The sequence below is a fragment of the Salvelinus fontinalis genome, chromosome 2 (assembly GCF_029448725.1).
Source record: "Salvelinus fontinalis isolate EN_2023a chromosome 2, ASM2944872v1, whole genome shotgun sequence".
Classification (NCBI taxonomy): Eukaryota; Metazoa; Chordata; class Actinopteri; order Salmoniformes; family Salmonidae; genus Salvelinus; species Salvelinus fontinalis.
The window spans coordinates 32630158-32758682 of NC_074666.1; the positions used below are offsets into that span (position 1 = coordinate 32630158).

General features: G+C 42.4%; 5 protein-coding genes and 1 pseudogene across 13 annotated transcripts; 2 read left to right on the plus strand and 4 right to left on the minus strand.

The window, feature by feature from the left end:
* Positions 1 to 1857: 1857 nt before the first annotated feature.
* On the minus strand, positions 1858 to 33920 carry LOC129817003 (protein POF1B-like). Of its 3 annotated transcripts, none has more exons than XM_055871995.1 (13): positions 33257 to 33920; positions 30886 to 31014; positions 12146 to 12354; positions 11276 to 11309; positions 9747 to 9827; positions 9505 to 9597; positions 8405 to 8518; positions 8096 to 8248; positions 7798 to 7917; positions 7181 to 7309; positions 5461 to 5531; positions 5159 to 5276; positions 1858 to 2756 (listed from the first exon to the last, which is right to left on the minus strand). In XM_055871995.1, exons 1-13 carry the CDS (start codon positions 33632 to 33634, stop codon positions 2733 to 2735), a joined length of 1653 nt encoding a protein of 550 aa, XP_055727970.1. In that variant the 5' UTR covers positions 33635 to 33920; the 3' UTR covers positions 1858 to 2732. The 3 variants fall into 3 exon arrangements, with proteins under 3 accessions (XP_055727970.1, XP_055727972.1, XP_055727976.1); XM_055871997.1 differs by having other exon boundaries at positions 5145 to 5276; positions 33257 to 33918; XM_055872001.1 differs by having other exon boundaries at positions 2743 to 2805; positions 5145 to 5276; positions 33257 to 33919.
* Positions 33921 to 34606: 686 nt separating this feature from the next.
* On the minus strand, positions 34607 to 53220 carry LOC129817022 (brain mitochondrial carrier protein 1-like). Of its 3 annotated transcripts, none has more exons than XM_055872019.1 (9): positions 53073 to 53220; positions 52395 to 52490; positions 47648 to 47786; positions 45443 to 45537; positions 43721 to 43806; positions 43439 to 43534; positions 43066 to 43190; positions 42699 to 42912; positions 34607 to 41144 (listed from the first exon to the last, which is right to left on the minus strand). In XM_055872019.1, exons 2-9 carry the CDS (start codon positions 52456 to 52458, stop codon positions 41103 to 41105), a joined length of 861 nt encoding a protein of 286 aa, XP_055727994.1. In that variant the 5' UTR covers positions 52459 to 52490; positions 53073 to 53220; the 3' UTR covers positions 34607 to 41102. The 3 variants fall into 3 exon arrangements, with proteins under 3 accessions (XP_055727994.1, XP_055727990.1, XP_055727985.1); XM_055872015.1 differs by having other exon boundaries at positions 52395 to 52493; XM_055872010.1 differs by lacking the exon at positions 53073 to 53220 and having other exon boundaries at positions 52395 to 52664.
* Positions 53221 to 58636: 5416 nt separating this feature from the next.
* On the plus strand, positions 58637 to 59690 carry LOC129866982 (glucose-dependent insulinotropic receptor-like; annotated as a pseudogene).
* Positions 59691 to 64318: 4628 nt separating this feature from the next.
* LOC129817042 (RNA-binding motif protein, X-linked 2-like) lies at positions 64319 to 67162 on the plus strand. Of its 2 annotated transcripts, XM_055872029.1 has the most exons (6): positions 64319 to 64587; positions 64984 to 65099; positions 65336 to 65387; positions 65598 to 65727; positions 65910 to 66096; positions 66320 to 67162. In XM_055872029.1, the coding sequence occupies exons 1-6, from the start codon at positions 64583 to 64585 to the stop codon at positions 66973 to 66975; spliced, it is 1146 nt and encodes a 381-aa protein (XP_055728004.1). In that variant the 5' UTR covers positions 64319 to 64582; the 3' UTR covers positions 66976 to 67162. The 2 variants fall into 2 exon arrangements, with proteins under 2 accessions (XP_055728004.1, XP_055728012.1); XM_055872037.1 differs by lacking the exon at positions 65336 to 65387 and having other exon boundaries at positions 64320 to 64587.
* Positions 67163 to 67198: 36 nt separating this feature from the next.
* LOC129817060 (E3 ubiquitin-protein ligase Siah2) lies at positions 67199 to 103858 on the minus strand. Of its 3 annotated transcripts, XM_055872045.1 has the most exons (3): positions 103304 to 103858; positions 75314 to 75894; positions 67199 to 75012 (listed from the first exon to the last, which is right to left on the minus strand). In XM_055872045.1, exons 1-2 carry the CDS (start codon positions 103709 to 103711, stop codon positions 75343 to 75345), a joined length of 960 nt encoding a protein of 319 aa, XP_055728020.1. In that variant the 5' UTR covers positions 103712 to 103858; the 3' UTR covers positions 67199 to 75012; positions 75314 to 75342. The 3 variants fall into 3 exon arrangements, with proteins under 3 accessions (XP_055728020.1, XP_055728019.1, XP_055728021.1); XM_055872044.1 differs by having other exon boundaries at positions 67199 to 75894; XM_055872046.1 differs by lacking the exon at positions 103304 to 103858 and adding an exon at positions 92853 to 94294 and having other exon boundaries at positions 67199 to 75894.
* A 1044-nt stretch (positions 103859 to 104902) lies between these two features.
* Positions 104903 to 115749, minus strand: LOC129817094 (transcription initiation factor TFIID subunit 9-like). Of its 2 annotated transcripts, none has more exons than XM_055872050.1 (7): positions 115384 to 115749; positions 114510 to 114591; positions 113535 to 113671; positions 113300 to 113434; positions 113116 to 113197; positions 112802 to 112912; positions 104903 to 105258 (listed from the first exon to the last, which is right to left on the minus strand). In XM_055872050.1, the coding sequence occupies exons 1-7, from the start codon at positions 115417 to 115419 to the stop codon at positions 105104 to 105106; spliced, it is 738 nt and encodes a 245-aa protein (XP_055728025.1). In that variant the 5' UTR covers positions 115420 to 115749; the 3' UTR covers positions 104903 to 105103. The 2 variants fall into 2 exon arrangements, with proteins under 2 accessions (XP_055728025.1, XP_055728027.1); XM_055872052.1 differs by lacking the exon at positions 115384 to 115749 and adding an exon at positions 115206 to 115356.
* Positions 115750 to 128525: the final 12776 nt, after the last annotated feature.

Below are 128525 nucleotides of genomic sequence, written 5' to 3' on the forward strand. Positions count from 1 at the left end.
TGTGTGTGTGTGTGTGTGTGTGTGTGTGTGTGTGTAGAGTCAGTATAAATGTATGTGCAGTGTGTGTGTGTGTGTGTGAGTGTGTAGGGCCCTGTGAGTGTGCATAGTCAGATTGGAAAGAGAGAGTATGGTTTGTGTTAGGATAGAAGGAGAGGGAGAGTGCGGTGAAAGAGACAATGAAAAACAATGAAAACTAAAACTTATATAAACACAACAGAATTGAGGAAGTTAAGGAACACCGGCAGACAAAGACAGACATGGTAAAAATCCCTGTGAGTTTGGACACACACAAACAGTTCTGTGGTAGTACTGTACAAACACACACTTACACAATCACTCACTTACACACACTCTACATGTCCGTGCATGCTCTCTCTTTCGCTCTATCAAACACAGAGAGAGCGAGAGAGAAAGAGAGTGTGTAAACCCAATATCCTCTGTGGCCCCCAGGGGCTTTGAGTACACAGGCAGTGCAGGAAGAGAGAGACTGCATTATCCACATCAAAGCCCTGAATTATCAGCCATAATCAATGCTTCCCCATTATCCCCAGCCCCCACATCTCCCGCTCTCTCCTCACCCATCCGACACTCAACCTCACACACACACTAGCCCATGCATCTCTAACTCTAGAGCTACATCAGGCCATGCAGAGGGAAGGGAGGGAGAGAGGATAGAGATGTGGAGAACGAGAGAGAGGGATTGGAAGAGGGGAAACTAAGAATTATACCACTTCAAATCAAAATAAAATCACTATCGTGATCATATAGACACAATAGTGTGCGTACGTGTAACTGTGCGTGGTTGCTTGCTTGTGTGTGTCATAACTTATTAGGATGTGACATACGTACAGGTACCAAGAGGCTAGTCTGACAACGCTGTTCTGCCGTTCGCTACATACTTTAGTCTGAGACTGCCATTATTGAAGTCGTTTGTGGCGATGAGGGGTACGAGGAGTGTCCTACAAAGTCGTAAAGCGATTGGATTGTCTCTAAACAATCAGAGTATCAAAAACAATTATGATTTTTTTTACCCACGTGTGTTCTGGCTCTGGTCCAACCCATCGGTTTCTGGACCAATCAGATGGCCCGAATGTGTTCGCATTCGGTGAAGGGTCTGCAATGTACTCAGATCCAACTTGGGCATGGTGTACCGTTTGGCTGGAGCAAGGAGTCTGGTTAGCCAGGCAATCAGGAGGCCAGGTAGGTAGGCCAATCAGATAGCAGAGGCCCAGATAATCCCTAACATTATGAATGAGACAGTATTTTCCTTTAGGGGCCGTAGCTTCCCTCCCGACCTCATTCTCCTGAAGAGAGCAGTTGAGGACCTACCAGAGACCAGCACCACGCCTCATCACTAATTCATGAAGCATGCATAAAACAGGCTACGGAAATGGTTCCGTCAAGAAATGTGTCACAAAGGTTTCTCACATACTAACAACACAACTAATAATTGTACTTATTTGACTGTTAATACTACTAATAGCACTGCAATATCTAGGTACTAGTGTCCTACTACCATTACCAAGCATATATAGATCACAGGGCATGTGTGCATCGTCAGACAGAAAGTCCAGTGAATGGGACAGTGAAATGGTTGACAGTCTGCCTGAGCCAAGCCCTACAGAGATATCATGACCTCATTCACTGAGAGCAGAGCAGAGGGGGATGCTCCATACCACTCCGTCACTCTGAGGCACAACTGTAGGCCACTGGCCCCCTCTGCTGCCACAAGAAGGTAACTGCACACTGACAGTGGCACCCTACTGGATAATATAGTAGTTGCCCCGAGGCCTAATTATTGGTGTTTCATAGGTAAAAAGAAAATAAAACACATAAAAAAATGTAAGACAAGTGACGTTAAATTCTACATTTTAATCACAGTTCCAAAAAGCAGAGGTTAAGGCCTAATTAGAAAAGAACAGGCTGACTTTAAATGTGAGAGCACATTAAAGAGAACTTCAGCATATAACAATTGAAGGAAAAACAAAGTACTCCATACAGTGTTTATTGTGCTTCTAAAATGACCAGGTCATCCACTATGGTATACTACCCATAGAACCATGCACCAGTCCATGTCCAACCCAGTCATTCATATTCTCATACACCCACTCCAACCCCCAACCCCAAGCACAGCATTCCATTCAAATAACCCCTCATTCAAAACAAACCCATGCACCTCGTAAGGTTTAAACATGAAACAAAATGCATCTAAAACATATCGCACTTATGTACCATTACCTTGCCACAAAAGAATAGCAAATGACCAGAACAGAGGTGGCCATTTTTATTAAATGTCTGCCAAAGCGAATTTCACCATAGTCTTTTTAATTAGCGCATAATTAAAGCATATTTAGATAACTTATTTACATGCAAAGTAACCATAACGCCTTTAGAGGAGTTGTCCCCAAGATTAGCAGGGTAGTGCTGGCTCCATGGAGGACAGAGGACTAGATAGCTGCACACTAATAAGCCCCCTCTTCCCTGTCCCCTCCCCAGCCCTCGTGGCTGTAGCATAAGCTTCTACTATAACATATTGGTGGTTGAGTATTTGGTGTCCCTATCCTAACCAAAGTGAAGCCTCTCATCTAACCCCATTTGTTCCAAACCACTCATCCCAAATATAGGGGTGTTGACCCTACCACCACCACCCTGGGAGCCCTGAGGAAGAGGGAGACGGCAGCTGCGGGGGGAGAAGGGGAGGGACGGACGGAGTGTGGGAGGGAGGGGGAACATCAGGGTCTTCTTGTCGTTCCTTCCTGTGCGGAGCAGAGAGAAGCAGTCTCTTTAAGGGGTTGTAATGATTTTCTGTTTCAAAATAAACAACATGGATACAGTCGTTATGGCGTGAAGGAGTAATCCATCAGATGTACTTAATTACATGTCTGTTTCTTGCTTTTTCTCACTCAGTATAAATCTGCCACACAACTCTTTCATTATGCCTTGGAAAGACAAAAAGCTTGATCTTATCTAACCCTCTGATTGATGTTGTTGTTTTGACTAGTGCTAATGACAGCTTTGATTCAGACGTCATGACAGCTCTAAGACTAACAGTGGATCTCCAATCCCTGGAAGAGTCGGTAATGTCACCCAACAGTGCATTCGGAAAGTATTCAGACCCCTTTACTTTTTCCACATTTTATTATGTTAGGGCCTTATCCTAAAAAGGATTACATTATTTTTTTTTAAAGTCCTCATAAATCTACACACAATACCCCATTGTCTGAATACTTATTTACATAAGTATTCAGACGCTTTGCTATGAGACTCAAAATTGAGCTCAGGTGCATCCTGTTTCCATTGATCATTTTTGAGATTTTCTACAACTTGATCGGTGTCCACCTGTGGTAAATTCAATTGCTTGGACAGGATTTGGAAAGGCACACACCTGTCTATATAAGGTCCCACAGTTAACAGTGCATGTCAGAGCAAAAACCAAGTCATGAGGTGGAAGGAATTGTCCGTAGAGCTCCGAGACAGGATTGTGTCGAGGCACAGATCTGGGGAAGGGTACTAAAAACTGTCTGCAGCTTTGAAAGTCCCCACGAAAACAGTGGCCTCTATCATTCTTAAATGGAAGACGTTTGGAACCACCAAGATTCTTCCTAGAGCTGGCCGCCCGGCCAAACTGAGCAATCGGGGGAGAAGGGCCTTGGTGACCAAGAACCCGATGGTCACTCTGACAGAGCTCCAGAGGTCCTCTGTGGAGACAGGAGAACCTTCCAGAAAGACAACCATCTCTGCAGTACTCCACCAATCAGGCCTTTATGATACAGAAGCCACTCCTCAGTAAAAGGCACGACAGCCCACTTGGAGTGTCCCAAAAGGCACCTAAAGTACTCGCAGACCATGAGAAACAAGATTCTCTGGTCTGATGAAACCAAGATGGAACTCTTTGGCCTGAATGTCAAGCGTCACGTCTGGAGGAAATCTGCCACCATCCCTATGATGGTGGCAGCATCATGCTGTGGAGATGTTTTTCAGCGGCACGGACTGGGAGACTAGTCAGGATCGAGGGAAAGATGAACGTAGCAAAGTACAGAGAGATCCTTGATGAAAATCTGCTCCAGAGCGCTCAAGACCTCAGACTGAGGCGAAGGTTCCCCTTCCAACAGGACAACGACCCTAAGCACACAGCGAAGACAACACAGGAGTGGCTACTGGACAAGTCTCTGAATGTCCCTGAGTGGCCCAGCCAGAGCCTGGACTTGAACCCGACCTGAAAATAGCTGTGCAGTGACACTCCCCATCCAACCTGACAGAGCTTGAGATGATCTGTAGAGAATGGGGAAAAACTCCCCAAATACAGGTGTGCCAAACTTGTAGCGTCATACCCAAGAAGACTCGAGGCTATAATCGCTTCCAAAGGTGCTTAAGCAAAGTACTGAGTAAAGGGTCTGAATACTTATGTAAAATGTCATATTTCCTTCTTTTTTTTAATACATTTGCACACCAAGAATCTCAACCTGTTTTTGCTTTGTCATTATGGGTTATTATTTGTAGATTGATGAGGGAAAAAACAATTTTTGCAATTTTAGAATAAGGCTGTAACATTTGGAAAGGGGGGTCTGAATACTTTCTGAATGCACTGCATATCCACTCCAACTCAATCACTACCTCTTGCATGCTTCTCACAAACAAGGACACCTGTCCAATTAAACATACCACCCTGATGCGGAATTTAGTAGAGTTGGGAGAACATCCATTTATTTTACTACTAACAGACAGAGGCAGAATTGAACATGGTCTCTCCATGCCATCAGTGCCTAGCTCTCCAGGACCACAGAGGGAACTGCCTCCATCCATCCATCAGCCTCTCATCATCCCTCCTCACACAGCGACCCCTGGCCCAGCTTCTGACAGGGCCAGATAGTAAAAGCCCAGTAAGGAACCCAAGCTCTCTCCCTCCTGGTTCCCCATGACAGTACACACAGGGTTAACACTATTTGGCCATGTCAGAATAGACATCACTAATCATATTTCACTTTTAACCACTTACCCTAACCTTAATTATTTCCCTAATCTTACCCCTCACTTCAAACTCTAAACTGAGAACAATACCTGATGTTGTTACTCGTCAGTTCTTACAGTATAGCTATACTATAGTTTGTCCATTCTAGCGTGGCCATCTAGCTTATACTTCTTACCTGCTCTACTCTACCTGTTTGATAATCTCCCCTGTCCGGCTCTCGATGACGATGGTCTTGGCGTCCTTGACGGGCAATGTAGATTGGAAGTCATCACTCAGCAGGCCCAGGAGGGGGTACTGGTTACTGTACCTACACATCAGTTATACACAGTAAGGACCACATACTGGTTGGTTATGTTCTTACTGTATACCAGTACAAAATCCTGTTTTGGGAAATACCACACTAGGCATCCTAAATTACATTAACCCATTTTAAGGGAGCTTCTTCCAAATATTCCCCATAAAATATGCTCATGGTGTTGTGGGGGACTGACCTTTTGGTGATAGTGGTTGTGGTGACATTCTTGGCGCTGTCGCTCTTCTGCTGCTGCAGTCGCCAGATCTCCTGATGGTTAAAGGTCAGAAATGGGAGGTCAGAGATGAATAAGAAGGGAGGAGGAAGTAGGCCTGTGCTGTAAAACAGGTGTTAATGATGTAGCTAAAGGTGTACACGCATGTCAGATAAACACATTCCTAAGGTGAAATTAAAAAGAACCTTCAGAGCCACGTTAACACAAGGACTGTGAGAGTTAACACATTAACACAAGGACTGTGAGAGTTAACACGTTAACACAAGGACTGTGAGAGTTAACACAAGGACTGTGAGAGTTAACACGTTAACACAAGGACTGTGAGAGTTAACACGTTAACATAAGGACTGTGAGAGTTAACACGTTAACACAAGGACTGTGAGAGTTAACACGTTAACACAAGGACTGTGAGAGTTAACACGTTAACACAAGGACTGTGAGAGTTAACACAAGGACTGTGAGAGTTAACACAAGGACTGTGAGAGTTAACACAAGGACTGTGAGAGTTAACACGTTAACACAAGGACTGTGAGAGTTAACACAAGGACTGTGAGAGTTAACACGTTAACACAAGGACTGTGAGAGTTAACACGTTAACATAAGGACTGTGAGAGTTAACACGTTAACACAAGGACTGTGAGAGTTAACACGTTAACACAAGGACTGTGAGAGTTAACACGTTAACACAAGGACTGTGAGAGTTAACACGTTAACACAAGGACTGTGAGAGTTAACACGTTAACACAAGGACTGTGAGAGTTAACACGTTAACACAAGGACTGTGAGAGTTAATACGTTAACACAAGGACTGTGAGAGTTAACACGTTAACACAAGGACTGTGAGAGTTAACACGTTAACACAAGGACTGTGAGAGTTAACACAAGGACTGTGAGAGTTAACACGTTAACACAAGGACTGTGAGAGTTAACACGTTAACACAAGGACTGTGAGAGTTAACACGTTAACACAAGGACTGTGAGAGTTAACACAAGGACTGTGAGAGTTAACACGTTAACACAAGGACTGTGAGAGTTAACACGTTAAAACAAGGACTGTGAGAGTTAACACGTTAACACAAGGACTGTGAGAGTTAACACGTTAACACAAGGACTGTGAGAGTTAACACAAGGACTGTGAGAGTTAACACGTTAACACAAGGACTGTGAGAGTTAACACAAGGACTGTGAGAGTTAACACAAGGACTGTGAGAGTTAAGACGTTAACACAAGGACTGTGAGAGTTAACACAAGGACTGTGAGAGTTAACACGTTAACACAAGGACTGTGAGAGTTAACACAAGGACTGTGAGAGTTAACACGTTAACACAAGGACTGTGAGAGTTAACACAAGGACTGTGAGAGTTAACGCGTTAACACAAGGACTGTGAGAGTTAACACATTAACACAAGGACTGTGAGAGTTAACACGTTAACACAAGGACTGTGAGAGAATGTAGTCAGACTGGCTGGACCAAAGAACACAGAACTTGATTATGGGAACAAATGAGATGAAAGACCCTAAAAGCAGGTTTTTCCCCCTAATCCAAACCTGTTGGGTTAGTTTGGTTCTCTTAAGGGAGTTTAAGTCAGGCAATACATACAAATCTTGTTGGAGTTTTTTCTTAGATCTGATCCTAGATCTGTGCCTAAAGGCTGAACAGTGACCAGTAACTATGACCCCTGACCTCTTCCTGACGTTTGATGACAACCTCCCGCTGCTCCAGTGTTGTCAGCAGCTGTGTGATGCGGAGCTGCAGGCTCTTGTCACCTGATCTCTCCGTGGTGTACTCCGTGGTGATCCGTGTCAGTTGGGTCTGGACAGACACACACATAGTCAATATAACACAATATACCCATAGTCAGTATAACACTATATACCCATAGTCAGTATAACACTATATACCCATAGTCAGTATAACACTATATACCCATAGTCAGTATAACACTATATACCCATAGTCAGTATAACACTATATACCCATAGTCAGTATAACACTATATACCCATAGTCAGTATAACACTATATACCCATAGTCAGTATAACACTATATACCCATAGTCAGTATAACACTATATACCCATAGTCAGTATAACACTATATACCCATAGTCAGTATAACACTATATACCCATAGTCAGTATAACACTATATACCCATAGTCAGTATAACACTATATACCCATAGTCAGTATAACACTACATACCCATATTTCTGCCCACAAGTACAGTCAGTACTGCTACACTACTTCCAACTGTGCAGGAAAGCCCATGCCTGTATCCATACATTTCTGTAGGCTTCTCACCCTGAGGCTCTGCAGTTCCTTGTCCTTCTCCTGGCGCAGGGCAGCTAGCTGCTCCGAGTACTGACGTGACAACTCCTCTGTCTTAAACTGAATGGTGCTACTGCTGCACTGACCGGCCAGCTGGATGAAAACCGATACAGAGAGAGACAAGTTAGTTAAGGAAGTTGGTTCTATGAGAAAAATTCTACAGTCAGATACTATAGTTAAGTAATCTTGTGCAGGAAGAATTGGTAAGAGTTGATTCTAGCTCTGAAGTGAGATAGGTTAGAGTCAGAGATGGAGAGTAAAGTTAGAATACCTTCTGTTTGAGCATCTCGTTCTCCTTCTCCAGGGCTCGGTAGCTGCCCTCCAGTTCTCTAATGCGGAACTCTCTGCCTGAGTCTGTACTGTGGCTGCTCAGGATCTGAGTCTCCAGGGTCCGCTGGCTGGAGCTGCTCTCCTTCAGAGATATCTATATGGATGGATGGACAGAGTTGCTCACACATATACTGTATGCACCCATTGCACTAACATACATGGCAGAGGAGGTGTACATACAGGCAAACCCACACAAGCAACACACAGTGGAAGACACACACAAACAAACTCCCCCAACACACACACCTACCTGTAGCTGTCTGTTGTTCTCTCGTACGGCCTCTAGGAGGCGGTCATACTGCTCAGCCTGGTCAGCCTTGAAGCTTAAGTCTCTCTCCAGGGTCTCCTTCTCACTCTCCAGACGCTGGGAGAACAGAGACCAAAGTATTTTTTGTTGTCGTGAAGACAGTAACATTAGTACTTTCAAAAAAGTTATACTTTAAGGAAAATGGTTTTATACATTTGTACATTTTAATGTTTAGCTCACAGAATTGAATTTAAAAGTATGCATTAACAGCGTCCCCTGTCAGTCATCTAGTGCAGTGGTTCCAAACCAGGGGTACCTCTGGGGGTACTTGGCCTATCCTTAGGGGGTACTTGAGAAGACCCATGACACCATAGGCTTACTGGTAAAATGCATGTGAGGGGGTACTTCAGGGGTACTCAGGGCAGAGCAAAAAACAGTTGGTGGTACAGTAACCAAAAAAGGATGGGAACCACCAATCTAGTGCATTTATAAATCATTAACAGAGACAGATGCAGTAATACTCTGTTAGACTGCCTACATGTATATTTCAATAGGACAGTTTAGAAAAGAGCCATTGTCACGTTCCTGACCTATTTCTGTTAGTTTGTTGTATGTGTTAGTTGGTCAGGACGTGAGTTTGGGTGGGCATTCTATGTCTTCTGTTTCTATGTTGGTTTAAGGGTTGCCTGGTATGGCTCTTAATTAGAGGCAGGTGTTTGGCGTTCCTCTAATTGAGAGTCATATTTAGGTAGGTTGTTTCACAGTGTTCGTTGTGGGTGGTTGTCTCCTGTGTCAGTGTTTGTCGCACCATACGGGACTGTTCGGTTTGTTTTTGTACATCGTCATTTTGTGTAGTCTATTTTCCCTGTTCGTGCGTTCTTCTTGTTTAATGTAAGTTCGTCGTCCAGGTCTGTCTACTCCGTTTGTTGTTTTGTTAGTTATAGTGAAGTTGGTGTTTTTTCGTCTTGTCTTTAAATAAATGATGTGTTCACAACCCGCTGCGCCTTGGTTCCATCACTACTCCTCCTTTTCGGTTGAAGAGGAGGAGGACTACCGTTACAGCCATTAGGGGCTATTTTAGGGGCCCGCTCCCCAGGTCTTACCCTCAGTTCCTCTGACATGTGGATCAGCTCCTCCCTCAGGCTGCTGAAGGTGGTCAGCAGGAGACGCATTGTCTTGTCAGCTGTCATACGGGTCTGAGAGAGCGGGAGAGAGGGGGGGAGGAGGTCAGAGAAGATATTTGAGAAAAACAAGACTGATAGGAGAGAGTGATTAATAGAGGGAAAGACAGAGAGGGAATGTTCTGGGAGAACACTGTTAAACAGCCAATAAAAACAGGTGTTACCTGCAGCAGGTAACGGATCTGCTGTTTGGTCAGTTCAGATGCTCCTTTGGGGATCAGGGCCTCAATGTCCTCTCTCTCCATCTGGACAAATACAGACACGTTTAGTCTTTCATGTTTCCAATGGTTACCTTCTTCTAAAGAGCACTTTGAGTACCTAGTGAGAAAATGAAGTTACTAACAAAAACATTGTGTTTTTCCCTAATGCATTCAAAAAGTATTCAGACTCCTTCCCTTTTTACACATTTTGTTACATTATAGGCTTATTTGAAATGGATCAAATAAATATTTATCCTCCTCAATCTACACATAATACCGCATAATAGCACATTTAAAATCATAAAAAAACTGAAATATCTTATTTACATAAGTATTCAGACTCTTTGCTATGAGACACATAGTTGACCTCCATCATTCTTAAAAGGGAGAAGTTTAGAACCACCAAGACTCTTCTTAGCGCTGGCCGCCCGGCCAAACTGAGCAATCGGGGGAGAAGGGCCTTGGTCAGGGAGGTGACCAAGAACCCGATGGTCACTCTGAAAAAGCTCCAGAGTTCCTCTGTGGAAATGGGAGAACCTTCCAGAAGGACAACCATCTCTGCAGCACTCCACCAATCAGGCCTTTATGGTAGAGTGGCCAGACGGAAGCCACTCCTCAGTAAAAAACACGACAGCCCAGTTCTAGTTTCCCGAAAAGGCACCTAAAATACTCTCAGACCATGAGAAACAAGATTCTCTGGTCTGATGAAACCAAGATGGAACTCTTTGGCCTGAATGCCAAGTGTCATGTCTGGAGGAAATCTGCCACCATCCCTATGGTGGTGGCAGCATCATGCTGTGGGGATGTTTTTCAGCGGCACGGACTGGGAGACTAGTCAGGATCGAGGGAAAGATGAATGCAGCAAAGTACAGAGAGATCCTTGATGAAATGCTGCTCCAGAGCGCTCAAGACCTCAGACTGAGGCGAAGGTTCACCTTCCAACAGGACAACAACCCTAAGCACACAGCGAAGACAACACAGGAGTGGCTTCTGGACAAGTCTCTGAATGTCCTTGAGTGGCCCAGCCAGAGCCTGGACTTGAACCTGATCTAACATCTCTGGAAACCTGAAAATAGCTGTGCAGTGACGCTCCCCATCCAACCTGACAGAGCTTGAGATGATCTGCAGAGAATGGGAAAAACTCTCCAAATACAGGTGTGCCACGCTTGCAGTGTCATACCCAAGAAGACTCAAAGGTTATAATCACTTCCAAAGGTGCTTCAACAAAGTACTGTGTAAAGGGTCTGAATACTTATGTAAATGTCATATTTATTTTTTAAATATTTTTTTTATACATTTGCACACCAAAAATCTAAACCTGTTTTTACTTTGTAATTATGGGGTATTGTTTGTAGATTGATGAGAGAATAAGACTGTAACGTGGTCTGAACACTTTCAGAATGCACTGTAACTGTTTAAACCGTACAGTACACGACTTATATGATGTACTGTGTAAAACCATCATGGCAGCCGCCCCTCCGTCCCCGCTGTACCTTGTAGTCGTTGCTGGGGTCCAGGAGGTGTTTCCTGGGAGAGAGATGGAAAGGTAAACACTGAAGAACATGACAGGTCATGAGGCACGCACACACGCACACACACTTAGTCTAATCCTAATCAGACTGGTCTATAAATCATTGCTGTGTCTCTACACAGGTTCACATGGATGCAGAAGGACAGGGAAACAGAGGGGTGTGTTTGCTCAGTGAATCACAGGCACTGAGTAAACAGAGAGTCTAGAGAAACAGAGAGGTCTGACTGACAGTTGTAACTACAGGACTCCTTGGGAAACATTGTTGCTGAGCAGATTATCCCAAAAAACATTAGGGAGTTGTACATTCCACAGCGTTACTGTACATATTATATGGCCTAGCTAGTGAGTCTAGAAAGTTTATGTAAAATCTGTTGACTATGACTACTAGAGACTGTTCTTTAATGGCTCCAGGAGCGTTATATTCCCCCAAAACTGTAGTCTCTATGGGTTACAGAGTAGCAGTGCCTGTGCCTCAAACCTCATCCAGTATTTTATGACCTAATCTGACAAACCTCATACAGTATTTTATGATCTAGCATGACAAATTGAATTAGAGCAAGTGTGACATTCTGAACCAAGTGTGAAACTGAGGAGAGGAGAGCCAGAGCTAACACTGATTATTGAAATACTCAACCAGCACAAGAAAATACCCCTACAGTTTAGAAGGAGATAGAGTTACTGTACTTTCTCCCTTTGGTTTCTGTCTTGCTTCCTTATTGTTTTTTTTTAGTATGTTATGTTTTATGGTTGGTGCTGGAGGAAAAACAAAGCTATAACAAAGCTATAAGCCCTACACATTAATAAGGCTTTATGTTGAAAAACCTAAACCCACCGTCCGCGTATCTTGGCCACGTGTTCTGAGATGCACGTGTGGATGTCACAGTTCTTCCTATAAACCTCCGCCAGCAGCTCTCCAAAGAAACGTGTGTCCATCTTCACCACTGGTTGTACCTCCCTCACCTTGCACTTTATCTTCACCTGAGACACGTTCTCTATCACCCTCTCCACCACCCTCTCCTCCACACTGTCCTCTTCTACCTCCTGAGGAAAAAGGGAGGGAAAAAGTTCAATCTTACACATCAATCTATCACAAGCAAAAGAGAGAGACATCTACAATCATTGAATCAATTACCCTACAGTCGGTTTCCTACAACACAACACATGCAACTGTTCCTTGTCCCAAAAATACTGATTTAATCATATCATTTTCGGTATGGTAAAACGTTTTCAATGTAAACTTAAATGACTAAAACTAGATAGAAAGTATGTAGAAAAGATAATGGAACAATATATTATTTAATAAGTACATTTTGGGGAACAAAGACTCACCAAAATAAAAACTAAACAGTCAGAGAGAATCTAAAATGCAAAAAATGGCATGGCATGGGGCCCCCATTGATTTTGCTATAATGTCTGAGCAGTCACTCAGATCTCAATAGAACACGGCATGAGCCACTGCAAAATGTGTAGAATGGCACATTTTCTCTCAGCTCAATGGAAGAATGTGTAGAATTGCAGGAAATTAGCTTTGAAAATGCAATTATTCTCTCAGCCCCATGACAAAATGAATAGAATTGCAGGAAACTATCTTTAAAATGCTCTTTACGCCCCCAAACTATGTAGAATTGAAGGCTTTAAAACCGCAAAATGTTGTCTCTACGGCCAACAGGAGGGCCTCTAACAGAGCTCTACTACCCGACCCGAGCTCGACGGGCCCCGACGTTATACATCGCGTTAGGACCGGGTATAGCCTGTTTTTCATCAATAACTAGGGTACGGGTAGTGCTTGGGTATCATTAAATTGATCACTAACATTTTGAAGCTGAGCCATTTGCTTAGAGTAACCAAAAGTAGCTTACGTCTCTTTGGTCGTAGAGCAGAGCCAGAGATACTTTTGAGGAGATGGGAAACTAAATTTGGCAGAAGCAATTTGGCCTGGGTAGGGAACGTCACGGGCATGGGTAGGGTAGGGCCTGAACGTCACGGGCATGGGTAGGGTAGGGCCTTAAAATTCATGCCTGTGCAGGGCTCTAGCCTCTAATAAACATTTACGCTAATTTGACAACAGCTGTATTCCTTCTAGCCATGACCCTTTTTTGTGCTATAACCCATTTTTTATGGTTCTTCGTAGAACCATTATTGAGAATGGTTCTATAAAGAACCGTTCTTAAAGAACCGTTCTTAATCTCAAAGGTTCTACAAAAAACATTTTGAAGAAACATACAAGGTTTTACTTCTGGTAGCGATATTAAAATTCCATCGGTCTTAATTCACAAGTTGAATGAGGTGTGCTAGCCCTGGAACAGCTGGGGGTCCCTGAGGAGAGAATTGAGAACCTCTGATTTTGTCAACAGTCCTCAACCGACACAAGGCCTTAAAGGAGTCTTTCAAAAGACACCATAACTAACCCTAGTCATATTTAACATGTAAAGAGAAAACACAACAGCTGTGAGCAAACCACGCCGTAAAATATTTAGAATGAGCCGCCGCCCCTACATTTTACAGGTCAGTACAGGCAGAACCATCATGCTCTCACAACACTGGCTCAGTTTCCACTTCATCCCCTCAGCGACTGGTTCAGCGACTGGATCCTGGTGCCTCATAATGGCTGGCTGTCCTATATCAGGACAATCAATAGATAGGGCCCGTCTATTGTAGGCAATAGCTTAATAGCTGCCGCGGTCACTCTAGACCAAAGGGCGAGACACTCTAGACTAGAGGTCGACCGATTAAACGGAATGGCCGATTAATCGGGGCCGATTTCAAGTTTTCATAACAATGGGCGCCGATTTGCCAATTTTATTTTATTTAAAAAAAAAAAAATTACACCTTTATTTAATCTTTATTTAACTAGGCAAGTCAGTTAAGAACACATTCTTATTTTCAATGAGGGCCTAGGACGGGCAGAATGACAGATTTTTTACCTTGTCAGCTCGGGGGATCCAATCTTGCAATCTTACAGTTAACTAGTCCAATGCTCTAACACCTGATTACATTACACTCCACGAGGAGCCTGCCTGTTAGCGAATGCAGTAAGCTAAGGTAAGTTGCTAGCTAGCATTAAACTTATCTTATAAAAAACAATCAATCAATGACTGTCATTGCTCCAATGTGTACTTAACCATAAACATCAATGCCTTTCTTAAAATCAATACACAAGTATATATTTTTAAACCTGTATATTTAGCTAAACGAAATCCAGGTTAGCAGGCAATATTAACCAGGTGAAATTGTGTCATTTCTCTTGCGTTCATTGCACGCAGAGTCAGAGTATATGCAACAGTTTGGGCCGCCTGGCTCTTTGCGAACTAATTTGCCAGAATTTTACGTAATTATGACAACATTGAAGGTTGTGCAATGTAACAGGAATATTTAGACTCATGGATGCCACCCGTTATATAAAATACGGAACGGAATAAACGTTTTGTTTTCGAGGTGATAGTTTCCGGATTAGTCAAAGCTATATGGTTTAGAGAGAAATAGTCGACGCGTTATAATTCCTGTAATAACTTGCGGCTGAATTTGAAAGGGGTTTCTTCATTATTTTACCGTTCATGTCTTCCATAGAGAATGTCTTGATCTACTTCAAATAAGGTCTGTGTTTCGTGCAGGCTTAAACCACCTCGACGTTTTGATACCCGTGCAAATCTCACTAGGATAAGGTAACGTTTGCCAACATATTTTCATAAAGCCACTCTACAATTTTTTTTATCTTCGCTTATATTTAGCCAATATTGATCAGAGTTACCTTGTCCTATGGATATCTACACAGTTATAAAATTGGCACAGTGATGTAAGCCTACACGAAACACAGACCTTAGTTTAAGTGAATCTAAAAAATATCTTATGGAATAAATGAAGGAACCGCTTTTCAGATTTTGCTAAAAGGTGTCATGGGAATTATGACTCGCACTTTGTTTTTTTAAATAAATAATAATTTTAAAAAAAATAAAAAATTGTCCGATTAATTGGTATCGGCTTTTTTTGTCCTCCAATAATCGGTATCGGTATTGAAAAATTATAATCGGTCGACCTCTACTCTAGACCCAAACTGCTCAGACCTATATCTATCCTATCCTGCCTTTCTAAGGTCTTCGAAAGCCAAGTTAACAAACAGATCACCGACCATTAAGAATCCCACCGTACCTTCTCCGCTATGCAATATGGTTTCCGAGTTGGTCATGAGTGCACCTCAGCCACGCTCAAGGTCCTAAATGATATCATAACCGCCATCGATAAGAGACAATACTGTGCACCTGTATTCATCGACCTGGCCAAAGCTTTCGACTCTGTCAATCACCACATTCTTATCAGCAGACTCAACAGCCTTGGATTCTCAAATGACTGCCGCGCCTGGTTCACCAACTACTTCTCAGACAGAGCTCAGTGTGTCAAATCAGAGGGCCTGTTGTCCGGACCTCTGGCAGTCTCTATGGGGGTGCCACAGGGTTCAATCCTCGGGCCGACTCTTTTCTCTGTATACATCAATAATGTCGCTCTTGCTGCTGGTGTGTCTCTGATCCACCTCTACGCAGACGACACCATTCTGTATACTTATGGCCCTTCTTTTGACACTGTGTTAACTAACCTCCAGACGAACTTCAATGCCATACAACTCTCCTTCCGTGGCCTCCAACTGCTCTTAAATGCAAGCAAAACTAAATGCATGCTCTTCAACCAATCGCTGCCCACACCTACCTACCCGTCCGGCATCACTACTCTGGACGGTTCTGACTTAGAATATGTGGACAACTACAAATACCTAGGTGTCTGGTTAGACTGTAAACTCTCCTTCCAGACTCACATCAAACATCTCCAATCCAAAGCATCCTTCACTCATGCTGCCAAACATACCCTAGCAAAACTGACTATCCTACCGATCCTTGACTTCGGCGATGTCATTTACAAAATAGCCTCCAACACTCTACTCAGCAAATTGGATGCAGTCTATCACAGTGCCATCCGTTTTGTCACCAAAGCCCCATATACTACCCACCACTATGACCTGTATGCGCTCATTGGCTGGCCCTCGCTTCATATCCGTCGCCAAACCCACTGGCTCCAGGTCATCTATAAGTCGTTGCTAGATAAAGCCCCGCCTTATCTCAGCTCACTGGTCACCATAGTAGCACCCACCCGCAGCACGCGCTCCAGCAGGTATATTTCACTGGTCACCCCCAAAGCCAATTCCTCCTTCGGCCACCTTTCCTTCCAGTTCTCTGCTGCCAATGACTGGAATGAACTGCAAAAATCACTGAAGCTGGAGACTCATATCTCCCTCACTAGCTTTAAGCACCAGCTGTCAGAGCAGCTCACAGATCACTGCACCTGTACATAGCCAATCTGTAAATAGCCCATCCAACTACCTCATCACCATATTGTTATTTATTTTGCTCCTTTGCACTCTAGTATCGCTACTTGCACATCTCCTGCACATCTATCACCCAAGTGTTTAATTTGCCATACTGTAATCATTTCGCCACTATGGCCTTTTTATTGCCTCACCCCCTTATTCTACCTCATTTCCACACACTGTATATAGACTTTCTCTATTGTATTATTGACTGTATGTTTGGTTATACCATGTTTTAACTCTGTGTTGTTGTTTGTGTCGCACTGCTTTGCTTTATCTTGGCCAGGTCGCAGTTGTAAATGAGAACTTGTTCTCAACTAGCCTACCTGGTTAAATAAAAGTGAAATAAAAAATATAAAAAATACAATTTTACGTTGACAACGTCAGAGAAAAATAAATGGGCTGTAGAAAGAGTCTCAGATATCCCTTGATGTAATATCTTGGCTAATTCACAAATCTAGAAATCGGATGTTTATGTTTTTGGCCTGAACTGATCAGAGTTTCAGTCTGGCCTCGCCTGGTTTCACTGCCAGTAGACTGAGAGAAGATAATGTTCTCTGTCTGATCTCTTCCTCCATATCAAATTTCAAACCATGGTAGGTGTGGTTGAGCCGCACAGCAGCCAGTCAGGCCAGATTCCAAAGGGGAGACTGAGCCAATAGGAAACTATGGTTTTCAGCTGGTTAGGTTTATGTTCACACTTAAAGCACGCACACACACTGATATGTTTGGGTGCAAATGAGAATGGGGTAATTATCACTGCCCCTTAGATTTATTTCACCTTTTACTGAAATGTTTTTTAGGTAGTCTCCATTATCAATGTTTCTAACCCTGACATTTATTCTGAATGCAGGTTGCCAGTGTATAAAAATCCCAACGGTTGGATGTCCTAATTCTGGCTGGATTCCAATAGGAATTATATATCACTTTGCAAGCCAGCATAATGTGACTTGAAGGCCTGATGTGGCCTGTAAATCTGTAGGTCCCTAACACCACTGTGTTGTGGTAAAACATGGCAATCAAAGTAAGGCATTATGAAATATGTAACGTATTGTCGTAAACAGTTTATATAATATATATATATATAAACTCAGAAAAAAAAGAAATGTCCTTTCACTGTCAACTGCATTAATTTTCAGCAAAATGAACAGGTGTAAATATTGGTATTGTCACGACTTCAACCGAGGCAGGCTCTCCTCGTTCGGGTGGCGCTCGGCAGTCGTCGTCACCGGCCTACTAGCTGCCACTGACTCTTTTTCCTCCCCCTCCTTATGTGTTTATTTGTATCACCTGTGTTTAGTTAATTGTTAATTAGTGTGGCTTTATTAGTCAGCCAGCCCGTACGCTTCTTTGTGCGGGATTGTTTCATTGTGGCTTTTGGATTTCGGGAGTGGATATTATTATTGTGGACTGGGTTCGTTTATTCGTGTCGTTGGACCGTTGTGTGTGACACCCAGTATGTCCGTGTTGGACATTGTGTTTGCAAGTTGAGTATTAAAAGACTCTACATATTGAAGCTCTGCTGTTCCTGCGTCTGACTTCGCACCTCCCGACACTCAGATCGTTACAGGTATGAACATAACAAGAATTGAACAAGTTGCACAGACATGTGACTAACAGAAATGGAATAATGTGTCCCTGAACAAAGGGGGGGTCAAAATCAAAAGTAACAGTCAGTATCTGGTGTGGCCACCAGATGCATTAAGTATTGCAGTGCATCTCCTCCTCCCACAGTTCTTGCTGTGAGATGTTACCCCACTCTTCCACCAAGGCACCTGCAAGTTCCCGGACATTTCTGGGGGGAATGGCTCTAGCCCTCACCCTCCGATCCAACAGGTCCAAGACGTGCTCAATGGGATTAAGATCCGGGCTCTTTGCTGGCGATGGCAGAACACTGACATTCCTGTCTTACAGTTAATCATGCACAGAACGAGCAGTATGGCTGGTGGCATTGTCATGCTGGAGGGTCATGTCAGGATGAGCCTGCAGGAAGGGTACCACATGAGGGAGGAGGATGTCTTCCTTGTAACGCACAGCGTTGAGATTGCCTGCAATGACAACAAGCTCAGTCCGATGATGCACCGCACCAGACCATGACGGACCCTCCACCTCCAAATCGATCCCACTCCAGAGTACAGGCCTCGGTGTAACGCTCATTCCTTCGACGATAAACGCGAATCTGACCATCATCCCTGGTGAGACAAAACCACGACTCATCAGCGAAGAGCACTTTTTGCCAGTCCTGTCTGGTCCAGCGACGGTGGGTTTGTACCCATAGGCGACGTTGTTGCCGGTGATGTTTGGTGAGGACCTGCCTTACAACAGGCCTACAAGCCCTCAGTCCAGCCTCTCTCAGCCTATTGCGGACAGTCTGAGCACTAATGGAGGGATTGTGCGTTCCTGGCGTAACTTGGGCAGTTGTTGTTGCCATCCTGTACCTGTCCCGCAGGTTTGATGTTCGGATGTACCGATCCTGTGCAGGTGTTGTTACACATGGTCTGCCACTGCGAGGACGATCAGCTGTCCGTCCTGTCTCCCTGTAGCACTGTGTTAGGCGTCTCACAGAACGGACATAGCAAGTTATTGCCCTGGCCACATCTGCAGTCCTCATGCTTCCTTGCAGCATGCCTAAGGCACGTTCACGCAGATGAGCAGGGACCCTGGGCATCTTTCTTCTGGTGTTTTCAGAGTCAGTAGAAAGGCATCTTTACTCTCCTAAGTTTTCATAACTGTGACCTTAATTGCCTAAGCTGTTAGTGTCTTAACGACCATTCCACAGGTGCATGTTCCTGGATTGTTTATGGTTCATTGAACAAGCATGGGAAACAGTGTTTAAACCCTTTACAATGAAGATCTGCGAAGTTCTTTGGATTTTTACGAATTATCTTTGAAAGACAGGGTCCTGAAAAAGGTTATTTTTTTGCTGAGTTTATATATACATACACACAGTTGCTACCCGAAATGTTTGACCCAAGTTAAACAATTTAAAGGTGTCACGACTTCCGCCGAGGTCGGTCCCTCTCCTTGTTCGGGCGGCGTTCGGCGGTTGACGTCACCGGTTTTCTAGCAATCGCCGATCCACCTTTCATTTTCCATTTGTTTTGTCTTGTTATCCCGCACACCTGGTTTGCATTCCGTCATTACTCGTCGTGCATATAATCCTCTGTTTCCCCCCATGTCTGTGTGTGGAATTATTATATGAAATATATGTGTACTCCAGGCTGGTTTGCGCCGGGTTATTGTAACCTGTGTGTGTTTAGTTTTCTATGTACCGTGTTCTGTTCGCCTCAATAAAGGGCTCCGTTTGCTACCCATTTCTGCTCTCCTGCGCCTGATTTTCCCTGCAGATTTCCCTGCAGATTTCCCTGCATGTAAACTTCCGACTTCAACTGTATATACACACATACACACAGTACCAGTCAAAAGTTTGGACACACCTACTCATTGCAAGGTTTTTCTTTATTTTAAAACCTTTTTTTTCTATATTGTAGAATAATAGTGAAGACATCAAAACTATGAAATAACACATATGGAATCATGTAGTAACCAAAAAAGTGTTAAAATATTATTCAAAGTAGCCACCCGTTACCTTGATGACAGCTTTCCACACTCTTGACATTCTCTCAACCAGCTTCACGAGGTAGTCACCTGGAATGCATTTCAATTAACAGGTGTGCCTTAAAAATTAATGTGAAGCAATCAGCTGTGTTGTGACAAGGTAGGGGTAGTATACAGAAGCTATCCCTATTTGGTAAAAGACCAAGTCCATATTATGGCAAGAACAGCTCAAATAAGCAAAGAGAAACGACAGTCCATCATTACTTTAAGACATGAAGGTCAGTCAATGCAGAAAATGTCAAGAACTTTGAACGTTTCTTCAAATGCAGTCACAAAAACCATCAAGCGCTATGACGAAACTGGATCTCATGAGGACAGCCACAGGAAAGGAAGACCCAGAGTTACCTCTGCTGCAGAGGATAAGTTCATTAGAGTTACCAGCCTCAGAAATTGGCAATCAAACTGCACCTCAGATTGCACCTCACAGAATTAGTTACAGACACAAGTTAAAGCCACATATCAACATCAACTGTTCAGAGGAGTACGTGAATCAAGCCTTCAAGGTTGAATTTCTGCAAAGAAACCACTACTAAAGGACACCAATAAGAAGAGACTTGCTTGGGCCAAGAAACACGAACAATGGACATTAGACCGGTGGAAATCTGTCCTTTGGTCTGATTTGTCCAAATTTGAGATTTTTGGTTCCCACGGCCGTGTCTTTGTGAGACGCAGAGTAGGTAAACGGATGATCTCCACATTATGGGTTCCCACCATGAAGCATGGAGGAGGAGGTGTGATGGTGCTTTGCTGGTGACACTGTCGGTGACATATTTAGAAATCAAGGCACACTTAACCAGCATGGCTAACACAGCATTCTGCAGCGATACGCCATCCCATCCGGTTCGTGCTTAGTGTGACTATCATTTGTTTTTCAACAAGACAATGACTCAAAACACAGGCTGTGTAAGGATTATTTGACCAAGACGGGGAGTGATGGAGTGCTGCATCAGATGACCTGGCCTCCACAATCACACAACCTCAACCCAATTGAGATGGTTTGGGGTGAGTTGGACCGCAGAGTGAAGGAAAAGCAGCCAACAAGTGCTCAGCATATGTGGGAACTCCTTCACGACTGTTGGAAAACTGGTTGAGAGAATGCAAAGCTGTCATTAAGGCAAAGGGTGGCTACTTTGAAAAGTCTCAAATCTAAAATACATTTTTATTTCATTAAGACTTTTTTGGTTACTACATGATTCCATATGTGTTATTTCATAGTTTTGATGTCTTCACTATTATTCTACAATGTAGAAAATATAACATTTTCCTACAGTAGAAACTCACTTTGTGAAGTCCACAGGAATGAAAATGAATGAATTCAACAAGCATGTCTCTGTCACTAATAAACACAGTCATGGGTTGTAACTGTACAATTCACTCGAATTGACAAGGCACACTGGGAAATTATATTGGAGGAGTGGCTTAGTGGGGGTGTGACTTTCAAGAAGTGTTGTACCAGTTTGTGGTCTATGGTTATATTCATTAAAGTTAGCATGTCTGCTGCCAGTTCTAAAGTATTTACAGTATAAGCGCTTACATAAGAGCATGTGGCAATAAAGACCTGTAAATATTTTTGTAAGTGTCCATTGCCCAACCTATGAGATATGAACCTCTTGGTGTAAGCAAGTGGGGTTCAACGCAATATTAAAAATACTATATGAGGTGTTATTGCATAACACTGAAAGTGTTCATTTCCCAACATCGACAAAGTGTAACAGTGTCAGCACAAAGCACACTGTTAATTTAACACTCAAAAGTGTGGACCAGTATAGACACCGCCCAAGGTTAAATTTAACCTGGTCCGTGTTGATTTAACACTGGAGAATTTGCCGTGCAATTTTCTGGATTCAGGTTCACTGAAACATCGTTTTAAGCTTTGTTTAACCATTAACAGTTACAGCTGATTTCAGGATTTGTATATCGAGTCGCTCTACTTAAATATTTGTCATCTGATGTATTTGTTTCAGTCTCTGAATGGTTTAATCAAACGCTCCTGATATTAGGGCATAAAAAGCTGTATCCTGTCCCGACCTTGTTTCCCCTGTTTGTTCCTGGCTGAAAAATGAGAGTTTTCGTCCCACATTGCCAAACGTCATAAAAACTGCACCCTCAACTTCATAACTCCTTTGCTAGTTATTCAATCATAGAACTAAGACATTCACTGGAAAGAAACTTGAAAATGATTTGTTTTGTTGAATAGTCATGACTGGTTCAAGCTATTTCTTGTGTCAAAAGACAAAGGTGGCGAGGAATATCATTGCTACTTAACGCGGATCCAAATTCAGTTTTGGGATCCACCGGCATCATTGGAGTAGGGTCAGCTGGATGTTTCTGACAGGTCTTGGAACTGTAAAAACCTCTCCCCGCTTGGTCCGATGGGATATGTAGTGATTTAGCCAACACAGCCAGATATGTACACAGTCTTGTGTACCCTTAGCCATTTTTAAACTGACTATCATATTTGTTGATTAAATCTGACTTCATTAGTATAATGAGTAATCAAAGAATGTCACAAGTTAATTGACACAAGAAAACTTGAGAGAAAAGCAACTCTATAGAGCGCCAATGGCTACAATGAATGGCGAAATTACTTCCGGACAGAAAAGGTCCACAGAGCTCCTCCTCACTGCTCTATAATACTGTAATAATCTAAAAAACGGTCACCCTCTATTTCACCTTCTCTCTCCCCTACCCTTTCTGTCATAACATCTCAGATATTAGCGCCATGTTGGGCGCTAACCTTTGGGCTTCTGAGTGGCGCAGCGGTCTAAGGAACTGCATCTCAGTGCTAGAGGCATCACTACAGACCCTGGTTCAATTCCAGGCTGTATCACAACCGGCTGTGATTGGGAGTCCCATAGGGCGGCGAACAATTGTCCCAGCGTCGTCTGGGTTAGGGTTTGGCCGGGGTACACCGTCATTGTGAATAAGAATTTGTTCTTAACTGACTTGCCTTGTTAAATAAAGGTTAAATAAAAAAAATAAAAAATATTATTATGACATGTACTGTACTATGTGATGAGTGACAAGGGGTTATTAATAAGGGGCTTTTTAATGTGGAGAGATACGTGATAGTTTGGCTTACTCGCTCCTGCCTGCACTGCTGTGTTTTGGGTATAATCACCCGTGTGGAGGAAGAGTGTCCTTGAACCTTGCCTGGCTCCTGGTTGGGTGTGTCTGATATGGAAACATTCCAGGGATTGTTCCAGTGAAAGAGAGGTAGTTGGTAGAGGTTATGGGGACAGGCTTGGCCCTGAAGCTGGCTGCCACTCAACCGGTTTGGAGAACAGAGCAACACCTGAGGCAAGAAGCAACAGGCTCTGTAAACACTTTATGCTGCTGCCCCTCCATAGCACGGAGTTAAACTTATATGGATACAACTGAACTGGGCATGCATAACTAAGTTCAAGCACAATGGTGAGGTTAGCTATACCCTGAGTGAAACTTTTCTATATCTATACAAATACACATAGGTTACCAGACAGTAAGGTCAAGATACTCTATGAGTCAAACCTAAAGATTTTAATTTGATAACCCTGTTGCAGGAGAATGTTCATGCAATGCTTGTTTATACGTGTAGTGTATTTGAAGTTTAAAAAGGCTTCTGAAGTTTGTAATTTCCACTTTGAAACGTCAGACTTGATTTTCCCTTAATGAAAATGTCCATATAATCCACATAATAATTCACATTTCCTGTTACTGCAGGATCCTTTTTCAGCTGTAGCAAACTGGCTTAAATTAAGATACTACATTTGTATCTGTTTCCATATAGTTAAACCTATAGTACCAGTCAAAGGTTTGGACACACTTACTCATTCAAGGGTTTTTCTTTATATTTACTATTTTATACATTGTAGAATAATAGTGACGACATCAAAACTATGAAATAACACATATGGAATCATGTCGTAACCAAAAAAAGTGTTAACTTAAAGTTGCCACCCTTTGCCTTGATAACAGCTTTGCACACTCTTGGCATTCTCTCAACCAGCTTCATGAGGTAGTCACCTGGAATGCATTGCAATTAACAGGTGTGCCTTGTTAAGCGTTAAAAATTCATGTGAGGCAACCAGCTGTGTTGTGACAAGGTAGGGGTAGTATACAGAAGATAGCCCTATTTGGTAAAAGACCAAGTCCATATTATGGCAAGAACAGCTCAAATAAGCAAAGAGAAACGACAGTCCATCATTACTTTAAGAAGGTAAGTCAATGCAGAACATTTCAAGAACATTTCAAGAACTTCAACAAGCTTCCCACAGTAAGTTGGGTGAATTTTGGCCCATCCCTCCTGACAGAGCTGGTGTAACTGAGTCAGGTTGTAGGCCTCCTTGCTCGCACACGCTTTTTCAGTTCAGCCCACACATTTTCTATAGGATTGAGGTCAGGGCTTTGTGATGGCCACTCCAATACCTTGACTTGTTGTCCTTAAGCCATTTTGCCACAACTTTGAAAGTATGCTTGGGGTCATTGTCCATTTGGAAGACCCATTTGCGACCAAGCTTTAACTTCCTGACTGATGTCTTGAGATGTTGCTTCAATATATCCACATAATTTTCCTTCCTCATGATGCAATTTATTTTGTGAAGTGCACCAGTCCCTCCTGCAGCAAAGCACCCCCACAACATGATTCTGCCACCCCCGTGCTTCACGGTTGGGATGGTGTTCTTCGGCTTGCAAACCTCCCCCTTTTCCCCCCAAACATAACGATGGTCATTATGGCCAAACAGTTTCATCAGACCAGAGGACATTTCTCCAAAAAGTACAATCTTTGTCCCAATGTGCAGTTGCAAACCATAGTCTGGATTTTTTATGGCGGTTTTGGAGCAGTGGCTTCTTCCTTGGTGAGTGGCCTTTCAGGTTATGTTGATATAGGTCTCGTTTTACCGTGGATATAGATACTTTTGTACCTGTTTCCTCCAGCATCTTCCCAAGGTCCTTTGCTGTTGTTCTGGGATTGATTTGCACTTTTCGCACCAAAGTACATTTATCTCAGAATGCGTCTCCTTCCCGAGTGGTATGACGGCTGCGTGGTCCCATGGTGTTTATACTTGCATACTATTGTTTGTACAGATGAACGTGGTACCTTCAGGCGTTTGGAAATTGCTCCCAAGGACGAACCAGACTTGTGGAGGTCTACAATTTTTTTTCTGAGATCTTGGCTGATTTCTTTTCCCCCCTCATGTTGTCAAGCAAAGAGGCACTGAGTTTGAAGGTAGGCCTTGAAATACATCCACAGGTACACCTCCAATTGACTCAAATGATGTAAATTAGCCTATCAGAAGATTCTAAAGCCATGACATAATTTTCTGGAATTTCCCAAGCTGTTTAAAAGAACAGTCAACTTAGTGTATGTAAACTTCTGACCCACTGGAATTGTGATACAGTGAATTATAAGTGAAATAATCTGTCTGTAAACAATTGTTGGAAAAATGACTTGTGTCATGTACAAAGTAGATGTCCTAAACGACTTGCCAAAACTATAGCTTGTTAACAAGACATTTGTGGAGCGGTTGAAAAACTAATTTTAATGACTCCAACCCAAGTGTATGTAAACTTCCGACTTCAACTATACATGCTTCCATATATATTATTTCATATTTTTGATGTCTTCACTATTATTTTACAATGTAGAAAATAGTAAAATAAAGAAAAACCCTTGAATGAGTAGGTGTGTCCAAACTTTCACTGGTACTGTATATCTGTGTCCAAGTGAACCAGGGCACCAGTGTAGGGGTTATGCTGACCTCAGGCTGTAGAATGTGTATTGGAGAAGGAGAGTTCAACTATGAGTTAATGGTATAGGAGAGAAAACTATAGGGTAATGGTATAGGAGGGTGAGAGTGATAGTAAAGCAGGAGAAAGTGGGAAAGCAGGGAGAAGCAGATAAAAGAGAATGAGAAAAATAAAGGTGTTAGCTGAGCTATAGATATTGTGCTAGAAGAATGCAGAAACAAACAAGCCCTTCTCTTTTACATTCTTATCTTACTATGTTGTATTGCATGCACATGGGCTATATCATTAGGATGTTGGCTGTGAGTCAAGACAACATGTCATTATGAGCTGAATATGCTTATCCTTTTCATAGTTAATTAACAACCAGCTCTGAAGGATTGCTGTTAGGAGATTGCCCAACCAAGTCAAAGTATTTTAAGGGCAATTCCACAGCAGCTTAGTCCAAAGATATTTTTAGGTATCACAGAATGTTCTGGCAATTCTCACTTCATTGGGAGGAAGGATGTTTAACATGATTTTTACATTTGTATCACAACCCATTTTTTGAGAAAATCATGATGATAGTGACCATTTTAGGCCCCTTTTAGACCTATACATGCCTCCTGTAAGGCCCTATGATCTATGAACCGTACATGATACAGACAAAACCTTGGTGTCATACTCCTAACAGTGTGCTATAAAATATGTATGGCTATATTCTGAAATAAACATTTTCACATTAAATTTGATTATTAACATCTCAAAAAAAACCTTTTTGATTTAGCTAATTTTTTAGAACAATACAGTCTTAAAACACATCACATTTCCAGAGTGGCTCTCTGCTCCTTCTGAAGAAATTATACATTTTATACATAGAAATTGACATTAACCTGTAGGATTGCGCATTTAGCAAATCACCATCTGAGGGAGTTCTCATTCATGTGTAAAATTGTATTTTAGAATGTAGCGATGCTCCATATTTTAGAGCACACTGTTAGGAGGTGTTGTCTGTATAATGTATAGTTCATGGATCATTGGGTCTTACATGAGGCCTGTATGGCTCTAAATAAGGCCTAAAATTGTCACTTTAATCATGATTTTCTCAAAAATGGTTTGTGTTACAAATGTAAAAGCATATTAAACATCCTTCCTCCCAATTAAGTTTCTATGTGAGAACTGACAGATTAATCTGAGATATCAAACATATTTCCAGGCTATGCTAGCTTGGAATTGCCCTTAAAATACCTACTACACTGTACACATCCATCCAGCTGAACCAGCTTCCCCTCTCTGGGGGGAGTAGGATATTACTAAACACAGACATTCTATAGTCACTGATCAGACCCTATTTCAAATTCCTCCATTTTCTTAAGAAAGCCCTTATAAACCCAGACAGACTCATTTATCTAGAGTGAAAAGCACACTTGTATCTGGTTTGTATCACATACAATTTGATCTAAGTAAAAATGTGATCCTTTCAAACAAATGTATTTTTGGATAGAATCTGAGACAGCAATCTCCTTGAACTATCTATACATCTGTAATCTAAAACTTGAAGGCAATACATAATGATGGCTCCACCTGGAAGTATGTCCAGTCCTTCTAGACGGTATTGCCTTATCCACAAAGGCCCTCTGTGTCCATGTGAATACTGATGTAGGTCAGGACAGGAGTATGAACCAGGGCCCAGGGCATCAGTGTTACACTGTAACAGCAGAGTTTGGGGTATTGTGACACTGCCTGTGTAGAGGGGGAGGGAGTGTTAGCTTTCTAACAGTCTGACCATTTGACACTGGAGGGACCTCACAGGAATGTGAAGGCATAAGATAAACAATAACGAGGACATTTGCAAATAAAACTGAGGTCTGTTTGGTCATACACAAACACACAAACTCGCACACGCACACACAGGCACACACGCACAGCACTCAACACATAAAACACAGAACCAAAATGATCAGCAAACCATTTTACTGTGTACAGGCCTGTAACCACTAGTTATTGAGTAATTAACTACATGTATGTACCTTGTGCTCCCAATCTTCATCATCAAGGGCAGCAGTGTGCCAATAAAATGCCAAGCCCAGTCATTATCATCGCTGGGCTGTTAGTGTATCGTGGGAACACAGACCAGAGACTGAAAGAACCTGTCTAGATCCAAATGGCAATTAAACTGGCTGCTGCCTATATACAAAAAACAAGTTTGACATAGAAACATTTAGAGTCCGACCGATATATCGGTTCATGATCGCCGATATTGGCCTTTTACCGCTATATCAGTATCGGCCGTTAATTCAACAGATATTCAATAAATAGGTTGAAAAAAGAGAATGTCATGCTTATCTGAACACTTGCGGCCATTCTCATGATGTGTCATTATTGTCACAATGTATGAAATCAACATTTGAAGCATAGTTATTGGACAATTGCTCTTTTGGATGGAAATGTATAAGAATTCAGTGTGGAAAAATTACAACATTTCATTTCCCCGCAGTCAAACAGTATAATTGACAGATATATCGGTATCTGTAAGTTTTGTCCCCCCCAAAAATCGGAATTGGTATCTGTAGGCTACACCCAATTAAGCACGGACCAACACTGATATCTTTTGGACATCTTTTTTTGGTCCTGTCTCGTCCGGCTCTCTTTTTTTGGTGCGGTCCGGACTGGCCTTGAACCAATCATTGACGTCCATGTTTGGTTTGGATTTGGTCCGGTCTGGACCAGCCTTGATTTGGGCCAAATATAGACATCAATGTTTGGTTCAGATTTGGTATGGTCTGGACCAGCGTTGATTTGTAACTATTTGTATCTATAACTGACATCTTATCAACTTTCATTCAGAACCGATAATGAACCTAATTTCAACGTCCGGGAAATAAGTATTTTAACCTTTCATTCAGAAGCTAAAATGAACCTAACTTCAACGTTGCAAAAAAACGTATTATAGACGTCTTTTCAACATAATTTTGCTTACTGGGACTAGTGTAGATTTGCAGGGTTTAGAAGGGCTGCAATTATTTTTGCCTCGCCTAGGGCGGCAGAGTGGCCAGGATCGGGCCTGCACAAAGTAATCTAACTTGGGAGTGAGAGAAAGTTCCTGTGTGTACAGCCGTCTACTAACTTGCCTACATTTTCCATAGTCATGCAAGCAGAAGATTAGAAGATAAGTGATTATCTTAGTCCCTCAGGGCAACAAAGCTGACTGAAATTTGTTTTGACACATCACTTTAAATCCCAAAATCTTTATAGGGGGAAACTAACATTCACGTTAGAGTGCTGTGGTCTTTCCTTAGTGTGAAGAAAGTAAGAAACCTAGAATTGTGTCTTTCAACCTCACCTCTTCCAGATACAATAGCACACATAGGTGTGGTGTGGTTAGGAACAAGCTGGATCAGTCCTCCCTTCACAATGTACCTGACAATCACTAGTGATTAATGGATATGTTCTATGTGATTCAGTGAGAAAGGAAACTGAATCCCTGAATAACGCTAAGTCTATGGCTGTACGCCCTGAAGCGTCTTGGTCTTGGAATGAATTAATGCTTCATTTCATTCTTAAAATATGTTGAATGCAAGCCTGAACAACATAGGCATGTCACAACACAAAGTGAGATGACAATAACCTAGAACAACTTAAACAAAGACAATATGCTAATAACTCCTCAGACGCTCAGTATGCCTCTTCAAGTGGCTAAAAAGATATTCTCGGTCAGACAAAATCTACACATTAACACACACACATGTACTCACACACTCAGTCACACACACTTTGACATGACCCAAGTATGCCGTGATGATTATTTGACAAAACAATACTGAACAGCAATAAGCCAGTTAATGTGCAGCCAGCAAATTGAGATGAAAGCCAGGTGATAACAACACCACACATGAATAAAGTCTCTGTTCTGACAACAGCTATCATCATGGCATCTCTGGTCTGATCAAAAAGAGCTGCCGCCTCTGACCACAGCAAAGGCTTCTTGGTAACAGGGTGGCATGCCGCACCCTAACCTGGCCCCACGCATAGCGTTGCATAAGACTAGGGACAACGCTGATGAACAAAGTTCAGCTGTAATACTGTTAGTGTTCTCTATTCATAAAACCAACTGTATCGAAAAGGCCAAACTTTAGTCAAAGGTGTGTGTGTGATTGGCTCATTGTTCTGGTAAAGGCATGTTAAAAGCTCCAAAGCCACCACTAGGTCAAACTAGGCCAAGCTTAAGTGCTCAATACAATGACCGCACCATTAGGTAATTACCATAGTTCCATAAAAGTTCTTTGAGAAACAGCTGTGAACAGGGTCAAGGGTCATACACGGTCAATAGACCTGACTCCAGAAATAAAGGTCCAGGCAGACAAATATATTCCAGGACTGCTGTGTGTGTGTGTTAGCTCTCAGCATTATTTACAGTGTGCTTGCATGACTACTTGCATGAATAATTGACTTACGTGCAGTGCTGTACACCCACACTGTGAAAACAAAAGATGTTGATTCAACATACAATTGTAAGGCAACCAGCTGCCATTGAGAGTTTGCTCAAAAAAATGTTCAAACAAACTTTTTGTTGTGAGTTTCCTCAACATATTTTTTGTTGAGCAAACTCACAATCCTATCGCAGCTGGTTTCCTTACAATTGTATTTTGAATAAAAATAAAATGTGTGCATGTCAGGTCTTGCGTGTGTAAGTGCATATTTGTGTGTGTGCCCTGTGCAGGTGTGTGTGTGTGTGTGTGTGTGTGTGTGTGTGTGTGTGTGCATGTGTAATTAGATGCTTTCATGTGCACTAAACAGGTTTGCATGTAGGAAGGTGTATGTGTGTGTGTCTCTTGTGTGAAGAGCAGTACGCAAGTAAATTCGATGTGTGTGCAGGTGTGTATAGTCCCTCTCACCACCACCTCCTCCTCCTCCTCTTCTTCCTCCTCCTCTTCCTCCTCCTCCTCCTCTCCGACACCAGGCTCAGGGCTCTTGATGGAGCTAGACGTCTGGCTGAAGACAGAAGGAGTTTTCCCATCGATACTCTGAAGGAAGCAAAAAAAACAGGCACAGGGTCATTAAGAGTATAGGTTGTAGAATATTACTGGTAGCACTTAATATGTTATTTGTGTTACACATCAAATTTCTAAGAAGGAAAAATACTTGTATTTCTGTGGCACTGGTTTGATGATGAACCTGAAAGTTCAACGAGAAACACTGCTGCAGATTAGAGTGATGACTGGGGCTGCTGAATCAGAGGGGTGTAAGAAGTTGATTTATTATTTCGTTGTAATAAGGTGTGACGGCTGGTTTAAACTTGACTAGGTGTGGCTCCATAACAGGAGTACCCTGTGGGATCCAAGCAAAGACAAGCATTCAGGAAAGCATGCTTCTTTCATCGGTGTGCTTTTCTCAGGCTCAGAGATGCATTTTCAGGCTGGAAGTATAAAGGAGGCTCAAATGTGAAACATACGTTAGTTTGCAATTTTGAAAATTGCGTAAAACTGGCATACTGGCATTTTCCAGACCTACGACAGGTTCGGCAATTTACCTGTCTAACATCAGCGGTCTTGTGCTGAGGTGAGAGAGGCGGAAATATGAGGTGTGTCCTTAAAAACATGCACCAATATGCCAATTTCAATGAGAGCAACCAAAGATATTTAAGACCGACCAAAAGCTGGTCTTAGGGGTAGGCCTGCCTAATGCAATTGGTTATGGCATTGATTTTACCAGCTGAGGCACAAACAGTCTTATGTAGGCCTACATCACCAATGTTTTATGAAAATATCACAAACAGCAAAATAGTCAACAGACATTGTTTTTTATTTATTTATATTGGACAGGATTTTTGTCCAGCTTCTCTGAAATGTTTAGACTCATTATGTGCAATGCCCATTCCATGAAAGGTGTCAGTGACTATAGGAAGCTTGTTTAGGAACATCAAGTAATTTAAAAATAATTTATCATTTTGATTTGAAAAAAAACTCTTCCACTTTCCTCTGTTGGACCGAACTGTCAAATCGCGACAATTGTCTGTCCATGGTGCTGAATCCGCTTGTAGGTTATATTGCCTGTTTGTTTGTTTACCTTTCACGTGGCAAAGTCACTACTGGCCATATCGACAGCGATGGTATGCTATAGCTATATATATATATTTGGAAGCAGTAACAGTGAGTGGAGAGTCCCCCTTTCTCTTTATATTGGATCTTTTTCCGGGTCCTGTGAAAAGTTTGAATGTGTGTAAAAACCTCCATAGTCTACGTTGTCTTTTAGGCCTAATATTATATGCCCACGGGGGGAAATGATGGTGCCTCTAACTGTATTTAGACATAGCCTATTTAAAACAAGTTGTTGTTATGTTTTATTAGAATTATTCACTGTCTTTCAAGGTCTAATTAATAGTGAATGTAATCTTGCTTATTGACAACATTTGGCATGTCCATGGCTCAGACATTATGCATTTTACAGTCGGCCTATATCAGTGCGAATGATATTCTAACAATATATTTCCATATTAAAGCCATGCAATTAATGTTCAAAAATATGTTAAACATATTTAGCAAATTAGGGATAGGCCTACATTTTGTTATTCTGTTTCTGTAGGCTATTTAGACTCTATATTGGAATAACATTCAAATTGGAGTGAATGACAACGCAATACATAAAAGACCATAAATGCACAACTTGAACAAACCACATATTTAGCCATGGAGCACTTTTTGATTGGCCAGTGAGTGGCCAAGCCTCTACAAACCTTCAACTTGTTTATTCATCAAAACCCAGACGTTTCCCGCCACCACCAGCTACTCGCCCATAATTCTGGTTGTGAAAATAGCAAAAATATTTCTGACACACCCCTAGGGCTACCACCAAAGCTTAGATTTACCATTGCATTAGGTTTGTTCAAATGAAGCCCTCAGGGTTATACTGGAGCAAAATGTTGTTCCTTTAGCCAACAGCCAAATCACTCTCACAAGCAAGCATGTGGCTTTTTTCTGTACAGTATCAAAGAAAGAATGAATGGTGTAAATACAATGCACTGGGCAGAGTATGATATACCTGTCATGTCGACCTGCACTGACAAATTGTTCTCTTATTTGCACATGTATGGATTTTCTACTGAGCCCCAAAGATCATCAGTAAGATGATGCCCAAGTGTAAACAGTTCTTTACATTCTTAAAATAAATGATATACAAATATTATAAATGTTAAACTCGTACTCTTTTAGGCATTAACCCCATCACTCTCAATCACACACATCATACAGTGTGTTGTAATAAACTCACCTCTACATGTTGTTGTCGGTAGAGGTCCGATTCTTCCAAACTACTCACGCTGACCCTCTGCATACTCTGCAAATATACAGGTGACACCATTTGCTGCATAACCTGAGGGGCCTGGTTGACCAGTACGTACTGCATCTGCTGCTGCGGCATCATCTGCTGCTGCGGCATCATCATCTGCTGCTGCTGCATCTGCTGCTGTACGGGCATCAGGTAGCGCACGGTCTCGTAGCCATTACCGATACCATACTGTACCGGAGCAGGCGAAACACTCATAGTTCTGTAACCGTCGATGTACTGGCCCGAGGATAGAACTGTGGTGGCCGGGTCCGACGAGAGGTTGACGGTCCTGTATGATGTGGAGGTATTGTGAATAGACATCTTGCTGCGAAGAATTACGCCCAGACAGAAACTTTGAAAACGGTTATTTACCAAGTTTATCCACAAAGTGGCCTTGTTAGACCATGTGTGCTCGCATGCGACCTTTTTTATCGAAGACAATCGAATAGCCTACTTCATGAAAAATAGTTGCAGAGTGAAGGCTAAATCAAATAAGTCCAGTCCTTATGTCCCTATGAAACGCTGAACTTCCTTGAAAGAGAAAGTGATTTGCATAATAGACTACGCAACTAAAGCGTTGGGGGGCGGCGATCTATGCAAATGACTTGCTGACATAGTGTGCTTCGTTCTCAAATCAGATGGAATATCGCCTACCTTGAATGGGCGGGAAAATGTAATGTGGGAGGCAACCAACATATACAATACAGGGCAGGCCACAGATACACTGTATAAAATTGTAATCTGTATGATAGTTCCAGGTGTTGACCTGTAGGCTACTACAGCCTGCGGAGGTGCGTTCGATTTTTGGAAATCGTGCCTTATATATATATATAGAATGCATAGTCTATTTTGACCTGTGGTACAGTGAGACAATTCTTGTGTGCACATTCTAAAATCAGGTAATTTCCTTCTTACTTGGTTATTCAACTGTCCACCCTTGTGTTCGGTGCTTAAAAATAATGATAAACTGGGTGGTTCGAGCCCTGAATACTGATTGGCTGACAACCACGCTGTTTATTATCTATGCATAATCACTTCACCCCTATCTACACGTACAAATTACCTAAACTAACCTGTACCCCCGCAGACTGACTCGGTACCAGTACCCCCTGTATAGCCTCGTTATTATGTTATTGTGTTACTTTTTATTATTTTATTTGGTAAATCATTTCTTAACTCTTCTTGAACTGCACTGTTGGTTAAGGGCTTGTAAGTAAGCATTTCACGGTAAGGTTTACACTTGTTGTATTCGGCACATGTGACAAATAAAGTTTGATTTGATATCAGACCGTATAACACGGGTATGACAAAACATTTATTTTTACTGATCTAATTACGTTGGTAACCAGTTTATAATAGCAATAAGGCCTCGGGGGTTTGTGATATATGGCCAATATACCACGGCTAAGGGCTGTGTCCAGGCACTCCGCTGTACATAAGAACAGCTCTTGGCCATGGTATATTGACCATATACCACACCCCCTCGGGCCTTATTGCTTAAATAGATCACTGATGGATGTATCAAAACCATCAGTGGATATATTTTATTTCGGAAGTATACATACTTGTTTTTTTATACAAAACCAAATCCAATCTGTAACTGAAAATAGTTTACACGTAATTAAACAACCATACAATCAATTGACTAAACAAGCAAAATTATTATAAATATGATTGCAAATACAGTTTTATCGACAGACATTTGACCAAAGTGCACATGACCAGGTAATATGACAGGCTAAAAGATTTGACAGAGACCAAACAGTGTCCCAGCCATCTGAGTCATACAGCAGTAGAGAATACAACCATGAAAACAGAAATAAATACGATTTACTGTCGTCAAAATATACAATGCCTTCAAAAAGCATTCATACCACTTGACTTCTTCCATATTTTGTTGTGTTACAGCCGGAATTGAAAATAGATTAAAATGTAGATTTTGTGTCACTGGCCTACACACAATATCAAAGGGGACTCATGGTTGACTTTTTTTTTTATTAATTAAAAATTAAAAGCTGAAATGTCTTGAGTCAATAAGTATTCAACCCCTTTGTTATGGCAAGCCTAAATAAGTTCAGGAGAAATGTGCTTAACAAGTCACATAATAAGTTACATGGACTCACTGTGTGCAATAATTGTGTTTAACATGATTTTTGAATGACTGCCTCATCTCTGTACCCCACATATACAACACAGATTCAACCACAAAGACCAGGGAGGTCCAATGCCTCGCAAAGGGCGGCACCTATTGGTAGATAGGTAAAATAAATAATCAGACATTGAATATCCCTTTGAGCACAGTGAAGTTATTAATTACACTTTGGATGGTGTATCAATACACCCAGTGACTACAAAGATGCATGTATCCTTCCTAACTCAGTTGCCGGAAAGGAAGGAAACCGCTCAGGGATTTCACCATGAGGTGATAGGAGAAAACTGAGGATGGATCAACAACATTGGTGTTACTTCACAAAACTAACTTAAATGACAGAGTGAAAAGAAGGACACCTGTACAGAATAAGACAATATTAAAAAACATGCATCCTGTTTGCAATAAGGCACAAATGTACAAGTTAAAAATGTGGTGAAGAAATGTACTTTATGTCCTGAATACAAAGCGTTATGTTTGGGACAAATCCAATGCAACATCACTGAGTACCACTCTTCATATTTTCAAGCATGGTGGTCATGTTAGGGGTATGCTTGTCATCAGGAAGGACTAGGGAGTTTTTTGGGGGGATAAAAAGGAACGGAATGGAACTAAGCACAGACAAAATTCTAGAGGAAAACCTGGTTCAGTCTGCTTTCCAACAGACACTCAGAGACCAATTCACCTTTCAGCAGGACAATAACCTAAAATACAAGGCCAAGTATACACTGGAGTTGCTTATCAATACGACATTGAATGTTCCTGAGTGACCTAGTTACAGTTTTGACTTAATGGGCTTGAAAATCTATGGCAAGACTTGAAAATCGCTGTCTAACAATGATCAATCAACTTGACAGAGCTTGAAGAATTGTTTAAATAATAATGTGCAAATATTGTACAATCCAGGTGTGCAAAGCTCTTAGAGACTTACCCAGAAGGATGTACAGCTGTAAATCACTGCCAAAGGTGATTCTAACATGTATTGACTCAGGGGTGTGAATACTTAGCCTTGATGACAGCTTTGCGCACACTAAAGGTGGCTACTATGAATAATCTCAAATATAAAATATATTTTGATTTGTTTAATACTTTTTCCCCCTCCTACATGATTCCATATGTGTTATTTCATAGTTTTGATGTCTTCACTATTTTTCTAGTGTAGAAAATAGTAAAAATAAAGAAAAACCATGGAATAAGTAGGTGTGTCCAAACTCTTGACTGGCACTGTATGTAAATTAGATATTTTTGTATTTAATTTTTAATACATTTGCAAAAATGTCTAAAAATGTGTTTTCACTGTCATTCTGGGGTATTGGGTGTAGATGGGTGAGAAAATAAATTTTGAGTTCAGGCTGTAACAACAAATTGTGGAATAAGTCAAAGGGTATGAATACTTTCTGAAGGAACTGTATAACAATACAGTAAGGCAAGTCTAAGGAGTCAAATGGTAACAGCCGAATGACAACATTGTACTGTCATTTTCATGATATAAAAAGAAAGACAGGATTATGAAGAGAAAGCATTCAGGGTTGGTCAATTCTGAAATTCCAATACAATGATGAATCCATTTTCAATTAAGGTTTTTTCTATTCTTAAATTGGAAATTCAAATCACTCCCTGAAGTGAATGAACTGAAAATGTACTGATCACCTAAGTATGTATTGATCTATATCATGGTAATAATCAATTTGTGGTTACCAGAATGCAGCTGGAGCCAACTATATGGGTTGTATAAATGCAATAATTGTCCAATAATCATTATAAAAGAACAGCAATTAGATAAAAATACATAACACTGCATTTTTGAGTAAAGGGGGAAAAGGTTCAAGACTTCAAGAAAGTGTTCTTTGTTAAGTTCATATAGGAAAACATGAGATTATTTAAAAAATAGATAAAGCTTTGGAAAGAAATTCGATCCAATAAAAATAAAAGTTATTCATTCATATTTTTCAATAAATCTGACTAAATATATTAGCCAATATAATAGTCTCTACCACACAAACAATGGATGTGTTTAAAAGGAAAAAATCCCACACAATACTCTGTAAAAAAAGTATTACATCATGGTAAAGACACATCATCATGGTAAAGCTGTAAAAGCTGAAAGGACGGCTTATTAAAACATGACTGCTGAAACAACAAATGAATGCTTATAATTGTCCTATTTCACACATGTACAAGTCTCTATTCATACGCATTTGTGATTTATTATTATAATTTTTTTTCCATCTCCCAACTCAGACACCCTTGGAGAGTGGAGTCACGGCCAGGGTCTGCCATTATCAACGGCGAACATGGACCAATTAGGGCTAAGTTCCTTGCTCAAGGGCACAGACACATTTTTCAACTTGTTGGCTCAGGGCTTTGAACTAGCAACCTTTCGGTCACTGACCGAACACTCTAACCGCTAGGCCATCTGCCGCCCGTAAGCATGATCTGTAAAAATCAAACCTAAAGAAAACAGGACGTTGGTTTCAATTAATTACACAGTACATAACACCCACATCTCTCACACCTAATATCCATATACATGATCTGGAAATGCTACAACAAAACTTGTCATTCTAATAAAAACAGAACTCAACATGACCATGGGACATGAGGCAGAGGCACAGAAAGAGGCATCATAGAAATTAGAAACATGATTATGAAAGTAAAGTGTAAGGCTTGAGTAAGTATGTAACAGTGCAGTTCTCCTGGTACCTAGCCAACACTGACCTATTCAGGGACAGCGCTTTACAACAGCGGTGCAGTACATGCACACTTTGGCACTACGGCCCCCATATCCTAGTACTACAGGCCATTTCTATTCAGGGCTTTACGCAAACCTCAAAATAGAAACAAAAAGCAAGTACTCTGAAGTAGCTTTATGTACAAGCTAGACATGCCTGTCACAATATGGTGTATCCACCTTCACATGTGTCTCTCTGTACATACATGTACATAATGTACTTATGGGAATCACCATGACAACCAGGCAGGTCCAAGAAATGTCCTAATTGCCTCCACTGCCATGCTTGTTCCTGACAAGAAAAAAACATATCTCTGTTTCACACAGAGGTCAGGGGACTTGGAGAGGGCAAAGGAAAATAAGATAATCTAAAACCTTTCAATAGTTATACTACCTTCTGACGAAAAGTGACATGTTTTTTTACAGTAGAATTTGTGCGTGCGCCAACAACTTATCGGGTATTCGGGGGTTTTTGTAGTGAAATACACAGAAAGCAGTCACTCTTCGGGGAACAACTGGTGGCTTTGGTTCAACAACAGACTGCATTCAAGTAATGACAAAAGAGTCCCCAATCCCATCTTATTGGCCATACAGATAAGAGTCTCAGCTTTGTCCTGAGTTCCTCTAAAAGACAAAACAGAATCTATTGTAACCTTTTCTTAAAAAAGGTAAGTCATTGAGAATAAATGATTTGACAATAAAAACCCGGTTAACCCATCATGCATCCTCTGCTAGCTAGCGCTGCCCAAAACAGTGAATAGATTATTCAAACGTCAGATCAGACAGGCAAAACAACAATTCTAAACATTTAAAGAGATTGAACCAGATCTTTACATTTGTAACATATTGTACGAATTGGAATACGTAACATATCATACGAATTGCAGGACAACTTTTTTTTTTTTAATTTCAGGAAGGAACATATACAAAATAGTTGACGTACACAACTGTGCACAATTTGCAGAACCAGTTTTGGCTCGTGAGCGCTACTTTCTGGCTGAAATTACATAAAACCTTTGTCTTTTTCCTGCATGTCCCATGAAGTGCAGAGATGCGGTTAAAAACTAGGTCAGACACAAACAGAGGCCCATTCCACATCTCTCTAAATAAGCTCAAGTAGATCTCCAGTTCCCGTTCCACCCAGGATAGTCCTCCTCCTCACTAAGAAGGTAGCGAGCTGGCAGGCAACCTACCTAGCTAATACCTTATGGCCCAAACAGGCTTCCGTCCTCAGCTACAACCTAAGGTTTAGCTGCCAGGAGAGGCCTCAAGGGTGGTTGAGGGGTATGAAGAAGTGTTTTAAAAAACATAATACAATTAATAACTTTAACTGATTTTTTTTTATACTATAAATATTATTAAAAGTTCAAATAAAACTAAAATAACACTTAGATGAGCATGCACAGACATATAGATTGTGTGACAGAGAGAGGGATTGTGAATGTAACAAGGACGAAGGGCTGAGGCGTCAAACTCATTCCATGCAGGGCCTAGTGTTTTCAAACTCAAGTCTCAACCTCAAAGCCAGTTCCACTGCATTTTTCATAGTTCCCCTCTAATCAGGGACTGATTTAGACCTGAGATACCAGGTGTGTGCAATTAATTATCAGGTAGAACAGAAAACCAGCATGCTCGTAGATTAAGAGTTGAATAACCCTGGCCTAGTGGTTTTTGTTTTTTTCCTTTCAATTAAGACCTTGACAACAAGGTGAGAGGAGTTCTTTACTAATTAGTGACCTTAATTCATCAATCAAGTACAAGGGAGGAGTGAAAACCTGGACACTCGGACCTCCGTGGAATGAGTTTGACACATGGGCTGGGGTGTTGTGGGGTTTCCCGCTCTCCAACACACTATAGACCAGTAATGGGCAACTCCAGTCCTCGGGGCCTGATTGTTGTCACACTTTAGCCCAAGCTAACACACCGGACTCCAATAATCAACTAATCATGATCTTCAGTTTAAGGCCAGGCACCACAGGCCGAAGTGGCATTTTTGCATCTACCTATCAATTTTGAGGTTTGTTGGCATTTTGGTTAATTAATTTTAGTATTTTCAAGAAGTAAACTTAAAAATGTCAAACTTGATAAATGTATATTTTCTTTAGTTGATCATACTACCGTCATCAACAATATGAATTTTAACCACTTTAAAATTGGACATACATCAATCATTTTAAAGTTCACTGAATTACACAATTTCGAAGCTCATTTCATAGAATGTTACAAACTGGACTACATTTAATAACTTACTTTGAAGAGATGGTGATTTGGTGTGAATAGGCTTTTGGTATTCTTAATTCAGTGTACTTGTCTTTACCTGCCATTTCCAAAAAATCTAACTCTTCCCACCACCAACTTATTTTTCTCAGCTTCAGAAGCCTCTGCATTCGAATTGTGTGTAGTTATCCTTAGATATATTCTCCAGAGTTGCCCAGGGGGAATTGTTGATGTAACTTTTTAAAATTCTAGATAACATTTGGAAAATTGCACAAAAAAATGATTTTGTTTTTATATACAAGACTTTTAAAGATAAAAAGTTTATCCAGAATCTGCTCTGGACAAGTCAGGTCCTGGAGTGCTTTAACTGAAACAAACATTTAGGCAGAATTCATCCAGCATCTATAAAAATTTAATTTGTATGGTATGCAAATATGTATACGTATTACCTAATTTGCATATCTTAATATTTCAAACATTTATACAAAACTTCGTCTACATTCAACTAGGAAAAGTAGATTGTTATATGATTAAGATAAAATAAAAAACAATCCCCAATAGGGTATGGTGCCTGGCCTTAATCAGTTGTGTTTGCTAGGGATGGGGAAAAAGTGGGAGAACACTCCGGCCCCCGAGGACTGGAGTTGCCTATCCCTGCATCTAGTCCGACGGGGTGTCCACTTCCTGTCCAACTACAAGTTGAGTTTCTTCAGCTGCTCGAATGTGATGAAGAACTAAATAGCTCTGGTTAAGGACAACAGAGGACGGCAGCCTTGAAGTAACTATTGTAAAGTGGCTGTTCCACTGGATGTCATAAGGTGAATGCACCAATTTGTAAGTCGCTCTGGATAAGAGCGTCTGCTAAATGACTTAAATGTAAATGTAAGTATATATAGTCTTGACATTATCTCTGCCCATACAAAAATAATCATAATACATTTAAGACTTTACTGAATAAAATTAACATTTGGTATTATTCAATATCACTGTAAATATACTGAACAAAAATGTGTTGATCACATTATTCATGAGCTGAAATTAAAGATCCCAGAAATGGTCAATTTGCACAAAAAGCTTCTCTCCCAAACTTGTGTTTCCATCCCAGTTAGTGAGCATTTCTCCTTTGCCAAGATAATCCATCCATCTGACAGGTGTGGCATATCAAGAAGCTGATTAAACAGCATGATCATTACACAGGTGCACGTTGTGCTGGGGACAATAAAAGGCCACTCTAAAAATGTGCAGTTGTGTCACAACAATGCCACAGATGTCTCAAGTTGAGAGAGCGTGCAGTTGGCATGCTGACTGCAGGAATGTCCACCAGAGATGTCGCCAGAGAATTGGATATTCATTTATCTACCATAAGCCGCATTCCAGCGTAATTTTAGAGAATTTGGCAATACGTCCAACTGGCCTCACAACCGCAGACCACGTGTAACCACGCATGCCCAGGACCTCCCAAATCCGGCTTCTTCACCTGCAAGATCATCTGAGCCCAGCCACCCAGACAGCTGATGAAACTGAGGAGTAATAAAGCCTGTAATAAAGTCTGTAATAAAGCCCTTTTGTGGGATAAAACTTATTCTGATTGGCTGGGCCTAGCTCCCCACTGGGTCGGCCTGTGCCCACCATGGCTGCGCCCCTGCCCAGTCGTGATATCATAGATTAGGGCCTAATGAATTTTTTCAATTGACCGATTTCCTTATGAACAGTAACTCAGTAAAACCGTTAATTGTTGCATGTAATATTTTTGTTCAGTATATAACAATGTTCTATCCTTGCATATTTTGCTTCAGTGCATGTATTTGGTGCCTTCTACTGCTAGGAATAGTGCTCTACAATGTCTATAATTAATCAACAAGACACAAGGAGGTGTGGTATATGGCCAATATACCACGGCTAAGGGCTGATCTTATGCACGATGCGTTGCGGAGTGCCTGGACACAGCCCTTAGCCGTGGTATATTGGCCATATAGCACAAACCCCCAAGGTGCCTTATCGCTATTATAAACTGGTTACCAACGTAATTAGAGCAGTAAAAATTTAATGTTTTGTCATACCCGTGGTATACCGTCTGATATACCACGACTGTCAGCCAATCAGAATTCAGGGCTCGAACCAGACAGTTTAAAATACTCAATATGACCTGAAGCAAAACTGAACTGACATAATAGAAATCGATATGTAAATGCAGGGAGTGAGTATGAGGTGTTCGGATGGTTCAGGATGGATCATAGTGCTGGCAACACAGTGGGTTTGAACTTTGATTCCACTGATGGAAAGGATACAATGATGTTCCATGGCCCCAGCCGCAGCCAGTTGGGCCAGAAGCCCTTGTACAGGGCAAAGAATCCCTCGTTCTTCCATGTCTGCATTACTCCGTCCAGCGTGCCTTTATACATGGGGTTCCCTGACAGCACTCGCTGGTTCATCATACGTGTCCGCACTACGTCCACTGGGTTGGAGGCTAGCGCCCCCGCCAGGCCACACATAAAACTGGAACTGTAGGAAGAGACAGAAGTGGGAGAAGCCAGAAGTTCAGGTGTAATATGCTCACTCAATATAAAACCTTTTTAAAGAGAGCATGTCGGGACATAAGGAATAACAAATAGTATTTCTATAGATGCATTATCCAATATTGATGTCTAAACTCACATAAAGTGTGTGAGTATGGTGTCTCCCATGGTGCCAGACTTGATGAGGTGCTTCTTAGTGATGTCATAGACAGGAAGCTCCACTCCCACTACGATGGCTGCCCGCTGAGCTGTAGGGATGACGCCCTGAGAATGACAACAATATAAATAATCTGAGAGTACCAGTCACTTAACGGTCTTCAGATGGCCTAAAAAAACAGCTCTCTCACTGGTCACCATCTTACACAACAACAAAGACCACAAAAACTAAATCCTAGCAATATGCCTATATACTTCACCTACTACTGCTGTCCCAACCACACAGTACATGGGGGTAGTTTAGAACAGATCAGAGCCACTGTTTGATAGGTTGTGACAGAGAGAGGACCACTCACCCTCCACAGGCCACGGGTTCCCTCCGTCTGGTAGATGCTAATGAAGTTGGACATCATGCTGCCTTGTAACAGACTGCCCTGGGCCTGCATGCGGATCTGAACACAGAACATCAGGGCTTGTGTTCAGCAGGCCAGAACGTTGTGGAACGTTCAGATAGAAATCTATTATAGAACAAACATGCCTCGGACACAAAAAGGAATCACATCAGTTCTATTCATGACATCTCTATCTGCAATGTCCAGGATCTAGAACTTCTTTAAAATACTTTTTTTTTTTTTTACCTTGACGACATCAGTGGGGTTGGCCAGAGAGGAGGACAAGACTCCAGACACCACTCCACAGAACACATTGATCACCATGGTCTCATCTGTCAGGGCAAACACAGGACAGCCCGTTACTCCTCCACATAACACACACACACAAATAGAGAGAAATGCTAGAAAGACAAAAGTATGTTCCACGTAATAACAAGAGGCTATAATTCTGAACGAGAAGTTTTGCAAATGATCTATTATTTCAAGGTGAACATAAAATCTAAAAGATCAACACAAACATGCAGTAATTCAACTTCAGACAGAGAATCATGAGAATTAGAAAGCCTACATGTACATAAAGAAAAACAGAGAGCCATTATCCTATTCATTATCACAAGTAAATAATGACTACCAACTACATCTATCTGCAATTTGGATTTGTCACCATTTCACAACATACCACTACTGTATTATTGATACACTACCGTAATGGGACAGAGTGAGACTGCACCCTGTCTCTCTTACAGTACGAGGTTTGAAATGGAATGGGGACCTTCATTTATTTACTAGAAGTTATGACAGTTGGGGTTAGGACAAGAGATTATTAGTCACCGGCAAACAAAACAAATCTACAGTGGAAGTAGGTGTGACACAGGCGCAGGAAAAAAAGAATGGATCAAGTTAAGAACAATAGTTACAGTGAAACCTTGATCAATGTGACCAATAGTTAGTGTGGTCCTGGCACCGTTCACTATGGCAGGAGAACGGGCACTGGATTCCCCGCCCAACCACCACCACACCAGGCAAACCACAGCCTGTATCAAAATAAGCATTCAAAACACAGTGGCACATCCTGGCAGAGTGAGGCATGCAGAGTGAAGAAGCACAACAGCAGAGAGGTCTTCTGTTTACAACACACACAATCACAAATAAAACCCAGTCCCCACTCCCTACTAACCCCAATCCTTATTAAATCTCAGAGAAAAAAATCAAACCCCTATACTAACTAGGTGAACCCCTGTCAGACTTCGTTTGGTCCGTTTCTCTAATGCAGGGGTTCAAATAATATTGTCATTGTTTGTACAGTAAATACAGATAGTCTCTCAGTGGAAAGTGATTCCTGTGATATGAGGATATATGCTGACGCCGGTTAATGTAATGCAAACCTATTGATAGACAGCGGAGGAGATTTGTTCCCTCTTGTCATGGAGGCTCCCAGTCGTCTGTTTAGATTGGGCTATAGTGACAGCAGTTAGACATTCTCCATCTGTGTCAATGCAGGTTGTGCAGACAGGTATTTGAAAGGTTTTCCCCAGCGGTTATTTTTGCTGATGAGGGTATAAGAAAATGCCCTGTCAAACTCTACTGGAAGGCCTAGAAACAAAACACTGATCTTCAGAAGAATCAGCACAATGGTCTATTTCAAAATTACAGGCTTTATTTAAATCCCTGTTGTTTCTTTGTGTGTGCAAATTAACAGTATATGGTGAAGTAAAATCAAGTGCTGACTGCTGTCCCCTCTACCCTTTCAGGTTGGCCAGCTAACCTCTTCCTTCCTCCTCCTCCCCCCCCACACACATGGCTGTAAAGGGGTGACTGTCCTGTCCTGGTATGAGTATTTGGAATGTCAGTCCCTAACATGAATTTGGCTGGGAGTTCAGTATTCAATCAAAAGCTATATGGGTGGAGCAAACAAAGAGAATATGATGTGAGATAGAAAGCAGTGGGGACAGAGTCATTGAAACCCACCTTCCGGATGGGTCACAAATAACCTCTTCAGTGTGTTGTATGTCCCAATCTTGATGGTCCCGTAGGAGGCTTGCCTCAGGAGAGCTGGGGAGATGCTGCACGGAAAAGAGAAAGACAGAAGTAATATCAGGGAATGTCACTTCTATGAACAAGTGAAGAGGCACTCTGCCTAATTTTCACATTACCTTGCCATCAGGACTGTCAAGACTTTGGAAGGCATTTGTATTCTGCCTGTGGAGCTCAGTTCCCTAAATCAACTCTTGTTTAGGTTGCACACTATTGACTATTGTTGTCATCACACTAGTTCTAGACTCCATGAGAGCAGAATGACCTAACAGGTACTGGATTTCAAAAGCAGTTCCCTGATAAAAACCACAGCCAAGAAGAGCACTTCGCCCCTAGGTTGTGCTAAAGATCATTCCCACTTTCCTTGTCAAAGGTCACCCTCTCACAAACAAGACCAGATTCTATGTCAGTAGCTCAGAGGTCAAATGTTGATATTATCTTTGAGAATGAGAGAAGGTTCTAGTAGAGTTTATTTAGATTAATGGATAGTGGTTTACATGATAATGATCTAACTGTGTTCTAAAAAGAAAAATATTGTGTTTGATTCCATGTTCTACAATGGTAGAACTGAGAGTCTTGGACACTGTGTATACTTACAAATTAAACATTTATTGACAAGTTCACCCATTTGGCCACATAGACCTTTGTCAAAGCATGACTTTTCAAAAACAAAAATATTGAATTTGCAAGTACAATGCAAAGAGGAGTCCCTTGTACCGTTGTTCAGTTCTTCAGTTGTTGCTTCTCCGATGCACCTTTGAGCTAAGATGTTGTTTTCTATTCTGTTAGTCCCTGACCTAAGCCTCTTCTAAGAACTCAGACCTGGACATTGTGTCCTGGATGTTGACATATTCAGGCCAGGAGTTTAAGCTGACCTGACAGTTTCTTGCCTCCCTACAGTAATCCTACAATGTGTGAATACCATGTATGGGTCACATATTTTGTTAAGTCTGTAAAAACGTTTGCCAATTCACTGAGACATTTGCAACCATCTCTCTAGTCACCAGCATTGATATGATCAATTCTGATAAACTGCAGAAGATTACTACAATTCTGCATACAGTAACAAGTAGGGCCTAGGACTACATTTGGACTGACTGCCACAAATCCAGCAAGAGGTTGCATTACACTGTGCAAACAGCATGAACATTAACATATGGTTATGTATGGCATAGCATTTAACATGATCATCTACAACAAAAGTATATTGTAAACATGGCATGACAGCCCTCTATATCCTCCTCCTAGCCATGATAGCAGGCATCTGGAATACAATAGCCACTTAGAATTTTTGCTATGCAGTGTTCATGGTGTTTTCATATTCAGAAGCACCAGGCAGTCATCTGATCTAAGTTGTGGCCATTACACACAAAATAAATCTTGCATGTGTACCAGTATTGCTTCCGTCCCTCTCCTCGCACCAATCTGGGCTTGAACCAGCACACATCGACAACAGCCACCCTCGAAGAATCATTACCTATTGCTCCACAAAATCTGTGGCCCTTGCAAGGGAAATAACTGCTTCAAGGTTTTATAGCGAGTGACGTCACTGATTGAAACACTACTAGCGCGCATTGCTAACTAGCTAGCCATCTCACAGCAGTTACACATGACGCAAAACAGGTTGTACCCTTCCAGGGATAGACGTTAAGGTCAGAAAGGCATTCCTTCATTGGGCAAGTCAGGCATATTTACTTGCCAGATAATGTAAAGTAGCAATTATTACCTACACAGAGGGGTGGAACCAGAAAGACCAGCCTACTGGAATTCTTTGCATTTTGGTTGTTATCAGGGGGGGACTCACTTGCCTCGGGCAATAGGGCAAGCCTTAATGTCAATCCCTGCCCATCCAATCCAAACAGGTATGTGTTCCAACATAGCACACGATAACGTGTGGGGCGGCAGGTAGCCTAGTGGTTAGAGCGTTGCAACCGAAAGGTTGCAAGGTCGAATCCCCGAGCTGACAAGGTAAAAATCTGTTGTTCTGCTCCTGAACAAGGCAGTTAACCCACTGTTCCTAGGCCGTCATTGAAAATAAGAATTTGTTCTTAACGGACTTGCCTAGTTAAATAAAGGTAAAATGTAATATGTTATTTTCTATAGTGTATAACATGTGTAAACCATATTATTTTTGCTGACCCAGAGTACAGTGCCTTGATGCCCTCCTCCTTGCCGATCTTGAAAAGGGCGTGGAACATGCCCCGGTAGCGCACCTCCATGTACTGAGACTGGCCCTGCACCTGCAGCCGCGTCTTAGTCAGATCTATGGGGAATGTACCTAGGGGGAGAACAGCAGACAACATCATGACAACATTGTTTCGTTTAGAGATCACAGGTAGTATATCAATGAAGAATGTTCAGATGACACACAGTGACCCCTCAGTAACTAATGCCACGTTCACATTCTAGTCGGAATTAGAAAACTCAGAAATGTACGACTTGCTGATTCTTTAAAACACGGCACGTGTATAATTACAACCAGTTAGCAAGTTCTGAATTTCCTAGTTCCGACTAGCACGGAAATGCAGCATTAGGTCAGCTAATAATCTGCTATGCAAGTGCCGCATCGTTTTCCAGGAAGTAGCCTTGCTTTTTTTATTTACTTTTGTACACTTTTTGAATGGTATTCAATGGCCAAAAATGTAGCGCAATGGTCTAAAGCGCAAAAACTTAATAAAAGGCATTTGGCAGAAGTAAAATCCTCCACAAATATAATATACAGTGCATTCAGACCACTTGACTTTTTCCACATTTTATTACATTTCAGCCTCATTCTAAAATGGATTAAATTATATTTTCCCCCCTCAACCTACACACAATACCCAATAATAACAAAGTAAAAAGTCGTTTTTGGAAATGTTTGCGCAAAAAAAAGGAAATATTACATTTACGTAAGTATTCAGAACCTTTACTCAGTACTTTGTTGAAGCACCTTTGGCAGTGATTACAGCCTCGAGGCTTCTTGGGTATGACACTACAAGCTTGGCACACCTGTATTTGGGGAGTTTTTCACATTCTTCTCTGCAGATCCACTCAAGCTCTGTCAGGTTGGATGGGGAGCGTCGCTGCACAGCTATTTTCAGGTCACTCCAGAGATGTTCGATCGGACTCAGGTCTGTACTCTGGCTGGGCCATTCAAGGACATTCAGAGACTTGTATCAAAGCTACTCCTGTGTTGTCTTTGCTGTGTGCTTAGGGTCGTTGTCCTGTTGGAAGGTGAACCTTCCCCCCAGTCTGAGCTGTTGAGCTCTCTGGAGCAGGTTTTCATCAAGGATCTCTCTGTACTTTGCTCTGTTCATCTTTGCCTCGATCCTGACTAGTCTCCCAGTCCGTGCCTCTGAAAAACATCCCCACAGCATGATGCTGCCACCACGCTTCACCATAGGGATAATGCCTGGTTTCCTCCAGACCAAAGAGTTCAATCTTGGTTTCATCAGACCAGAGAATCTTGTTTCTCATGGTCAGAGTCCTTTAGTTGCCTTTTGGCAAACTGCAAGCTGGCTGGCCATGCGACTTTTACTGAGGAGTGGCTTCCGGCCACTCTACCCTAAATGCCTGATTGGTGGAGTGCTGCAGAGATGGTTTGTCCTTCTGGAAAGTTCTCCCATCTCCGCAGAGGAACTCTGGAGCTCTGTCAGAGTCACCATCGGGTTCTTGGTCACCTCCCTGACCAAGGCCGCTCAGTTTGGCGGGGCGGCCAGCTCTAGGAAGAGTCTTGGTGGTTCCAAATGTCTTACATTTAAGAATGATGGGGGCCACTGTGTTCTTGGGGACCTTCAATGCTGCAGACATTTTTTGGTACCCTTCCCCAGATCTGTGCCTCAACACAATCCTGCCTCAGAGCTCTATGGACAATTCCTTGACCTCATGGCTTGGTTTTTGCTCTGACATGCACTGTCAACTGTGGGACATTATATAGACAGACATATAGACAGGTGTGCCTTTCCAAATCAATTGAATTTACCACAGGAGGACTCCAATTAAGTTGTAGAAACATCTCATGGATGTTCATTGGAAACAGGATGCACCTGGTCTCAATTTCAAGTCTCATAGGAAAGGGTCTGAATACTAATGTAAATAAGGTATATCTCTTTTCTATTTTTAATAAATTTGCAAACACATCTAAAAACCTGTTTTCACTTTGACATTATGGGGTAGTGTGTGTAGATTGAGATTTTTATTTATTTTTTAAATACATTTTAGAATAAGGTTGTAATGTATTTTTTTTTTTTAAAGGGAAGGTGTCTGAATACTTTCCGAATGCACTGTAGGCACACTACCAGTCAAAAGTCTTATTTTTTACTATTTTCTACATTGTAGAATAATAGTGAAGACATCAAAACTATGGAATAACACATATGGAATCATGTAGTAACCACATTTTTTTTAAAGATTATTCAAAGCCACCCTTTGCCTTGATGACAGTTTTGCAAACTCTTGGCATTCTCTCAACCAGCTTCATAATGTAGTCACCTGGATTGCTTTTCAATTAACAGGTGTGCCTTGTGTTGTGACAAGGTAGGGGTGGTGTACAGAAGATAGTCCTATTTTCTAAAAGAACAAGTCCATATTATGGCAAGAACAGCTCAAATAAGCAACGACAGTCCATCATTAATTTAAGACATGAAGGTCAATCAAGGCGTACAATTTGCAGTCACAAAGACCATCAAGCGCTATGATGAAACTGGCTTTCATGAGGACAGCTACAGGAATGGAAGACCCAGCGTTACCTCTGCTGGAGAGGATAAGTTCATTAGAGTTACCAGCCTTAGAAATTGCAGCCCAAATAAATGTTTCACAGAGTTCAAGTAACAGACACATCTCAAGGAGACTGCGTGAATCAGGCCTTCATGGTCAAATTGCTGCAATGAAACCACTACTAAAGGACACCAATAATAAGAAAATACGTGTTTGAGCAAAGAAACACAAGCAATGGACATTAGACTGGTGGAAATCTGTCCTTTGTTTTGATGAGTCCAAGTTGGAGATTTTTGGTTACAACCACTGTCTTTATGAGAAGCAGAGTAGGTGAACGGATGATCTCCACATGTGGGGTTCCCACCGTGAAGCATGGAGGAGGAGGTGTGATGATGTGGGGGTGCTTTGCTGGTAACACTGTCAGTGATTTATTTAGAATTCAAGGCACACTTAACCAGCATGGCTACCACAGCATTCTGCAGCGATACACCATCCCATCTGGTTTGCGCTTAGTGGGACTATCATTTGTTTTTCAACAGGACAATGACCCAACACACCTCCAGGCTGTGTGAGGGCTATTTAACCAAGAATGAGAGTGATGGGAGTGCTGCATCAGATGACCTGGCCTCCACAATCACCCGACCTCAACCCGATTGAGATGGTTTGGGGTGAGTTGGACCACAGAGTTTAGGAAAAGCAGCTAACAATTGCTCAGCATATGTGGGATCTCCTTCAAGACTGTTGGAAAAGCATTCCATGTGACTACCTCATGAAGCTGGTTGAGAGAATGCCAAGTGTGTACAAAGCTGTCATCAATGCAAAGGGTGGCTACTTTGAAGAATCTAAAATATATTTTGATTTGTTTAACACTTTTGTGGTTACTACATGATTCCATGTGTTATTTAATAGTTTTGATGTCTTCACTAATATTCTACAATGTATAAAATAGTAAAAAGAAAAGAAAACCCTTGAATGAGTAGGTGTGTTCAAAATTTTGACTGGTACTGCATGTATGTGTACACACACACACACACACACACACACACACACACACACACACACACACACACACACACACACACACGAAGGGGAGACAGGTTAAAGAATAATGTTTAAGCGTTGAGACATGGATTGTGTATGTGTGCCATTCAGAGGGTGAATGGGCAAGACAAAATATGTAAGTGCCTTTGAATGGGGTATGGTAGTTGGTTCTCAGGCTCACCTACTAACAAACATTCCATTCTGGCTTTAAAAGCCTGCCAAAAACAAAATGCATTGTGTCCAACTATTTGAGTGTGTCAAGAACGATGATGTTTTTTTTTACGCTCAACAGTTTCCTGTGTGTCAAGAATGGTCCACCACCCAAAGGACATCCAGCCAACTTGACACAACTGTGGGAAGCATTGGAGTCACCATGGGCCAGCATCCCTGTGGAACGCTTTCGACAACTTGTAGAGTTCATTTCCAGACTAAATTAGGCTATTCTGAGGGCAAAAGGGGGTGCAACTCAATACTAGGAAGGTATTCCTAATGTTTTGTACACTCAGTGTACACACACACACACACACACACACGTATATATATATATATATATATATATACACACACACACACACACACACACACACACACACACACACACACACACACACACACACACACACACACAATTAATTTAATGATATAATTGTCAAGCCCCTTCAAAAGATTAGGGGACATGATACTGAAGTAAAGAGGAAGAGGTGATTACTATCACAGGGTATATTATCTCAATACAATGAGGTGGAGTAACAATGCATTGATTGCAATTCAAACCAACATGATTTCGCTTTCAGCAAATAGGTGTGTTGCATTGTTAAGCTTTTTTTCCAAGGAGCGGTATCATTTAAGTTGGTTTATCTAAGTAAATCTATAATGGCTTGGGGTTGCACACAATTGCATCACTGTAGATCTACTCCATTGGAGTAACATCATTCATCATTTGGAGTAGCATCATTAATCATTTGATGCAGCATCCATCATTTAGGGCCTTCGCCATCACTCAAGAAGCGAGACTGATGCACATCTCGCAGTGCTTCTCAATGTGACGGATCTAAACATACGTCTTAAATGCGTGTGACTAAAATAATAATGAAATTAATGCATGATTAAAATACATTTGTGTGAAATGGTTTGGTGCATCACTAACCGAATTCTGCGACAATAGAGGCCATCCCTCCGTAGATGAACGGTTTCCAGTTCAGGTTGGTCATTTCGGTGGTGGCCGCTTCTACGTGATGGAGCCCTGCTAAAAACAATAGCAGGCCGCCGAAATACAAATAAAGAAATTGTTGTAATCGTACAACATGTAACATTGTGCTACCTGATTTGATTCCTCCCCGAGAGCTCATACAATCAGCATCACAAAATATTGCGCCGGAAAGGAACGCCTCTCTCAAAGAGTCATTAAATTAGCCATCTCAAATATTGAGAATTTCTATTGGCTGCAATTTAAGTCAATCAACATTTAAAGGATTCCAATTGGCTTTGGTTGTTTCATTCCCCGCCCATATCACTGTGTGTAGGATAAAGCGAGTGACAGCAATGTCATTCATATTTTCACCACAAGATGACACAATGTAATGTTATCTGATACTACCAGTTCAACTTTTAAAATACAGAGGCGAGTCCCAGTCCTATCTGAAATGTCAATCAAATCAAAGGAATAATCGTTCATTTAGCAGAACCCGCGTTGGCCGCAAGGTCCGCATGTTAGCGACAACCAGCTTGCTACTATAGTTACTGTAGCTTGTTAGCTAAAGCCAACAGTTCTAGAAATAAGTTACGAAACCCGCTACAAACTGCAACACCACATAATGACACCTACCAGTAATGTAAATACAAGTTGTGCACTGCTATTTTATTTTAGATTCCATATCTTCGACATCAAGTGGGTTTATTCAATAAATAAAACAACACAAAAGTTATCCGGCTACGTAGCTTTCCATTTCTAGTGGATTTGTGCCGAAAGAGGAACAGAGGGCACCGGAAGTTTCCGGAACCATTTGGAAGGGTACGCGATAATGATGCAACGCCTTTTTTATGTAGTTTGCCTTTGTTACAATTTCCCTAGGCCTACATTTATCATGTAGTAAATATATTACGTCATATGGCTATCTATTACACCAGACTTATGTTGTGAGTGAAAGTTATAGGCATATAAAACATATACTTGCAAACATTTATGAAAACAAATGTAAAGTGTATTTTATATCAGTTTTGATAGGCCTACAGCATGAATGACAAAAGACTAAACTGTTATAACATTTAGATCAATCAAGTGGTACAAATGTATTGAACATATCTTCAATCTTGGGGGAGATACTCCGAAAATATAGTCTACTTAACTAAAGTTACTACTAAAAAGAAAATTCTTGCCTACTTCACCTTTTTTTTATTTAAGCAAAAAAAGTAGTCTGTAGTTCCAGTAGTTAGCTAAAAATCCATTAACTACTGAAAACACTACCTAGATTTGAATTTATTTCAACTACCACCAAGTTAATGCAAAGTTGAACTACATGTTGTTCAATACTCCCCAACACTGCCTATCTTCCCATAATTTGCACAAGGTAAAAGCCCAGTATTATTTTATGAAGACGTTACATACTGCAGTATATGCATTCATGGAGCAGATTTAACTAAACTCAATCACATCAAGTCCAGCAGGAAATCTTTTCCATGTCCAGTGGTATTTTTTAAGCTCATTGAAAGCATTAATTTATTGACCATCATGTAGAAATAACTGCTCAGTTCTCCACAAGAGGGCATGAAATGAATGACACCTTTGAATGATCCTGTAATTGGCTTTTCCAGCACTTGCATTACAATGCAGGACATTTCTGCCACTAACACAAAGCTCATGCACTTAAACAAATGCTTCTAACATGCACTGCATTTCTTCAGCTATGTCAAAGCATGCTCATAATACTTAATACATGGCAAAAGTATGTTCATACTCATTCATACTCTGCAAAAGTAAAAATGCTCTCTGTGAATGGCATTCTGTGTGCACAACAAATTTACCAGCTACTTAAATCAGTCAGTTCTGTGGCGTCTCCCCTCAAGCAAGAGCAACCATACCCTACATCGTTATGCCTACGGAAAGCTGCCAAAATAAAATCCAGTGTCAATGGCCAGCTCATTGTATCCCATCTATGTATTACAAATGTGTTGTTTTCTGTGCTAACAATGGTGCTAACATTCAAGTAATATAATGGAAAGATCAGTCAAGCATTTAAAAGGGAACAGCCTGAGCCACAGAATCACAGGTGAAACCTGAAAACATAGTAGACCTACAAGTATGTTTGCGTCCAGGGCCACCCCTAGCCACTAAGAGACATAAGCGGCCACTAGGGGCCCCCAGACCACACAAACAAACTCAGGCAGGGTCTCAACTAACTGTTAGAATAGTAGAATGTTTGGTTGTGCATCAGTTTTCTCTTGTCATGTCAGTGACTGACAGTCACTCAATTAGCCCATGTCAACAATTTTTGGGATTGGTATATTAGTCTAGCCAGCAATCTAAACTTGTAGTAATCATGGCCGAATTACCGACCAGGCACGCAGGGCACATGCCCAGGGACCCTGAACTCCAGTGGGCCCCCATTGATTGTATTAGTCACTCTCACTCATATCATATTATATTAACATGGCAAGAGTCATGGCAAAATGTGTAGAATTGCAGGAAATTAGCTTTAAAACTGCACATTTTAATCTCTGCAAAATAAGTAGAATTCCATGAAATGAATTATAAAATTGCAAAATGTTCTCTCCGGCCCATGCAAAATGTGTAGTATTGCAGTAAATTAACTTTAAAATGTACTTTTTTTTCTCTCTGCTGTCAAGAAGGGGACCACTAAAAAAATTGGCCCACAAGGTGGGGGGCTCCCCAAACCAAATCTCGATTAGGGCCCACAAAAGGCTAGGGCCAGACCTCTTTGCGTCCACCACCTCATTCACATCTCACACAACAAGCCCAGTTGGATCTCAACTAAATCTATCTGAATCAATAACCATTTTTTTACTATCTCCCTCTTTATTACAGTGAACTGCAATGGTAAGAGGGATCTCTAAGAATGTTCAGCTGTTCCAAAAAAACAATCCATGACTGTGAGAGCACTATTTGTCCTCTTGCTCTGTCTGTGGCAGGTGCTCTGCAGGTCATCTCCATTGGATGGAAAGGGTAGGGCAGTAGAGTGACTCAGTCTTGAGGATGATGAGTGTTAAATGGCTCCACAAAATCACAAAGTGGTGCGCATGAGCCTCGTGACTCGCTGGTACAGCTGCTGGACAACTGTCATGAGATTCCTAAAATGGTTTGTCAAAAGAGCACAAAAGACATGATCAGTGAGTGGTGCCAAACACAGAAAACTGTTCAAGGTAAGGTTCTGTTTAACATACTGTATTAAAAATATATATATATTTGAGCAAAGATTACTAAATTATTACTTTGTTAATTACTTTATGAATACTTGATTTATTACCCTTACTGTGAGTATATTAAGACAAGAAAAGTAACTCAATAGCAATCTTCTTTTTACATCCTGTATTGTTATACTGTATATTTCATTCTCTATCAAGCGAGGAAACATGCCAACACACACACGTAAAAAAACACACACATAAAACAGAGGACATGCCACTACCTCAGATTGTTGCAAATTACCAACAGATGAACAGAAAAGACATTAACACACACCATGATTCATGACTAAGACATTTTTGCCCATCACACAAATACAAAACACTCTGGCAAACATACACTGAAATACACACTCACTCACGCCTGTACACACACAGACTCACCGGGTGCTGATGGAGACACAGTTGTTGGGGTTCAAGCAGAAGAGCGAAGCCACGCAGTAGACACAGCCCAACAACATGGACAGCAGCCGTCTCTTTAAAGACATCTTTAATTCACAGTCCAAACGATTCTCAACTTCAGTGTTCAACTTCAGAGTTCAAGCCCAAGACAGGAGGTACTGTAGTCTATTCAAAGAATAACAACACCTTCAAGAAGTTTCTAGCCAGGGCATGGTGGGGTTGAGAACCTGTAGGTGAGGAGTGGGCAGTGCTAGGTGTATACAGGGTGAGAATGCCTACTGCTACAGGGGTAGTGGGCACAATTACTGCTGACCAACAGAAGTTTTGAATGGCACTGAAAGGTCTAGTAGGGATGAATAAGATACCCACATTGTATCTCTGTGGGAACCAGAGGTTTTTTTCCCCTCTGTGATAAAAAGAGGATCTTTGCTCTACATGAAAAGATCACTGTGTACTTGATGTGAATCTGGTGATACTGTTTAGACTGACCTGGTTGGCCTGTTGTGGCTGAGGATGTGAGAGAGGAGGGAGTTGAGAAATTGTTACAGAAAGAGAGAGAAGAGACATGTACAGTTGAAGTCGGAACTTTACATACACCTTTGCCAAATACATTTAAACTCAGATTTTCACAATTCCTGATATTTAATCAGAGTTAAAATTTCCTGTCTTAGGTCAGTTAGGATCACCACTTTATTTTTTTTAAATGTGAAATGTCAGAATAATAGAGAGAATGATTTATTTCAGCTTTTATTTCCTTCATCACATTCCCATTGGGTCAAAAGTTGTCAGCATATGGTCTCACAAGGGGTCTGAGGATCTCATCTCGGTACCTATTGGTAGTCAGGCTACCTCTGGCGAGCACATGGAGGGCTGTGCGGCCCCACAAAGAAATGCCACCCCACACCATGACTGACCCATCGCCAAACCGGTCATGCTGGAGGATGTTGCAGGCAGCAGAACGTTCTCCACGGCGTCTCCAGACTCTGTCACGTCTGTCACGTGTTCAGTGTGAACCTGCTTTCATCTGTGAAGAGCACAGGGCGCCAGTGGCGAATTTGCCAATCTTGGTGTTCTCTGGTAAATGCCAAACGTCCTGCACGGTGTCGGGCTGTAAGCACAACCCCCACCTGTGGACGTCGGGCCCTCATACCACCCTCATGGAGTCTGTTTCTGACCGTTTGAGCAGACATATGCACATTTGTGGCCTGCTGGAGGTCATTTTGCAGGGCGCTGGCAGTGCACCTCCTTGCACAAAGGCGGAGGTAGCGGTCCTGCTGCTGGGTTGTTGCCCACCTACAGCCTCCGCCACGTCTCCTGATGTACTGGCCTGTCTCCTGGTAGCGCCTCTATGCTCTGGACACTACGCTGACAGACACAGCAAACATTTTTGCCACAGCTCACATTGATGTGCCATCCTGGATGAACTGCACTACCTGAGCCACTTGTGTGGGTTGTGGACTCCGTCTCATGCTACCACTAGAGTGAGAGCACCGCCAGCATTCAAAAGTGACCAAAACATCAGCCAGGAAGTATAAGAACTGAGAAGTGGTCTGTGATCACCACCTGCAGAATCACTCCTTTTTTGGGGGTGTCTTGCTAATTGCCTATAATTTCCACCTTTTGTCTATTCCATTTACACAACAGCATGTGAAATTTATTGTCAATCAGTGTTGCTTCCTAAGTGGACAATTTGATTTCACAGAAGTGTGATTGACTTGGAGTTACATTGTGTTTAAGTGTTCCCTTTATTGTTTTGAGCAGTGTATTATTTTTGCTAGGACTCACCTTAGACACTAGAGGAGCCAAGAGAGCAGATACTCTTTATTGATTCTAGTAAGTGGGAGTAGATGGTTGTTTAATCTTCTGTGTCTCTATCTGGATTTTTTTCTTCTGTGTGTTTTCTAAAGTACTCACATATATGCCTACAGATGGGTCTTCCCAAGAGACACGCCACAGCAAACTCTTCCTCTTACCTTACTGCCCTACTTATTGAATTCAATGAACGGGGCTTTAAAAAAGACTAAAGACTTTATTATGATGGCATCAAAAGCGGATGTTTAGTGTATTGTCAGATTATGTTTATACTGCATACAACTGTCATTAACCCAGATTCGGTGGTGGTGAACCCTTGTGGAAAATGTCACCATCATCCCGGATGTCTGCACCAGGGACTCTTCGAGGGGACTGGGATGACAGCCAGATAGCAGGCTGGACAAGAGTCAGATGCAGAGGAACCACAGCTGCAGACAAGAGAGGTGGGGAGATACTTTGCCCTCTCAGGAGCAAAGGCACATCAGGAGTGGATGAGTACCCTCTCAATGTTATACCTTTTTTTCCATAATAACTTTTTAATTAACAGCACCGTTTATCATTGTTTTACAAGGAGTTTTGCAGAGAAAGATATTAACAAGAAACATTTACAGAAGTCAATACAAATAGGAAAAAGGGTCTTTGGATTCAAATATCAATATACCACAGCAGGAGTGGATGTTGGTGGATATAATTTATTTGTTTTGAGGGGGTGGGGATCTCACAGATATACAGGACTTAGAGCTTGTAAATGACTCAATGGCAGCTTACAATAAGACATGCTGGATAGGAGAGTCGGTTGGCAACCTCATGGCCATGATGCCTGGTGTGAGACCTATACCAACCCCTGTTGTCTACACCTCAATGACACCAGAAATTATGGGATGGATCCTGAGTGTGGCCTCCTCATTATCTCAACCAACCTGCTGGTGGCTGCTGCTGTGTTTCAGCTAATGTGCAGGAAGGGCAGTCAGAGCTGGTGCTTCGTTATCAACCTGGCCCTGCCAGATACCCTGATGTCCCTAACAACAGGGTTTCATTTCAATTCAGGGGATGAACAGACTCAATTTGTGAATTCTTGATCAACTGGATAATGAACAATATATATTTTTACATTAATAATCGAAATACTATAAATATAGTAGTATATAGTATGTTTTATTATTCTCGTCTGCTCTGCAGGCGCGGCAGCTACAGCAGAGAAACTTCGACAGTCTTTGCACCTTCTCTGTCATCCGTCCTAGGGGCTTCATTGTGGTGTTCTGTGCTGGCTTCTTCACCATCCTCTCTGTCTTCACCTACTTCTACCTGGACATCCTGAAGATTGCCTGCGGCCACCAGATGCAGATCCGTCAGGCCAGCTAAAGGCTTCCACAGCGCAGCCACTACTAGGGCCTTGACGTGGCCCCGAGGACTGTGGCTCTGCTGGTGGGCTGTTTCACCATCTGCTGGTGCCCTTTGTGGTGTGTGTGTGGTGCAGGTGCTGTGTGAGGGCTGTGAGTTGTACAAGGTGCGGGAGAACGACCTGTAGCTGGTTGGGACTGTCCAACTCCCTCATCAACCCTCTGGTGTACACCTGCTGGCAGAGGGAGGTGCGGCTGAAGATCGGGGCACTCATCTCCGTTAAGGACAGGTTCAGGAACACAGCTGTGTTAGAGGCTAGTGAGAGATGTCAGACAGAGCTGCGTATACTGCATACACTTATACTGTTATATCTGTGGACGATGCCCTGAGCCTGGACCCCACCTTCCCCCGGTCACCACTGAACAGGGCCACACTGTATCGATTTCGGCCTCAACCACCTTGTAAATGACTTAAACATTTTGAGAACAACTCATTGAGGTTTAATAAACCAATTTGAACACTTACTGTGGCAGCTTAGCGCTTTCTCCATTTCTGGTAGAAACGGTTCACGTCACACATCTGGCGACAGCAACCAACTGACAAAAACAACCAAAAGTGGAAAAATAACAGTGAGATAATGGATGTGGAGACATCATGAAACCTATTTGCTGTTTTTCCCTCTGGTTCCTCTACTAACCTAATTGATATTATCTCTGCAAAGTATGCACTTTGTCCCTCTGCATTCCTACCCAGCTAGCACATAATGCTCTGAGCGCTATTTGTTTCTTAGAGGGTGATTGTTCTGGGAATGGTGCAGGATAGTTACTTGGCTTTGGAACATTCTCAGTACATTGAACTTGACAAAATAATGTTATTTTTTTGCTATTTCATTACTTTAACAGAATGTTTCCTAAAGGTTCAAAATTGGTTACATTTAATTTTTAAAAAATGGTAATGTTCTAGGAACCTTTTCCAACTGGATTGACATTGGGAATGTCATCAAATTGTTCTGAGAATGTTAAGAAATAATGTTCTGTGGGAATTTCAGTACTTCAGCATAATGTTTTCTGTAGGTTTACACATGGTTCAATTTTCTCAGAACACTACAAATATTTTCCATAAAAACCCAATAATTGGCCACACCTGATCTTACTAAGTGCTTGTTTCCTTTGAAATGGGGTCTGTTTGAATAAACTAAAATGAACAGCTTTGTATGAGTAAAAAAAGATGGCATCATGGTGGGTAGAGAACAGAAGATCATGGCTTTAAATCTCATTGACACAGTGCCACAGTGTTTGCATGATTAATGCCTAAGCAAATTAAATTCCATGTGTCCTATCTGTGCTTGGAGATCAAAACAGTTAAACTAAGCTAGCAGTGTTATTAAAAGTCTTATTGAAACATTCAGTGAAAATAAAATAACCTAGAATTTCTGTTCTCAGAACGTTTATAAAATCTCCCAGGAATACTTTTAGGGAACCATAGTAAAACGTCCTCAGAACCGCCCTGCAACATTAAAATGTATGTTCCCAGAGCAGCCATCGCCTGTATTGTGGGAGGCAATATTGTCAACCAATCAATAGGATGTTTTTGCTTGACCCACACGAACGTGACCAATTGGCATGACTGAAATAGGAGACAACTTTGCTGGAATTCATGTATACAGTGGATATGTACAAATGATTGTGATATTTGAGTCTCTCTCACCAATTGAGTGTACATTGTACAAACATATTTTCAGTTTGAGTGTTTTGATATGTTATTTATTTTTTATTATTGGGATTTATTAGGTTGGAGACATGTTTATTTCAACATTTATAAAGAAACTTTTATAAACAATGACAACACCGCCATGTTGCACTGAGCCTTGCTGTTGGAAAACAACATCAGTAGCTAGGTTTCCACCTAATTGGCGACAGATTTTCATGCAAATATTCTAAAATCTGCATAAAGAAAGATGCACCTTTTCCCACCAGAGATGTTTCCATCAAATTGACTTGTTGCAGATAAGAAGCTGTGCGTGATGATGTAGTGCACATAAAAATACTTTTGCAGTTAAATTCGAATGTACCGAATAAAAAAATACAAGATTAATGGGTTTCCATCACATTTTAACTGTACTGATGGTTTTCTCGCAATTCTTTTTTGCGTTATATAGCGAATTTGCGCACACTGTTATTGACACTGCATGTTTTTCTGACTAGTCCTAGTGGGAGGTTCACACAACATGTTATCGCAGTTTATTTCGATTATGATAGTTATTATATCAATAGTTGCGCATAAAAGCGTTTCCACCAACAGTTCTTGCATAATTAATTTTCCTGACTCAAAAAAATCCCACCTTGTCTAGCTGGACAGTTTACCGACAAATGTTCTGTTTCCATTAGGCCTGTCATTAAATGTTTTTTCCCGACATGTACTTTACTCGCATTAAAAGGTTGGATGGAAACCCGGTTAGTGTCAGACTTTAGGCTGTCCCAGATGCACCTCCCCCGACTTCACTCTTCGACTTTTGTCTACATTCGGTTGCTTTCACCTTACCACTTAAACGAGCCCATTGTCTATGTGTGTCTGAGAAGCAGTGGTGGAAAAAGTACTCATTTTGTAATACTTGAGTAAAAGTAAAGATACTGAAACAGTAAATTACTCAAGTAAAAGTGAAAGTCACCTAGTAAAATACTACTTGAGTAAAAGTCTAAAAGTATTTGGTTTGAAATATATTTAATTATCAAAAATACATGGAATTGCTAAAATATACTTATACAGCTTTCGGAAAGTTTTCAGACCCCTTGACTTTTTCCACATTTTGTTAAGTTAGTCTTATTCTAAAATTGATTAAATAGTTTTTTCCCCTCATCAATCTACACACAATACCCCATAATGACAGAGCAAAAATAGGTTTTTAGAAATGTTTGCAAATAAAAAACTTAAATATGACATTTACGTAAGTATTCAGACCCGGAGGTGAACCTTCTCCCCAGTCTGAGCTGTTGAGCTCTCTGGAGCAGGTTTTCATCAAAGATCTCTCTGTACTTTGCTCTGTTCATCTTTGCCTCAATCCTGACTAGTCTCGCAGTCGCTGCCGCTGAAAAACATCCCCACAGCATGATACTGCCACCACCATGCTTCCCCATAGGGATGGTGCCAGGTTTCCTCCAGATGTAACGCTTGGCATTCAAGCGAAAGTGTTCAATCTTGTTTTCATCAGACAAGAGAATCTTATTTCTCATGCTGTGACAGTCTTTAGGTGCCTTTTGGCAAACTCCAAGCGGGCTGTCATGTGCCTTTTACTGAGGACTGGCTTCCGCATGGCCACTCTACCATAAAGGCCTGTTTGGTGGACTGCTGCAGAGATGGTTGCCCTTCTGGAAGTTTCTCCCATCTCCACAGAGGAACTCTAGAGCTCTGTCAGAGTGACCTTTGGGTTCTTGGTCACCTCCCTGATCAAGGCCCTTCTCCCTTGATTGCTGTTTGGCCAGGCAGCCAGCTCTATAAAGAGCCTTGGTGATTCAAAACTTCTTCCATTTAAAAATTATGGAGGCCACAGTATTCTTGGGGACCTTCAATGCTGCAGACATTTTTGGTACCCTTCCCTAGATCTGTGCCTCGACACAATCCTGTCTCGGAGCGCTACTGACAACTCCTTCGACCTCATGTCTTGGTTTTTGCTCTAACATGTACTGTCAACTGTGGGACCTTATATAGACAGGTGTGTGCCTTTCTAAATCATGTCCAATCAATTCAATTTACCATGGGTGGACTCCAATCAAGTTGTAGAAAAATAATATGGCTGTAACTTAACAAAATGTGGAAAAAGTCAAGGGGTCTGAATACTTTCCGAAGGCACTAAGTATTAAAAGTAAAGTATAAATCACTTAAAATTACTTATATTAAGCAAACCAAACAAACAATGTTCTTGCTTTTTATTTATTTACAGATAGCCAGGGGCAATCTCCAATACTCAGACATAATTTACACATTATTTTTTATGTTTAGTGAGTCCACCAGATCAGGGGCAGTAGGGATGACCAGGGATGGTCTCTTGATAAGTGTGTAAATTTGACCATTGTCCTGTCAAAATATAACGAGTACTTTTGGGTGTAACGAGTACTTTATAAAAATGTATGGAGTAAAAAGTACATTATTTTCTTTAGGATCTAGAAGCACAAGCATTTCGCTACACTCTCATTAACATCTGCTAACCATGTGTATGTGACAAATACAATTTGATTTGATTTAGTGAAGTAGAAGTAAAAGTAGGCAAAAATGTAAACAGTAAAGTAAAGGACAGATACCCCAAAAGTAAAAATACTTTAAAGTACTTTACACCACTGTTGAGAGGTGTACGTAGGTATAGGCGTTTTGAAGTGGAACAGCTTGTTTTGTGTACAAATGGTTGTTCTCTGATCAGTCAGTGATTATATGAACAACTTTTTTTGACAAAGTAATTTCTTATGAAAGTAGTGTGTATTATTACCTCCATTCAGGAGGTACATGGGAAATGTGTGTTATGTTTAATTGCCCACATTTTGCATCATCTCCAAATGATTTACTCTCTTTGTGTCAATGAAGAATTGCTTTATTGTTGTCACTTACAGTACCATAGTGGCAACATATTGAGAAAACCTTGATATGGGGTAGGTATTGTTTGAGTGTTTGTTGGTTCAAATAAATGAGACAGTGGTTGAATAATTATTCATTCATGGGCACTTCCTTGTCATATAAGCACTTATTTATAGGATAAATACGTCAATTTTTCACAACTAGGCAATACAATTACACTCACTGATATGAGGGATGATGGTGCTATAAAAGTCGATATCATAAAGAGAACTGATAATAAGTGTGGGCCAATGCAGTATCATTGAAGCAAACTTTTCCTGAATAAAAAAATACTCTTGGAATTGAATAACATATTAAAATGCATTTTTTCGGCAGGACTCTTTTGGAAAGAAACTTACAAGTTTGTCTGAAGTTTGTCCACTGAGAAGGGAACATGCCTTTAAACTACACCTCCCACAATCCCCTCCGCTTAGTCTGACGCGTCAATAACGGAAGTTGTTCCGGTATCTCCGGGCGTCACTAGTTACCCCAGCCAGAATGTCCTAATTATGGCTAAACCCCGCCTATTTCTACAATTTCTCTTCTTAAAATCTGGTTTTAAACCTAACACTAACCGTAACCCCACTGCTAACCTTAACCTTAAATTACGACCAAAAAGCTTTTTATTATTTTTTTTATGAATATGTACGATATAGCCAATTTTGACTTTGTGACTGTGGTAGCTAACTAAAGTAATGACAAACGGGATCTCCATTTTAAAGTCAGAATCGCGTTTACGTTCATGAAGATCACTTTGTAATGAAGTGAGTATAAGTGACCGATTATGTGCTGTACATTTTGTATCGACTGCAGCTATTATATAGTTACTCGCGTTGGTGTAATGTTAATAGTGATCATGTGAAGAGATCTAGCTAACTAACTAGCCAGCCACTAACTTTACCTGGACATCAGTCAACATGGCTAACGTTGTCTTGCTAATAATTTGCTACTGCTACTAATGTTAATGTTATATAAATACACCATACTAACCATAATAGCTGCTAACTAACTAGTCAGATGGTGTGTAGTTACTCATGGGGTAAAAAAAAGCTTGGCCATGGATGGTCAAGAAAAGAGACAGGATCAGCAGAGAGATGATTCTGTATTCTATTGCATGTTAAACACAATTTTTTTGTCCATCTCTCCCTCCCACCCTGCAGTCCCCTGACCAAAGTGAAGCTGATCAATGAGCTGAATGAGAGAGAGGCCTCACTGGGGGTCAAGGAGACTGTGTCATGGCACTCGGAGTACAAGGACAGCGCCTGGATCTTCATCGGTAAGAGGCTGTGTCAGAGACACCTGTGGGATTGAGTAGAATTGATCCAAACCTTTGTATTACAAATCCACACCATACTAACAGCCAAGGTTGGTGTGTAGTGTACTGGCAGCTCACCAGTTGGGGGCTGAAAATGAGTGGCTTGTTTATTCACAGTTAATGGCTTGCTCTCTAGTCTCTCACCACCAGAGTTATAAGCCTTTTTTTTACCTTAGTGATTCTGTTGTAACCTGCAGGTGGATTTCCTTATGAGCTGACAGAAGGTGACATCGTCTGTGTCTTCTCTCAGTGAGGCCCATACATATACCCTTTCCTCCCATCTCTCCACTCACTCACATTCCCCTTTCTCTCCCCCTGTTCTTTCTGTCTCTTGTTTATCCAATTGCATGTCTCTTTCCACCCTTATCTACCACTCTTCCCTCTGAACCTTCTTCCTTTTCATTCTGAATAAAAAATTCTGCATTAGATTGAATTATCCTGCTTAATGTGTGTATGCAGGTATGGCGAGATAGCCAACATCAACCTGGTGCGTGATAAGAAGACTGGTAAATCCAAAGGCTTCTGCTTCATCTGCTACGAGGACCAGAGGAGCACAATCCTGGCTGTGGATAACTTAAACGGGATCAAGGTAATGAACAGTAATCACTCCCAGCTGAAAGAGAACAAGAGAGAAATACATTTTATGAGACCAAACCAGTAAACATGCATAAATGAAGGTTAGATGTTCCAAACACTTTTACTGGCAAAATACTTGTAAATTACTGTACCTCATTACATTGTGTTATGATCTGTCTCTCTCTTGACATCTAGATAAAGGGGCGGACCATCCGAGTGGACCACGTGCTGAACTACCGCCCTCCCAAAGACAATGAGGACATGGACGATATCACCAAGCGCCTGAGGGAGGAGGGCTGTGCCCCTAAACTACCCGACCATTCATCCTCTGAGTCCGAAGAAGAGGAACAGTATGCTGTACCAGTGAAGAAGCCCAAGAAAGGTGAGGAGGGGATACTACTGGAGGCTTAGATGGTACATGTCTGCTGCTTGTCATTCCCAGAGCCGTTTTGACTAAAGTAGACTTTAATTGTAAGGCAAGGACACTGAGTACAGCCAAGTAGTGAAGGATAACTTGGCTGTCAGTGTCTCAAATAGGCGTCTGTCAAGTTCATACCATCTCCTCTTACCTGACCTCACTCTCTTTTCTTTCATTTCCAACCCAGACAAGAAAGAGAAGAAGAAAAATAAAAAGGAGAAAAAGGAGAAGAAGGCTCTAAAGGAGGAGAAGGAGCAGAGGGAGAGGATGGCCCAGACTCCCCCTGGGCCTGCCCTGACAGTGAGGATGAAGCAGGAGAAAGAGGACCTGGGTTATGACAAGTACAGCCAGCGGGGGGCGGCAGAGGAGCGGCTGAGGTCCAGGGGAGAGAGACCAGGGCCTGGGGCAGAACCACGGAACCCCCGAGACACACACAGGCAGGAGGACGGAGGGTTCCGAAATCGCCATGGAGACCAACAGAACAGAGAGAGGGATAGGTCCAGGGAGGATGAGAAGAGGAGACATGAGATGGGGGAGAGGAGAGATGGAGGACTGCAGTTGGAGAGCAAGAGGACAGGCAGGGAGGAGGGAGAAAGAACTAGGGAGAGAGAAAGAGAGAGGGACAATGATAGAAATAGGGAGAGCGAGAAAGACAGGGACAGTGATAGAAATAGGGACAGGGAGCGAGAGAAAGACAGGGACAGTGATAGAAATAGGGACAGGGAGCAAGAGAAAGACCGGGACAGTGATAGAAATAGGGACAGTGATAGGAATAGAGAGCGAGACCAGTCCAGTAAGCACAGAGAAGAACACAGTCGGGAGAGAGACTACAGGAGAAAGTAACAGGAAATACATGCCATGAGAAGATGTCCTATACTGTTTCCACGACAACAGCTTAGTCAACATCAGCAGCAGAGTAAATGGGAACTGGATTTCCAATGGATTGCCACCTTTAAACTGCTGTACACTGTTTAATTTGACTTACTGATTTACTGTTGTAAATAAAAATGACAATTGCTTTTGTAGAGAAGACTTGAGATTTGCTTTCAAACAAGAGTGAGACAGATGCCATATAAATAACATTTTTATTTTTGTAATTAGATTTCAAGTGATAGACACCTAACGCAAGATCGGAGCTTACTCTTGGCTTCAAAAATATAGGTAATTTTGGGTGAAAAGAAAGAGAGAAATAGGCTCCAAAGATATAACATTGACTGTCCAAAACAACATTACACAACTTATAATTCAGTGAAGAACCAACAAAATTAGAAAATGAATAATTCTAATCAAACAAAGAGTATTTACATGGTATCACTAGCCCATACCTGCTTTACAGGATTTTAACTGTAATTCATCCGTATCACTGAACGTCACGCTAAATTATGTTTAAAAGCCACATCAACATAGTTAATCACCTAGCGAGAGAGAACAAAGCATTGCTACAGAAATATATTCCATGAATAAATTAACTTTGAAAAGGGGAAAAAGAGGTAAAGCATATTGTGCCTGTGATCATCAGCCATTAAATAAACAATTTAATTCCAACCAAGAGGTTAAGCGTGTGAAGGAGCCTGTCGATCGTTGGCATTTGAAACACAGTACATGTAATCAGCTCTTTTAATCTCATCACACAAGGGTTCCAATGAAAATACCAAACTGGGGTACAGAGACTGAGGACGAGCCACCATTTTGTCCTTAGTAGACAGATATGAGTTAATCTCCCTCTCTCTGGGTTAACCGTTCCTTATCCTCTCTAAACTCTCCCAGTGGGGGGCCAGGCAACAGACAGGCCACACTCACTTAATCACTGGGATTTTAGTCACCACCGTTGTCTGGCTGCATGAATAGATCCTCAATGCTATGCTATCCTCTAGTCCAGTTGATGCTATCTGTTAGTTGCCTAGGTGGTGATGTACTAGACAGTTTTTATGAATTCCATGTCTGCGCTTCACTGGTCAGACTGGGCTAGAGGTCAGAGATCAATTTCTGCTATGACCTGGGCCCCAGATGAGCAGACACTTAGCCAGGCTGGGAAGAAAAGGAGAGGAGAGCATTGCGGTGTCCCAAATGTATATATTTTTTAGTTAGGGACATAATTGCAATTGAAAGGGGAGTTTTGGAGCGTGGAAGTTGGTGCAATTTAGCACTATGTGATGCAATATAGTTGAATATCATGCAAGCATCATATTTAACTGGGTTTTGACCAATTCTCTGTTGAGAGATAATAATAATAAAGTTCAGGGAGACAACCCAGATATTGACCTTCTGTCTTGGTTTATAAACTCCTCCACACTATATAGCCTCAAAGGTTTCCTACTGTATAGGAATACATCACACAAGCAGAACAAATATTTTGCCATTACAATTAACAACACTGATACTATCAACCCCCATCATTTCCTGTTTACAAAAAACAAACTTAAAGAAATACAGAAAATAAGCTCTGATCATAAACTGTAATGATCACATTTCAATCCACAATCTGACACAGATGATGCAGTCCATCCAGAGTTGAAAAGAAGTTGCCAAGAGTATCTATCACAAATAAGAAATTATTATAGAATCCTCACAGGATCTGGCAAGACTCGGGAAGAGAGAAGTATTGGGCCTGCTGTACAAAATATGTATTTGACATGTTTACTATGAATGTACTGAATCTAAAACACTTGGGTTGTATTTCCCTGAGGTATGTCAAGAACGTGTGTATTTTTCAGGGTTGTAGAATGATTATAATGGATTGACAGGTGGATGAAAATGCCTCTGAATGAGGTATGGTAGTAGGTGCCAGGTGCACTGGTTTGAGTGTGTCAACGCTGCTGGGTTTTTCACTCAACAATTTCCTGCGTGCATAAATAATGGTCCACCACCCAAAGGACATCCAGCCAATTTGACACAACTGTGGGAAGCATTAGAGTCAACATGGGCCAGCATCCCTGTGGAACCCTTGACACCTTATAGAGTCCATACCCCGACAAATTGAGTCTGTTCTGAGGGCAAAAGGGGGTCCAACTCAATAATAGGAATATTGTACACTCAGTGTACAGTGGATATCATAAGTATTTCACCACCTTGGATGTCTTCACATTTTATTGCTTTAGTGGGATTAAAATGGATTTGTAATATTTTGTCAACAGATCGTTGACAAAATATTACAAATCCATACTCTCCATATTACAACAACATACTCTGAAATGCGTAAGTGAGATTTTTACTTTTTACATTTCTTAAAATGTAATGAAAAATAATATACAGTACCTTAATTAGATAAGTATTCACCCCGAGTCAATACATGCTAGAAACACTTTTGGGCAGTGATTACAGCTGTGAGTCTTCTTGGGTTAGTCTCTAAGAGCTCTTCACACTTGGATTGTGCAATATTTGCCCATTATTCTTTTCGGAAATGTGTCAAGCTCTGTCAAGGTGTTGGGGGTCATAGCTACACAGCAATTCTGAAATCTTGCAATATATTTTCAAGCAGATTTAAGTCCAAACTTTCACTTGGTCACTCAGGAACATTAACGGTCTTCTTGGTAAGCAACTTCAGTATCGATTTGACCTTGTGTTGTAGTTTATTACCCTGCTGAAAGGTGCATTTGTCTCCCAGTGTCTTGTGGAAAGCAAACTGAAGACTGTTTTCCACTAGGATTTATCCTGAAATATTCCAGTTTTTGCCAATGTCAAGCTTACCCATACCATGATGCTGCCATACTTGAAAATAAGGAGGCAGTTACTCAGTGATGTGTTGTGTTGGATTTGCCCCAAACATAAGGCTTTGCAATTAGGCCAAAAAGTGTATTCCTTTACCGTGTTTTCTCGCAGTATAACTTTAGTGCTTTGTTGCACACAGGATGCATGTTTTGGAATATTCTGTATATTTATAGCCTTCTTTTCACTTTGTCATTTAGGTCATTATTGTGGAGTAACTAGAATGTTGTTGATCCATCCTCAGTTGCTTTCTCCCGTCACCCTCCCATTCTCCTGTAGCAGTTTTAAAATCCCAAATGGCCTCATGGTGACATCCCTGAGCAGTTTCCTTCCTGTCCTCCAGCTCAGTTCAGAACGACAACTGTTGTGTCTGGGTGGTTTAATACATCATCCACAGCATAATTATTCATTTGACCATGCTTAAAGAGATATTCAATGTTTGATTTGTTATTGTTACTCATCTACCAATCACTGCCCTTCTTTATGAGGCTTTTTATGAGGCTCTCTGGTCTTTGTAATTTAATCTGTGCTTGAAATTCAATACTTGACTGAGGAACCTTATAGATGTCATATGGACAGACGAAGGTGTAGCCATTAAAAAATGTATGTCAAATCTATTATTTCACACTGAGTGAGTCCATGTAATTTTTGTAATTTGTTAAGCCAAAATTTACTCCTGAACTAATTTAGGGGGTGAATACTTATGCAACGACTATATTTGAGTTATAAAATGTTTATTCATTTGTAGAATTATTTTCACTTCGACATTGAGTATTTCATGTAGTATAATGACAGCAAAAAAATCACAATTACATCCATTTCAATCCCACTTTGTAAATACATCCAAGGGGGATGAATATTTATGATACCCACTGTAATGACAGCCTAGGTATTCATTAGCATTTCTAAGACTTGGTTTTCATATGACAGTACCTGCAAAGGATTTCTATATTTCTAACTGCCATCGTATGTTTAAAGTTGCTGTCCAGTGTTTCCAGATTTCTATGATCTATAAGTAATTACAATATGAATGAAATAGTTTCCCTTCCTAAAAGGTGGACATTATGTTAAAAATCTGTTTTTCTGTGTTTGAATGATGTGGGGGTATTACCGGTCAATAAAAGTATTCATGACAAGTAAACTGCTGATTGGCCAGCTCAGCCAATGAGACTTCTCAGCCAAAAACCTGACATCCTCCTCTATGATGAAATAGCAAGCATTTTTTAAACAGTCTGTTTCAGATATATGTTTTTGAAGTGTTTTTTTCCCTCAAATGTATGCTTTGGCCACAATTACAAGTATAGAACGAATCAACAACATTATTTGGCTATGAGTGAACAGATGAGCTTTTAAAAAGTGAGATTTTTCCTGGACAGTTACTTTAAGTTAGATGATAGAATGCTTATGAATGTTGACAGATGTTTTTGTCAGGTAATGGTGATGTAGACCTAAAAGGTGTTTTCAATTTGCAAAGTTGAAACAAATGCACCATGAAATCCTGAAATCTCATTTTGTGGACAGTGTCTCTGCCTTAGTTTTCTTTTAACTGATTTGATCTCCTATTGCCCCATTAACAATACATGAATGAAATGCCAAACAGATCATTACGAATGTATGCGTTTGTTTTTTATGACCATGTTTTTCTTTCTGCTTGCATTTATGTGTGTATTTTCTGTAAATCAGGGCTAATCTGTGAATGAGACATTGGTCTCAGTATGACTCCCTGATTAAATAAAGGTAAAAATAAATAAAAGACTGCAGTTCTCGATGACTCATGGCAACTGATCATGATAACTGACGCAGCATTAAAGGCTTAAAGTCCATCTTAGGAAAATATGACCGTCACAGTTAGCATTTTTTGCTGACATTACAGATAAACCATAGTGATTGCAGAGCTGTGCTTCCCAAAGGACTGTTTTGGCAGAAATGTCTGTCCAGGCAGTGGGTAAAACAGGGACACTGACCACTAGAGCAGAATGTCAGGAAGTTTCAACAGCTCAAAATAACCTCAAAACCTCTGTACAACAGTTGAGTAACCGTGAACACATAAATAGCGCTGAAATTAACAGAATATCCTCATACATCTTTTAGAAAATATTTACATATTTCAAATATTTTTAAGAAAGACGAGAGCAGTGGAGCAGAGGTGATTGGCAGAGGGTGTTTATGGGTATACTGCAGGGGTTTGTGGGCAAGTAGTCGGGATCCCTCCACCCATGCAGGACATCAGGAGAGCGAGCAGGAGAGGACTGTTGGATTACAGACATATCCGTGGTCGACGTCATTAGAGGTATTTCATGGAAAGGTGGGTACTTGTTCGGTTACTATGATGCCGAGGGCGAAGGTACATGGCTAGACTACTATGGGATGCCCATTTTTACCCACTTAGTCACAGGATTTTGCCCCGAAGTCCACTCAAACCGAGAGTCTGTTCAAGACACTAAGGGTTGGTCTGAGTCAGAGTTAGTCCTCAGAGATGCCCTCCCAACGCAGGGCATGCTAGTTAGGATACGTACAAAAGTAAGGCTGTGGTGGGTTGACTGACACAAGAGGAAAACTACCCCCATAATACAGTATATCAGAGCATAAAATAACTGAAGGTAAACTAGGATCAACGATTAAGAGAATTGTAACACATAGGAACAAATAAGAAAATGTGTGTATTTACAAATGCGTGCCTCCTCCATACTGTTCTCTGTTGGTAAGGAGTGTATTCAGAGAAAAACACAGCATATATAATCCCAACCGTGGTGGTACTGTAGTAGTTGCTCCAGAACCTTCTCAGTGCTTTACAAACTTTGACAATAACCTAATCTTCAGGCAAACATTGAGGTATTCACAAACGCACACACACAATAAAATGTGACTTGACTTGTGTCATGAAGTGAACATAATGCTATCTAAAATATGACATGACACCTCGAGACCTTGGGACTATCTGCGCACAGCAGTTCTGAGATATTGAGCATAAAAGCTCACACATCTCAGAACTGTTTTGTAGTGAATTATTCTTTCTTAATTAACATTCATCACATTTGTTAAAGCGTTCCTCAAAATGGCAAATACACTATCCTACAGAGAACTAGTAACATTGTTAAAGCTTAGCTCTGGATGAGTAAACTGATTATGTTCTGGTCTCTGACACAAGGTCAGTAAACTACTTGCTATTAAATCAATAAAATCTGGTAAGTTTATAATTTCAGTGAAATACCCCTTCCATGGAGGTTTTCGTATTGATATAGAACAAGACAAAAACAGTAATGCCTCTCCTAAGTGCCTAAAATATGCTCTACTGCACCTGTATTTATTAGTTTTTACATTAAATTATGGCCATTGTTCTGAAAAAGTGGTGAGAAAAAAAATCGAATTGAAAAAGAGGACCAGAACCTATGATATAATAATCAAGAACTTGGGACTAGAAGGTTCTATCTGCAAAAATATATTGTTATATGGTTATATGTTAAAATATATATGGAGTATTTTTCAAGTCCCAGATCTCAGAACTGTTTTGTGATGTCTTACTCTTTTATGACTCAATAAGTATATCACCTTACATGCAATTATTTTTGAATGACAACCCAGCATTGTGATTGGATCGCAGATAGAACCTTAAAGTTAAAAAGGTGTTTGCGCAAATAGAACTTACAATTTATTCATTTTTTTTTTCATTACAAACTGGACCTCTCTCACATGTAAAGGACCACCAAAAGAGTAACTATCTGAATAACTCATTTTTGACCAAAATGTAAGATAGAATCTTACAGTCCCAAGGTCCGGTCTTTCATTCAGGGATTTAAATGAAAAATGACCATACAAAAAGGCGTGGGACTTCATTGTTAGCAAACAAGCTAACCTTCAATCAGTCAGGGTATAAACAACAGAACTTGTGACTTTGGAGAAGTAACATGCTTTTGTTGTTTGAGAATGTAAATATTCAACTTAAGTTTGTTTTACTTTTGTTGTTTGTATTGTCATACAGAATCCATGTGAATAACTAGGCACTAGGGTTTTACCAAACAGTGGTTATGACAGGTTTCATACCATTATGTAACCTTTATGATGAGCGCCTATGACCAATCTTTCTTTATTCTACATGCTGGACAGATATGCGTACAATCAGGATCAATCGCCTGAGTGTACAAAACATTAGGAACACCTGCTCTTTCCATGACAGACTGACCAGGTGAAATCTATGATCCATTATTGATGTTACCTGTTAAATCCACTTCAAATCAGTGTAGAGATGGGTTAGCGAATGATTTTTAAGTCTTGAGACAATTGAGATAAGGATTGTGTATATGTATGCCATTCCGAGGATGAATGGTCAAGACAAAATACTTAAGTGTCTTTGAACAGGGTTTGGTAGTAGGTGCCAGGCGCACCGGTCTGAGTGTGTCAAGAACTGCAACACCGCTGGGGTTTTCATGCTTAACAGTTTCCCGTCTGCATCAAGAACGGTCCACCACCCAAAGGACATCCAGCCAACTTGACAACTGTGGGAAGCATTGGAGTCAACATCGGCCAGCATCCCTGTGGAATACTTTCGACACCTTGTAGAGTCCATGCCGCAACAAATTGAGGCTACTCGGAGAGCAAAAGGGAGTGCAACTCAATACTAGGAAGGTGTTCCTAATGTTTTGTACACTCATTATACACACAACCTCTCAGTTACAGTGTCACCATCTTCATTTCATAGACACTCTGGACATAACCTAGGCTTGTTTTAATAAGCATGACATACTTATGGAAATGGTTGCGTTTTGCATCTTACTGTTTTGAACAGTAAGGAGTTGGTTAGTAGTCTGTGTAATCCTTTAGCAGAGCATGAGCAACCCCACAGCTCACACTAACCCAGACTGGGAGGCAGCGCATTGGTCACCATCAGGCCCCGACTCTGACCACATGCGTCTCTGAAGCCCCGATTTGTCCACTGTCCAATTTACTGAAACTTGATTCGCTGTGAGGATTAGAAAGCTGCATCTGCAGGGGCCACTGGCTGTTGAAGTGGAGCTTCTCTGAATCTGCAGGGTGGAAGCAGATTGACGGACCGCCCCTTCTTACCCTGGGCAGTGCCCTCCTTGCCTGGCACCGGTTGGCTGGGCAGAAGAGGTGGTGGGGGTGAGCGGGGTGGGAGCAGTTGAGGGATGTGGGGTCCTGGGAGCAAGGCAAACTCACCTGGGCACAGGTAGGGAATCAATCATTACAAGCCCACCACATGTAAGCTACTGTACACTGTCTCCAGCACACACAATGAGAGAACAGGCACACACCTTGAAACTACGCTACAGGCCAGTTTCCATTCAAGCATTATGGGGAGCCAACAAGCCTCAAGCAGCAACACACACACACATATATCCTCTCGATCTCCTACCCGTCCTCTCACACACAAAACCTCTACTGCATCACACAGCAGTCAGTAACTGTATACTGGTTTGTGAGTAAGTCTGAGAATGAGAGGTGTGTAACTTCTACGCACGGGTGTGTGTGTTTCCACATCTGAGCAGCTCAGCACATGGAGATGGTGACGTTGATCCCCAGGTTGCCGTTGTCAGCAAACAGGTGAGCGATGGACGTGTCAAACACCAAACAGTCGCTGTTCATGATGGCAGCTGCCACACCGTCGTGGATGGAGCGGGGCGTGGCCTCCCAGGTGAGGCGCCGCCGGTTCCCGTTGAGCTCCAGGCGGTAGGCGAAGTTCTCGGCCTGCTTCCTCGTTCCGATGAGCAGCACCACGGCGAAGAACTGCTGGTGGCCCTCGTACTTCTCCTGCTTCTCCAGGACCAGCATGAAGTGGTGGCCGAAGCAGGACTGCATCATGACCCAGTCCACAGCCCCCGGCAGGTTGATGTCTGTGGCCAGGAAGACGATGTCCTCTCCCTGCAGGGTGGTGATGGACTTGTGGGCATGCATCAGGTGGGGCATGACGGCCTCCAGGGAGCCCTGCCACTTACAAGAAGCTCCGGGGCACGGGCATGTGTAGGGACGGAACTCACACACTTCCTCGTGTTCAGGCTTCTCACTGTGGTGGAGGGACAACAGGCAGCCGGCTGATGCGTACTGGAGGGGGGAGAGCGAGAGAGAGAATGACAATCGTTTACAATTTGGTTTTAGGTAGGTTGATTGATAACCTATTCTTGTTTATGACAATAAGCTTGAAGTGGAGTGGAGTTGAATGAGCCAAAGATGGGAGAGGAAAGATGGAATGGGAGAGGGAAAAGAAAAGATGACAAAAGGAGATGGGGGGGAAAAGAGGAAATTAAGGAATGATGTTGGTGGAGAGGGAACGAAAGAGGAACAAATTTAGAGAAAAAAAAGTGGGGGAGGAGAGAGAAAAGAGAGAGAGAGGCAGGGAAAGAGTACAAGAGAGAGGGAACAAAGACATGGAGGAGGGAGGGGGTGTGAGGGAGAGCATGTGAAGAGTAGTAGATAAAATGAGGAGGGTAGGGAGTGGGGGGAGGAGAAGAACATGATCAAAATAAATGTTAATCAAAAGACCCATGAGATTGTAATATCACCAATTACCATTCGCGAGACATTACTGTCCAACCAATGTCATGCATAGAAAACTAAGGCTACACAGATGAGGGAGACAAGGTTGAGTATAAATGCCAGCTGTGAAAGTGTCAGGGTACGAGTGTGATGTGTACGTGTGTGGTGTGCGTGTTTGACGACGAAGCGGCTGCCTATAGATGTTTATGTGTGCATGCTTATGAGCTGGTGTGAGGCATGCATGCTCTTTAAAGGAGGAGAGGCTCAGGTCAATCAAGAATAGATGAATTGCATGGCTCCAGTACAGGGCTTTCTCCTTGATCATCTTCGACAGGGAATACCAATGAAGGTCATACTGGTATGCTCTCCCTCCATCTCCTCCTCATACGGCTGCTTAATCTAGTTGAACAGCAGCAGCACCTCTCTAGACAAACCCTCTGGCACTACTACAGCTTCCAAACACATCAACGGAGATGTTAGGCAGGACAAATCTTAGAGGATTCGATGGTAATGAAACAATGTATGAAAACAATGCAATACAAGGCCATTCAACTAAATGAGACATGACATCGTTAGCAGGGATGTTTTTAAAATAAATGCACATACTGAATCATCAGCAGATAACAGTAAATATAGAGTGTAGCAGAAGAGGAGAGACAGTATGTGAAGACATGTCATGTGCGTAGATCCTCCATTTCTGGGAATGCTGGGGAGGTATTGAATGGTTGGAGTAATAAGTGGATTATCTAATGAAAGGTGCATAGAGGGGGCGGATTTGGCTGTTTGGCCTTGATAAGGCTGGAGGGAGAGGGCTTCTGCTGAACTAGAGCTGGACTCACGTCCTGAAGGGCTACAAACACAAGGACAGGAGATCCATTTGATGTCATTAAGGTGGATAACCTGGGATAGATAGACAACCTATTGTCTATGATGGAAAACTTGAATTTGAATTTCCTTCAGGAAGGAATTGAAGCAATTGGATTTACATTTTAAATAGTAAACATGAATTAAAAGGAAATAGAATGCAATGAAATTCAAATCCCTCTTCTATATTAGGTGTAATCTATATAAATATACATCTTGTACATAAAACATGTCGTTATACACATGCATATTAAATATGGTTGACATTTTCCAGAATGCATTAGTAACCCTCAAATTATAATTGGCTATTCTAAGCACTAAGGTTAAAAGAGTATGAACATTGTTTCCATAGAAAAGTGATATATTCTTTGGTATCTGGAAGTGTGTCAGATACAATGAAAATCTCATGTTCTATGACAGAGTGGAATTTCTTTGAATTGCACTGAATTAAATTCTACTTCATGAACCTCAAATTCTACATCCTGTGGGGTGTGGCCAATCAAGTCAAATTTCAACTCATGAGTTGAATGGGAGTCAATTCAAAATTCTGAATTGAGCAGACCCTGCAGTTAACTGGCCTAGGGGGCACGTTTTAATATTTGCCCCATTAAATATTCATCTATGTGGCAGATTAGAGGCTTCCCACTTGGTGTGATAGAACATAGCTATTGGACCCACTGGACCATTTGAGAGAATAGAAGCATGACCGACAAACCGTGCGTTATATATAGGGTAGCTGGGTAGTAAAACCATCAGGGGCCAGACACACACAACTGCAACTATTTGGGTTAGAAAATGTTGGTTAAAATCAAATACTGATTCCCCTGTCCATTAAACGTTTCCCAATTATTAACCTAACAATCTGGTTAAACGTCATTCCATTCGGATTTTCAAATGGGCCTACTTGCAGTCACGCAAATTCCTCTGTATCCTTTTTCATTCTCTCCCAGACCAAATATTTGTATAGAAGTCAGTCTGTTTCACTGGTTGAGTCCCTGGGGGAAGCTGATCCTCTTATCCACCTTTATTAATGAGTGATTGACAGGATTTGTTGCCGTAATCCTGTTGGCAGGCCGTCTGTGATAAAGCTCGCTCCCTCCTCTCCCCTCCTTGATGTGGGGTGTGTGTGCTAGGGGGTTGGGAGGGAGAAGGGGTAAATGAGGACCTCTGGTAGAGTGCCCCAATGTTGCCAATGAATTTAATTTAGGCAAATTGAATTGAAAAACCTTGTCCATCAAAATTGGTCACATTTCCTCAGAGGAACCAAAACATTAACACTCGCTAAACAACTGAGCCGCGCTCACTGTACATCTCATAGAATGTAGCATGTCCCTGCTCCATTTGGATCAAACCCCTTTGTTCTCCTCGTCATCTCTGAATACAATAGCAGTGATTGTACACTGTGTCCTACCTCCATCTACTCCTTCTCCAGTGTGTGTGTGTGTGTCGGACCGGTCATAGCCCGGCCTCTCTCTGTGGGGTGCTACAGAGTCTCAGGGTTTTCATGTCAACTGCACTTCTCTACACTATCAATGACGTAGTGCACACACACACACAACCCCCTCGAAACTTATTCACCCACACAATTTTTTAAAATCAATTTAGCTCTCTAAACCAGGGAGTGAAAAACCAACTGGTTTGTTGGCAATCCCCTGACATTAACAAAAGCTGGTAAATTTGCCTAGTGGCGGTAAATGCTATTTTCGTGCTTATTTTAATTAAACCTAATCTAGCCCGGGCCTGGGCTCTGGAGACCTGCTAAAGTCCTAACTAAAGCATTATCGTTCTAGTACTGGCTGGCTTGGGATGGGGCTGCATGGTGGGGGCGATATGGCGGAGGCTGGGGGATAGGGCTAGCAATAGGGATGTGCTGGGCAGATCGAGATGGGGCTGAGGCGGTGGGCTGAGGCTGGGTCTGGGGAGATGGGGATGGAGATAGGTCTACAAGGGTACGTGGGCTGGAACGGAGGCAGGGGGCAAGGTCTAGAACGGGGTTTCCCCAACTGGCGGGTGGTTGTATTTAAAAAAAGAAAAAGGCCTGCGGCGGAATCTAGTTGATGATCCCTGGTCTAGAGAGATGGGGCTGGGTTCCTGCCAGGAAACGGGCCAAACCTTTGAAGAGGCCCAAAGGTCAGCCCAGCCACTGGCTGCTGAATTAATGAACTTCCACATTTAAGTTGCAAATCATGTGCAGTGAGCTTGGCCAGCGAGGGGAGTCTGACTGGAGCTGCTGGTGAACGTTTCCTAGACTTATGTGTTCACGTTGAATCAAAACAGAAGTTCGATAAACCGCCTTGGCTTGTATCCCTCTGCTTTGACATTCTTAAATGTACATATATTTTCTAAAATTCTGTATGCTTCTTTGTTGGTCTTTGATGACAGCTTTTGACTTGAAAGTATTTCCATCGAAAAGGAACCATGAGGACCAACATGAAGTTCAAAGGAGCGTGTCGAAAAGCTAAAAGTTAATAGTTTTGGGGAGATTAAGGCATAGATAACATTTTCAACCATTTCCCATCTTAAAATTTAGGCATAATTAAAGGCATTGATTTCTGGATAAACAGATGTAAAAAGGGTCTTGGAAAACATCTGCCAGAAAAAGTGCTAGCGGAGTGCTAGCGGCACTCCTCCCACATCCCACTGAAAAGGCAGAGCGCGAAATTCAAAAAAAGTATTTTTTTTTTAATATTTAACTTTCACACATTAACAAGTCCAATACAGCTAATGAAAGACACAGATCGTGTGAATCCAGCCAACATGTCCGATTTTTAAATGTTTTACAGGGAAGACACAATATGTAAATATGTAAATCTATTAGCTAAACACCTTAGCATAAGACACCATCTTTTCTTTGTCCACCAACACCAGTAGCTATCACCAATTCGGCTAAACTAAGATATTGATAGCCACTAACCAAGAAAAAAACTCATCAGATGACAGTCTGATAACATATTTATGGTATAGGATAGGTTTTGTTAGAAAAATTTGCATATTTCAGGTAGATATCATAGTTTACAATTGCACCCACCGTCACAAATGGACTAGAATAAATACATAGAGCAACGTGTATTACCTAATTACTAATCATCAAACATTTCGTAAAAATACACAGCATACACTAATCGAAAGACACAGATCCTGTGAATACAGACAATATTTCAGATTTTCTAAGTGTTTTACAGCGAAAACACAATAAATCGTTATATTAGCATACTACATGTGCAAACATTACCAGAGCATTGATTCTAGCCAAAGAGAGCGATAACGTAAACATCGCCAAAATATATTAATTTTTTCACTAACCTTCTCAGAATTCTTCAGATGACACTCCTGTAACATCATATTACAACATACATATACAGTTTGTTCGAAAATGTGCATATTTAGCCACCAAAATCATGGTTAGACAATGACAAAAGTTGCCCAGCTGGTCAGACAATGTCGTGCGCCATATTAGACAGTGATCTAGTCGTATACATAAATACTCATAAACGTGACTAAAAAATATAGGGTGGACAGCGATTGATAGACAATTTAATTCTTAATACAATCGCTGATTTACATTTTTTAAATTATCCTTACTTTTCAATACAGTTTGCGCCAAGCGAAGCTACGTCTAACAAAATGGCGTCATAAGCGATTAACATTTTTCGACAGAAACACGATTTATCATAATAAATTGTTCTTACTTTGAGCCGTTCTTCCATCAGAATCTTGGGCAAAGAATCCTTTCTTGGGTCTAATCGTCTTTTGGTCGAAAGCTGTCCTCTTGCCATGTGGAAATGCCCATTGCGTTCGGCATGAACTGGAAACGTGCCCAGAGATTCACAGTGTCTCAGAAATAAATGTCCCAAAATCGCACTAAACGGATATAAATTGCTATAAAACGGTTTAAATTAACTACCTTATGATGTTTTTAACTCCTATAACGAGTAAAAACATGACCGGAGAAATATTACTGGCTACACTAATGCTTGGAAAAAGAGCAGGTCGGTGTCCACCGCGCGTCCGGCGCAGCTGGAAAAGAGTTCCTACCTACACGTTTTTTTGTTTTATAGTGGCTGTGATTGCGCAATCGACACCATTCAAAGCGTCATCACGTAAAGGCATCCAGGGGAAGACGTAAGCAGTGTCTGTATCCTCATAGCATTCACGTTGGCCTTTAAACTGACTCCAGATCAGGGGCCAAAATGTGTGAAATCTGACTCCATGTCAGGGAAATTGCTGTAGAATGAGTTCTGTTCCACTCAGAGAGAAAATTTCAACGGCTATAGAAACTAGAGACTGTTCTCTATCCAATAATAATAATAATATGCATATTGTACGAGCAAGAATTTAGTAGGAAGCCGTTTAAAAATTACACGATTTCCAGAAATAGTGACAACAGCACCCCCTAGCCTAAAGAGGTTAAAAGGTATCAGAAATACATCAAAAACACAATAATGTTGACGTAAAGACCCCTGCCAAATAACATCAACACATATTTCGTTTTGGAAAAGCCGTTTACCTTCTATTAGTTAATGAAATACTCTGCCTTGTCTCAGGATGGTAAGTTGGTGGTTGAAGATATCCCTCTAGTGGTGTGGGTGCTGTTCTTTGGCAAAGTGGGTGGGGTTATATCCTGCCTGTTTGGCCCTGTCCGGGGGTATCATCGGATGGGGCCACAGTGTCTCCTGACCCCTCCTGTCTCAGCCTCCAGTATTTATGCTGTAGTAGTTTATGTGTCGGGGGGGCTAGGGTCAGTCTGTTATATTTTGAGTATTTCTCCTGTCTTATCAAATCAAATATTATTTGTCACATACACATGGTTAGCAGATGTTAATGCGAGTGTAGCGAAATACTTGTGCTTCTAGTTCCGACAATGCAGTAATAACCAACAAGTAATCTAACCTAACAATTCCACAACTACTACCTTATATACACAAGTGTAAAGGGATAAAGAATATGTACATAAAGATATATGAATGAGTGATGGTACAGAACGGCATAGGCAAGATGCAGTAGATGATATAGAGAACAGTATATACATATACATATGAGATGAGTAATGTATGTAAACATTATATTAAGCGGCATTGTTTAAAGTGGCTAGCGATACATTTTTACATAAATTTCCATCAATTCCCATTATTAAAGTGGCTGGAGTTGAGTCAGTATGTTGGCAGCAGCCACTCAATGTTAGTGGTGGCTGTTTAACAGTCTGATGGCCTTGAGATAGAAGCTGTTTTCCAGTCTCTCGGTCCCTGCTTTGATGCACCTGTACTGACCTCGCCTTCTGGATGATAGCGGGGTGAACAGGCAGTGGCTCGGGTGGTTGTTGCCCTTGATGATCTTTATGGCCTTCCTGTGACATCGGGTGGTGTAGGTGTCCTGGAGGGCAGGTAGTTTGCCCCCAGTGATGCGTTGTGCAGACCTCACTACCCTCTGGAGAGCCTTACGGTTGTGGGCGGAGTAGTTGCAGTACCAGGCGGTGATACAGCCTGACAGGATGCTCTCGATTGTGCATCTGTAGAAGTTTGTGAGTGCTTTTGGTGACAAGCCAAATTTCTTCAGCCTCCTGAGGTTAAAGAGGCGCTGCTGCGCCTTCTTCACAACGCCGTCTGTGTGGGTGGACCAATTCAGTTTGTCCGTGATGTGTACGCCGAGGAACTTAAAACTTACTACCCTCTCCACTACTGTCCCGTCGATGTGGATAGGGGGGTGCTCCCTCTGCTGTTTCCTGAAGTCCACAATCAACTCCTTTGTTTTGTTGACATTGAGTGTGAGGTTATTTTCCTGACACCACATTCCGAGGGCCCTCACCTCCTCCCTGTAGGCCGTCTCGTCGTTGTTGGTAATCAAGCCTACCACTGTAGTGCCGTCCACAAACTTGATGATTGAGTTGGAGGCGTGCATGGCCTAGCAGTCGTGGGCGAGCAGGGAGTACAGGAGAGGGCTGGGAACGCACCCTTGTGGGGCCCCAGTGTTGAGGATCAGCGGGGTGGAGATGTTGTTACCTACCCTCGCCACCTGGGGGCGGCCCGTCAGGAAGTCCAGTACCCAGTTGCACAGGGCGGGGTCGAGACCCAAGGTTTCGAGCTTGATGACGAGTTGAGGGTACTATGGTGTTAAATGCTGAGCTGTAGTCGATGAACAGCATTCTCACATAGGTATTCCTCTTGTCCAGATGGGTTAGGGCAGTGTGCAGTGTGGTTGCGATCGCGTCGTCTGTGGACCTATTGGGTCGTTAAGCAAATTGGAGTGGGTCTAGGGTGTCAGGTAGGGTGGAGGTGATATGGTCCTTGACTAGTCTCTCAAAGCACTTCATGATGACGGAAGTGAGTGCTACGGGGCGGTAGTCGTTTAGCTCAGTTACCTTAGCTTTCTTGGGAACAGGAGCAATGGTGGCCCTCTTGAAGCATGTGGGAACAGCATACTGGGATAAGGATTGATTGAATATGTCCGTAAACACACCAGCCAGCTGGTCTGAGGACACGGCTGGGAATGCCGTCTGGGCCTGCAGCCTTGCGAGGGTTAACGCGTTTAAATGTTTTACTCACCTCGGCTGCAGTGAAGAAGAGCCCGCAGGTTTTGGTAGCGGGCCGTGTCAGTGGCACTGTATTGTCCTCAAAGTGAGCAAAGAAGTTGTTTAGTCTGTCTGGGAGTAAGACATCCTGGTCCGCGACGGGGCTGGTTTTCTTTTTGTAATCCGTGATTGACTGCAGACCCTGCCACATACCTCTTGTGTCTGAGCTGTTGAATTGCGACTCTACTTTGTCTCTATACTGGCACTTAGCTTGTTTGATTGCCTTGTAGAGGGAATAGCTACACTGTTTGTATTCGGTCATGCTTCCGGTCACCTTGCCCTGGTTAAAAGCAGTGGTTCGCGCTTTCAGTTTCGCGCGAATGCTGCCATCAATCCACGGGTTCTGGTTTGGGAATGTTTTAATCGTTGTTGTGGGTATAACGTCTCCGATGCACTTTCTAATGAACTCGCTCACCGAATCAGCGTATTCGTCAATGTTGTTGTTTGACGCAATGCGGAACATTTCCCAATCCACGTGAACCAAGCAGTCTTGAAGCATGGAATCAGATTGGTCGGACCAGCGTTGAACAGACCTGATCGCGGGCGCTTCTTGTTTTAATTTCTGTTTGTAGGCTGGAAGCAACAAAATTGAGTCGTGGTCAGCTTTTCCAAAAGGAGGGCGGGGGAGGGCCTTCTATGCGTCGCGGATTTAGAATAACAATGATCCAGGGTTTTACCAGCCCTGGATCGCTGTCCCGTGTGAATGTAAGTATGCTCTCTCTAATTCTCTCTTTCTTTCTCTCTCTCGGAGGACCTGAGCCCTAGGACCATACCTCAGGACTACCTGGCATGATGACTCCTTGTTGTCCCCAGTCCACCTGGCCGTGCTGCTGCTCCAGTTTCAACTGTTCTGCCTATGGAACCCTGACCTGTCACTGCGATTACGATTATTTGACCATGCTGGTCATTTATGAACATTTTAACATCTTGGCCATGTTCTGTTATAATCTCCACCCGGCACAGCCAGAAGAGGACTGGCCACCCCTCATAGCCTGGTTCCTCTAGGTTTCTTCCTAGCCACTCTGCTTCTACACCTGCGCTGTTTGGGGTTTTAGGCTGGGTTTCTGTACAGCACTTTGATATATCAGCTGATGTAAGAAGGGCTATGTAAATACATTTGATATATTGCCTTGTAATTCCATTAACAAAACCCACCACATATCTTTAAGATATTTTATAATCTCTCTACCTCATGAGGGAGGAAAATGAAAGTTCACAGAATTAACAAGTAATGGTTGTCCTGCCAATAAATTGTTGATTCTACTGATATACATTGTTTATTAAGTGATTAAAACTTGTAATTCCGTTACCAATTTACCAACAAAATAAATATCACTAACGCCATTATTACAACTGAATTGGCTGCGATGGGAAATCATAAGACACAACCCCACTGTTGGGCCACCTTCTACCGTCCTTTCACTGGCATACTGTTATGGTCAGCTCATAACTGTTTTCTTTGTCTTTGTTGGTTAAACCAAAAGTGTTAAAACAGTCAGTCTCAACAACCCTTCTCTCTCGCCCCCTCTCTGCCTCTCTCTCCAGTTAAATGTCACCTCTCCCAGTTCTTACTGACACCTACCCACGAGCCCCCTCTTTCCATTTACTGTAACCAGCATCCTGACCCACTGAGCACCGACCCACACTGAAAGTCCATGTCCATTGAAAAGTAGTTGAAATTTGGTCAGTCTACCCTGGCCTTGATGTTAATGGATTGTACCAAATCTGAACCTATCATAGACGAATGTTTCACAAGTTTGGATATCACAGTACAGTTAAGTGAGTAGAGCACAGTACTGAGTACAGTACAGCAACTTACTGTACAGTGAGTAGAGCACAGTAGAGTAAAGTAAAATACAATAAAGTAAAGTACAGTTATTGTACTGTACTCTGTGTTCTTCAATGTCCAATTATGCATTTCTGTGTAGTACACATCAGGGACCCATGATTTAATTCCGTTAGCAGGTGTAAATCCACTTCACTTACCATAGTTCAATAGCCAAAATATATTTTTTCAAACTCAAAGTGCCATGTCATAGCAGACACCGAATTCTTTCTGCAGACATCGTTGAATCTTAAGTCGAAGCAGATATTTAAGAGTTTTTTGGAAACCACGGTCGCATATAAAACTGAAGGGAGATTCCATTACCAAAGTTTACATTTGCAAAGTTCAAACACAAAATCAATTTTTTCAAATGTTTCAGTGTAAACTGTTAAGTAGTCCTTGTGCATAGAGTTGTATGGTTTGTTAAACTTTGAAATCAATGGTGTTTTTTTGGAATACATTTTAAAGTGAAAAAACAGAGTCCATGATTCTCTCTCTTAAATTCTGTCCAACACAGCCAACCTCAATTATAAGCTGGTCAGCAATCAATTAACACATGACATGTAACCATTTCAAATTTGAGAAGATGAATAAAAACACCCAGTTGTGTGACCATTAAATGTGAGGGCATTGCTAGAAAATTAATTTACTGACAACCTCCTGAAGCAGCAGTAAAACACTGCCAACCCCACCTCAATTCAGCTGAGAGACCCAGCTTCTCTCCCACCACTACCTCTTGAGATGACCAACTCAAAGTACGCAAACTACGTCACTGGCTGTGCAGGAGTGGAACGGTCAGGCCTGTTCTAACAGTTACAAGTTGTTAGCTACACTGAATTATTGAACAGCTTCTCAGACTAAGACAACTTTCGCCTGGGCAACTTCCTCACTGCTTTGCCGGGCTGGGTTGGTATCGACTGACTGGATGAGGCACTTTGGAAGCACTCCTTATGAGGTAGAGAGTGTCTTGTCCTCCCTCCAGGATGTGTCCCATCAGGCCTATGAAGTTGCAGACTCATCAGTCCTGCTAAGTGGCTACTCTTCACAAAGCAGCAGGGCTTGCTGGGAGACCTGGTCCAGAGACTACAAGGTACCTGGGTTAATGGGTCTCAGACTAACCTGAAAGAAGACTTTACAGATCAGTCAATTAGAGAGTCTGGGATCACAGCCCTGGAGTAGTGTACATTAGTGCAATTTTAATCGTTGTGCTCAAAAACAGAACTATAAACTAGAGGTTGACCGATTATGATTTTTTAACGCCGATACCGATTATTGGAGTACCAAAAAAAGCCGATATTGATTAAATCAGCCAATTGATTGATTGATATATTTGTAATAATGACAATTACAACAATACTGAATGAACACTTATTTTAACTTAATATAATACATAAATAAAATCAATTTAGTCTCACATAAATAATGAAACGTTCAATTTGGTTTAAATAATGCAAAAACAAAAGTGCAATATGTGCCATGTAAAACAGCTAACGTTTCATTTCCTTGCTCAGAACATGAGAACATATGAAGCTGGTGGTTCCTTTGAAGATGAGTCTTCAATATTCCCAGTTAAGAAGTTAAGTTGTAGTTTTTATAGGAATTATAGGACTATTTCTCTCTATATCATTTGTATTTTATATACCTTTGACTATTGGATGTTCTTATAGGCACTATAGTATTGCCAGCCTAATCTCGGGAGTTGATAGGCTTCAAGTCATAAACAGCGTTGTGCTTTAAGCATTGCAAAGAGCTGCTGGCAAATGCAGGAAAGTGCTGTTTGAATGAATGCTTATGAGCCTGCTACTACCTACCACCGCTCAGTCAGACTGCTCTATCAAATCATAGACTTAATTATAATATAATAAACACACAGAAATATGAGCCGTAGGTCATTAATATGGTCAAACCCGGAAACTATCATTTCGAAAACAAAACGTTTATTCTTTCAGTGAAATACGGAACCGTTACGTATTTTATTGAACGGGTTGCAACCCTAAGTCTAAATATTGCTATTACATTGCACAACCTTCAATGTTCTGTCATAATTATGTAAAATTCTGGCAAATTATTTACAGTCTTTGTCAGGAAGAAATGGTCTTCACACAGTTCACAACGAGCCAGGCGGCCCAAACTGCTACATATACCCTGACTCTGCTGGCACTGAACGCAAGAGAACACAATTTCCCTCGTTAATATTGCCTGCTAACATGAAACTTTTAACTAAATATGCAGGTTTTTAAAAAATATACTGTGCATTGATATTAAGAAAGGCATTGATGTTTATGGTTAGGTTCATTGGTGCTACGATTGTGCTTTTTTCACGAATGCGCTTTGTTAAATCATCCTCCGTTTGGCGTAGTAGGCTGCGATTCGATTATAAATTAACAGGCACTGCATTGATTATATGCAACGCAGGACAAGCTAGTTAAACTAGTAATATCATCAATCATGTGTAGTTAACTAATGATTATGTTAAGATTGATTGTTTTTTATAAAGGTAAGTTTAATGCTAGCTAGCAACTTACCTTGGCTCCTTGCTGCACTCGCGTAATAGGTGGTCAGCCTGCCACACAGTCTCATCGTGGATTGCAATGTAATCGGCGTCCAAAAATACAGATTACCAATTGTTATGAAAACGGCCCTGCCGATTAAATCGGTCGACCTCGACTATAAACGGACCGATTTATTTCATATTGACAGAGCAGATTGGAGAAAATGAGATGTGTGTGAGATGGTTGTACAGATACTGTAAATATGTGTGTGTGTGTTGTCTAGGCAGATCCCCTGAGACAGAGCCCTTGGGAGGAGTGCTGGTGGTGCTGAGGGAACTTAACTCCTTGGAGCCTGACTGCATCATTAACCGCCAGACTCAGAACACAAACCCTGCTAGCTAGTCTCCATCCTGCAGCTCTCTCTCTTCTCCACGGATGGTTGGAATGTCCCACGAGACAGAGAGAGGGAGGGTAAATAATGATCAAAAGGGAGAGAGAAGATGGATGATGTAAGCAAAAAAAGGAGAGGGAGAAGTGGCGAGCTCAAGAGAAGTGTGGAGGGTGGCGAGCTCAAGAGAAGTGTGGAGGGTGGCGAGCTCAAGAGGAGTGTGAGGAGGGTGGCGAGCTCAAGAGGAGTGTGAGGAGGGTGGCAAGCTCAAGAGAAGTGTGGAGAGTGGCGAGCTCAAGAGAAGTGTGGAGGGTGGCGAGCTCAAGAGAAGTGTGAGGAGGGTGGCGAGCTCAAGAGGAGTGTGAGGAGGGTGGCGAGATCAAGAGGAGTGTGAGGAGAGTGGCGAGCTCAAGAGAAGTGTGAGGAGGGTGGCGAGCTCAAGAGAAGTGTGAGGAGGGTGGCGAGCTCAAGAGAAGTGTGAGGAGGGTGGCGAGCTCAAGAGAAGTGTGAGGAGGGTGGCGAGCTCAAGAGAAGTGTGAGGAGGGTGGCGAGCTCAAGAGAAGTGTGAGGAGGGTGGCGAGCTCAAGAGAAGTGTGAGGAGGGTGGCGAGTTCAAGAGAAGTGTGAGGAGGGTGGCGAGCTCAAGAGAAGTGTGAGGAGGGTGGCGAGCTCAAGAGAAGTGTGAGGAGGGTGGCGAGCTCAAGAGAAGTGTGAGGAGGGTGGCGAGCTCAAGAGAAGTGTGAGGAGGGTGGCGAGCTCAAGAGAAGTGTGAGGAGGGTGGCGAGATCAAGAGAAGTGTGAGGAGGGTGGCGAGATCAAGAGAAGTGTGAGGAGGGTGGCGAGATCAAGAGAAGTGTGAGGAGGGTGGCGAGATCAAGAGAAGTGTGAGGAGGGTGGCGAGATCAAGAGAAGTGTGAGGAGGGTGGCGAGCTCAAGAGAAGTGTGAGGAGGGTGGCGAGCTCAAGAGAAGTGTGAGGAGGGTGGCGAGATCAAGAGAAGTGTGAGGAGGGTGGCGAGATCAAGAGAAGTGTGAGGAGGGTGGCGAGATCAAGAGAAGTGTGAGGAGGGTGGCGAGATCAAGAGAAGTGTGAGGAGGGTGGCGAGATCAAGAGAAGTGTGAGGAGGGTGGCGAGATCAAGAGAAGTGTGAGGAGGGTGGCGAGATCAAGAGAAGTGTGAGGAGGGTGGCGAGATCAAGAGAAGTGTGAGGAGGGTGGCGAGATCAAGAGAATAGCAACGTGGATGTAGACGTTCCCTAAAAAAAAAAATCCCTCTGAGCAAATTTCAGGTCTACTGAGCGCAAACTTGAACGTTGTGAAAATTCTTTACAACTTCCAGTGCGTGTTTACTGTGAACACTGAGGCTATACCTGCTTTAAGTTAGTTTTAACAGTGGACAAGTAGGCTACTGTGGCTATTTGATCATAATGTAGGCTTAACAGAGTGGTCTACCATCATCAACGGAGAAAATGCATCCCAAATGGAAATAGCTTACAGTAGCAGCCAAAGTGTGGTGTTTATTGTAGGCCTACATTCCATGAGACGTTTGAACAAAACCATGCAGAGCTTGACATGAATCTGTTTATCTACTTGTCCTTCAGACAAGGTGAGTGAAAATGTTGTTTAATGCAAGAAACCACTTTACAAAATAAAATGAATTAGTATTCCTTTCTTCCTAGGTTTTGGCCTTTCTAGGGAGTTTTTCCTAGCCACCGTGCTTCTACACCTGCATTGCTTGCTGTTTGGGGTTTTAGGCTGGGTTTCTGTACAGCACTTCGAGATATTAGCTGATGTACAAAGGGCTATATAAAATAAACTTGATTGATTGATTGATTGATATTCCCATACCATTATTATATAGAATCAGACAAATGATGCTACCCTCTACCTATTTAGCTTATTCAAGTCCATCTCAAAATACAACACGGCCCCTTTACCTGACTTGATTTTCAAAGATAGAAATGTACACGTTTTGTGCTCTTGTAGGAAGCAATCAGTACAAACTACATGCAGCTCTCGCTTTGATCTCAAAACAAGCACATCTACTCATGACCGCTCATGCTGTAAACACAGTCCAGTTCAAAGTAAATGGCACAGATTAATATATGGCAATGGTCCATTAGCATAGGCCTACTGCAGCTCTGATTGGTTATCCTGCACCGGTCTGTGTAGAATCCTACTCCGATGCATTCTGCCTACAACAAAATATCTTGCATATTTAGTTTTTCACACTCAGTCTTGCATAGTTTGTTTTGTTTTGGTATGTTGCATTGAAAGTGGATTATATTGCGCTGATTGATCACAATTCCCATAGTAAAAGGAAATGTTGATAGTGTTAACTTCTTGACGCTTTATTTATTTACAGATTTATTTATTTATTTTTTAAATAACGTTCCCAAGGTAAACTGACTATTTCTCAGGTCCAGATCATAGAATATGCATATCATTTACAGATTAGGATAGAAAACACTCCAAAGTTTCCAAAACTGTCAATATTGTCTGTGAGTATAACAAAACTGATTCTGCAGGCGAAAACCTGAGGAAATCTACCCGGAAGTGATTTCTTTTATTTTTTAACTGTGTTTCCTTGCCCGTCTTTCTTCCATTTAAAGTACCAACATTCCATTCTTCCATCCTTTTCCAATGGCTTCCTCAGGCTGTGACCAGGCTTTAGACATAGTTTCAGGCTTTTATTTTGAAAAATGAGCAAGATTTTTCAAAACTAATCAGGTGTCCTTTGATTAGTTTCCTGCGCGCGAGAGGGGTAGCTCTCCATTTTCTTTCTCTCTTTTATTGAATAGGTTACGGTCCAGTTGAAATATTATCGATTATGATTGTTAAAAACAACCTGAGGATTGATTATAAAAAACCTCTGACATGTTTCTACAAACATTACGGATACTTTTTGGAATTTTCGTCAAACGGAACGAGGCTTTGGTTTTCTGAACATAACGCACAACCCAATTGGCGTTTTTTTGTTATAAAAGTAATATTTATCGAACAAAAATAACATTTATTGTGTAACTGGGAGTCTCGTGAGTGCAAACATCTGAAGATTATCAAAGGTAAGCGATTAATTTTATTGCTTTTCTGACTTTCGTGACCAAGCTAATTTGGGGCTAGCTGTTCTAGCATTGATTGAAACACTCACAAAAGCTTGGATTGCTTTCGCTGCAAAGCATATTTTCAAAATCTGACACGATAGGTGGATTAACAACAAGCTAAGCTGTGTTTTGGTATATTTCACTTGTGATTGCATGATTATAAATATTTTTAGTAATATTTTGCGCCCTGCAATTCAGCGGTTGTTTAGGAAAATGATCCCGCTAAAGAGATCCATAGCGCAGAGAGGTTAACTAACATGGAAAACTCTAGAAAGTTGAGTGAAGTTCAATCTCATGTTTCTCTGCGGAAGCTGGAATTTCTTCTGCGCGCAGCTTCGAGGAAACATTGGATGTAGAGGTAGACAGAGAGAAAAACAGAGGGAAAGGAAAAAACAATGGTGAACTGTAGAAGAAAAGCAAGAAGTTGGTGAGGAATAGAAAGAGAGCAGGTGTGGTCCTCTCCTGTAGTTCCAGTGAGAGGCAGTGACCTCATGGTTCTCTGCCTGGGAAGCGTGATGAGGTCATAATGACAGACTACTGAACAGAGTACCCAGAGGCTCATGTGTCCCGAACAGTCATCCAGCTGCCAGACCAGGGGTGTTTGATTACCCTCTTGCCCAGGGAATGGGTCACAGAGGGTCGTCTGCATCCTCTCCATCTCCCCCCACCCCTCCAACCCCAGCCATTACACCCACCACCTCCTTTCCATTCCTCTGCCCACACTAGGATCAATAGCAATCTGGCTAAAAGTTTGGGATAAGATTGGCCGGCAGTGAGAGACTGTCTAGTAATTGGGTTAGAGGCATCAAATTTCCCGGATTGAACACCACACGTTCCATTACCTGTTCTTCTTATCCAATTGTTTTTCCTTCAGTCACACTCTTTCCCTGGCTGCAATAGCAAGCTTCAACATGAGATATAGCAACATTGTTTTGATGCCATGGTGAGAGGAGAGGGCTTATAATTTTAGTACAAGACTTTCCTTCATCTGCTGCTAAATATTCAACATCATGCAAAACAGAGGCAAGAATTTCATCAAACGAGTTACATTGTGGTGGTAAAAACGGCTCTGGGCATAACTACCCTCACATCAGCAGCAAGACCCCCAATGACAAGCATCACACAAACTCTTCAAAAGAATACAGAACCCTCTGAGGGGATAGACACCTAAAAGACGGGGTTTATAAATTATTAATTGCTCTTTTAGCAGTATCTAGCTGATCTAAAGTGTCGTGTAAAAATACTAGGTTTAAACTGTCTGAAAGGTTGCTGAGTAAATGAAGGTACTCACCTTGCTCCCCTGTTGAGGATTGGTGCGGCAGATGGGTCGAGTCGTGCCCCCCACCGCAACCCTGACTTCTGACCCCAGCCCAGCCCCTGTCGTGACCCCCGTGCTGACCCCGTGATGGCGGTGCCACCCCAGGAGGCAGCGCCACTGAGCCATCTCCCTCAGGAGAGGCAGGCAGGATGCAGGGCACAGCATGACGCGTGAGAATGGACACACACACACCCTGTCTGACACACTATCCCTCAACCAATTTCACGCACCACTGAGTCTTTACTATACCCCCCCCCACGAGACCAATCAATGGCCGTGCTCTTCCTTCACAAGCGGATCCAATCCAAATCTCAATTCCTGTATACCAAAGTCCTGCTGAATTCACAGTCTCAAGTAGTTTAGGGGCTAAATCCCTTCTGCACTCTAAGGATAGAATACCTCTCCGGCTCAACCATAAGCCAGGTAAGAGAGATGAGGAGGCTCCACAACTGGCCTGCTGGCTACATAAAGCAATCTGAGTATCAGTCCCCAAAGCACATTGCTGTAATGTAACGGCAGCCTGAGGTATAAGGAGAGCTGTCTGCCTAACTGACTGCTCTAATGGTGCAGTAACGGCTGAAAATACACAAAGTCCCTAATATCGGTTTCACACAGTCAATGGTATGCATGTCTCTAAGTGTGAATGAATGGGTGTGTGTCTGTCCGGTCCACAGTCACACTAAGTTACCTCTAGCACTAATACTGCCACCAGCCAAGCTCAGCTCACATTTATTGTGCCTCTGACTGAACACACTGAAATCAGCCCACTGTTTCTCTCCCGCCAGGCAGCCTAAACAAAGCCACGAGGAGCTCCGAACCTCTCTGCTGTGGAGGAATTCAGCTGCTTCTCTTCTCTCTCTCTCTCACACAAACGCAGTCTGATGCTCAGCACACAGCAGCATAGAGCCCCGCTGACTAGCTACCTCACCGTCCATCCTCTACCCAGAGAGAACATTCAGTACCGCCATTGTATGACTTCAGCCAGACTCAGGCATGTGCTGTATCAGCCACACAGCTAAACACTAGCAAGCATCTCTAGAGAAGATGAACAGACCAATGGACATGGAGGGTAACAGCTGCCTCTCACTCGTTCCAGCGCTCCCCCTTTCCTGCTCCCTCCCTTCCTGGCGGTCTCCTGCAGCAGTCAAATGCAAACAACTCTCAATGACAGCTCCTCCTCGATGGCTTACCGAGCTAAACACACGACCAACAGCAGAATAGTGGCTGTCACACACAGCAAACGCTCCTACTGAATCACCTGAAGCTGGACACAGGAATGCCTGCATAACACACACACACTCTGCTGCGCTCTCCTTTCAGCTCAGCGCGGTGACAGACAAGGTTCCGCGCAAAAACATTCCCCCATCGAACAACTGCAGCACACACACGAATGGAGGAGGCGGGGAGACAGACTGCCTGTGTGTGTGTGTGTGGGGGGGGGGGGGGGGGGGCACTGTATTCGTCACAGCAGCATCCCTCCCTCTGCATATTGGGATACATCCTCAGTGTAAATCAGTTTATACTGCAGAGTTTGTTTACTGGATTTCCATTGAATGTTGTATATGTTGACTATGTGTCTCTTCAGTTTTTACATTGTCTATGTCAACAACCCCCTGGCCTTCCTCTCCCATGTTTTTCTTTGTCCCTCTCTTTTTCCCTCTGCCCCTGTAGGACAGACTGTTCAGACTCCAGAGCAGACTCACCATCCTCTGGCCTTTTTCTTGCAGATTGTGTGTGTGTGTGTGTGTGTGTGTGTGTGTGTGTGTGTGTGTGTGTATGTGGGGGGGGGGCTGGTTTCATTGATTCTGGCAGGTAGCTGATCGAAGAGCAGCTGGCCTTGGCCGACTGACTTTCCATTTCCCCAGCATCGTTTCCATGGTGTCCCCCCTATCCAAGGCCAGCCTCTAATACCTCCCTCAATGGGATGTGGATGAGAAGCCAGAGGTACATGTATGCGTGTACACTTGTGTCTGGAGGCTAGGACACACCTCAGTCTAAAAACAAGACAACAGATTCAGCAGCAGGTCCTGCCAGAGGAGAGAGGTTCTGCTAATGCAATGCCTTCAGAACACCCACCACCGCCAAGTTTATAAACAAGCGGTATGACAGTAGGCACACATACATAGTGTGTGCAAATGCACACAATCATAAAGACACCGAAATGCATATGGATAGATGTGCAGACACAGACAACCACACGACACCCCTACATAAGCTGCATAGCTAACTGTCAGCATCCCTGCAGTGTACAGTCGTGGCCAAAAGTTGAAAATGACACAAATATTAATTTTCACAAAGTCTGCTGCCTCAGTTTGTATGATGGCAATTTGCATATACTCCAGAATGTTATGAAGAGTGATCAGATGAATTGCAAAAAGTTCCACTGCATTTCAGCCATGCCACAAAAGTACCAGCTGACATCATGTCAGTGATTCTCTCATTAACACAGGTGTGAGTGTTGACAAGGACAAGGCTGGAGATCACTCTGTCATGCTCATTGAAGCTTCCAGTCTGTTATTCGAAATCAAAAGGAAGGTGGTGCTTGGAATATTGTTGTTCCTCTGTCAATCACGGTTACCTGCAAGGAAACACGTGCCGTCATCATTGCTTTGCACAAAAAGGGCTTCACAGGCAAGGATATTGCTGCCAGTAAGATTGCACATAAATCAACCATTTATCAGATCATCAAGAACTTCAAGGAGAACGGTTCAATTGTTGTGACGAAGGCTTCAGGGCTCCCAAGAAAGTCCAGCAAGCGCCAGGACCGTCTCCTAAAGTTGATTCAGCAGCGGGATCGGGGCACCACGAGTACAGAGCTTGCTCAGGAATGGCAGCAGGCAGGTGTGAGTGCATCTGCACGCACAGTGAGGCGAAGACTTTTGGAGGATGGCCTGGTGTCAAGAAGGGCAGCAAAGAAGCCACTTCTCTCCAGGAAAAACATCAGGGACAGACTGATATTCTGCAAAAGGTACAGGGATTGGACTGCTGAGGACTGGGGTAAAGTCATTTTCTCTGATGAATCCCCTTTCCGATTGTTTGGGGCATCCGGAAAAAAGCTTGTCCGGAGAAGACAAGGTGAGCGCTACCATCAGTCCTGTGTCATGCCATCAGTAAAGCATCCTGAGACCATTTATGTGTGGGGTTGTTTCTCAGTCAAGGGAGTGGGCTCACTCAAAATCTTGCCTAAGAGCACAGCCATGAATAAAGAATGGTACCAACACATTCTCTGAGAGCAACTTCTCCCAACCATCCAGGAACAGTTTGGTGACGAACAATGCATTTTCCAGCATGATGGAGCACCTTGCTACAGGGCAAAAGTGATAACTAAGTGGCTCAGGGAACAAAACATCAATATTTTGGGTCCGTGGCCAGGAAACTCCCCAGACCTTAATCCCATTGAGAACTTGTGGTCAATCCTCAAGAGGCAGGTGGACAAACAAAACCCCACAAATTCTGACAAACTCCAAGCATTGATTATGCAAGAATGGGCTGCCATCAGTCAGGATGTGGCCTAGAAGTTAATTGACAGCATGCCAGGGCAGATTGCAGAGGTCTTGAAAAAGAAGGGTCAACACTGCAAATATTGACTCTTTGCATCAACTTCATGTAACTGTCAATAAAAGCCTTTGACATTTATGAAATGCTTGTAATTATACTTCAGTATTCCATAGTAACATCTGACAAAAATATCTAAAGACACTGAAGCAGCAAACTTTGTGGAAATCAATCTTTGTGTCATTCTCAAAACTTTTGGCCACGACTGTACATGGCTGAATATGTATAGTGTTAGCTGTGGGTGACAGTATCAGGTGAGGTTACAATTAGGGAAAGGGAGATACCTAGTCAGTTGTACAACTGAATGCCTTCAACTGAAATGTGTCTTCCCCATTTAACCCAACCCCTCTGAATCAGACAGCTGGAGTCATGTGTGATGTAATGAGGCACACGCATGCACACACACAAACTCATACACTGCAGTGCAACATGGACAAGTGCCATGGACAAGGACAAACAGGATGCCTCTGAAGCCAAAAAGGACCAGGAGCCTCCATTACTGCCAAATAATGGATGATTAAAGTGTGAGAGCAAAGGGAAGGAGATGGGGAGCAAGACTAGAACAGGAAGGGAAAGTACTCCCTGTATATTAGCTTCATCCTTCTGGATTTTATTTCTCCTGTTACTATTTCTATCATTTTTCTTTCACTCCGTATCGCTGGAAGGGCTCGTAAGCAAGCATTTCCCGGTCAAGTCTACTCCCGCTGTATTTGACACGTGTGACAAATAACATTTCATTTGAAAGAGAGAATGAGGCCTTTTGCCAGGCCGTCATTGTAAATAAGAATTTGTTCTTAACTGACTTGCATAGTTAAATAAAAGGTTAAATCAATAAATAAAAAATTATAAATGAGTAGGTGTGATAGTGAATGAGGAAATAACAAGAAAAAGCATGAGAGGAAGAGAATGACGAGTGAGAAAAGGCATGATTAAAAGACCGACATCGCGCAGAGACAGACAGGTGATCAGTGTTCTTAATCACCAGGCAATTCAATTAAGTGCTGACGGGTGAGGGTTTATGGTGCAGTCAGGTGTGACCATCACTCTGGCCTGGCTGAGGTGAATGACTCCTCACACAGGAGAGAGGGAGGAGGAGTAGAGATAAGGGGAAGGAGAGGAGAAAGGAAGAGTAGAGGACAGACACACTGATGATCTGGTCACTGATTCAGCAGTATAATAAAAATGGACCGATGTGGTGGTAGCTGGGCTAGGAGCTCATAAAGCAGATAAATCAGGATCTTTTGTTTTCATGATGACATTCATTCAAGTACATCTCACCCCCACTGAGCCCAGGCTGCTAATACAGCATGATGAAAACACGTTCCAGTCAATAAATCCCATTCAGGGGCTTGGTGAACACACACAGCAACCATACACACCCTACCGCAGTCGATCGCAATCAACCCGGTTGATCTCCAAGGCATTTCTAGTCGCCAAACATCTGTAAAAAACCCAACGATAAAGCCTTGAGTTCCACTCAAAAAATAATAATTATCGCACATTTGGCGGTAGGGTGCACCCGATTCAGTCCTGCGTGTTCTGATTTGAACCATTTCATGTGTCTGAAGGTACAAACTCTGCCTTCCCGACGGGCCCGGAGAACAAGTCAAGTGCACTACTGTTCTCTCCCACCGCTGAGACTGACCATCAGATGCAGGCACTATCAGCCCAGTAAAATAAAAAATAAAAAGCAAATGATTTGAATATATGCTCACTCAGCTGTGCCTCATAAGTAATACGACTGATCGATTGCCAGTGTGATCAAATAGCCTACCAAAAAATGGTCAGGACAATAATGCATTGGCAGGGCAATTCAAGCAAAGCCAATATGCGGTGATAATGTATTGGGCCTATAGCCTACTCCACAAACCTCATTGCTACAGTAATGTTTTTAATAGCTTCATATGGCATAGGATTACATTTTTTAAGTCATGTTTAAAAAAAATCTAAGCGGAAGATCTCGGTTTGTATTTTGATTCAGAAAGTGATCTTGACTCAGAAACGGTTGGTGACCACTACCGTACCACATACATCAGTAGAATGAGTTATTGAGATGTATGTCTGAAAAATAGCATTCCAAGACAGTTCTATACATTTATGGAAGGGAAAGCATATTACACTACTGGAACAATCAATACTACTACACAGGCAGGCAGGTGGAGATGTTATCATATGGCTCCGGCTAGAGACTCTCCCCTCAGCTATAACCACAAGACCACAACACAGAAGCACAAGTGTCAATCACAACGCTGACACACACACACACACACAGGAGAGCAACACTTCAGAGGGGATGGGGTTGGATTGGCAACCTGCCAGCGTTTGTGTGGAAACACACACACACACCCTACATAGTGACACACACACACACACACACACACCAACTGGAGACATGAGGAAATGTATTTGTGGATAGGACGATATTTTCAGGTTGACTGAGTGTGAAAATTTGATGATGGCTTTGAGAAGGAGAGCCGAGGAGATGCAGGGGAAGACTGACGAGGAGAAAGGAGAGGAGAGCCGAGGAGATAGAATGCCCCAGAGTCTGCTCACGATCCTCTTCATTAAATCACACACTTAACAAGACCGCAGTAGTGAGATCCAGACAGCTAATGCTGGTTTAATCAAATCCCCATTAGAAACCCCCATGGTGAGACATCACATCAGCTGTAATAGCTAGTAGAGGTCGGATATACTGACTCGCAGGGTCTACTACATCCTCCCTGCATTATAAACTCACATTTTATTGGCAATTCCATATGATGTCTATCATTTTAAATTGATGGTCTAAAATTTTTTTTAAACACTGCAGTTCCGTTTCCCTACATTAGATAGTGGCATAGTGGCACTACAGACATGTTGCTGTACAGAGCAGTTGATAAATTCACTGAAAAACAACCACAACAAACATTGCGCCGTCCTACTTCCTAACACCTCCCTTGACATCCTAACAAATGCAAACAAATAAATAATGAATAAAGGTAACGCAAAAGTATGCAACCAACTCAAGACTGCTAATACAAAAACATCCAAAGTAAGGAAGCAGCGCTCACACTAATACTGTAAAACACACCAAATGAACAGCCATTCCATCCACACCACAACTGAGCTGAACTACCATCTGTCATACATCAGCCCTGCTCTCTCTCTAACACACACACGCCTCAGCAGGCGTCCTGCTTTATCGACTAACCACGCCACAACTTTAACCACACACAGACACACACAGACTGCATGCTTCCTCCCAGCAGAGGTCTCAGCTCGGAGGCAGAGGAGTATGCAAAGCAGATGTCACATTGCCTGCTTCTAAAAATAACATTGGGCCATAGAGGCAGAACTGAAGTGAGGAATCACATGCTCGGAAGTGACGCACCCGGCCAGCGCAGCACCACCGGCCATGCAACCGCAAGGGGGATGCTGTAGGGTGGAAGGACCAGACATAGTTAGCATTTCATAAATAGTAAATCAATACAGACCTGACACATCCAATTTAAATCTCTACTTGGGATAACCAATCATGAAATAAGAGGAAGACGATTCTTGACCTGCTAACAGTTTTGCTGCTCCTAAAAAGAGAATGTCCCAACACCTGCACCCTGAAATCGAGCTTTAAGCTTAAGGTTTTTTATTGAGTGGAAACGCCAAATATCCTGACTGGAATTAACCATGTGCGAGTTCCTCTCCATTCAAGTGTTTATTCAGTTGTCAACTCATTTCCTGAAAATGAGTAACCAGAATCCCCTAAGAGGATTTTGTTTTCTTCGATAAACAGGAAATAGTGCATCTTTCCTGCTAAGACAATTGTCTCATGGTGTGTGTGTGTGTGTGTGTGTGTCTGTTCACATGGCCCAATGCCTGATTTCGACAAAAGCTGCAAGGGCACACGGGTCACCCTGCAATCAGCGCAATGGTGAAATTAACCAGAGGCAGCAGGCTAGGCATCCTCACTCCCTCAGCCATATTATGGAGGGAACACCCCTCAGAAAGGCGGGGAACAATGTGTGCATGTGTTTGTGTGGGAGAGAAAGTGATAGGCTAATGAGAGAGAGAGAATGAATGAGCAAGAATGTGTGTGTGTGTGTGTGTGTGTGTGTGTGTGTGTGTGTGTGTGTGTGTGTGTGTGTGTGTGTGTGTGTGTGTGTGTGTGTGTGTGTGTGTGTGTGTGTGTGTGTGTGTGTGTTTTTGATCTGCTTCTAAGCTCAGCTGAAGTGTGAAATGTTGCTGATTTCTCATTAAAATCTCCATTATGAGAGTGGAGGGGAGTGGAGGTAAGTGTGTGTGGGAGGGAATGTGTGTGAGAGGGTTTGTGAGTAGGCGTGTGTGTGTGTGTGTGTGTGTGTGTGTGTGTGTGTGTGTGTAAGACAGACTATGAGACATTACTATTATGATGCATACGTGACTCCTAGTATGTATAATGATGCTTGTGTGTGTTGTTCCCCGTCTGCTGCAATCAGGCTCTGCCATTCTAAATGACTCAGATAAGGGGTGTGATTAGAGGGGTCCAAAAAGGTGTGTTTGTCTGTCCGCACCCGAGCGTCTGTTAGAATCAGCTTTCGTAGCCAACAACAAACCGTCGGGAAGGCAGTTGGCTGTGTGTGAACAACCAACAAAAAACAGGAACCGGTCCAGAATAGACTGACTCCTACCGAAAATAAAGTGTCAGCTCATGCAGGCAGGGAGGCAGGCCTGGGGCTCAGCATATCCATGTCTAATCCCATTACACAATGTGCCGGTTGTAGGCCAACACTGAGACCGTTACAACACTAACACCAGGAGAGGAGAGGACCTGGTTGGGAAAAGTCCAAAATACATCAAAAGTAGCTGCATAAAACAGAGCTCACTGAATAGAGGGAGGATCTCCAAAAAGCCAATCAGTGATGTAGCCTAAACATTGAGCTGCTCCTGAGGAAATGGGCATGCATAAAATCACCATATAACATCTCTTTGTGCAGTGGAGCAGTGGGCTGCAGCTTTAGAGAAGATAAACACAGAAATTCAGAGGAAACACTACTGGAAGAACAAGAGCTGTAATGTTTGGGTCAAGGGTCTGCTTAGTCCTGTGCTGTTATCCGTCATAGTGATACCTGTCCTCAGTGGAAGTTAGAGAAGGTTAAGGGTTCTATGGTGTTGGTACTACTGAGAGATGAGGGCTGAAGATGGTTCGGCTGACTACTGAGGCAGGGCTGGGAAGGACAAGGAAGGACATGGCAGGGCTTCATATAGCTTCAAATGTTCGTCTCTGCAGGACCCTTAGCACCCCGACGAAAACACTTGGGGACATATGGATGGATATACAGACAGGTATTAAATACCAAATGACTGACCTTAGTCTCTTTATCCCCGCTTCTCTCTGACACAGCCTTTAGCCTCAGCCAGAGAGTGAGAAGATGAAGCAGGGATCATCTTTCAAAGGATTGTAGCACCACAGAGCGCTGATACATCTTTAATGCGGCCACATTGCAATCCCAGCACCATTAAGAGGCAGGAGCAGCTACTGCCCTGGCTGACAGAGCGGGAATACATGTGTTTCACACTACCATGAAGTCGAGCGACGGCTTGACTGAGTGGATCCAAGCAAGCATGAATGAGAGTAGTGAGAGCCAATTTAATTGTACACATTAAGCCTCCTCTGCTCCATTTTGAATGTCGGAATCCAAAGGGATTCATGACCCTCAGGACCCTAGGACATTGAGGGAGTTATTTTACGCTGGCCCAGTTTGAACCGGGCAAAAGCCTGTCATGTCATCAGGCGAAAGCGGGGAGGGAGGAGAGCCATTCTCAAATCAAACAGTAAGGCGTCCTTTTGTCAACAAGGCAGCATGGTGCATCACCCAGAAGCTCTTTTCCATAAAATACATTTAGAATGTTCAAACTAGATCTCACTGGAAAGGCAGATAAAGCATATTTATCAAAATTAATTCCCTTTTTGCATGGGAAAACACAGAATCTTAAATTACTACACATCCTTAATTATGTCACTTTTGTTTTGAACTGACTTCGCAGTTGAACAGAGGGGCACCTGGCTCAGGCCCGGGGGACAGCCTGGTTCCAAATCGAATGCAATCATCGTTCAGCCGGTGCAAGACACACCTACACAGGCGTCCGGGCAAGGTTTAATCGAACCCCCTCATTGAGCAGTTAAGAGTGATGATATCAGCACCATCTCAGCAGGTCCAATGAAAGGGTGTGAACTACAAACTGAACCTCTTGATTTGTAAAGGTAATTTGATCAGTCATAACTGTGTGAATGATTGAGCGGATTTACAGAATGTACTGTTGATGATTCACAAAGACAATGACAACACATCTGGTCCTTATGACAACACCAGATACTTTATCTGACAATGTTAGTTCAGACAAGGGCTTCTTGTTATTTGCCAGGCCAGCATTCTTCAATGTTGTGGTCCATTCAATTCTGGTCTTCTCTGACAATTACATGACAAGTGACTAACCATGACAGCAACACAGTATAGATCATAACTAGCTACTTCCCAGTAGTAAAAAAAAAAAAGCAGAGATGCAATAGTAACCCCTGCGTGGCATCAACGTCCAAACCTTCAATTCGAATACACTTTGTTTGCTTTAGACTCATTTAAAGTAACGTTATCCAAGTACAATACACTGGAAGATATCTGATGGGAAGGATGAGACAGTATGGAGATTTACAAACCTGGACATTGTATCATCATCCGAACTCGTTTTGATCTAACTACCGGAACGCACGAGGGACTCGCACACACACTTGTGAAAGTGACTGCGAGCTCTCTTTTAGCTGTCAATCTAGTTATTACTTGGCAGTAAGTACAACAAGCTAGTTAAAATCAGATATCTGCGTATTTCGGATTCAATGGATTTCTGTATTTTCTTACCTTACAAGGAAACGGTAGAGTAGAGGCAACTTTTTCCATAGCCAAGTTCCTGATACTCGGGGTGAGAGGGCCTCGACAAGTTGGACAACAACTCAGCTTTTGACGACATTGGTTGCAAACTAGATGCCCGGCCTGGCATTGCAGAATCGGTGGCAGAACGTAGTCAAAACAAACCGGGCACTCAAACAAGGCTGTAAGTTCAGCAGATTGTCCAGGTAGTGCTGCTGAGGGCAAGGAAACAACAGCGGCAGGTAGAGCCGAGACAGACCCGGCCACAGCTCCTACTCCGGCGGCCGCAACTGCAGCTGCGGCGGCCGCAGCTCCTCCCGAACCTCCGTGCTTTCCTCCTCCTGCTTTCCCGGCACCGAGTCCTCCGCCCCCGCCGCCCGCAGAGGACGGGTGGCTCATAGCGATTAGTTCAGTTCTTTAGGATAAACCCAGCGCGAAGTTTGAAGCCCAGAACACTGTTTACGCACTCCTCGGCGTGGCAGACTCCGCTCCGAGAAATCTACAAGCCCCCGGGGACAGAACATGGCGGCCTGTGTTTGACAGAAAGCAAGTAGTCCATTGGAGAACATGGTTTGGACTGACAGCTTCTGCGCCAATTAGAAAGTGAGCCTGGGCGCTTATGTAACGTGCACTTTCTTCTGCACAGGCTTTGCTGATGCTTCCCAGATCTTACAACGCCGGGATAGGTATTTTATGTATCAGATAACCACATATGTTATAGCAATCTGTCAGTCGACGTGCCAAGCAACCAATGGTTGACGCATGCAACGTCTGAGCATGGGAACGCGACCGTAATCATGAGGTAAAATGAACGTTGGGATCAGAGGTTTTGATAAACCATTGATCGTAAAAGAACATGTCGTGTAAAACATTTAGAACGCTGCACAATTTACTGGACAGTTTGGAACTCCAAGTTATTCATGTGCAATATGATTGCTGTATCCTAGTAGCTGGGTAAGGTTTGACAGGACAGTCCAGTTTCTTACTGTTCATCTCAGGACTATATATAAAAGAAAAAAGAGCACAAGCCTACTGCTTTGATATTCAAGTGTATATTCCCAATAAAATGATAATCAGATTAGGGAGCCAATAGACTGAAGTCTCCCTCTATTGGCTACTAACTGGAATACATCTAAACTATGCCCAAACAACTGGAAACCCCCTGTTGTATTCACTCCTTGCTTTCTTCATTTTAAGGCCCATTTTAAATTATCAAAATTCCCAATCTGGCCCTCAAACCACCATGGTCACCTAATAATCCCCAGTTTACAATTGGCTCATTCATCCCCCTCCTCTCCCCTGTAACTATTCCCCAGGTCGTTGCTGCAAATGAGAACGTGTTCTCAGTCAACTTACCTGGTAAAATAACGGTAAAATAAAATAAATAAAAATAATGGACTAGACTTGCTATTGGAGGTGGCAGATAGCCTAGCAGTTAAGAGTGTTGGGTCAATAACTGAAAGGTTGCTGGTTTAAATCCCTGAGCAGACTAAGTGAAACAAATCTGTCAATGTGCCCTTTTCAGCAAGGCACTTAACCCCAATTGCTCCTATAAGTCGCTCTTTATAAGAGTGTCTGCTAAATGACAAATTTCTTCGTCACAAATATCTTTTTTATTTGTATGTACAAAAATTTGTGGCAAACAGGCATAACAGTTACTCATTTTACACAATGTGATGGGAGAATTGTAAACTGGCTGGCTAACCTCAAAACTACCTTCTACAATATTTACAGCACACGCTTGCTTTCATCTAGCCGACTCCTCCCTGCCTTATCTACTTATCCATGAGGTCATAATGCATCATAGTCATCGTCTTCGTGCTTCCTTTTCAGCGATTCACTGGCCAAGTTCTGTGACACCATGTTGGTGGTGATGAGGATGTTCTTAGAGCCGATCAGGGAGGGATTGATTAGGACGTTTTGAACCGTTGGGGTGGATGGTGTGGCTGTCGGAAAACAAGACAAATATCATGATTTATTATTAACATTTTGAATTCACATTTTATTCACTGAATAAATGCTAAGACAATCCCCACAAACTACTGAATTGAAGCTTCAGAGACCTGAATTACTCTAATGATGTACAGTGCATTCAGAAAGTATTCATACCCATTGAAGTATTCCAAGGGTCGGAAACTTTCCGAAAATTTTCCATGTGAAGTTAAGCCCGGGAATTTGGGGAATTTTGCTTCAATTCATCCTAAAAAGTTAGCTTATAACAGTGAACCTTTTTTGTGGGATTCACATGGAAATTCTAGGTCTTGTGGCATATTTTGGTTAAACTATCCCCAATTCAATGGAATTGCAACCCTCGCATGCACAGTGCATTCTTCCATCACATGTACAGCTGATTCTTTAGATCTTGCACACTAATGAGAAGGACTACATGCTTTCTGGTAAGTTGATTACAATACTGGGTGGGATGAATATATTTTATATGACATACATTATTTGTTAACTAGTAAATAGTACCCCACAGCAAAGTGTGTTTAAATAATTTCTAACTTGTTAACAATTTCTGCTAGTTAGTTTTTGCTAACATGTGGGTTTTAGCTTGCTTGAGCCTGCTAAGTGAGGAGTGTTAATTCACCTGTTTCAATACATGTTTCATTTTAAAACATTTATCTTACAAAAGGAGTTGTTTAACTGCTTAACTATTTACTTGTACATGGAATTGTATTTGGGGATTTTTACTCATTTTTTTCTAATCTTTACAGGAAAATGCCATGGGCACTATCTGATTTGTGGAGACATTTCACTGCAGCTAATGTAGAAGGAAAAGCTTGTACATTTGCAAATACTGTGCCAAATCATATGTAAAGAATGCAACAAAGATGCAGAATCATCTGGCCAAGTGCATAAAGTTCCCTCAGCGCCCACAACAAGCAACCTCTGACAAAAGTTACTCTACTTCTATTCGAGGTGAAAATTATAAATTTAGACACCGTATCGATAACAACAGCTCATGGTCCTCCTGGAATCAGAAGTTTTTGACTCAATGGAGGAACATAGTCAGAAATGCTGATGAATGTCTTGCTCAAGCTGTGTATGCAACTGGTTCACCTCTGATACTCACAGGCAATGTGTATTGGAAGAGATTTCTGAACGTTCTTCCCCCAGCATACACCCCTCTAACCATACATGCTTTATCTACTCATTTTCTGGATGCAGAGTTCAAGTGAAGGTCCAACAAATCATAGAGAAAACCGACTGTATTGCAATCATCTCTGATGGGTGGTCGAATGGTCGTGGGCAAGGAATAATTAACTACATCATCTCCACCCCTCAACCAGTATTCTACAAGAGCACAGACACAAGGGACAACAGACACACCGGTCTCTACATTGCAGATGAGCTGAAGGCAGTCATCAATGATCTTGGACCACAGAAGGTATTTGCACTGGTGACAGACAATGCTGCGAACATGAAGGCTGCTTGGGCTAAAGTGGAGGAGTCCTACCCTCACATCACACCCATTGGCTGTGCTGCTCATGCATTGAATCTGCTCCTCAAGAACATCATGGCACTGAAAACAATAGATACACTCTACAAGAGAGCCAAGGAAATGGTTAGGTATGTGAAGGGTCATCAAGTTATAGCAGCAATCTACTTTACCAAGCAAAGTAAGAAGAATAAAAGCGCCACACTGTAGCTGCCCAGCAACACCCGTGGGGTTGGTGTTGTCATGTTTGACAGTCTCCTGGAGGGGAAGGAGTCTCTCCAAGAAATGTCCATATCGCAGTCTGCCGATATGGACAGCCCCATCAAGAGGATCCTCCTGGATTATGTATTTTGGGAGAGAGTGGTAACCAGCCTGAAACTCCTGAAACCTATAGCAGTAGCCATTGCATGGATTGAGGGAGACAATACCATCCTGTCTGATGTTCAGACTCTGCTTGCAGATGTAAGAGAAGAAATCCATACTGCCCTGCCCACTTCACTGTTGCTCCAAGCAGAGGAAACTACAGTTCTGAAATGCATCAAAAAGTGTGAAGACTTCTGCCTGAACCCCATACACGCCACAGCGTACATGTTGGATCCCAAGTATGCTGGCAAGAGCATCCTGTCTGGTGCAGAGATCAACGAGGCCTGTGGTATCATCTCTACCGTGTCTCGCCACCTTGGCTTGGATGAGGGCAAGGTTCTTGGCAGTCTGCGAAGTACACTTCCAAGCAAGGGCTTTGGAATGGAAATGCAATATGGCAGTCGTGGCAACATATCTCATCAGCCACCTGGTGGAAGAGACTTTGTGGATCTGAGGCTATTTCCCTGTTGCCTCCATCATCCTCCAAATCTCACCAACATCAGCTGCCTCAGAGCGCAACTGGTCCTTGTTTGGGAACACACACACCAAAGCACGCAACAGGATGACCAAGGTTGAAAAATTGGTGGCCATCCGGGCAAATTTTTGGCTTTTTGAGCCTGACAACGAGCCATCCTCAACAGGGTTGGAAAGTGACAGTGAAGATGAGGCCTCAGAGTCTGATGTTCAAGAGTTGGACATTGAGGTCATCCAGGGAGAAGACATGGAAGCCTGAGGGGAAGACAACCAAAGCTGTAGTTTCTAGACTATCATTTTACAGATGTATGTTGAAAACGTTTTTGGGAGATGCGATGGATCATTGGGGATCATTCAATATTCCCTTTCTTTTGTTGTTCAGTGAAATCATCCCATGTGAAGAGTCAACTCATTTAATTAAAGTGACATTTTTAACTAAATTGTTGTTGTTTTTTCTATTGGAAGGATTTAATCATTTGTAATTAAGTTTACTTATGATAATGTAAAAGGTCTATGTTTCTGTCTCCATATGATATGGTAAATATATCCAATGGAAAAAAAACATCTACATTTAAATGGTATTAATATTAATTCCCATGGAAAGTTTCCACCTCTGAAAATTCCCCAAAATGTGCAACCCTAGTTACAGCCCAAATTCAAAATGGATTAAATAGATGATTAGTAACCCATCTACACACTATACCCCATCATGAAAAAGTCAAAACATGTTTCGAAATTTTAGCAAATGTAATGAAAATGAAATACAGAAATATCTAATTTACATAAGTATTCACACCCCTGAGTCAATAGATGTCAGAATCTCATTTAGTAGCGATTACAGCTTTGAGTCGTTCTAGAACTACAGGATTAAGATTGAATCCTACTACACCGGCTTTGACGCTCGTCGGATGTGGCAGGGCTTGGAAACTATTACGGACTACAAAATAAAACCCTGACACGAGCCTACCAGACGAGCTAAATGCCTTTTATGCTCGAGGCAAGCAACAATGAAGCATGCACGAGAGCACCATCTGTTCTGGATGACTGTGTGACAACGGTCTCAGTAGCCGATGTGAGAAAGACCTTTAAACAGGTCAACATTCAAAGCCACGGGGCCAGATGGATTACCAGGACGTATAGTCAAAGCATGTGCAGACCAACTGGCAAGTGTCTTCACTGACATTTTCAACCTCTCCCTGACTAAGTCTGTAATACCTACATGTTTCAAGACGACCACAATAGTCCCTGTGCCCAAGGAAGCGAAGGAAACCTGCCTAAATTATTACTGCCACCTGGCACTCACGTCGGTAACCATGAAGTGCTTTGAAAGGCTGGTCATGGCTCACAACAGCATCATCCCGGATACCCTAGACCCACTCCAATTCGCATACCACCCCAACACATCCACAGATGATGCAATCTCAATCACACTCCAAACTGCCTTTTCCCACCTGGACAAAAGGAACACCTATGTGAGAATGCTGTTCAGTGACTACAGCTAAGCGTTCAACACTATAGTGCCCACGAAGCTCATCACAAGCTAAGGACCCTGGGACTAAACACGGGCCACCCCCAGGTGGTAAGGCAAGGCAACAACACGTCTGCCACCCTGATCCTCAACACTGGGGCCCCTCAGGGGTATGTACTTTGTCCCCTCCTGTACTCCCTGTTTACCCACGACTGCGTGGTCAAACACGACTCTAACACCATCATTAAGTTAGCTGACGACAGTGGTAGGCCTGATCACCAACAACAATGAGATGGCCTATAGGGAGGAAGTCAGAGAACAACAACCTCTCCCTCAATGTGAGCAAGACAAAGGAGCTGATCGTGGACTACAGGAAAAGGCCGGCCAAACAGGCCCCCATTAACATCAACAGGGATGTAGTGGAGAGGTTCGAGAGTTTCAAGTTCCCTGTTGTCCACATCACCAACGATCTAACATGGTCCAAACACACCAAGACAGTCGTGAAGAGGGCACAACAAAACCCATTCCTCCTCAGGAGACAGATTTTTTTTTTTTGCATGGGTCCCCATCTCCTCAAAAGGTTCTACAGCTGCACCATCAAGAGCATCCTGACCGGTTGCATCACCGCCTGGTATGGCAACTGTTCAACATCTGACCGTAAGGAGCTACAAAGGGTAGTGCGTACAGCCCAGTACATCATTGAGGCTAAGCTTCCTGCAATCCAGGACCTATGTAAATAGGCCGTGTCAGAGGAACACCCATCCAGTCATAGACTCTTCTCTCTGCTAATGCACGGCAAGCGGTTTCAGAGCACCAAATCTAAGACCAAAAGGCTCCTCAACAGCTTCTACCCCCAAGCCATAAGACTGCTGAACAATTAATTCAATGGCCACCGGACTATTACATTGACCCCCCCATTTGTTTTGTACACTGCTGCTACTCGCTGTTTACCATCTATGCATAGTCACTTCACCCCTACCTACATGTACAAATTACCTCAACTAACCTGTACCCCCACACACTGACTCGGTACCGGTACCCCTGTATATAGCCTCGTTATTGCTGTGTTACTTTTTATAATTTATTTGGTAAATATAGGACTTCTAAGTAAGCATTTCATGGTAAGGCTACACTTGTTGTATTCGACACATGTTCAAACTTTATTTTTCACTTTGCACACCTGGATTGTACAATATTTGCAAATCATATTTTTTTTATTAATCTCTGTGAAGTCGGATGTTGGTCAGCCAGTCTTGCCAGAGATTTTCAAGCCAATTTCAATCAAAACTAACTGGGCAACTCATGAACATTCAATGTCATCTTGGTAAGCAACTCCAGTGTAGATTTGGCCTTGTGTGTTAGGTTACTGTACTGCTGAAAGGTGAATGTCTCCCAGTGTCTGTTGGAAAGCAGACAACCAGGTTCTCAGTTTCTTTTTATACAAAAAAAAAAAACTACCTAGTCTTTGCAAAAGACAAATCTTTGCCACATTTTTTTGCAGTTTTACTTTAGTGCCTTATTGCAAACAGGATGCAAGTTGTGTAATATTTTTATTCTATACAGGCTTCCTTATTTTCACTCTGTCATTTACGTTAGTATTGTGGAGTAACTACAATGTCGATCCATCATCAGTTCTCCTATCACAGCCATTAAACCCTCTCGCTGTTTTAAAGTCACCATTGGCCTCACAGTGAAATCCCTGAATGGTTTCCTTCCTCTTCGACAACAGAGTTAGGAAGAACAACTGTATCTTTGTAGTGACTGGGTGTATTGATACACCATCCAAAGTGTAATTAATAACTTTGGTCAAAAGGGATATTCAATGTCTGCTTTTTAAAATTGTTAACCAATCGACCAATAGGTGCCCTTCTTTGGAAGGCATTGGAAAATCTCCCTGGTCTTTGTGGTTGAATCGGTGTTTGAAATTCACTGTTCGACTGAAGGACCTTACAGATAATTGTATGTGTGGGGTAAAGCGATGAGGTAGTCATTAAAAAATCAGTCCATGCAACTTATGACTTGTTAAGAAAATTTGCACTCCTGAACTTCAGGCTTGCCATAACAATGGGGTTGAATACTTATTGACATTTCAGCTTTTCATTTTTAATCAATTTGTAAAAATGTCTAAACACATAATTCCATTTGGACATTATCGTGTATTGTGTGTGGGCCAGTGACACTATCTCTAATTTCAGGCTGTAACAACATGTGGAAAAAGTCTTAGGGGTGTGGATACTTTCTTTAGGCACTGTAAATACACTGAACAAACATGTAAAATGCAACATTTAAAAAGTGTTAGTCCCATGTTTAATGAGCTCAAATAATAGATCCCAGAAATTTCCCATACGCACATTTGGTGCACAAATTTGTTAAAATCCCTGTTAGTGAGCATTTCTCCTTTGCCAAGATAATCCACTTGACAGGTGTGGCATATCAAGAAGCCGATTAAACAGCATGATCATTACACAGGTGCACCTTGTGCTGGGGACAATAAAAGGCCACTAAAATGTGCAGCGGTGTCACAACAATGCCACAGATGTCTCAAGTTGAGGGAGCGTGCAATTGGCATGCTGACTGCAGGAATATCCACCAGAGCTGTTGCCAGAGAATTTAATGTTCATTTCTCTACCATAAGCCACCTCCAACATAATTTTAGAGAATTTGGCAGTACGTCCAACCAATGTCACAACCACAGACCACACGTAACCAAGCCAGCCCAGGACCTCCACATCCGGCTTCTTCACCTGCGGGATCGTCTGAGACCAGCCACCCGGACAGTTGATGAAATTGTGGGTTTGCACAACTGAAAAATGTCAGCACAAACTGTCAGAAACCGTCTCAGGGAAGCTCACTTGCGTGATCTGTGTCCTCACTAGGGTCTTGACCTGACTGCACTCTGGCATCATAACCGACTTCAGTGGGCAAATGCTCACCTTCAATGGCCACTGGTACGCTGGGAAAGTGTACTCTTCACGGATGAATCCCGGTTTCACATGTACCGGGCAGATGGCAGACAGAGTGTATGACGCCATGTGAGCGAGCGGTTTGCTGATGTCAACGTTGTGAACAGGGTGCCAGTGGGGTTATGGTGTGGCCAGGCATAAGCTACGGACAATGAACACCGTTGCATTTTATCAATGGAAATTTGAATGCACAGACATACTGTGACGAGATCCTGAGGCCCATTGTCGTGCCATTCATCCAACGCCATCACCTCATGTTGTTTCAGCATGACCTTTACACAATTCCTGGAAGCTGAAAATATCACAGTTCTTCAATGGCCTGTATACTCACCAGACATGTATCCATTGAGCATGTTTGGGATGCTCTGGATCGACAGCATGTTCCAGTTCGCGCCAATATCCACAAACTTCGCATAGCCATTAAAGAGAAGTGGGCCAAAATTCCACAGGCCACAATCAGCCTAATCAACTCTATGCGAAGGAGATGTGTCACACTGCATGAGGCAAATGGTGGACACACCAGATACTGACTGGTTTTCTGATCCACGCCCCTACTTAAGTTATCTGTATTCTCAGTATTGTGAAATCCATAGATTCGGGCCTAATGATTTATTTCAATTAACCAATTTCCTTATATAAACTAACTCAGTAAAATCATAAATTGTTGCACTGATATTTTTGTTCAGTGTACATAGTATAAACTTAATAGGACTACAGTAGACTCATTCACCAGCCGTCTGAAACAAGTCAGCAGTGTAAAATGAAGGATAGTCTCTTACAGGACTTGGAGGCTGCAGTCTGTGAGGATGGGATCTGAACGGTGAAGCGTTGCCCCGACAGAGACATTGGCGTCCCCACTTTGGTAGTGACTGACTGAACTGAGGGAGTGCCTGGAAACATGCAAGAAGAAAGGAGTCAATGTTTTTGTAATGAAACAGAAAATACATCAGATATGGTAGCAACAGGGCTGCACACCAAAAGGCCAACCCAAATCCCAATGTCAAATGTACGTGCTTGGGACAATGTGTTAGAAAAATATGTAACACAATGAAGAGATATTACTGAAAAGTTAATGCACTAAAGGGTCCCTCACCAAAGGTAGGTGTGCTGGACCTGCTGGATACAGCTCCTACACTGAGACGAGGCACTGTTATTCTCCCCGCGGATGAGGACATCTGCACAGGAGAGGAACAATCAGAAAGATTCACAAAATAGAACAGAATGAAATAGAACACAATTAAGATGAATTGTGAGTGCAGAGCAGATCATGAGGTTACCTTTTTCTGTATGGATTTGAGCCTGTAGTTAGGAGCAGTCAGACAGTAACGGTCTGGGGGCAGGCGGGGCCCAGTGTATGGCTTAATCAAAGGCAGAGGGGTCTGGTTCTTCTGCCTAGCTACCTCCAGCAGGAACTACACAAAGTCAACATAGTCAGGAGTTAGTCTTGATCATTTATGAACACCTGAATAGGCAAATAATGATGTCGGTCTTGGCACTGCTACTCAATCTTACATCTCGTGGTGGTGGGGAGGTGAAGGACTGGTCCATGCGACTCTGGATCGCCAGTCTTATGTCGTCAGCATCCACATTGTTCTTCTTGGCATGTGTTGCATAGATTTTGGCATCCTCGATAATGGTTGTCACATATCCTGTAAAATCAAATTACTTTATTTTCTTGTAGTGCTCAACCAACATTTTGGTTATTTTGGGGTTTTAAAAATGTATTGACCGACGTCTGTTCAATTATTTAAATTCCATTTGGTTCTTAAAAAATTTGTGAGCGCAACGTGCAGTTTTTCTAGAGATGAATCAGGTCAAGTCCGATCTGTGCGATGTAGTACAGTTGTAATTTCCAACAGGCCAATATTATAAATATTTTAGCCCAGAAATCGTGGTAATGAACTACAATGACCATAATCCATTGCGCGCCTACTTGTCTGAGACGGAGAGAGGAGACAGAAAAACGAGTGATCGAGATGGATAGAGCACTTGCTTCATGAAGCATCTTCTCTACCTGAAAAAAACATTATATAAGAATAATAGTTGGTATCCAGCAGTCATAAAAATATGCCTTATTTACTTACTTTCAAAAACTACTAAAATAGTGATTTCGTCAGACAGCAGCTCTATAGAGATATGAAATAATAAAGTAATCAAATAGGCCTAAAACACATTAAATACACAACTGAAATATTTTTTTAAAGTAAACTAATGTGAATAAATGATGGTTAATAAGTGATAAGCAGTAATGGGCAATTACTACCATCATGAGACTTTTATTAATTGTTTTATTCTGTGTCATTACAGCATTCAACCCACATAATACATTTAGTGTGTAAAAATATTGACACCGAAACGACCACAAAAAGCACTAATCCATCAGCACTATTGTTTTTGTACATTAACGTTTGTCTTGTATGTTAGCTGCTAATATGCAATATTGCACACAGAGCATAACTAACAAAGGAGAGTTGAATGTATACTTACTGTAGGTAAACTCCAGCATTTGATTAATCACTCTGGGCTCATACTCTGTTATCCCCATGTCTTTGAGGATTTGAATCATAACCTTTGCAAAGGAAGAATTAGAGGATAAGAAGCTAGAAAAGCAGTATACTGTGTCATCAACTCATCAATCCAGACATTAGCTTTGAAGTCCCTATGGCAATTCCGACAGCTGACAGGATTTTTATATTTAAGTATGTGTTGGTTTTAATTGACTTTTTATTCTTATGTGTTACATTGTGTATATTTATCTATACTTACCTGTTTTATGTACTTGTTTGTGTATTGTAGGGCTCATTTGTAAAAGAGACTTTAGTTTCAATATGACTTCCTTGTTGAAATAAAGGTAAATAAACTGCCCTAGCTAGATAGCTAGCTACAACAATAAAAATTAAGTCAGCTGCTGACGTTAGTTTGTCCTGATAACTAACAGGCTAACGTTAACTAGCTACTATAGCTAGTTACTCTTCCCAATACAATAGTCAAGTAGATGCATTATGTAAATACATCCAAATAGAATGACATGGAGTTATATTTCTGAACAGCACCCTACATAAATGCAGTTTGAAAAAGAAATCCTTATGTTCTAGTTCTAACGTTATCTAGCTAAAAGATAAATAACTGTCTAGCTACCTAGCTCGCAAGCTACCATAACTTAGCTAACATTAGTTAACTTACCTAATGTTAGCCACCTAGCTAACGTTAGCTAGCGAGATAATGAGCTGAAAATCCTGCAAAAATCGACTTTAAAACTTCAGACAAAGCCACAATAGATATTTACCTAAACACTCATCATTACTGTGAATGATTGAGACTATGACATTTCACAAATTGTAACTAGGTGGTTTACTCCTACCTGTGCATCTTTAGGAACAGTTTTCGGAGAAGCCATTTTCACGTTTGTTCCTTTCCCGCGCCTCCACTTCCGCACTAAAATCTAGGTTGAAGATGGGATAATAATAATAATAATAATAATAATAATATTCTTCTTCTTCTGTATTATGCCGGTCCGGAAACAGATGTTATGGGTGCAAGACGCCACCTATTGTATCAACCTACTATTCTGCAGTATGATTTTATTACACTTTGCGAGAAAAAAAATCCCTACCAATTTACCCTACAGCCATTAAAACCTCTCCATTATTCCACTAATTTGGCTCTATCTGATGCTACACCAGGCGAGCAGCCTGAGAGGATGTTCAATACACCTTGTAACTCTTCTGCAGTAAAATCTCGTATACCCAAGTACTTCTCTGCAGCTGCCACCACAATATCTATCCTCTGTGATTTACATTCCCCTCCTGAGGTACAGTTGACAACCATGGCCATGAATGTAAAAAATATATATTCTTATTGAATCACACGTAATTCCTATCACTTTCTATTGGCCTTGGCCTACTCACAGGGATCCTTTTTGGACCCATCTTCCTCTACTACTCAATTCAATTCAAGGGGCTTTATTGGCATGGGAAACATATGTTAACATTGCCAAAGCAAGTGAAGTAGATAATATACAAAAGTGAAATTAACAATAAAAATGAACAGTAAACATTACACTTACAGAAGTTCCAAAAGGATAAAGACATTACAAATGCCATACTATGTATATATACCGTGTTGTAACGATGTGCAAATGGTTAAAGTACAAAAGGGAAAATAAATAAACATAAATATGGGTTGTATTTACAATGGTGTTTGATCTTCACAGGTTGCCCTTTTCTTGTGGCAACAGGTCACAAATCTTGCTGCTGTGATGGCACACTGTGGTATTTCACCCAGTAGATATGGGAGTTTATCAAAATCGTGTTTGTTTTCAAATTCTTTGTGGCTCTGTGTAATCTGAGGGAAATATGTGTTTCTAATATGGTCGTACATTTGGCATTAGTTTAGAAAATGCATCTCAGTTTCCACCTCATTTTGTGGGCAGTGTGCACATAGCCTGTCTCTCTTGAGAGCCAGATCTGCCTACGGCGGCTTTTCTCAATAGCAAGGCTATGCTCACTGAGTCTGTACATAGTACAAAGCTTTCCTTAACACCTTCTGCAATACTCTGATCATGTCAACCTCAGCCTGCCTTTCTCTCACCGGACACCTCTGATCTCCAGCACCATGGGTACCCCTACAGTTTACACACGCAGCTTTTCCACTGATACTACACATTCCTTTGTATCATGTCCTCCTGCACGCTTCTCACATCTAGGAATCTCCCTCCCACACATTGCTGCCACATGACCATACGCTTGACACCTAAAACACCATAATGGGTTCGGGACAAAAGCTCTCATGGGAAAACTGACACATTCTAACTTGACTTCATCTGTCAAAGACTCTGCATCAAAACTCAGTAGTACAGACAGTGTCTTATCTGATTCACCAAGCTCTTCAGCAGGTCTGTGTTGCACCAAACGACGGGTGTCACAGACACCGGGAATCTTCAACTTCAGTTGACCATCCTCAACACTTAAAGCCACTCCAGTTATCACTCCATTCAACAGCACCCTGCTCCAGAGAGGAAAGCAAGTCACAGTTCTTGTCCCCAGTCACGTGGTCGAAGCACACGCTCCCTCTGGATGACAGAAACACAAAAAATCAACACAACTCCACTTGGAGTTACTTTTACCGACCCAACATTCCCCAACCTCTTCTCCACCCAACCTGACAACACATATGGATCAGCCAGAAGGCAAGGGTCCATTCTTTTCAAAAATCTCACTCCCACTGGGCCAAAAATCACCTTTATCACCATTGGGATGAGGCTCAAACTTAGCTTCACTGCACCTGCCACTGCAGTTAATTCACCCTCATTCTCGTCATGTTCAATTTCCTTCTGCAGCATTCCATATTTACTCTTAATATGTTCCACTTTATTAATTTTTTTGCCTAACTTCTTACCAACCTACAGTTGAAGTTGTAAGTTTACATACACCTTAGCCAAATACATTTAAACTCAGTTTTTCACAATTCCTGACATTTAATCAGAGTAAAAATACCCTGTCTTAGGTCAGTAAAGATCACCACTTTATTTTAAGAATGTGTAATGTCAGAATAATAGTAGAGAGAATGATGCTCCCACCCCTGTGCTTCATGGTTGGGCCTGTGTTTTTGCCGCCGACACCGGACTGGGGACCCTTGCAGTGGGCCCCGGACAGGAGGGCGACTCTGGCGGCTCCGGACAGGAGGGCGACTCTGGCGGCTCCGGACAGGAGGGCGACTCTGGCGGCTCCGGAGATGAGGAAGACTCTGGCGGCTCCGGACAGGAGGGAGACTCTGGCGGCTCCGGACAGGAGGGAGACTCTGGCGGCTCCGGACAGGAGGGAGACTCTGGCGGCTCCGGACTGGGGATCGTTGCTGGAGGCTCCGGACTGAAGGGCGTCACTGGAGTGGAGAGACAAACAGGAGGCTTCGTGCCATGGATCATCACTGGAGGTTTCTTGCCATGGATCATCACTGGAGGCTTCGTGCCATGGATCATCACTGGAGGCTTCTTGCCATGGATCATCACTGGAGGCTTCGTGCCATGGATCATCACTGGAGGCTTCGTGCCATGGATCATCACTGGAGGCTTCGTGCCATGGATCATCACTGGAGGCTTCGTGCCATGGATCATCACTGGAGGCTTCTTACCATGGATCATCACTGGAGGCTTCTTGCCATGGATCATCACTGGAGGCTTCGTGCCATGGATCACCACTTGAGTGGAGAGACACACAGGAGGCCTGGCTCTGGGAGAAGGCACAGGACTCAGCAGGCTGGGGAGACATGCAGGAGGGTTAGGGCTTAGCACAGGCACAGGACTCACCAGGCTGGGGAGACATGCAGGAGGCCTCTTCCTTGGCCGAGGCACCAGATACACTGGGCCGTGGAGGCGCACTGGCGGTCTCGAGCCCAGAGCTAGCACAACTCGTCCTGGCTGGATACCCCCGTAGCCCGGCAAGTGTGGGGAGCTGGAACAGGCCGCACTGGGCTGTGCTGGCGAACCAGGGACACCTTGCATAGGGCTGGTGCAGGATAACCCGGGCCGAGGAGACGCACTGGAGGCCTGGAGAGCAGGGCTGGCACACTCAGTCCTGGTTCGATGCCCACTCTAGCCCGGCCGATGCGAGGTGCTGGGATATTGCGCACCGGGCTAAGAACACGTACTGGAGACACCGTGCTCTCCACCGCATAACACGGTGCCTGACCAGTACAACGCTCGCAACGGTAAGCACGGGGAGTTGGCTCAGGTCTCCTACCTGACTCCGCCAATCTTCTCATGTGCACGTTTCCTCGAGCCAACTCCTCGTAGCGTTGCCGCTCCGCTTTAGCTGCCTCCAGCTCCTCTTTAGGACGGTGATACTCTCCCGGCTGTGCCCAGGGTCCTTTGCCATCCAAGATTTCCTCCCATATCCGGGAGTCCATTCCACCACGCTGCTTGGTCCTTTGGTGGTGGGTAGTTCTGTAACGATCGTCCTGGAAAGAAGTTGACCAAAACGCAGCGTGGTAAGTGTTCATTGTAATTTAATAAAATAACCTGAACACTGAAACAACAAAAACAACAAAGAGAGTGAACGAAACGAAACAGTTCTGTCTGGTGCAACAACACAAAACAGAAAACACAGAACACCAGACATAGAATGCCCACCCCAACTCACGCCCTGACCAAACCAAAATAGAGACATAAAAAGGATCTCTAAGGTCAGGGCGTGACAGACATCCAATAGGGGGTTGCTCAATTAAAAAATAACAAATCTCCAGGATGTGATGGATTAACCTCTGAATTTGACAAAACCTCTGAAGAAATAGCACCATTTTTACTTGAAACCTTTAAGGGGGCTATAAAGAAGGGAGAACTACCTGCCTCTCTGAAGCAAGGGGTTATTACTCTTATACCTAAACCACACAAGGATCTCTTAAATATTGATAATTGGCATCCAATCCCACTCCTAAATAACGACTACAAAATTATAGCCTTAATCTTTGCGAAAAGGTTAAAGTCTTGCTTGAATGGAATATAGAATATTATACATTATTTAGTTTTTCAGAAGCTCGGAGGGCTTAATTTTTTACTACAATGTCCCTATATTGTGGATAAACTTCCCGTGAAATTGGCCGGCTTTTGACAAGCAGGCTTTAATGTGCAAACACAACTTTTTACCTCATAAATGTTTTATATGGAATAATGGGTCGATATTACATAGAAACAAGATGTTATTTTACCGTAACTGGTTCTCGAAAAACAATGTCCTTGTCAGCCAATCAGTGAGTATTAGTGGGAATCTATATACGCGGAGAGAATTTATAGAAAGATACAACTTTGAGGTTTCAAGCAAGGAATATGACACTGCTATAAAAGCTATACCTAGTGGGATAAAATCTTTACTTCAGAATAATGCATATTTTGTAATATCTCCTATTGTAAGCAATATCCAGGTGAATGGCATGGGTTTACGAGATAAGAAATTCAACAATCGTTTATTAAGGAATATTTTCTTCAGGAAGTCTATTCCCTCTGCGAAATTTTGTTGGGCTTTATCGTTTGATGTAAACTGGTGCTGTGCTTGGCTCACTCCACACACATTTGTGGTGACCAATAAAGTAAAGGAGATCTCCTTTAAGATTACCCATAGATTCTATCCGTGTAATAGCTTGATTTCTAAATATATACCTGAAGTTACCAGAGAATGCAGTTTTTCTGAAATAGAAATTGGATCTATTGAACACTTATTCTGTCATTGTTTACATAGTGAAGTGTTCTGGACTGATGTAAAACTATATCTTGGCAACAAAATATCTAAGTTTGACATATTATTTTACTACACTGATTCCACAATTGAACGTATGTCATAAATCTCTTTATTTCATTAGGATACACAAATCAACATTTATGAAGAAAAAGTCCCTTTTCTTTATTTTTTATCTGATTTGGAAAACTACTTTAAAACGTATACAATTTTTTTTTCTAAATAATTTATTCACTACATGTTTGTATTTGAATTGATATAATGTGGATTTGTATTATTATTTTTCTTTCTCTTCCGTATTTCTTTGTGGAATCCCTCTGGCTGTTCTGTTTTTGTGTTTTGCATGTTACTGTTTAATTAATTAAAAAAATACATAGATAAAAAAAATTTAATAAAAAAAAATACAAAGGGATTTTGTTTTGTATTATTAAGTAAGCAAGCATCCTGTAGGAAAGCAACGTTCTACTCCATACTAAATCATGACATTTTAATTTACAGTTAGCTACTGTAATGTGGTAACGTCAAAGACTAGGAGTCACATTCTAGCCAAGTCAAGTGAGTAGGTTGTTCTTTGGCTGCTGGTACATTAATCTCAATAATTGTGAATCACAACCATTTGAAATGTTGATCTTTGACAGTCTGAGCACACAGTAGTTTATTTGATGTCAAGCTCTTTATACTATTGGACCTTGCTGCATTTAGCAACGCTAGTATTTACACTAGCGTTGATAGGAAATAGCTTAGATACAATTCAATTTCAATTTACTCGTAGGGTTGGTCCTTATGCAGGGAGTAAATTGAAGAAAGAAAAAATTGTAATAGAAAATAAATTAAAGACTTTTCAAACGGGTGTCTGTTGTAGACCCAATTCCTCTCCATTTACCTCATGTCCAAATAAAAGTCCTACACGTGCGCAATACCTGGAAAAAAAAGAACTTGTGGGGGAGTTTTATTTTGACATGAGGTAAGCAAATAGGAACTGACCTTGCTGAGGTACTGCATGGGTCTACAACAGACCCACGTTTGGAAATGCTGTTTAATTACACAATCTAGTAGATCTATTTTTTTAAATCTCAAATATCCCCCTGCAAAAGGACCAAGCCTAAAGAAAATCGACAAATTAAGTTGAAATTGTACTTGATGTAACTTCCGGCGGACTATTCCGACATATAGTGATTGCTCCTTCCACTACAGCCTTGCAGACCTTTGGCATTCTAGTTGTCAATTTGTTGAGGAAAGCTGAAGAGATTTCACCCCATGCTTCCTGAAGCACCTGCCACAAGTTGGATTGGCTTGATTGGCACTTTACGTACAATACGGCCAAGATGCTCCCACAACAACTCAAAAGGGTTGTGCTGGCCGGTGACTGTGCTGGCCACTCCATTATAGACAGAATACCAGCTGACTGCTTCTTTCCTAAATAGTTTGTAGCTGTGCTTTGGGTTATTGTCCTGTTGTAGGAGGAAATTGGCTCCAATTAAGCTCCGTCCACAGGGTATGGCATTGCAAAATGGAGTGATAGCCTTCCTTCTTCAAGATCCCTTTTACCCTGTACAAATCTCCCACTTTACCACCACCAAAGCACCCCGAGACCATCACTTTGCCTCTACCATGCTTGACAGATGGCGTCAAGCACTCCTCCAGCATCTTTTCATTTTTTTCTGCATCTCACGAATGTTCTTCTTTGTGATCCGAACACCTCAAACTTCGTCTGTCCATAACACTTTTTTTCCAATCTTCCTCTGTCCATTGTCTGTGTTCTTTTCCCCATCTTAATCTTTTCTTTTTATTGGCCAGTCTGAGATATGGCTTTTTCTTTGCAACTCTGCCTAGAAGGCCAGCATCCCGGAGTTGCCTCTTCACTGTTGAAGTTGAGACTAGTGTTTTACGGGGTACTATTTAATGAAGCTGCCAGTTGAGGACTTGGGAGGTGTCTGTTTCTCAAGCTAGACACTCTAATGTACTTGTCCTCTTGCTCAGTTGTGCACCAGGTCCTCCCACTCCTCTTTCAATTCTGGTTAAAGGCAGTTTGCGCTGTTCTGTGAAGGCAGTAGTACACAGCGTTGCACGAGATCTTCAGTTTCTTGGCAATTTCTCACATGGAATAGCCTTCATTTCTCAGAACAAGATTAGACTGACGAGTTTCAGAAGAAAGGTCTTTGTTTCTGGACATTTTGAGCCTGTCATCGAACCCACAAATGCTGATGCTCCAGATACTCAACTAGTCTAAAGAAGGCTAGTTTTATTGCTTCTTTAATCAGAACAACAGTTTTCAGCTGTGCTAACATAATTGCAAAAGGGTTTTCTCATGACCAATTAGCCTTTTAAAATGGTTAACATGGATTAGCTAACACTACATGCCATTGGAACACAGGAGGGATGTTTGCTGATATTGGGCCTCTGTACCCCTATGTAGATATTTCATTAAAAATCTGCCGTTTCCAGCTACAATAGTCATTTACAACATTAACAATGTCTACACTGTATTTCTGATCAATTTGATGTTATTTTAATGGACCAAAAATTGCTTTTCTTTCAAAAACATGGACATTTCTAAGTGACCCCAAACTTTTGAACGGTACTATATACAGTATATGTGTGATTGGATGTATAGACAACACGGACAGCATATGGATAGAATATATAGTATATCTGAAGAATATTATATGTACAGCAATAGTTAAATAGGATAGTCCTCGACTAGAATATAGTATATACATACGAAGTGGTTAAAACCGTATGTAAACATAATTAAAGTGACCAGTGTTACTTGACTATGTACATATGGCAGCAACCTCTAAGGTGGTAGAGCAACCGGGTGGTAGCTGGGTAGTAACTAAAGTTCAGGGCAAGGTACTGGGTGGAGGCCGGCTAGTGGTGACTATTTAATCTCAGCTCACTGGTCACGATAACAACACCCACCCATAGCACGCGCCCCAGCAGGTATATCTCACTGGTCATCCCCAAAGCCAACACCTCCTTTGGCCGCCTTTCCTTTCAGTTCTCTGCTGCCAGTGACTGGAACGAATTGCAAAAATCGCTGAAGCTGGAGACTTACATTTCCCTCACTAACTTTAAACATCAGCTATCTGAGCAGCTAACCAATCGCTGCAGCTGTACATAGTCCATCTGTAAATTGCCCACCCAATCTACCTACCTCATCCCCATATTGTTTTTATTTACTTTGCTGCTCTTTTGCACACCAGTATCACTACTTACACACCATCATCTGCTCATCATCATCTGCTTATCTATCACTCCAGTGTTAAATTGTAATTACTTTGCTACTATGGCCTATTTATTGCCTTACCTCCATGCCATTTGCACACACTGTATATAGACTTTATTTTTTTCTCTATTGTGTTATTGACTATACGCTTGTTTATTCCATGTGTAACTCTGTGTTGTTGTTTCTGTCGCACTCCTTTGCTTTATCTTGACCAGGTCGCAGTTGTAAATGAGAACTTGTTTTCAACTAGCTTACCTGGTTAAATAAAGATGAAAGAAAAAAGAAAAAACAGTCTGATGGCCTTGAGATAGAAGCTGTTTTTCATTCTCTCGGTCCCAGGTTTGATACACCTGCTCTGACCTCACCTTCTGGATGGTAGCGGGTGAACAGGCTGTGGTTTGGGCGGCTGAGGTGTTTGATGATCTTATTGGCCTTCCTGTTACACCGGATGCTGTAGATGTCCTGGAGGGCAGGCACCACCCTCTGGAGCGCCCTGCTGTTGGGAACGGTCCAGTTGCCGTTCCAGGCAGTGATACAGCCCGACAGGATGCTCACAATAGTGCATCTGTAAAAGTTTGTGAGGGTCTTAGGGCCCAAGCGAATTTCTTCAGCCTCCTGAGGTGAAGAAGTGCTGTTGCGCATTCTTCACCACACTGACTGTGTGGGTGGACCATTTAAGATTGTCAGTGATGTGTACGCTGAGGAACTTGAAGCGTTTCACCATCTCCCCTGCAGCCCTGGCAATGTGGATGGGAGCGTGAGTCCTCTGCTGTCTCTTGAAGTGCACGATCATACTCCTTCGATTTGTTGACGTTGAGGGAGAGGTTATTTTCCTGGAACAACTCCACCAGGGCCCTCACCTCCTTTCTGTAGGCTATCTCGTCATTGTTGGTAATCAGGCCTACCACTGTTGTGTCATCAGCAAACCTGATGATTGCGTTGGAGATGTGCGTGGCCACGCAGTCATGGGTGAACAGCGGTGGAGGCTGCTGAGCAGAGGACGGCTCTTAGTAATGGCTGAAATGGAGTAAATGGAATGGTATCAAACATGTTTCATTTCATTCACTCCATTCCAGCTATTATTATGAGCTGTCCTTTCCTCAGCAGCCTCCACTGGTGAACAGGGAGTACAGGAGGGGGCTGAGCACGCACCCTTGTGGGGCCCCTGTGTTGAGGATCAGCGTAGTGGAGGTGTTGTTGCCTACCTTTACAACCTGGGGGGCGGCCCGTCAGGAAGTCCTGGACCCAGTTGCACAGGGTGGGGTTTCGGACCCAGGGCCCCAAGCTTAATGATGAGCTTGGAGGTTACTATGGTGTTGAAGACTGAGCTGTAGTCAATGAACAGCATTCTTACATAGGTATTCCTCTTGTCCAGATCGGATAGGGCAGTGTGCAGTGCAATGGCATTCATTCGTGGATCTATTGCAGTGGGTCTAGGATGTCGGGAAAGGTAGAGGTGATATAATCCTTGACTAGCCTCTCTAAGCACTTAATGAGGACAGAAGTGGGGATGGGTAGTTGGATGGGCTATTTACAGATGGGCTATGTACAGGTGCAGTGATCTGTGGGCTGCTCTGACAGCTGGTGGTTAAAGTTAGTGAGGGAGATATGAGTCTCCAGCTTTAGTGATTTTTGCAGTTCGTTCCAGTCATTGGCAGCAGAGAACTGGAAGGAAAGGAGGCCGAAGGAGGAATTGGTTTTGGGGGTGACCAGTGAAATATACCTGCTGGAGCGCATGCTACGGGTGGGTGCTGCTATGGTGACCAGTGAGCTGAGATAAGGCGGGCTTTACCTAGCAAAGACTTATAGATTACCTGGAGCCAGTCGATATGGCAACGAATATGAAGCAAGGGCCAGCCAACGAGAGCATACAGGTCGCGGTGGTGGGTAGTTGATGGGGCTTTGGTGACAAAACGGATGGCACTGTGATAGACTGCATGCAATTTGCTGAGTAGAGTGTTGGAGGCTATTTTATAGATGACATCCCCGAAGTCAAGGATCGGTAGGATAGTCAGTTTTGCTAGGGTATGTTTGGCAGCATGAGTGAAGGATGCTTTGTTGCGAAATAGGAAGCCAATTCTAGATTTAATTTTGGATTGGAGATGCTTAATGTGAGTCTGGAAGGAGAGTTTACAGTCTAACCAGACACCTAGGAATTTGTAGTTGTCCACATATTCTTTTTTATTTTTTTTACACCCCCTTTTCCCCCCAATTTCGTGGTATCCAATTGTTAGTAGTTACTATCTTGTCTCATCGCTACAACTCCCGTACGTGCTCGGGAGAGACGAAGGTCGAAAGCCATGCTCCCCCCGAAACACAACCCAACCAAGCAGCACTGCTTCTTAACACAGCGCGCATCCAACCCGGAAGCCAGCCGCACCAATGTGTTGGAGGAAACACTGTGCACCTGGCGACCTGGTTAGCGCGCACTGCGCCCAGCCCGCCACAGGAGTCGCTAGTGCGCGATGAGACAAGGATATCCCTACCGGCCAAACCCTCCCTAACCCGGACGACGCTAGGCCAATTGTACGTCGCCCCACGGACTTCCCGGTCGCAGCCGGCTGCGAAAGAGCCTGGGCGCGAACCCAGAGTCTCTGGTGGCACAGCTAGCACTGCGATGCAGTGCCCTAGACCACTGCGCCACCCGGGAGGCCCGTTGTCCACATATTCTAAGTCAGACCGTCCAGAGTAGTGTGTGGGCAGCGATCGGGTGAAGAGCATGCATTTAGTTTTACTTACATTTAAGAGTAGTTGGAGGCCACGGAAGGAGAGTTGTATGGCATTGAAGCTCATCTGGAGGTTAGTTAACACAGTGTCCAAAGAAGTATACAGAATGGTGTTGTCTGCGTAGAGGTGGATCAGGGAATCACCAGCAGCAAGAGTGACATCGCTGTTGTATACAGAGAAAAGAGTCGGCCTGAGGATTGAACCGGGTCAAGGCCCTCCGAACAGGCCCTCCGATTTGACACACTGCGCTCTGTCTGAGAATTAGTTGGTGAACCAGGCGAGACAATCATTTGAGAAACAAAGGCTGTTGAGTCTGCCGATAAGAATGTGGTGATTGACAGAGTGGAAAGCCTTGGCTAGGTCGATGAATACAGCTGCACAGTATTGTCTCTTATCGATGGCGGTTATGATATCATTTAGGACCTTGAGCGTGGCTGAGGTGCACCCATGACCAGCTCGGAAACCAGATTGCATAGCGGAGAAGGTACAGTGGGATTCGAAATGGTCGGTAATCTACAGTGGGGCAAAAAAGTATTTAGTCAGCCACCAATTGTACAAGTTCTCCCACTTAAAAAGATGAGAGAGGCCTGTAAATTTTCATCATAGGTGCACTTCAACTATGACAGACAAAATGAGAAAAAAAAAATCCAGAAAATCACACTGTAGGATTTTTAATGAATTTATTTGCAAATTATGGTGGAAAATAAGTATTTGGTCAATAACAAAAGTTCATCTCAATACTTTGTTATATACCCTTTGTTGGCAATGACAGAGAACAAACGTTTTCTGTAAGTCTTCACAAGGTCTTCACACACTGTTGCTGGTATTTTGGCCCATTCCTCCATGCAGATCTCCTCTAGAGCAGTGATGTTTTGGGGCTGTTGCTGGGCAACACGGACTTTCAACTCCCTCCAAAGATTTTCTATGGGGTTGAGATCTTGAGACTGGCTAGGCCACTCCAGGACCTTGAAATGCTTCTTACGAAGCCACTCCTTCGTTGCCCGGGCGGTGTGTTTGGGATCATTGTCATGCTGAAAGACCCAGCCACGTTTCATCTTCAATGCCCTTGCTGATGGAAGGAGGTTTTTACTCAAAATCTCACGATACATGGCCCCATTCATTCTTTCCTTTACACGGATCAGTCGTGCTGGTCCCTTTGCAGAAAAACAGCCCCAAAGCATGATGTTTCCATCCCCATGCTTCACAGTAGGTATGGTGTTCTTTGGATGCAACTCAGCATTCTTTGTCCTCCAAACACGACGAGTTGAGTTTTTACCAAAAAGTTATATTTTGGTTTTATCTGACATACTCCCAATCTTCTTCTGGATCATCCAAATGCTCTCTAGCAAACTTCAGACGGGCCTGGACATGTACTGGCTTAAGCAGGGGGACACGTCTGGCACTGCAGGATTTGAGTCCCTGGCGGCGTAGTGTGCTACTGATGGTAGGCTTTGTTACTTTGGTCCCAGCTCTCTGCAGGTCATTCACTAGGTCCCCCCGTGTGGTTCTGTGATTTTTGCTTACCGTTCTTGTGATCATTTTGACCCCACGGGGTGAGATCTTGCGTTGAGCCCCAGATCAAGGGAGATTATCAGTGGTCTTGTATGTCTTCCATTTCCTAATAATTGCTCCCACAGTTGATTTCTTCAAACCAAGCTGCTTACCTATTGCAGATTCAGTCTTCCCAGCCTGGTGAAGGTCTACAATGTTGTTTCTGGTGTCCTTTGACAGCTCTTTGGTCTTGGCCATAGTGGAGTTTGGAGTGTGACTGTTTGAGGTTGTGGACAGGTGTCTTTTATACTGATAACAAGTTCAAACAGGTGCCATTAATACAGGTAACGAGTGGAGGACAGAGGAGCCTCTTAAAGAAGAAGTTACAGGTCTGTGAGAGCCAGAAATCTTGCTTGTTTGTAGGTGACCAAATACTTATTTTCCACCATAATTTGCAAATAAATTCATTAAAAATCCTACAATGTGATTTTCTGGATTTTTTTTCTCATTTTGTCTGTCATAGTTGAAGTGTACCTATGATGACAATTACAGGCCTCTCTCATCTTTTTAAGTGGGAGAACTTGCACAATTGGTGGCTGACTAAATACTTTTTTGCCCCACTGTATTTGTTAACTTGGCTTTCGAAGACCTTAGAAAGGCAGGGTAGGATAGATATAGGCCTGTAGCAGTTTGGGTCTAGAGTGTCTTCCCCTTTGAAGAGGGGGATGACCGCGGCAGCTTTCCAATCTTTGGGGATAACAGACGATACGAAAGAGAGGTTGAATAGGCTAGTAATAGGGGTTGCAACAATTTCGGCGGATAATTTTAGAA

What these genes read in the sequence shown, in the direction of transcription:
- LOC129817022 (XM_055872010.1), bottom strand. Translation starts at nt 52,596, where the DNA reads ATGAGCTCTCGGGGAGGAATCAAATCAGGTAGCACAATGTTACATGTT. An exon ending in ATTTGTGACCCATCCGGAAG is followed by an intron (nt 43,807 to 45,442) that starts GTGGGTTTCAAT and finishes TTGCCCTGACAG; the next exon opens with ATGAGACCATGGTGATCAAT. An exon ending in TGGGGCCATGGAACATCATT is followed by an intron (nt 41,145 to 42,698) that starts GTATCCTTTCCA and finishes AGAGCTATTTAG; the next exon opens with TTCTTCATCACATTCGAGCA.
- LOC129817060 (XM_055872045.1), bottom strand. Translation starts at nt 103,711, where the DNA reads ATGAGCCACCCGTCCTCTGCGGGCGGCGGGGGCGGAGGACTCGGTGCC. An exon ending in CTCTACCGTTTCCTTGTAAG is followed by an intron (nt 75,895 to 103,303) that starts GTAAGAAAATAC and finishes TCCCCCCTCCAG; the next exon opens with TACGCATCAGCCGGCTGCCT.
- LOC129817003 (XM_055871995.1), bottom strand. Translation starts at nt 33,634, where the DNA reads ATGTCTATTCACAATACCTCCACATCATACAGGACCGTCAACCTCTCG. An exon ending in GTGGCCAAGATACGCGGACG is followed by an intron (nt 11,310 to 12,145) that starts GTGGGTTTAGGT and finishes TCTCTCTCCCAG; the next exon opens with GAAACACCTCCTGGACCCCA. An exon ending in AGAACAACAGACAGCTACAG is followed by an intron (nt 8,249 to 8,404) that starts GTAGGTGTGTGT and finishes CCATCCATATAG; the next exon opens with ATATCTCTGAAGGAGAGCAG.
- LOC129817094 (XM_055872050.1), bottom strand. Translation starts at nt 115,419, where the DNA reads ATGGCTTCTCCGAAAACTGTTCCTAAAGATGCACAG. An exon ending in CTGTTCCTAAAGATGCACAG is followed by an intron (nt 114,592 to 115,383) that starts GTAGGAGTAAAC and finishes TCCTTTGCAAAG; the next exon opens with GTTATGATTCAAATCCTCAA. An exon ending in GACTGCAGCCTCCAAGTCCT is followed by an intron (nt 105,259 to 112,801) that starts GTAAGAGACTAT and finishes GTTTTCCGACAG; the next exon opens with CCACACCATCCACCCCAACG.
- LOC129817042 (XM_055872029.1), top strand. An exon ending in CAGCGCCTGGATCTTCATCG is followed by an intron (nt 65,100 to 65,335) that starts GTAAGAGGCTGT and finishes TGTAACCTGCAG; the next exon opens with GTGGATTTCCTTATGAGCTG. An exon ending in AGTGAAGAAGCCCAAGAAAG is followed by an intron (nt 66,097 to 66,319) that starts GTGAGGAGGGGA and finishes TTTCCAACCCAG; the next exon opens with ACAAGAAAGAGAAGAAGAAA.